Source organism: Carassius carassius, chromosome 24 (genome assembly GCF_963082965.1).
Source record: "Carassius carassius chromosome 24, fCarCar2.1, whole genome shotgun sequence".
Lineage (NCBI taxonomy): Eukaryota > Metazoa > Chordata > Actinopteri > Cypriniformes > Cyprinidae > Carassius > Carassius carassius.
Window position 1 is genome coordinate 15,551,883 of NC_081778.1, and position 144,179 is coordinate 15,696,061.

At 38.8% G+C, this 144,179-nt stretch overlaps 5 protein-coding genes across 12 annotated transcripts; 1 reads left to right on the forward strand and 4 right to left on the reverse strand.

Annotated features, from left to right (window-relative positions):
* Nucleotides 1–357: 357 nt before the first annotated feature.
* LOC132102933 (zinc finger protein 23-like) lies at nt 358–18,024 on the reverse strand. Of its 3 annotated transcripts, none has more exons than XM_059507662.1 (7): nt 17,889–18,024; nt 13,278–13,441; nt 8,986–10,366; nt 7,334–7,787; nt 4,897–4,991; nt 2,101–2,531; nt 358–1,240 (listed from the first exon to the last, which is right to left on the reverse strand). In XM_059507662.1, exons 2-7 carry the CDS (start codon nt 13,437–13,439, stop codon nt 734–736), a joined length of 3,030 nt encoding a protein of 1,009 aa, XP_059363645.1. In that variant the 5' UTR covers nt 13,440–13,441; nt 17,889–18,024; the 3' UTR covers nt 358–733. The 3 variants fall into 3 exon arrangements, with proteins under 3 accessions (XP_059363645.1, XP_059363646.1, XP_059363644.1); XM_059507663.1 differs by having other exon boundaries at nt 7,334–7,784; nt 13,278–13,444; nt 17,889–18,016; XM_059507661.1 differs by having other exon boundaries at nt 13,278–13,444; nt 17,889–18,016.
* A 1,701-nt stretch (nt 18,025–19,725) lies between these two features.
* LOC132102934 (glycogen synthase kinase-3 alpha-like) lies at nt 19,726–36,750 on the reverse strand. Its single transcript, XM_059507665.1, has 10 exons — nt 36,362–36,750; nt 32,652–32,839; nt 30,711–30,794; nt 30,465–30,575; nt 30,210–30,340; nt 29,477–29,681; nt 29,302–29,397; nt 24,751–24,937; nt 21,477–21,554; nt 19,726–21,350 (listed from the first exon to the last, which is right to left on the reverse strand). Exons 1-10 carry the CDS (start codon nt 36,534–36,536, stop codon nt 21,283–21,285), a joined length of 1,323 nt encoding a protein of 440 aa, XP_059363648.1. The 5' UTR covers nt 36,537–36,750; the 3' UTR covers nt 19,726–21,282.
* Nucleotides 36,751–40,379: 3,629 nt separating this feature from the next.
* On the forward strand, nt 40,380–46,323 carry LOC132103770 (zinc finger protein 574-like; the record flags this gene model as incomplete). The annotated part of the gene is made up of 6 exons (XM_059508866.1): nt 40,380–40,681; nt 40,933–41,093; nt 41,443–41,550; nt 41,827–42,611; nt 42,708–42,834; nt 44,779–46,323. Coding segments are annotated over exons 1-6 (2,979 nt in total), but the record flags the coding sequence as incomplete, so codon positions are not given.
* Nucleotides 46,324–48,053: 1,730 nt separating this feature from the next.
* On the reverse strand, nt 48,054–79,045 carry LOC132102941 (protein capicua homolog). Of its 6 annotated transcripts, none has more exons than XM_059507684.1 (20): nt 75,202–79,044; nt 61,283–61,432; nt 60,845–61,001; nt 59,798–59,906; nt 59,345–59,527; nt 59,111–59,243; nt 58,131–58,318; nt 57,924–58,056; nt 57,655–57,752; nt 55,223–56,081; nt 54,273–54,412; nt 53,998–54,158; nt 53,674–53,855; nt 52,830–53,297; nt 52,419–52,723; nt 52,104–52,258; nt 51,751–51,902; nt 51,495–51,629; nt 51,291–51,416; nt 48,054–50,052 (listed from the first exon to the last, which is right to left on the reverse strand). In XM_059507684.1, exons 1-20 carry the CDS (start codon nt 78,932–78,934, stop codon nt 49,760–49,762), a joined length of 7,860 nt encoding a protein of 2,619 aa, XP_059363667.1. In that variant the 5' UTR covers nt 78,935–79,044; the 3' UTR covers nt 48,054–49,759. The 6 variants fall into 6 exon arrangements, with proteins under 6 accessions (XP_059363667.1, XP_059363665.1, XP_059363664.1 ...); XM_059507682.1 differs by having other exon boundaries at nt 54,258–54,412; XM_059507681.1 differs by having other exon boundaries at nt 51,745–51,902; nt 54,258–54,412; nt 75,202–79,043.
* Nucleotides 79,046–91,488: 12,443 nt separating this feature from the next.
* On the reverse strand, nt 91,489–135,118 carry LOC132102935 (ETS domain-containing transcription factor ERF-like). The gene is made up of 5 exons (XM_059507666.1): nt 134,568–135,118; nt 105,649–105,883; nt 96,770–96,885; nt 95,645–96,675; nt 91,489–95,130 (listed from the first exon to the last, which is right to left on the reverse strand). Exons 1-5 carry the CDS (start codon nt 134,587–134,589, stop codon nt 94,540–94,542), a joined length of 1,995 nt encoding a protein of 664 aa, XP_059363649.1. The 5' UTR covers nt 134,590–135,118; the 3' UTR covers nt 91,489–94,539.
* Between the last annotated feature and the right edge of the window lie 9,061 nt (nt 135,119–144,179).

Sequence of the window (144,179 nt, forward strand, 5' to 3'; positions counted from 1 at the left end):
TGATACAAAGTCACAGTTTTCACATTTTCGAATCTTGTAAGAAATGCAAACAATAAATATAGTTTTTTAAGCTTTTTTTTTTTTTTAAACAAAAGGAATGGCCATTCGGCGTGCTTTGAGCACAAGAACACTAGAGTAACAATCCTGGTGTAGAAAAAAAAAAAAACATTAAATGATTAAAAAAATTCTGACATGGCAACTTTAATTCATTTTAAAATGATCAGCAAAAACTATTTTTCCTTGACTGGCCAAAGCTTCATGTGAGTGAGTTGACAAGAACATTTCTACTTCATCAGCGACTTCATTCCAGTTTGCTAAAGTCCAGATCTCTTTAAATGAAACTATAAAAGACCCCAACAAGCTCAAGCTTTTTATTAAAATTAAACACCACAAATTATGGTCAACTTTTTGTATTAAAGGCAGATAAAACATTCAAATCATAAGATAAAATCACAGCATAAGTACAGCGTTGCCATTCATATGCAAAAACATTTGTGAATTATTTTTTTGCACGGTAAACATGCTTAGTTGTTGTACTTCTAAATTGCAAAAGCAAAATATATCTTAAATCAACAAGGCATCTCTCAGAAATTCACATTAACAAAACTTTTGTTAAGTCCTGACCTATTGTTTAACCTATTGCTGAATCTGCCTTTCTCTTTCAAAAGATAAAATAAAATAATAATGTTAACCCCCTGCCTCATATCCCCTTGGCATTCATCTGATTATGTTTTTACACAGTCTCCTCTAAGATAACCTCAATAGTGTGAGGCACATCCTGACCTGCGACTACAGAGATGTTGGGAACTGAGATAGTTGGCATGGTAAGGTTGGAGTGCAGGAAGACCACAGAGGAGCTGCCTTCCCCTGCCACCAACATGCCCTCCTGGACCAAAGGCACAGCGGATGAGGATGGTGAAGATGAAGAAGACTCCTGTACTAAGAGGATGGTCTGCACTGCTGCATCATCATCCATGTTCTGTGCAGAAGGATCCACGGGGTCGTTGGCGTGCAGACGCATGTGTTTGTCGAGGTTTGGTCGTGAGCGGAAGGCGGTGGGACACCGAGGGCAGATGTACGGTCGCTCGCCGCTATGCACACGGGCGTGCTCCGTTAGCCTCGCCGCTACGCTGAAGCTTTTACCGCACACCCAGCACGTGAACGGCCGCTCGCCGCTATGAATGCGCTCGTGATCCTGCAGGTGCGGAAGCTGCCGGAAACGCTTCCCACATATAGAGCACTGAAAAAGAGAGAGGAAGCGAATGTGTGAAAAGGAACGAGGCAGTGTTATTCTCATCATTAATGATGAAAATATTTGTTGATGAAAGAATTTCTGATTTCGGCAATGATAATGGAGACGAGACGAAAAATATGCAAATGTTATTTTAAAATGCCTTTTAAAAAAAATATGGATGCAACAATATTATAGTAATAGTTTGTAAAAGTAACAGTTTGCAACATGGACATAAGTAAAGTCTCTAAAGCAAAAAAATGTACAACATAGAAACTTTTAAACAGTGGCTAATAAACAAGTATAAAATATATTTTATGTACTATTTTTGTTGCTTAGATTTTTCAATTTTTTTGTTGAAAAATCATTTACTGATTGTTTAAAATTCTTAAATGTCTATACATTACTGTTATGCTCTCCAAATCTGTATTATTTGATCACAAATACAGTAAAAACTGTATTATTTTTTTATATATTTTTTTAAATATTTTTTTAGCAACCATTACATCTTCAATGTCACATGATCCTTCAAAAATTATTGTAATATTATTGATTTCCTATGACCAATATTATTATTATCAATGTTGTAAAATATTAGTTTTTTTTTTTTTATATTTTTGCTGTTGATAATTTTGTAGAAACAGAATAAATAGAATATAAATATTTTCTAACACAAATTTCTTTCTGAATAAATATGCACATACTTAAAAGGTAGTATAGATAGACAGACAGACAGACAGATAGATAGATAATATGATATTTTATATTATTATTATAATTTTTTTTTACAAAAATATTGCAATACAACTTAGGACTGGAACCAGCACATATGAGCCATTCAGGTTCTCTCTCTCCTGAAAGAAACATACCTCAAAGGGTCTCTCGTTGGTGTGCGTCCTCATGTGAACGGTGAAGGTGGATACGTAGGCAAACTCCTTCCCGCAGAACTCGCAGGTGAATCGGCGTGGGGCGTTTCGTTTGCCTAATGCTCCACAGCAGTGGGCCACGAGATGCTCCCCTAAAGCAGTACTGGAGGCGAAGCGGCGTCTGCAGGGGGTGAGCGGGCACCGCAGGGGTGTCTGACCCGTGTGGGAGAGGCGATGCAGGTCAAGACCATCCTGAGTCACGCAGCGGTGACCGCACATATCACACTCCAGCTGACCTCCCACCTTGCCTCTTCCCTGACCCTTATATTTGCGGTGGTTTGTCTCCTCCCCTGTGCAGCGCTGAAGGTGTGTGTCCAGCACGGTCTGATTCAGGAACTGAGAGCCGCAGTTAGGACACGTCTTTGGTTCTTTATCTACAAACAAAGACAGAGGAATTTGAGAGTGGGTAAGATGTCTAGTGGGTAAGTTGTGTCACAAGGTATGTTTCCTCCCAAAGTGTCGAACTGAGGTTATATGAAAATTTGGAATATTGCATAAAGCATTTGGAAAAAAAGTTTCCATTTCGAGTTTAAGAGAACTAAACTGTTGCTTCCTGGTCAATAATAAAAATGGATTGCTGTAATCTGGGAAGCCACTGTAGCTCTTTTCTCCTTCATAATAAATGATGTGTGTTTAGAGTTCATAGATGAAATGAAATAAATGCTGTCATGTTATCTTGCATTCTGAGGTGTGGGAAACATTCATGTTAGATGGTTCAGGGAGGTAATTATGCCAAATCATTTCACTGACAGACTTTGGCTCGGGCATTTCAGAAACACTAAAGCAACATTTGAGATGGTAAGCAGTGAGATTGGTCTGCTTGCTAGTCCAACTGTCCAATCATATGATCTGTTGAGACAAAGTCACATGACTTTTTATTCAGAAATGTATTCTGTGCTACTGTGTTCACATGTCCATATTTAAATAGAGCCCAACATACAGAACTAGACTGAGAAATGAAAAATATGCTTTTTTAGGCTAAAAATGTATTTTTCTACATACAGGTATAGCATATTTTCTGTCAAAGCAAATTTGTCTATGTCTAAAAATATACATTATGCATATGATAAAAACATACATCAACCCCCCCCCCCAGAAATCATATTTCTATAACCACTTTCTGTTCGTTTAATTTCTGCTTGACTAGAGGACACATAAGGTTAAAAGTGGCCAACTTGTCCCACTCATATATAAAGCACCCTAAAGTGCTTATCTAAAATAACAGAAATGGAGAGGCACACATATTCTCTAGTCTCCGGCTTCTGATGTACTGGACATGAGAGATACTTATGTTTATGTACACGTTCCCTCACACACAAGCCAAAATAATCTACTGCTTTTATCGAGTGAGAAAAACAAACCCGTATTGTTTGTTCCTTATCTAAAAAGAGGGCTGGAGACGGAGAGAGCAGCACAAACATGAGAATACAAAAAGCTCCCTCTTATTTACACAGGACCAATCAGAGAGAGGCGGCTGATAAACAGACATTTCACAGAATGCACAGCGTATACGCAGAAATAACAGCACTTTACGGGGGTCACGGGTGATGTTTAGATTCAGAGCATTAAACTGTCAGGCTGTGACTCAGCCTCACTGACCTTTACAGGCTTTTAAAAGCTTCTACTAAGCAACTCTGCACTCCCTTATTTTCACCTATAAAAAGACAAATCTATCCTGCTTTTTTCCCAGCTTCTGTTCAGCTAAAGAGAGGAACAGCTGCAGCAGCGGACAGACCTGTGTAAGAGCCTCTGATTAGAGGTGATAGTGATCAGCAGCTGATCTTATCAATATACACACAAATGTGACCTTTGACCCCATCTATTTACTTCGAAGCAATCGATGAAAGCTCATTCATTTGACAGATATGTCAGAGTCTGTGTGTGTGTGTGTGTGTGGTCAGAAACACAAACATTAACCCAAACAGAGCTGAGAGTCGTAAGGAGAAACTGATGGGCCACTTCATAAAGTGAGTTTTGTGTATTTGGGAAACCCATGCTGATTTACTGCAGTTATTATAGAATATATATTGAACAGTTATTACAAAAAGTAGATTAACAAGTCTATATATTGTCCATACATGAAAAAATTACATTTTGTACATTTGTCATATTGTTATTTAAATAATAATAATTATATACAAAATAAAAGGTAAACAATTTAATAGTTTCATTAAAAAATTATGTGTTTGTGTGTATGTGTTATCAAATCTTATGCAAATTTAAATTTGGTAAATTATTTAATGGAATTACTATAAAAATTCTTAAATATAGTAAAATATTGTATGTACTATTTCATAAACAAATTAAATATCCTTAATACAAATAAAAATGGAGAGAAATGTTAAACAATTATTATCCATTATTAAATTATACATGTATTATATCTATATATATATATATATATATATATATATATATATATATATATATATATATATATATATATATCTATATATACTTTTTTTTTAAGAATATACAGACTGCAAAATCTCATTTTCGCATTGTCTATTCAATGTTTTTGTCTAGAACAATGACAACATCTCTGAAAACATCTTTATTTGGGGGCTAAAATATTAATATGTGCTTAAATTAATTAATTGGCATAATGTTTAATTAACTAGATTACATTTGGAATCAATTGCCAGCTCTAATCCTACTCCATGAATGTAAGAAATAGCATGTGAATGAGAGCTCGTAAGGACAAAAGGCTGAGTGTGTAATTGTTTCCTGCAGGCTGACCTTGGTGGATGAGAGAGTGGAGGTCCAGCTCTTTGCGTCGTATAAATGCCTCCCCGCACACATTGCAAGGGAATGGATGGCTGGTGTGTAGGAGTCTAGAACAGCGAAAAACAGAGAGAAAGTGAATAAGAAAGACTGCATCATGCAATTCCTGGAGCCAATCCAGCAACAATTACTGTGAGAAAAGCCACGTTTGACTTCACCCACATATCATAAGGCACACAGTCATGTACTCGCATAGAGGTATAATTATTATCACTGAAAAATAATGCAGCTTCAACTTTGAGCTGAAGAAACGTCATTAAACTGAGGCGTGCAGGAAAGTGATAGCCTCTATAATGTTTTAAAGCCAACCGCATGGGATTAAAATCAGCAGGGTCCTTACTAATTATTCATGACATCAAAAACGACTGCTTCTATTTACTTTTCAGCCCCGTGCCAATGTGTCATCTTTAACCAGTGCCCTCAGTAAAATGACTGGAGGAAGAACTATCATCACGATTTATTTTTTTCATTATTGGCATTTTAATGATGCAGTTTCAGTAGATTACTGACATATGCTCATTAGTTGCAAACAACCAAACAGTTTATCTGCATTCTGATCTTATTAGCTTCATCAGTGCTCTGGAAAATGAAGAATAAGAGATAATAACTGTACAATTGCAGCATTAATGCATTTTACTCCTGTGCCACTGAGCATTATAAGAAGTCTGGTAATGAAGGCCCTTGTGAATAGAGTTTCAAATAATTAGATAAGCATTATAATATTACATAAAAGTATTAGAAAAAGGCATTCTGCAAATCTGGTTATCGAACTTCTTTAGAATTCAGCTTGTTTCAGGGAAAGCAACAGCACGTTCAATTAGAGTCAATGCGCTGAGGAAACCAAACACAGAGGAAATAACTACAATCACTCCTTTCTCACACCACATTCATTAAGGTACTTTAGTAGGAAGAAGCATTAGCCCTTTTGATTTAGATTTTTCATTTTCTGCTCCCTAAGCGTTCAGATATGCCAAGCAATTCAATCTGAAAAACCATCATGTTTTGAATTATTTCTGTGCTGGAAACACTCATTTTTCTCTTCTCATTCCTCAACACTCATGTCTCAATTTGTAAAAACAACGGGATAAATGTAAGAATCCTTCAGAAATCATTCTAATAAGCCGATTAGGTGCTCAAGTAACATTTTGTAACATGATTTTACTGTCACCTTTGATCAGTTTAATGCATCCTTGAATAAAAGTATGCATTCATTTGTTTTTTAAATCTTGACATTTTTTCCTTTTCCACCAGCAAAAGCAAAGCCACATTACAGCGTAATGCCGAATGTCCATGGTGACTGTTTAGCTCTCCAGTTTTTATTTCATTTTTCTTTTTGAGTGGATGTCAAAATAAGGCATCGCTAAATACATCACATGGGGAACGAGAAATGTCACAGCCACTTGTTTAATTGATCACTTCTCTTAGAGACTAATCAGACATCTTTCTGATGTTGTCCAGTTTGACAGGGTAAGTATTTCTGGTACAAAAAAAAACATGTAGGGACGTGGACTATAACAAGGAAGGGCACAAACAGGGCTTGTATATATATAATTGTATATAAATAACAGAAAAATCCAATGATTAGTCTAGTGTCATCTCAAGTTCCCGCTCAAATGAATCTGCCATCAGGCCCTTTGCTGAGACAGGCAGCAAAAATGTCATTTTTTGGTATATCGGTCTCAAGTCCATCACACAAACAAATACACGTAATCCTTTCCATGTTTACAGCTGGAACATCATTTTCACTCACTTTTTTGATATATACACAAAATGCATCTGCTCTCTCACGCGCCTCGTAGTTCAGCACCGCAGCGAGATGTCATGATAGACAGGAGAAGAGGCAGTTTTCCGTCCTCTCTTCCCACTCTGACAGCTACTTGGAGTTGTTGTTTGAGAAAGTCTGGCATCGTGCTGACGCTCACTTCATTACTACAACAAGCCATGTTGATGCACCAGATACTGCCTACACTGTCTGAACAAATGGATCAGATTTCATCACTTGTTAAATGACAGGGCGGACAGTTGCTCCCAAAGATCAGATTTGTGCACAGCGTGACATTATGTTTATACATTAAATTCTCGCTGACTACTTCTGCCTTTCCATCTCTATTTACAGTCAGATTGAATATCAATCATCTTTGGGAACAAGCTAAAGAGGAGAATGAACATATTTAATGAAACACGGTCATGCCTTTCTTTCTTCTGTCGGACACAAAAAAGAATAGATTTTTTTGTCCACAAAATAAAAGCGTTGTTTTGGACCCCAATGACTTTCTTTGTATGGAAAAAAATCAGATGACATTAAAGTATTTTTTCTGTTGTTGTTGTTCCTGAAAGTGATAAATGGTTGGCAAATGATGAATTTAGATTTTTGGATGAAACGCACACAGACCTGTGACTCTTCAGCTGGGACTCAAACTTGAAGCTGGCAGGGCACTCTGGGCAGATGTGCAGGCGCCCATCACTTGATTGTCCCTTGCCTTTTCCTCTGCCTCTGACCCTGCGTTCCTGGCTTTGACCCCCCTGGTGAATCAGCATGTGGCGTTTGAGTGACGTCGGCTGGAAGAAGCGCTTGTCACAGAGGGGACAGTTGAATACACGGGATCCTCCGTGGGTCAGGTTGTGACGCAGCAGGTTGGCCGGAGACGGGAAGCTCTTTTTGCAAATTTTGCAGTTGAAGAGTTTCTCACCTGTGTGTTGGAACACATGCTCACGCAGACGGCTGCGCCGCGTAAAGCCCTGTCCACAATGCGGGCACTCGTGTGGCAGGGCAGTGCGTGACCAGTCACGGCTCAGCTTGGCAGGAGCCTCAATAGCGCTGTCTCCAGCCGCTGCCGCTGCTGCTGCTGACAGAAACACTTTGTTAACAGGAAATCTAAACGAAGGAGACTGTCCATGAAATATCAAATTAATTGGATACGTTTCAAGCTTAAACATTATGAACGTTGTGAAATGCTGATTAAGTAATGAACCATATCACAATCTGTTCAGATAACAGAAACTTGTTATATTTAGCAGGTACCGTTTTTAAGTCGATAAAAGGCATCTCCCACTCCCATGTACACTACGGTTCAAAAGTAATATAAAAACAGGTAGTGTATGTGAATAGATATGTTCTTGTAAATCAATAATCAGTCAATACGGTCAAGATATACTACAAAGAATCATCTTCTATTCATTCTATTCCTGTAAGTGAATTCGTTCTTTTCTATTGGCAGACTATTTTTTACTTTAAGCATTAACTTTACTACTTTTTTACTAAAATAATATCTGCACAATAGAATAAAATATTTATGATTATTATCATGGTTTTGGATCTTGATAATAATCTGTATAATTGATAATTTGTAATAACTTGATAATAATAATTTCTCTGATCTGATCCTTTGATATATTTATAAAGCAGAATAAAACAAAAATTATAACAAAATGAAACAAAAAGTGACTTATTTTCTCTGAAATATTCCACAGACTAATATATAGTCTGTGGACCCCACTATATAATAATTATAGAAATATTCCTGGAATATAATATATAAATATTCCTGCAAAGCTGTGGACTCCAGATCCCAATGTGAAAAGCTCTGATTTCAAGTAATTCATCTGGTACATTCAGTACTTGAAAGCAACTTTGAACTTTAAAGGAAAATTATAAATAAGTATAACTTGTGTAACTAAAATGTGACAAAATTATAAATTCTGAGAAATGTTAGTTGACCATTCAATTAAAGTCGATAGTAATTAAAACTGTTTAGTTACCAACATTGTTTAAAATATCTTCATTTTAGAACGTCATGAGGGTGAGTAAATGACAGAATGACAATTTTTGGGTCAACTATCCTTTAAGTATCGTTCTCTACAACTTAAGTTAATTCACAATGTACATATTTTACTCAAGTCTGTCTGACTTCTAAGACTGTTTGTGTACAGCCCAGAACCAGAATCATGGAGTTAAGTGATCAGTTAATAAAATGAGTATGTTTGGATATCCTGCTTAGTTAGGTCTCTTTGGAATTGTGCTGTGTTGTGTGCACTCAGTCTGACCTGGTTGTCCGAAGTTCACGTTGTCTCTGGTTTTCACAACAACAGCTGGACCTTTCACTTCACCAGCGGGTGGGTGTCCTGCAGCTGCATTCTTATGCTCCCGCCGATGGTACAAGAACTGTGTGGTGCTCATGAACTCAGCCCCGCACTCGCAGGTGTGCAACGCCGCCTCCAGGCCGTGCTCGGTCCTGCGATGCTGGGCCAACTCCTGGTCACTGGTGAAAACAGATCCACATTGATGGCAAAGGAAATTCTGTCCTTCTGTGCTCGAAGATGGAGCTTTCTCCGGTTCCTTGTCCGTGCTACGTTCCACCTCTCCTTGGATCTCCTCAACCACAGTGCTTTTCTCCATCTCCACATCTTCTTGCATCTTTTCAACAACCATCTCCATTACTTCTTCCTGGTTTGCTCCATTACTCTCCTCCACCATCTCCACAAAAACTTCTGTGCCTTCCACGACAGGTTCCTGCTCCGTCCGGAGAGCCTCGGATCCTCTCATCTCATCATTTTCCAGCTCAACCTCCACGTGTGCCACAGGGGTCTCAGTTATGGTTTGTTCCAGAGTGGTGACCTCCATTAGACTCTGGCCTTCTCCAGCTGTGGCTAAAAGCAAGAGTCCCTCACCTGGGGCCTCCAGCATGGCTGTGGAGAGCTGAGGAATGGCAGGTTGAGCCTGCTTGGGTTTATCCTCCACCTCTGAGCGATGCTGCTTTCGGTGATAGAGGAAAAGAGTGGTGTTGAGGAAGCCCTCTCCGCAAACCGTGCAGCGGTGTATGGCATCCTTCAAGCCGTGCTGATTCTTACGGTGAGTCACAAGCTCTGGAACCAGGCTGAAGCTTTGCCCACACTCCACACAGAGCAGGCTGGAGGGGGGCTTAGCCTTTTTCTGCCCCCTGCGCCTTGTGGCGGAGCTGTTTTCTTCAGCTGAGGACTCCACAGGTGCAGTTTCCTGTGTCTCCGAAGTCTCCAGAGGCTCACTGGGGACACCATCAGGTGCCGCTACTCTTTCAGAAACCTCTCCTACTGCCACAAATACTTGACTAGTGTTGTCCATCTTCATTTCAGCCTGTCTTCCCTCTTCTTTCATCCCCATCTGTTGGTGTGTATTCTGTGCCTGCTCACCGTCCTGATATTCTGGCTGGGCTGCTGTTTCAACACTTTCTCTACTCTGCTCTCCTCCAGGTCCAGGTCCCGTCTCAAGACAACAGCCCATCTTGCGGTGCTGCTGCCAAAGTGACAGAGCATCAAAGAGAACCTCACAGTCAGCGCACTGATACAGAACACGAGGAGCGTCCGCCTGAAGAGTTTTCTTCTGCTCTAGCAGAGAAGACAGATCAACAGCTGTCTCAGTCTGGGGAACTGACACAGCCTGCATCGCCACCTAGTGAGATGAAAGAAAACATACACATCAAGTAATCTGATGACAATTGCAGAGCAAAATAAAAGTGTAACTGCACATTGGGTCAATGATATGATGCTCCTTTTTTAATTTTTTATTCCAAATGCTATCTTGCATACATTTAATGTTTTTGAGGGATCATAAAGTTCAAAAAGTAAGGGTGATGCAGCTGTCCTGATATCCTAAAGAAACTAAAAAAAAAAGTCTCTTTAAAAGAAATAAACGACAATAAAAAAAATGGAATCCATTATTAGTTCTTAGAAAAATATTTTAACTGCATCACTACAAGGTCAATATGCGTTTTAAAATATCAGATAATTTGACTTTTTTGTAACAAGGCAAAATTGGTTCAGATTGGTGCAACTCCCCCAAAACTCAATATTTATAAATTAATAAAATCCATAATATTTGTACAAAATAAATTAACTTATACCTGTAAAAACATTTTTTGAAAATAATGATTAAGATGTGTTTACTTTCAATGTGTATGGAGTCATTTAAATCTCTTCATATAATTTTGAACGTTATACAAATTCAAAGAGTACATTACATACATGCATTAAAAGATTTTTTACTATCATTGACATTCTTATTTCTAAGTGACCCATTTTCATAAATTTGTAAAAATAATTATATTCTGCATTTAATTTGCATTAATTTTAAATAAATTTTTCAGCATTTTAATGTGTTGTTAATGAGCTGTTGTTATAATTATCTAATTTATTGTTAATGTTCCTTTATTTTTTGGAAATATTACATCTTACCTATTTCAGTTGTAAAGTTGAAAATTCAGTGTGGTAAATTAACATTGGAAAATGCTGAAAATTGACATACGTTTTATAATGTATCCATGTAATCCCTGCATGAACATCTGACCATCTGTACAAAGCTGTTCACATGATCAGTGCTACTAATGTGCTTATTTCATTAGTGATTTGAATTTTTTGTATTTGTATAACACTTCATTGTTTGGATTTTCTTTTCAGGTTTAAATTAGATTTAATTACCTCTGGACTCTATTTTTCTTTTACCAGCTTATTGTATATGTACACTGAATACACTGAAAAAGAACAAACATGTTTTAACTTCATCCTGAACACAGTCACTGAGAGGAAACACTCGTGTGCTGATAGCTCTCACAGAGCGTAAAAACCTACTCAAGGAGTTATCTCATGTCACACTCAATTCAAGCTAACATTTAATGTTACCAGGGCACGGTGTGTGGGGGTCCATGTTACCATCATCTGACGTAACCGGCTGCGACATCCCATTGAGCTGACACGGCACAAACTGTTTGTGTTCGTCATGCAGAGCACCCAGTTTAAGCACCCACTTAAGCCATCTTGATGAGAGGGTGACTCAGAGAGACAGAGAGGTTTGGCTGAGGACACCCATAAACCCGATGGACAGATGCACTTATGTTGCATCTATTTTTAGCATGGATGTTTCAAATGAGATAAGAGCAGATGGGAAATCTAAAAACAAAGTCAAAGAGGCAATGACTCCGCGAATGGGCACCAGCTGATATAGAGCAGCGTTATTATCACATACTGAAAATGAGGTAAAAAATATTATGAAAGCATGTATTAAAGTAATGGTTGCACTTTATTTTACACTACATGTACTTACAGTGTATTTGATCTAAGAAAGTTTTGGTAATACAAGGTAACTACATGGGGTAGGGTTAAGTTTAGGGGTAGGTTCCGGGTTAGTACCTACTAATTACATAATTATTGTAATTACTATAATAAGTACATAGTATGTACATGAGGAACAGGACTGTAAAATAAAGAGCTACCCAAGTAATTAACGCAAAATAAATAAAAACTAACATGAAACAAACTTGTGATGTATCTCTGTCAATATACTCTGTTTGCATGAAAGCTGTCAGTTCAGTTTATTTCCCCACTTTAAAGTTTATTTTGTGCAATCATTTTAACAACCATGGTTTACCAAGATTTAATAACATTACTAGTTAAACAGATATTTATGTGAGCATCAATCATTGCAATTACATTTCTTTATTACAAGTATTCATACTTATTTTTGCACTTACACATATTTAATACATTTAAAAGTCTGTTTCAAAAAAGTAAATGAAAAAATATATTTATACACATTACTAAAATAAAATTGAACAAAAAAAAACTTTAAAACATTAAATCTATAAATAGCTTAATATAAAGAAATAGTTAAATGGTTCTGTGAGAGTCATCATTTATGACAATGCAAAAGTGAAAAGGCACATTTTCTCATTTGATTCACCTTTTTCAGAGTTGTGTTTGCTACGTGTTTAAAAAGCAGAAAGTGTCTTTTTCAGCTGTGACTAATAACTAGCTTGAAGAGAGCTACTCCAATCATTATGAAAACGGTCAAGCATTAACTCAAACTTGACTGTTTTTATAACAACTAGAGTAAAAGTGCATCAACATTAGAGCGTAAAAGACAGAATCTCAAGTGCCTCATTTCCCCCCTGTAGTGAAGAGGCAAATTAGGAGTTGTGCAAAAAAAAAACCATCCACTTACAAAATTATCCTTTTAGAGTTCAGCTCACCATGTAGGATTACTGGAAGCTGCTCTTCAAATTTTCTAGTCTGTTTTAGATGATTATAGTTAGGAGTTCAAGGGGTATTAAGGGAATAAAATAGATGACATTTTTCACAGGCTTTCAGGAGGCGCATGTTAAAGCACCCCATTTAGAGATAATGCTGAGTAATACCACAAAGGAAACCTTTTTTTTTTTTTTTTAAGAAAAGGAATTTGACAAACCCATCTCATGTGACTTGATGGCTTTGAGTTTTATCAGAAAGATAAAGTTTTGAATTGGTTTAGGGGTGAACCATGCATGATAGAGTAAATGTGTGTGTGTGTGTGTGTGTGTGTGTGTGTGTACCTGTGCCAGACCAGCGGCGGCGGCTGCAGCCTCGATCGGCGTCTGATTGGGCAGTAGCTGTGGATTCTCTGCAGTGCAGGTCATCTGATGTGCAAGCACTTCCTCTAGAGTAGGAAACTCCTGATAACAGGGAAAGCACATGTACACCGAAGAGGACTCCATGGCTCCTGGAAACACACAAGAATATGTTTAAATAAAAAAATAATACATGTTTATATAAAGACAAGTGATGAAAACATTGGACTAAAGATAAAATATTAAAGGTTTGACTCCAACAACAGCGGCCTCTTTTGATGCAACAGAGAACATACAACTCCCACTGGACCGATTCATATGAAGACATTAAAAATGATTTAGCACTTAACATTCATATAACAATAAGAGATAAAGGTGACCGTTAGATGCAGCATTTTTTAGACAACATTATTGCATATAATTGAGATAATTTTGTGAAAGTGATCATTTATTAATTTTTTTTACAAAGATTAAAAGTTTTTGACCTAGCTTTGTATCATTCAAAGGTTTGTGGTCGGTAAGGTACTTTTATTATTATTATTTTTATTTTTTAAAGAGACTGACCCTCTTATTCCACAATTGTGAATTTAGTTTATCAAAAATGGCAGCAAAAAAGTAGGCAAAAATAAAATAAACTAAATTTGAAAATGTATAAATGAAGACTGTCAACAACTATTCAGAAAAAAAACCTGATGAAAAGGAAAACTGAATGTGAAGCATTGATGCGATTGGCTCTTTTTGGGCTGATTAGGGTTGTATGCCACTCCTCCATTAAGTGACCGACAGGAAAAGGAAGGATGGAATGTTTTAATGAAGAGAGGAGGTTGAGAGTGAAATAACAGATATTTGGTGGCAGATGGCAAGTGAAATGTCCTTACAGCATGTTATTTGTGTTAACATGAGGGGGCTGAGCTTTACATGACGTGCACACTGTGGCAAAACAAAGCCACACTCATTAGTATCACCCTGCATAATTTATAGACAGCACAAAAGACCTCACCTAACAATTACAGCTGAAATATCGCAGAACAAGCTTAAATATGAGTCAGTCAAGTTCATCCTGGCAATCATAAACATGCTATTTAAATGTTAAACAGAAGCAAAGCTGCACAACAAAATCTGGATATGAAATGACTCCTTTTACTAGAAGGAAACATTTGATGTCAGTATTTAACATGGTTCACATGTTTTATTTCTTCAGTAGTACTTACAGATTGTTTGTTTGACCAATGTTTGTCACCAATATTCACACTTTTCTACATAAGAAGCTATTGGTTCTTCAATTTCAGGTCAAAAATATATTTAAAAAATGCATCGGGCAGCTCTCTAAACAGATCACATGTAAATTAATTTGATAATTATTTCATTATGTTTAATAATGTTACACTGTATTATATATAAAATATATATATACTTTTAACATCCATTCATCCTTAAATTGTAACAGAAATGCACGACACAGTACATTAAACTAAAACATTTTTACTGGTTATTTATATTATTTTTAAGGAATATTGTTTTTAAAAGTATAATTTAATTTTGTGCCATAATTACTCTTATATATTTATATAATTTTCTACATTATTTCAGATTCCGAAAATAAAAGATTTTACTTTAGATAATTAGAAATTACATTTTGAAATACTCGTAATCAGACTACACTTACATTTTATTGATTACATGATTATATATTATAGCAATATTACATATTATAGCAATGTTATAGCACAATAGCAATAATTTTTCATTAACTATTGATTCGCCCCAATTCCTCTTTTTTTTGTTTTTATCTTTTAAATGTTACTTTCTAAAATAGACTACCACTTACAAACATTCAGAAAGTTTTGTGGTCATTCATACAAAGACCAGTCACTAGTCAGGCGACTACACAGCAGACCACTGGTCAAAAAAAATATTGTAATTGTAAGCGTTTTGTCAACATTTCAACATTGCATCACCTACTTAGGAACACATTAATATTTATTAGGATAAATAACTCATTAGGTTATTTTTAACCATGTATTACTATGTCTTTGGAAGGCTTTTGTCTTTCAAACACGTTAAAATGCACAAATTCAAGTTATTTCTTATTTACATGTCATGTAATAATACATAGATTCCCAAACTGTTTTTGTCAGCCGAATCTCTTTCACCTATTATGTTTATTTGAAGTACCCCTGAGATTTTAAGGTAATGAGTTAATAATTAAGCAGCATGTTTGCATGTTCAGGTTCTCTGACATTGGCTAATGGTCACATGACATGCAGGTAAACAAATTACTTTATTTTATTTTTTGTAAGTTTTTTTTATTGTGATTGTTGTTATTTGAAAATCATTTATTTTAATTTCACATTTTTATGATGATTTCATTATTAGCTTTTCATTACATTTACATTTATTCATTTAGCATACGCTTTTATCCAAAGCGACTTACAGATGAAGACAGTGGAAGCAGTCAAAAACAACTAAAAGAGCAATGATATATAAGTGCTATAACAAGTCTCAGTTAGGTTAACACAGGACACGTAGCATGGAATTTTAAATAATATAATATAAAGAAAACAGATAGAATAAAAAAAGAATAGAGCAAGCTAGTTAGAGGTCTTTACACACACACATACAATTGCATAATTAACGAAAATAAAATAGAATATAAAAAGATTAGAAAGGTAGTTAGATTTTTTTAAAGAATAGAATTAGAATAGTGAGTGTTAAAGTTAGAGGGTCAAATAAAGATGGAAGAGATGTGTTTTAAGCCGATTATTGAAGATGGCTAAGGACTCAGCTGTCCGGATAGAGCTGGGGAGGTCATTCCACCAGGAGGGAACATTTAATTTAAAAGTCCGTAAAAGTGACTTTGTGCTTCTTTGGGATGGCACAATCAAGCGACGTTCACTTGCAGAACGCAAGCTTCTAGAGGACACAAGTCTGAAGTAACAAATTTAGGTAAATGGGTGCAGAGCCAGTGGTAGTTTTGTAGGCAAACATCAATTCCTTTAATTTTATACAAGCAGCTATTGGAAGCCAGTGCAAATTGATAAACAGAGGTGTGACATGTATTCCTTTTGGGTCATTAAAAATTAATCTTGCTGCCGCGTTCTGAACTAATTGTAAAGGTTTGATAGAATTGGCTGGAAGACCTGCCAAGAGTGCATTGCAATAGTCCAGCTGTGCAGCATGTTCCGAAAGAAAGGGCTTCATCTTCTTGATGTTGAATAAAGCAAATCTGCAGGATCTGACAGTTTTAGCAATGTGGTCTGAGAAAGTCAGCTGATCATCAATCATAACTCCAAGGCTTCTAGCTGTTTTTGAAGGAATTATGGTTGATGTGCCTAACTTGATGGTGAAATTGTGATGAAACGATGGGTTTGCTGGAATCACAAGCAGTTCTGTCTTGGCAAGGTTGAGTTGAAGGTGATGGTCCATCATCCAGGAAGAAATGTCTGTTAGACAAGCTGAGATGCGAATAGCTACCGTCAGATCATCAGGATGAAATGAGAGGTAGAGTTGAGTGTCATCAGCATAGCAGTGGTATGAAAAGCCATGTTTCATTAAACTCGTGAACCCCCTGCAGATCCTCCAGGAGCCCCAGTTTGAGAAACCTTCTAATGTTATGATTAGTGAACTTCATTAACAAGAAATATAATTTTTTTTTCATTGCATTTTTATATCAATATGGTACAAGATTATCCTATTTAAATCACTATGATAAACTAATTAGGTCAAAAGTAATCTAAAAGTAATCAAAAATAAGTATGTAATGGATTACGTTACATTTTTGTCATGTAATTTGGAATCAGTAACCGATTACAATTGTCAAGTAATCTACCCAGCTCTGCTAAAATATTACTGTTGTTATTTATAATGCATATTGTGTTTTTATAGTTTTTCCTACAAATTAAATTCACTATTGCATTCTAGGCATGATTACGGTCAAAACGCAGACATAAAATATATGAACAACGGTTTCGCATTTCGGCCATACCATACGACACTTATAAACAAAAGCAAATTTTTGGTGAAACAGAGCAACCTTTTGTAGCTTATTGACCGATTATGGGCTTTGCTGCAGACATAGTTATTAGTGTATTATCATTATTAACGTTACTTAAAATCTATTAGTCTGTCAGTATCGGTTGTTTAATGACAGATGTTACACTGGGAAGGATGTCAAGAGAAAGAAAAGGTCCCAGCTGCACCCGACAGGCTAATCAGCTAACAACAGTTAGCCATCAGCTCAATTAGCGGGCTCGGTTAGCCTGCTAGCACTTAGGGTGCACCAGTAAATATGTGAAAGATATTTACAGAGCCACAGTCACTGGTTTATTGATAGTTATATGTTCAAAGCGCAGCCGCTATGGGTGCCTGGTCGCGCTCAAACACATAACACATCACGGGCGAGAGAGAAGCGTCGAAGAAGGGCAGCACGCGCTTCTTCGGTGGTAGTTTGGCGGAATCCGCCCGTTAGCAAAGGGCGAATGTCTCCCCCAGTCGAGTCTCCGAGACGACAGGTACTTCTAAATTACAGGAACGGTAGATAACCTTGGATTGGTCCCAAGAAAACACTGCTCCCGTTTGATAAAATAAACAACTCACCGATTATGGCCTTCTCCTTTCGTATCTGTCAGAAATGTTATTAGGAACGTCTCAACAAACCGCGACGTCATTGGTCCGCAGCACTTTTTTAAGTCCGCCAATAGAATTCCACTGGAGTCAAGCGTGCTTGCAAAAACACGTCATTTATGGTTTAACATCAGATAAGACATTACAAATCAGTTAAGTATTAATGCTGTGAAAATTATCGATAATACATTTTTATATAAGAAAATAATGTAGAACCACATTATTACCTAAATGCAAACCTTCTTGGAATTCGTTATATGATCAGACTGAATTGAATTTACCCAGTAATCCCGTTTTTTCTGTTCCTTTTATTGTATTATGAATGTAATTGATAATAATTGAAAACACTGTGAGCCTCTATATGTGAATGTTGTTACTGTTCTTGTGCAATTAAAAAAATCAAGACAATACATGTATTAATAGGCCCATCTTATTATTTAGTTATAAAAGCTGTCGCTGTGGTTTTAAAGTTAAAGAAATAAATTGTTTATTAATTGGAGGACAATCACATATGTAGGACTATATTAGATGGAAAATGTTAGTCCTTTGGTTAAATATCAAGTGAAAAGTGAACGTTTCATTAATATGCCATATAGCAGGCTTACATAATCCATTTAGTTTACATGTACAGCAGATCAAAATCTCTGAGAAATAAACACATTTTTTTTCATCACCTGTCTGTAAGTCTAAAAGTTATGCTTTGCAATTCTTTTAGACAAAGGAATTGAGGTAATGAGGGATGAGATTACAGATATGACGAAGTCTGCTGAAACAAACACCCCATTAGTATTCATTGTATGACGGCTCAGTGGCTTACAGAGTAATCAAACGTGTGTCTCCTCTAATGAAAAAAGTATGGTTATTTTACTTCTAGAATGAATGAAATAGTGGCCACAAGGGGTAGGCCTATTGTTTGTCATACAATTGTAATGACTGTACACTATATTGCTAAAAAAAAAGTGTATTCATTAATAATGTGAAAGCGATGGACAAAAGACAGTAGCGTTACACCTTTTCGAAAAGATAAATGTAACATCTTCATCTGTGGACCTGAATAAAAATCAATGCAGTGTGATTAGACTGAAAATAATGATTTTTAAGGTCAAACCAACACAAACAACATTAACATTTTTTCATGATTTGATCTCATCTCCACCCTCTAATCTGAGATCATTTACAAACGCTATTACCTCGTCAGTGTGTGAATAGAGGACAACAGAGACGTCCTAAACCTCCTGATCAGTTTAAACACCACTGTACTGAATTGAAAGTCTACTCAGAATCAAACATCAGGTGCCACTATTCTTTAAATGTCTAGGCAATGCAAATCCAAGAAGGCATTTCAAAATTGTGACCTTCATCTGAAGCTATGAGAGGAAAATAAAGCAACTGAATTTTGAAGGACGTTCAGATTCTGAATCAATGAGGACCCCCACTGATGATCGAAAACACTGGGTGTCTCCAAACCTAATCCGCCCTTGATGGCATTATAGTTATTCTCTCCCATTTAAAAAAAAAAAAAAAAAACACCTACAATTTTTATTCTTAGTCAGAATGTTATGCAATGTAGTATTTCATACCTAATATTCAGAAGCATTTCTTTCAAACCTATTTTCAGTTTTGAATGGCAGCTTACATTTGGCACCATCAGTGTTTTCAGGACTCTTGAATATCTTTCCATTAAATCAAAAACATCCATTAATCCATTTCCTGTGCTATTTTAAATCCTTTTTATGGTCTTTAATTAAAAAAAAAATGCATCAACAATTGGATAATCCAACTGGTAAATATGCAATTTAACCCACGGAAACATTTTCTAACTTTAATATTGAGTTTATTATTTATAACAACAAACAAAAACATAGTTTATCTCTCCCTCTCTCTCCCTTTAACCGTTCATCTTTTGACTGATGGGCCGAGCAGTCTGTGTGTGGTAGTGTGCACCTGCCCTCTCCAGAACATTCCGTCAGACAATATTCCAGAGTTGAGATATGAATGTTACACCAAATGACATCATCGCACACACAAACCCCTCCCCCATCAGATTGTTAAAACCAGAATCAGACAGCAATACAATAAATAAAAGGATCAGAATTAACACTGATGAGGAGGGGGAAGGGCGGGCAGGCAGGAGGGTGAGCGGGCGGACGAGGGGAGAGAGAGTAAGAGACAGAGAGACCAGGTAAAAACTCAATTTTGTTCAGTTTTGTCTTTCTCCCCGGATGCAGAGGCTGGATGAAATGTTATATACAGTTGTGTTTTGATGGGATAAGAAGATGGAAAGAGGGAGGGCGAGAGAGAGAGAGAGAGAAAGAGATCGAGAGATCTAATTACAAGGACAACAGAATAACAATAACAAAATAAAAGGATCATGGCATTTACATATTAGTAATGAGAGGGAGGAAATAGGAAGGATGGAAGGGAAAGACAAACAGCTCCAGTCTCATTTGCTAAGTGTTCAAGGTGTGTGTGTGTGTGTGTGTGTGGGCTCATGTATTAATGTGTCTTTTGGATGTACATCCACTAAATCCACATTTAAATGGCAATGCCGATGTATAAAAAACACACACGGCGTACACTCCGTAATACATAACTGTAATTAAAACAGCTAACACAGCTATTGATGGGACTGGCCTACCAGTTATATTTGTGTGCATGCACAAAAACAAACAATAGTGAGCACGTTTTTATAATGAAACGTACAAAAGACCCAGATAAACCCTGCCTCAACTTATCCAAATATCTAAATATTCTCCGTAAAAGAAATTAAAACACAAAAGAGTGTGCAGTGATTACTTAAAATCGACATTCGCACATTTTAAGACACCCATTTTCATCTCCGTTAGGAGAAAAAGCACATCTTGACACACAGTGACATCTCACGCTCGCTGCTTCATAAAACACATCGCAGTCCTTGCTTCTGTACAAGAACTCCTAAAGAAAGCTAAAATATATTACGTTAAGAACAAAATAACATTTAAATGAGCTTGACATCCCATATCATTGTTTAAAAGTCAAATGGGTGGCACCAGAGGCAGAGAGCAGTAACTGTGCGGTGCTCTTCCTGCCACTAGGGGCCACGTGTGCCCTAAGCGGCCCTTCACAGACTTTAAACCTAAATATGACAGTCATCATATTAAAAAAATTAAATCACCCTCATTATCTCCTCCTGTGATGATTGATGTCATTAATCTGGGCATCACACACTTCTTCCATCATGGGAGAACATGACCACACATAACACGAGATGACAAGAGCGTGTTTGTGAAAGAGACTGTTTGGAGCTGCTTTTGGGAAGGAGAGAGGAATGAGAAAGAAGGGATGAGGAGAGAGGGCTGACAAAGTCGCAGTAATGCCAAGGTAACAATTAGGTGTTGTTGCTCAGGGGTCCCGGTGCTGAGCTAGACTGGACTGGACCGTCTGAACCGCTGCCCTCTGCAAGACACACATACATAACATGGAGTTAAAAAATACTGTAGGACATGTGGATTCACAAATTCATACGGATTGACAGCAAGGCTATTTGGTATTTGGCATTTGGTATGTATGGGCGATCAGTACCGTGTGAGGCAGGTGTCGTCTGCGAGCGAGCATGGGGAGGAATGAGAATGGAGTTCAACTGTGGTTGGATAGACAGCTCTGTGGGGGGGGTCGAAGACGACAAAGTTAGTCATCACTATCTAAATGTGTCAAAACCCTAAATAGCTTTTTACTTTCTCGAATTACAAGCAGAAAAATAAATACCTTCTGAGTTTCCTAAAAGCCAACATATGATGCACAGGTTTTGACAAGCTCAAGAAAAAGCAAAGTTGAATTACAAAATGTACCAATTTACCCACTATTTGCAGAGCTCCAGACCTCCCAAAAAAAGGGTTAAAAAATAGGGAACAAATGGCTTTTAAAAGACACTTTTTTTAGCTGGCAAATTACAGAATCAGTCAACATAGTTGGTGCTGGCATTTTACTTAAGTTTACTTTTCTGTATTTAAATTTAAAACTGCGGTGTAAGTGTGCAGTACATTGTTCCAATAGGCACTAGAAGTATAATACACAGTGCACTTCAGCTCATTGAATAGCAAGTTTATAGTACCAGTTATGTGTGTGTACTAACATATACATATATATATACATACATATATATATATATATATATTACTGTTGCACGGTGCACCGATACTTCAAAAGTATCGCGATTCTCAGAAATTAAAAACGTCACGATTCCTAAATTTATTAGTATCGATACTTCAAAGAATGACTGCGTTCCAGATTAGTAAGAGACGTATTTCATGTTGGTGTGTGCAACGCACGCTTCCAGTGCCTCCCTATGGACGGCTGTGTTTTTTTCTCCTCACACAAGCAGCAAAAAAGCACTACAGCGAGATGGCTGCATTAGTGGCTTTACCAAACTGATTTGGCTTTACTAAAATGTGTGCATAATCGCTTTAAATAAGTTGTTCAGATGAACAAAGCACGAGATTTTCTTGCATAATTAACATTTTAATTGTTTGGTCAGGCAGTTCATATATAATCACATTAATCGGGGATTAAACGTGGAGTTATGTTCTGTATGCTAAATATGAAAACGAGTGTATCTGCACAGCACCTATAACTGCACTTTGTATCTGCTGATTGCTGATCCAGATTTACATGCTTGGCTCACTGACCCTGTATATACTCATTCATTTCGTTCATAAACGAGATCTGTCAGTTCATTCAGTTCAAGATCTCTCGATCTCGTTCAGTGAAGGGCGTATGGGTTCCTACATTCAACAAATCACATGCTCCGTCATATCTTGATTAACTCTTCGACAGGATGAAACAGTTCACAGAGCTGTTCACGAGCTGCGCATGCGCTGCTAATAGCGCCGTGCTCGCGCGCTGCTGTGGAGGGATGAACTTCAGTGAATAAGAAATGAGAAAATAAATTTTACTTCATTTGCGGGCTGGGGCGGGCCAAATAATTTCATAAAAGCGGGAGTCGGGACCCGGGGGTTGGAAAAAAACCCGAGCCGCGCATCACTATGCTGCATGTGTGAGCACAAGTGATACTGTGGCCGCCGGTCCAGTTCAGAGACAAGATAAATTTATTACTCTTCTGTTTCTTATGATAAATGAGATAATGCTGCTAAATTGATTCTTTACCTTGAATGTCATTGCTCTAATTTATTTTTTATATTTTGATATTTCATATTTTGTTTAAATGTTTAATATATCTGCTGTTCATATGTTCATTTATTAGTGTGTTATATGATTAGAATGTTGTCCCGGTTTTAAAATAAAGCACATCAATGATATTTGAGAGTGTATTTTCCCTTTTCAGGAAAAGTATCGAAATCGCAATTCTTGACTAGGTATCGGTATCACGTACACAGACATGACCATTGGCTGTGTTAAAGGGACAAACTGATCTCAAAAGCCTCTGCACACCTTTATTGTAATTAATTATTGTATTATTTCTCTTTACGGATGTCCAAGAAAGGATTCATTTGATCAAAAACACAGTAAAACCAGTAATATTGTGAATTTTCTACAGTTTAAAATAACCGTTTTCTGTAAAAAAAAAAACGGTTTTAAAATCTAATTCATTCCTGTGATGCAAAGCTGAATTTTCAGCAACCATTACTCCAGCCATATGAGTGTCACATGACCCTTCAGAAATCATTCCAATATGCTGATTTGGTGATCACAAAACATTTCTAATTATCATTGTTGAAAACAGTTTTGCTTAATTTTTTTTTTGGCTTCTTTGATAAATGGAAAGTTAAAAAGAACAGCATCCATTTGAAATATATATATATATACTCTTTTTTTTTTTTTTTACTGTCACTTTTGATCAATAAAATGCATCATTACTGAATACATTTTCAATTCTTTACAAAAAAATGTAAAAATACTGACCCAAAACATGGGTAATGGTAATGTATATGGTAATTAATTCAAAATTCTAATTGATCAAGAAAGCTTAATTTTAGTTTATATGCAGTAATCAGACATATAATCTAATCAGATTAGTGCTTTGCTCATCAGGATATTTCTGTTGGTGTGCAAGACTGAAAAGTGTAATCTGCTATGATGTTCAAATCCTGAATTAATGACTTAGAAATCAGTTCCAATTATGCTCAAGCTACAATCTAACATACTTATTCACTGAGCAGAAGGTCACTTTTGATGAACTGAAAACCACTGGTGTGCTGTATTTACTTTTAGGTACATAAGAATTAAATCAGTATAATTACTGACTGGATGTTAATTTAACAATGTGCAGTTACGTTAAAGACACGTTCACAACTGGAAAAAAACTTTACAGTAATGAATGGTATACTAAAGATAACAAACATTTTTAGTATATATAAGGCCAAGCTGCAAGGCTAAAATAAGCAATGCTTAACCTTTTTTGGGGGGGGGGGAACCTCGATAGTGCCAGCATCAATTTGGAACAAAATACTTTTGTTGTTGCATGTAACTACTGTATTCCTATACTGTTTAAGTTGCTATTTTTAGTTGCTTAGAATAGTCACTTCTGAACAATCCACATGACCAACCAAGAAATGTTTCTTGGGCTGGTCATGCGAATTTTTGTCTGGTCAATGCTTTTTATATTGCTTTCTATAAAGAACATCTCAGATCAGACACTCAAGATACAATCTGGGGAAAATACTGTATAGGCATTACACAAAATTAGCTCTTTAGATACAATTACTGCCTCAACATACTAAATTATAAGAGATTTTCTAATGTGTATGAGATAAAAAGACAAATAAATAGAAAGAGAGAGCGTGAGCCTCTGACAAGACCTAATCTGATTAGAAGTGGCAGTTCTTTCAGTTCGACTCACCCACAGGGCTGAAGTTGAAGAGTTGGGGAAGTTCTCGGCCATTAGGCAGACGGGCATTGGGCTGGCGCAGCTCGTCAAAGAAGGCATGTGCACAGGCCTCCAGCGGAGAGAGTCGCGTCACCGGTGTGTACTCCAACAGACGAGAACACAATGAGATGGCTTCAGGAGGAGTCCTCGGCTTAAACACCTAACACAAATGCACAGAATCACAGGGAAATATAACATCTGACAATTTGAAAAATGAAAGACCAGTTTAAAGATGAATTTTCAGCCTAAACAGTTTTAGAAACAGTTCACAAAACTTCACTAAACTGCATTGTGTAACAAATTTTTATATATAACAGTTTTTATTTAAAGTGTTCATTATTAAAGCCGCAGTATGTAACTTTTGCCTCTGTCTCCATCGCTGTTTGAAAGGTGCAACTGCAGTAATTTGCAGAATTTATCATCTTTACATGAATTGTGCATCTGCATGGCTCCTCAGCACGGATTAGTGCTGCACAATTAATCGAACACGATTAATCGCGATTGTCATGCACATTTAGTCAGTAAAGCTGGTTCTGTGATTAGTAGGGCTGTGTATCACCAGCACTGTCCCGCATATTTTTATAAACTATAAATAGCTTAATCGCTCAAGACCTACATCATCTTTCTCAACAAGGAGCTGGTAACATCATTGTTCTTAAAGGAATTAAAGCCACAGCTTTAATAGAGAAATGCAACAAAACTGAGGTAATTCTCATGTGCACAGCCTCTCTCCTCTCTTTCTCTCTCTCTCTCTCGTGTAAATAAACACTTGATGAATTACAATGTTCTGAGAATAGAATATTGAAGTGGAGATCACTAAACTGCAAGCTAACAGTTGTTTTCAGAAAGCGTGTTTATAGTGGAAAGAGCGCGTGCACAGGGTTGCCAGGTTGACAAAGATAAGTAACACACTTAACAGATATTTCCGTATTGCGCAATGTTTCGGGGGTTACATCTCTTTTAGGGCTGCAACTAACGATTATTTTGATAATCGATTAATCTGTCGATTATTTTTACGATTAATCGATTAATCGGTTTATGTACTTATATTTTATTTTTTTCCATTTTTTCCCCAAGTAAATTATTAATAAATGGTCTTTATCCTTCAGCATAGATTTTTAAGAGATTTTAACCATTTTGCACTGTCATATCCTCATCAAAATATACCTGGAGTTGTTTTATTGTGTTAGTAATCCTTTGTCGAACTCTTCTGCAATCAGAACACTGACCCATACTCTAGCAAATTTCACAAGGAGATTTAAAATAATGTTTTCACCATGGCAGTCCATAGAGCTCCTAAAGTAGTTTAACATCCCGAACAAAGCTTAAGCAATCTTTCAGAACATATTTTCAGGAAGAATAAGGATAAAACAGAATAAAAGTGCAGTGCATTGTATTTTATTATTTACTGGGAAACAGCTTTATAGCTTATGCTGTGAAATTGTAAACAATCCTTCGAAAAAAGTGCCAATGGCATGAAACCTGAATGGAACTCAGAATTTAAAGTAAAATCCATCAGAAGGTTTTCCAGAAAAAAAATTGGACACACACAAAAAACCTGCTGTGTGAAAAGAGCAGTGAATACTTAGAAAAAAAGTGCATTTCAAATATCTTTAAACATTTACCTCGCTCATTCAGTCATAATTAGGCTGCACGACTGAATTATGAACTGGTAAACGACAAACTGATTACGGAACATGTTTGTAAAGCTTTAAATGTTAACTGTTAAAAAGCAATGTTATCATGTTTTACGACTTAACATTTGCAAACAACATTTTACTGGAGAATCTGCACAAATGAAAGTCTTAGGGGCCGTTCACAAATCGCGCCTAAAACGCGTGGAAAACGATAGGCGCACCGCTTTCTCCTTCTTTCCATAGCGCACGAGCAGAAGCGCCCCTGAGGCTTCTGCCTTTGCTAAGCAACCATGACGTGCTCTCTCCTAGAAGACGCGGAAATTTCAGCAAAGGATAAATGGATTTGCAGCTCAAAAAATCGCTTGCAGTAGCTCTGCTACTAAATTTATTTCAAAATGGAAATCCATATACAGCTATGATCAGCTGTTCCTTTCATCTTGACTGAGCTTTTAACGTTGTTACGGGAAAGGATGAAGCTGATTGGTTAGTTCTTGTCACATGACCCGCGGTGCGCTTGCAGCATTCTGAAAAGTTGAAATGTTTTTAACTCGATGCGGTGCGGTGTTGGAAATAACTTGAGCGCGCAAAAGACGCGATATGTGAATGTCCCCTTAAACAGTTCAGTAGTGCAGAGTTTACAGGTTACGCTTCTTTTTTAAAGGCTCAAAGTAAAGTACTCCCACACATAAACATCATATATGATGTCTATGCTCCCACATCACGCTTGAATGCTGCAGAGACGCTGTTCGGGGAGCACGTGACATAAAACGAGGCCAGCTATTGGCTATTCGCTACTTCTCCTGCTCTACTGGCTGAGTAAAACCTCCGGTGGCTCATTACTGCCACACTTTGGTCACCGCAGATTTGAAATATGCACGAAATGAGCCGCTTACGGCACATAAAAGTTATTTAGCAACGAATCGATGACTAAATTAGTTGACAACTAATTTAATAATCGATTTTAATCGATTAAATCGATTCGTTGTTTCAGCTCTAATCTCTTTATATATAAGGCAACCCCGGTTTTGTTCCTTTGCTGCCAGATTAAACCTTGTTGTAGCCTATATATTAAGCTCTATTCATTATTTTTTAGAAACCTTGCACTTTTCTACTCCGTTTTAAATGGTGTTCTTGTATTCAAATTAAGCACAGTCCACTGCTGTGCACGTGCCACAATATCGATACAGGGCCAGCTGTATCGATATTTGTATTGTCAAATCTCTGTGATGAGACATCATCGTATCGATATTTTGAACACAGCCCTAGTGATTAGCAGTAAATCTCAATCACCGGCTTTCAGGTGGAGCAGCATTTACTACATAGAGCTGTAGTTCTCTGACAAGCTATGCAAAATCGTGTTCATAATCGCAGATGATAAAATTGTAGGATTATGAAATAAAATCTTTCGCGATAATGACAGCTGTTGCGTAGTAAATGCTGCTCCATCAGAGAGCATGTGAATATACTACATTTAATAACGTTTTTTAACTCCTAATTCACTTCACGTCAATCAACGTCAGTCAAGTGTTTAAAATAAATCCTTCTGTGAGATGATGTGGCTTCTTCAACAATAATTAAGGCACACAATATTTCATTGTTTTATAAGCAATGATTAAGGCAATGTCGATTAGCATTTCATTATAGATATACTTTATTAGGATGAAAATTATAATATGAACTCCGATAAACCATATATTGCCATAGTTGTGTTTTTATTAGTCACGTTGAATCGATGAAAGCAGTTAAATCTACTGTTTATTCAGCTGCAGCATCAGGGCATATTTGGATTTTCAGCGCGAGAGCGCCTTCTGGCCTTTGGATGGAGATTTACTGCTGATCATAGAGCCATGCTTCACTGAAAGATACGCATGACAATCGCAGTTTCTGCCTAATCGTGATTTATTGCCTTTGCGATTTAATTTGGATTAATTGTGCAGCCCTAGAGTGGATGAATCTAACGTTTTGAAGTGTATATGTGGCTGACAGTCACCGCACCGCTGTGGATATTCACTGCACTTCAGAATCACAGATTTTGTGTCTTGGAAGTATACACCAATTAATTAATTACTTTTCACCTGAAAATGTCATCCGAACAAGTAACATGTCTGCCACTTTTGTTCTGACCAAGTGAGAAACAGAAAGAATTACAATAAATTGCACTACCAATATTGATTAAATCTAACATTTGCTTCGCACATATCACTTCAAACAGTGCAAATTTTATTTATTCTTTGCCCTCAAATTGTTATGTTAGCAACATGAGCATTGCATGGCTACATGTATTTAGTGTTTACTAGCATTACCTGTAGATTTCAATTTCTGTACAGTCTAATGGTCATAACATTCGAATTTCATATAAAGAAATTGTTCTTTTAACACAAAAGGCATTCATGTTCCTTAGAATTGGTTCTATATGAAATACAAGTCTTGTTTTATCCCACGTATCTGTAATCAGATGCATATTTAATATTGACTTTTTTTTCTGTAGCCACTCCCCGGTCCAAAGTCTTTTGCTTTTGACTGAATCTCCAGTTGTCACTGATGATTGTCATTTGGACCTTTCCAGATTACAATCCCCATCAAAATGACAAGTTTAATTATTCTAGCTGCTGTGAGAAAAAGCTATATGTGATCTGCCACCTGCAGCATCCCTCTTTAATATACAGCCGTGACCTAATGACGCAAACTCGAATGACGACAAGCTTCGTATTTCCTGCAGAGACCTACCAGTACCACTCAAATTTAAAAACATTATTAGTTACCAAAGCAAAAATCTAATTTATTTCAATGCATCACTAGTTTACCCTTCTATTAAGTCCTAAAATGTTTCTTTTTGTGAGATAACTGAGAATTATTATAGCAAAAAATGTAGCAACAGGTGTTTTACCTTAGTCCAAGGGTGTGCTTTGATTTGTGGGAATTTGAACTCTGTGTAGTTGGGGTTCATCTCTCGGATCTGTTCTCTTGTTGGGGTCCCCAAAACCTGCAGAGAGTGGTTAGGGAATTAAGACCTGTGTCTATGCATACTCTTATAAATACAGCGATGTAGATCTTCCACTCACCTTGATGATCTCCACTAGCTGGTCCACTCCACTGTCACCGGGGAATATGGGCTGTCCCAGAAGCAGCTCTGCTAACACACAACCAGCTGACCAGATATCAATGTTGGATGTGTAATCCGTGGCTCCGAATATTAGCTCGGGAGCGCGGTAATACCTCGAACAGATGTATGAGACATTAGGCTCCCCACGAATTAACTGTTTTGCACTGTGGAGATCACAAAATAGAGGGTAATAAATATGTTATCAAAAATGCACATGTAAAAATGATATAGTAGGCTGCACATGAAGGCGTACAATAGGCAAACTTACATCATTGCTGAAAAAGAGAGTTGCATTATCATCATTTTGGAATCAGATCAAGGCTCTTCGAATCTAAATCAAATTGCAAGATTCCCACCCCAGGACACAAATACACACAAGCTTGCCACACAGGCCAAAACTTTCTGTTACTAGGCAGATTGTAGTGTAAATACCCCAAAATACTTCAAGCATTATCAAAGAATGAACTAGTGTGACGTCATTTCAAACTAAATAAGAACAAAAGGTTAATTCGCAGTTTGTTTCAGAGTTGCCAAAAGCAAGCTTTCTGGCTGGCAAACACCTTTGAACTACCACTACCATTTTGTTATTGAGGGGAAAGTGCAAAGCACATATTTATATTCAGATAAACGATGATCTTATACATGGGTGTGTTTTAAATACATTCCACGCAGAGAAGCGTCAGTACACACACCTGCCAAAGTCACACAGCTTGAGTACCGCTGTGTCTGGGTCCACCAGGAGATTCTGTGGCTTTATGTCTCTATGGCAGACGCCTTGGGAATGAATATATGCCAGACTGCGAAATAACTGATACATATACACCTGAGAAAGAAAGACAGACAGATTGTGGGGAAGTTATGACAAAAGGAGAGAAAGAGATGTTATTGTTTATTGTGCATGCACATATGAACACAGTAGCAGCAGTCATGACTGGACAAAGACTTACTTTGACATAGATAATGGGGATAATGGTCTTGGACTTGTTGAAGTGGCGTGCCACCCTGTACACAGTTTCTGGTACAAAATCAAGCACCAGATTTAGATACACTTCATCTTTCTGATGGGAGAAAGAGAGAAGGCCAATTAGATTGTTAAACAGAGAGAAGATTCATCAAATATAAATTATTCACGATGAAAAACTTATATCACTGTGATATAAAAACTCAAAGGTCGGATAAAAAAAAAAAAGAACCTTTTCTCCACTGGAGTAGAAGAAGTAGCGTAGCCTGACAATATTACAGTGGTCCAACTTCCTCATTATCTGTAGCTCACGGTTCTGTGGAGAAAGAAATGATGTGTGAAGGACTGTAAAGTCAGAGTATGAAGATCAAACATTATTTAATGCATTCATCTGTGAAAGTTTGTTTCTCTGACTGTGCAGCCTATTTAAAACTATTGCTGCATATAGTAGATATTTCATTAAATATACAGCTTGCACAAAAGATGCACAGATCAGCTCTAACGTTACCTGATTCTTCTGCTACAAATAAATGCTCCGCACCGCTTCGCTAAAATAGGCGCCTAGTCTATTTTTGACGGACGCTGTGTCCAAGATAATTGAGGGCGCATTTTGGATTACTAAAAAAAAAACAGCTACAAATCTTTTATCCTTGTCATTCATAACTAGACTTTTAAGTAAATTAATTTTGTCTGTCCCCTTCAGCACAATAATGTAGGACATAGCAATAAACACAACAATAAACACAATCAAACTGGATAAAATATAACCATTTAGCAAACTAACATGTAGCAGAACCCCCCAAAAATCTCACTTCAAGGTGGAAGGTCTTAAGCCTTAAGCCGTCCGTGAGACACTACACACATTCATGATTCAGTGTTATCACACTCAGAGTGCTTCCATTTACATTCGGCATTAATGTGCGTCTCAGGTCTGAGATGTGAGATATTGCCATTTAAAGCCTTACTGTGGGGTGCAATTCATTAACATTGGTTGTGAATGCTAAATATTTCAGGCTCACGTTAGTGTAATTTCTGGCTCCTACAAATTACTATACAAAAGTAAAAAGTACAGAAAATCAAGTTTTGCAAACAGAATGAGGAGATAAAAAAAATACTGTCAACTACCTATAGAAATACACAAGTCATGACAGCAATATATTACACTAACACTACATTACTAATTGTATATTCTAATAATAATAAATATTATATTATTGCAATGTAATATTTAAGTAAAATAACAGTTTGACTGAGAAGTGGATTGATATCCTATTACAACTAAAGTGGATCAAAAAGAGATCGATCTTCAAGCCCAGGTACAGCATTAATGCAATTTTTAGCTTTTTTGTTAGCACGGTTCACTTTTGAGTCAATATGAAAGAGATTCAGGTCATCTGAAAATGTGGAACGCAACATTTCCTCGAGACAGTAGAGCTTGGACAAAACAACTTCATTTAGAGTCCTAAGGCATTGCTTGCAAGTTTGTAGTTTAGAAACATGAAAGGGGGTGTTTCAATATGATCTAAGACTTTTTGTTCTTTTAGCTTTGATATCTAAGCAAAAGCAACATGAGATATTAAATGTTAATCAGTTCAAACTTCAAATCGCAATGTGTCAAATAAATAAATAACTAAATAAAAAAACTAACGTGATTGCAGCAGCTCCTAATTTAAAGGTGCTCTAAGCGATGCCGGGAGTCGTAACTTCTTGTTGACGTTCAAATTGTTGTCAAACAAAACGGAGGCTAGCTAGACCCTCCCTCCTCCTCATCCGTGCACTAACCCCCAAAACCCCACCCCCAAATCTTTCTTGTCGGTTATTGGCTGGAACAGTTTGTTATGTTTCATGGTGCAGGTGAGCCCAGTTTGTTTTTCTTGTTGTTTGTGGAGCCTGTGGTGTCTAGAGAGACCCCGTTTTTTTACAGTGTGTTCAGGGGACAAGCAGCTAGCGTATAGTGAGGAGATGTTTGCTGGATGTGACAAAAAATGTTTTGGCCTAAAAAATGTGTGACATCACTTAGAGCACCTTTAAAAGACCTGTAGAAAAAACATCTCATGCTGGACTAAGGCAGTATTTTGTCTTGTGTATGCACATGCAGGTTTGATGCATTTTAGGGTATTTTATTATGACTGACATTACTTTTCACACAAGCAGGTTTTCTTCCTCCTCTTACCTTAAACCTCTTATCCTGAAGCACCTTCTTTATGGCCACCATCTCCTGGCTGTCGATGAGTCGAGCCTGGTACACCACTCCAAACGAGCCATTCCCGATCACCTTGATGTCTGTGTATGAGACCTCCTGAGGACGGTCGGGACCCTGCCCTGGTGTGGCTACTACCGTTGTCACTTTCCCACTATCCCCTAAACAGACAACAAAAGGGTTTTTACTTTTTTTGTGTTTTTTAACAAAAGGACTTTAACTGAAAGACCAGACTGCTCACAAAAATAGAGATTTAAACCACAGCAGTCCATTTTCCCATGTGTGGGAAACCTGAAAGAATGCAGTCACCTATTAAACACCACTTTAGTACTCAATGTGATAAAAGTACAAATAGAACATTTGACCATTTTCCTTTAAGGTCATGGTTCAATTCATGCTTAAAAGGGTTAGTTCACCCCTAAAATTAGAATTCTGTCAACATTTACTCACCCTCATGTTGTTCCAAACCAATTTGATCATCTTCGGAGCACAAATTTAGGTCATTCTTAATCAAATCTAAGAGCTTTCTGTGCATCCTGCAACTGAACCAAAGTCTGCCGAGACATGATCACTTTACATGATGAACAGATCTATTTTAGGCTTTTATTCACTTAGAAAAATTGATCAGCTAACATTGTTAACAGCTAAATTTGGTAATGGAAGCTCAAGTACGCTTGCTTGAGGTGCAAGGACCAATGGCGTTTGTTCTTGTGCATAAAGCAAGTATGGTTGAGCTTCTATTTATGTTTGCTGATCTGTTTATGTGCGTTTATATAGTTTTTTTTTTTTTTTATTGTTTTTTTTTTTTTTCTCTCTTTATTATCGTTTTGAAGGATCAAGAGTAAAATGACATTTCCATTTTGGGGTGAACTAACCCCGTAAAAAAAGTAATCAAAAAATACATTGGTTTTACGATTTTATAGTAATATTTCAGATTTTCTACTAAACTGTTTTTGTAATATCAAGTGACTTAATACATTAATTACCATGGTATTACAATTGGTTGGTCTCTAAATAGTCGCTTCAATAACAAAAGTAGAATTATACCACTGAATGTTCAGCAAGTGAAGCGGTTATAAAATGGCACTTCAGTCAATTTCATCTGAATTATTTTCTCTATTTTTCTGTATTATTCCTTTTGCTCTAGCGTCTGTCAAGAGCACTGGATCAGTGCATAATGCCACTAAAGCAAGCTTACTTAAATATACATTATTAGTGGCAAACTGTTAAAGTCAAGCATTTTAAAGGTTAGTGATACATTTAGATTTTTCCATCCAAAACAAAAACAGTACAGCTGTTATGCCTTGGAAAATAATGTAACACCTCTGTGATAACACACAGCTGTTTGACTATGTGCCTATGTGAAGAAAACAAATCTTGGCATGATAAATGTGAGCGTAAATTATGCTTTGGGATGTCCATGTAGTCATTATATGCTGCAAACATGCTCTCCATGGTAAAAATCACAGGAAATGATGCTCTGACAGTATTAATTATAATTCTACCATGTAATTTCAGCTGATAAAAACATGAATAATAGTATTTCAGCTGGTGAGTGTGGTGATGTAAAAAGAGTCGCATGGACCATTTATGGTTGTTTTGTGGTGCTTTGCATGCTTTTAAGCCTGTAATCAACTGTCCTTATTCATTGTCATTGCATGGGAATCGTTGCGCAGCACATTCTTTAAAATTCCTTCTTTCGCACTCCATGAAGAAAGTCAATCAGGCTTGCATCGACATGAGTGAGTAAAGCGTGAAATATTCCTCAAAACTACTCCTGCATGCCTGAGAGGTCTTTTCAAAAGACATGAAGTTAGATCTTTTTGAACTCATCTCTGCCCTCTTATCCAGTACGCTATGCCTGCTTGCCACTCTTTTTGACAGGTGTTAATAGCAATCCAACACCTGTGTTTAAATGTGTGTCCAATCACAACAGAACAACGGGGAGAGCTTATCACTAGGCATAGCAGAAACAACTGTAAGACTGTTTGAACACGGGTGAAGTGTAATAAATCTAACCACATTTCCACCTGTGGCCAAGAGCAGACCTGAATAATGGGGATGTCTGGAGACAAACAGAGCCCTAGTGTGATGTTTTTTCCATCAGTTGCTGTCAGTTTAGATTTAGAGAAGGAATGACAGATTCACCTAAACAAAAGCTTTGTTTTATTACACGGCAAAACTATTATTTACCGGATCAAGGCTGAGCAGACAGTTGTTGTCATGCATGACATAGACAGTTGCTGCTATTGAGAACTTTTCACCAGAATAGCGCTGCTTTGAGTGGTATGTGAGACAGTGTGGATTGGCGGCCAATTTTTTTTTTAACAACCAGTCATGTGACTGAATAATTCTCTCAAAGCAAAAATAAATAAATAAATCACCATATAGCAACTCAAATGATGCTATCGTGAATCTGAAATGCCAAAGCTTGTCATTAAAAAGACTATTATTATTATTATCCTCTAGGATGAGAGAGATGGATTCAGTCACTTTGTAATGCCTTCATTGATCATGTGTATGCCATTTAGTCGCTTTCAGTGATGAACTGAATGAAGATTGTATCACTGCTTCCAGCAAAAGTGTGAATATGAAATGTGAAAACATTACACATTATGCAAACTTAATGTTAATGAATAAAATGTATCATGTTTTTGGGCAAGTGAACATGTCAGCGATGTAATTAACAATATACTATGCTTAAATTACAAAAACAGCAATGGTTATGTTGCAACTACTGGTTCAAGGATTCTCATGGGTTACAGTCGGACATCCACCCACTCCATCTCCCCTCATTCCTAGTAATAACACCCATCATCATTCCCATGGAAATCCAGCAGTCAGCACCAGGGTAGGTGAAGGCTGCTGCGAGCACCTCAGTCACTGGGAATCATTTATAGAGCACCAAAAAATTAAGAGGTTTATGCCTCTAGGCTCCTGGTTTTCACAGGAGTAGCCCAACCACAAGTTTACATTGGGTCATTTTTCCTTCATAGGATACAGTGCTTGAACTCAAAGCTTTGTGATGATCTGTTGGATTGCGAGTAAGACGGATGGGGGTCGTTTAACATGAAATTATTATTAATAATAATGTTATAACAGTGATTCTAATATTTTTTTCCTTTAAATATATGGACAGGCAAATATCAATTTGGTCCTTTCTTGGTCGAACTACATATTAAAATTAATATTAAAGACATTTCTGATACGACTCCATGCTTCCAGGGTCGCACATGGTGAAATTATTTAAATCAAACGCAAAATTGAAGATACAGTCTGGTAGATGTTGCCGGTGGGCTAACTGAGCTTTGTTACCAAACGAGCACATCTTCAATAACGCGACGTCTAAACATCTAACAAACCACTAATCATATTCTAAAGAATGGCTTTAATTGGTCAAAATGTGAAGCCTTGGTATCGATCATAAGAGATGCGTTTAGCCAGTGCTCTTATAAAGGATTTTCGAGCTAATGTAGAGCAATCAAAGCCCTTGATCCGTCTACAAAAACAAGCTCACGTTAGCTTAGCTAGTTAGCCGCCTAAAGTAGGTTAACGCGATAATGGCAAAATAATCAGACAAATTAATTAACCGCAGGCTACACGGTCCAGCACTTCGGCTTTTACTAGTCTACTAATATAACATTTATTGGTATTGTCGTGTGATGTCATTGAATGATACTCACTGCCCAGCTTTAGGTTTCCGAAACCAGACGAACTCCCGCCTGAGGCCTGCGCACCCCCCGTCTTTCCTGAAGAGCTTCCACCGGCGACGGCTGATCCGGCGGCGGCTGCAGCGGCTCCCGGGACCCCCGGAGGCTCAGCAAACGAGCTAGTCCTGGGCCGCCCGCTGCCGCTCATTTCGGGTTGCAAATGTGCCAGAGCGGGGGTAAACTGTGCCTGTAGACGGGCCCAGGCGCGTGGTTGATTTGTCAATTTAAATTAGAATAATCGTAAAAAAAATAATAATAAGATTGCTGAAGTACTCTATCAATAGCAAACTGTGCGCCTCCTCTTTCTTTCTCTGTGGCTGGGCAACTAGAGCTGACGCACAGTGACGCTCTATGCGCATTGTTCTCTGGGTAATGAAGTTCAACAACGCTTTCAAGTGCATAGATCCTGCAGCACGAAAATGACCAGCTTTTATTAATTTTTTTTATGCCAAGAAAAAAAAAAAAAAAAAAAAAAAAAATATATATATATATATATATATATATATATATATATATATATATATATATATATATATATATATATATATATATATATATACACACACACACATTTTTTTAATACCAATAAAACAATTTCCATAAATAGAATAAAATACTCTAAATGAACCTAATTTCCAATTAGTCTGCTTCAAAGCCTGTGCTGTCCAGCTATCACCCATCTTCACACTGATATTGATCTCAGCCCAGATGCAGTCAATATGGGATTGCACTATATCCTCTAACATCTGGACAAACCAGGGACTTATGCAAGGATCTTGTTTGTGGACTTCAGCTTCACTTTCAACACCATCATCCCGGACACCCTTCAGAATAAACTCACACAGCTCTCTGTACCCACCTCCATCTGTCAGTGGATCACCATCTTCCTGACAGATAGGCAGCAGCTAGTAAGGCTGGGAAAACTCCAACAAAAAAATCCAACACCCACACCATCAGCACCGGAGCTCCTCAGGGCTGCATTCTCTCTCCACTGCTATTCTTCCTTTTACTCAAATGAGTGCACCTCTAAAGACCCCTCTGTCAAGCTCCTGAAGTTTGCAGATGACACCACAGTCATCGGCCTCATTCAGGACGGCGACAAGTCTTCTTACAGACAAAGAGGTTAAGCAGCTGGATGTCTGGTGCAGTCACAACAACCTGGAGCTCAACATGCACAAATGTGTGGAGATGACCCATTCACCATCATGAACAGCATTGTGGCTGCAGTGGAGTCATTCAGGTTCCTGGGCAAAACCAACTCTCAGGACCTGAAGTGGGACAGTCACACTGACTCCATTGTGAAAAAGGCCAAGCAGAGGTTGTACTTCCTTCATCAGCTGAAGAAGTTCAACCTGCCACAGGCACAGATGACACAGTTTTACTCTGCTGTTATTGAGTTCTGTGCTCTTCTATAACTTGTCTGGTTTAGGTCAGCCAGGAAATCAGATTTAGGAAGACTCCAATGGATTGTTAGGACCGCAGAAAGGATCATTAGTGTGCACCTGCCCAGTCTTCAGGACTTGTACAACTACAGAGTGAAGAAACGGGCAGGTAACATCACCAAAGACTCCTCTCACCACAGACACAATCTGTTTGCACTTCTCCTCTCAGGCAGACGCTACAGATCTCTGGGCACTAGAACATCAAGACATAAAAACAGTTTTTTCCCCCATGCCATCTCCAGCTTAAAAAGCTAACATATGAATCATTATCTGTGTCCTGTAATTCTTTGTTCTGTAATTCATTTGCGTAAATCATTCTACATCTTTAATTACTGCCTTGTATTATGTAAATACATATGCATATTATTATTTATACAGTTCTATATAGAGTAAAAATGCAATTTTAATTTTCAATTAATTGCTAAATCTTGCTAAATGTATTTTTATTTTTTGTTCTCATGTCAGATGTGTATGTATACATGCCTGTTTGTATGTACCAGGAGCACCTTAAAAAAAATAACACAACAAATTCCTCATGTGTTTGCGCACACCTGGCGAATAAAGCTAATTCTGATTCTGAAAGCAGAATGTTTTTAAAAGCCATGCATTGCGTAACCTTAAGGCATAAAATACCATAATACAGTAAATAAATAGATAGATAAATAAATACTGAAATTATTTGACTTCAGATGAAAAGTGTTGTCACATTTGTTAAATCTATTATTTTACAAAACGTTTTAATTGACAAAATGTCCATTTACATGATAGTCAAACAGTGTAATGAGTTCAGGAATGGGCTGAGAAAGGAAATATTTTAATATCAATGTCTACCATGTGGGACTAATCATAATCTTTATATTTCAGCGAGATGTCCTGAACAATTAACAATCTATAATAAATACTTAACAATAAACACATGATGTGTTTTGAGATGTTTTATTATTAATGAATTCATTAGGGGTTTAGGACCTTTTCATCAGCAGATGAAGCCTCTCATTCATACGCTAGAATACAAAAATGCTTCTGTCATCGGACTGTCCATCACAACAGCTAGAGCTTGACTGACAGTCCTTCTAGCCAATCAGCGCGCTACAAAAGCCACACGCGATCCCTCCACGGGGCGGGGCAGCACGCACAGACCAAGGAACAGAGAGGCCAGACAAACGGTACATTTTCACATCCACCATCGTCTTTACGTCAAAACATTTAACAAACAGTGCGACGCGCTGAATAACACTGGTTCGTTGTGGTGAAAAACGCTTTGTGAACCCCTGGAAGCTTTTGCGGGGCCGACGTGCGCTGCACGAGGTATAGCGCGACCGCAGCGCTCGAGGTGAGGTTCAGAAACGGCCGGGGAAAGAAGGCCTCCCTTCGCGCTCTTAGACCTGCGGGGAAAAGTGAAGAGCGCCGCCTGACGACCGCCGTACAGCGGGGTGGCTCGCTCAGGAGACAGCGGGGCGCGCCGTAAGCTCTAGCAAAATCTGAAGAGCGCCACCAACTGCTCGCCAAAAGGTGAGCGGTTCGTCTGAAACCCGCTAAAAGCTGTTGTCTGTTTGTACGGATTCCGCCACGACCAGTGCTAGAAGTTTTGCATGATTCTCGGGTGTATTATCAATGCGTTTGCTTTTACACCTGGATCTGTAACGTTACCACATTTGTAATTCCGGTCATATGTTTCTGGTTTATAGAAATTATTGAATTGTGGACTCTTTATATCACGGAGCCACCATATGTTACGCACGGACTTCATAATTACGTATAATGCACAAGTGTCATTGGTTACCGGGTTTAATAAATGTTTTGATATTAATACATTCTGATAGTTTTATCTGATAGTGTTTACAAAAAGTAGGGTCACAGCTGTGAAACCTTATAAAACTAGTACAAATGTTACATACACACACACACACACACAGTAGGGTTTCATATCTTGTTCCTACTTTGTGTGTGTGTGTGACTCCAAGGACCCCTTTATTCGCTCTTTGTATAAGCTCATATTTCAGTTTAACGTTGTACACCTTTAAGTGTCTTTTAGCAGTTTAATTGTGATTATGTTATATAACCTATATTATATTTAAATAGTTTTTTTGTGTAATTTTGAAGCACTGGTCTGAGGTGGTCTTATGGGTATGATTGAATTATAAAATTAAAAGAGAAAATCAAGTGAAATTGTACATTTGTGAAGCAATAATCTCAAAGTTTTGTAATTTTAAATACTAAACAGCACGTAGTGTTTTGGGACGTATTGTCCCATGTCTCAATGATTATACATTATATTTGTAATATATTTATTATATTTGTAATAATTAATGGTCTGTGGGAATCTGTTCCTGAATAATAGGTTATGGTATTTAATATAAATGTGCAAGGCCAGATAATTTGTCTGGGAATGTTCTGACATATCTGTATTTCTTAAACTGTTGCTTTGCTTTTTTTTTTTTTTTTTTTTTGCAGGTTATTTTGAGGCTTAGGATTCATATCGAGCATAAGAATGCATACTCAGCCCAGTGACTGTGATTCATAACCCCAGCACTGCATCTGCTCTTCAGCACACCAAGAGACTTCGCATCTTTACAAGTTTAGCACTGTGCAGTTACCATGAGTGAGGAATATGTGGAGCATCAGTACATGTGCAGTGAGTGCCAGCAGCTCTTTAATACGCTGGAGGAGGTGCTGGTGCATCAGCAGATCCACACCGGAGCAGAGAGGGACGAGGTCGAGGTCCTGCCGAGCCTGGAGGACTGTGACGCTGGGAAGAGCCAGTATCAGTGCCTGGAGTGTGGAGCCATCCTGAGGAACCCAGATGAACTACTGCTGCATCAAGAGCTGCACATGAGAGAGGCAGGCCAGGGTGAGGGCAGTGTTTAATGTATGTGCTATACTAGGGCTATATTTTTTGCATGTTTTGCACAGCTTGTCAGTGAACAACGACTCTATCTCTTTCTATGAGAAAGCATGCAGGTGATGGAGATTTACCGCTGATTACAAAACTGGCCTTACTGACAAGATGTGCATTAAATATCGCTCTATTGTTTACTGTGTGTTTAGATGGGGAGTTTTTTTCAAGTGCACGTAATCAGCACATGAATGCTTTATTTCCAGAGCTGTGTGAGGTCACAGAGGTGGATTCTGTTGATGCAGAGGTGCCAATCCAGTATCAGTGTTTGGAATGCCTGGCTCTCTTTGACACACCTGAACTGTGGTTGGCTCACAGACAGACACACAATAGAAGCAGCACCCACAGCAGCTTGAGCACTGACACAGTGAGTACATGCGCGCACACACACACACACACACACTGATAAACAAGGCTGGGTATCCATGCTGATTCTGATTTGCTCTCAGTTTGTTTTGATTAGATTCCAGAAATTCTAATATCAGCTAATAACTCTGATAGAGTGACAGAGTAATAATACAGAGTAATAGTGAAATGTGTATCCATTTAAACAAACAAATCAATTATTAATATCATCAAAACCGTCTACACCGTGATTGCCACTGTGTCTGGTTCTGGAGGTGCTTAACAAACAACTCGTACATACTGCAAATTAACATATTTATCTTGTGATCTTTTTTTAGCGGTTTCTAATTTAATTGTGGGTTCTCTTTCAGGAATATGTTCTTCAGGCAGATGGTTCAATCACTCCGGTTCAGTTGCTCAATGTTCAAAATCTAGTTCTGGATGAACAGAAGGCAGGCCAGATCCTGACGTTGGCCCAGGTCTGTTTACATACATACAGCTATACACATTACTCACACAAATACATTCTTTAAAGAGGGTTTGTTTTACACCATGCTCTAACTATGGAGTTTTGGGATAAAGGCTATATTTAATTTTTGTTCATGTCACAGTGGGGTCCTTGGTGAAAGATCAGGTTTTCCCCCTCTTAGTAATTCTGGAGTTTCAGTGTGACGATGTCTGGGCCTATTTCCACATTGTTAGGATCTTACAGGTCTCATATTTCCAAACTTACTTTTGTTGCCTTTACTTTCCAGGCTCTCCGAGAGCAAGAAAACCCATGTAAAACTGCAGCCCCTCCCAGAACTATGCTAGTATCAGCCAACTCTTCCCTGCCTGGCTCCACGTCTGCGATGCTCCGCCTACAGTTCTGCTCCGCCCAAGCGATCGCTGATGGTTCAGCTTCAGCTACTCTCCGCAAAGCTAAACTCCTCACCCCTCTCTTACCTACTGATCCTATCCGGCTGGACAATGGAACGACTTTGAACTTCCTCCCTTCCTCTGTTCAGATGAACACATTAAATAAGGAAAATGAGGAGCTTTTAATTATCCATCCTTATGAGTGTTCTGAGTGTAATCTGCTGTTTAGCTCACCAGAGGATTTCCTTCAACACCAAGGGGAGCACTTCTTAGGCCAGGACAAAGAGAGTGGGGACACTGGGGTGATGGTGGGGTATGAAGATATTTCTGAGGCTAAGGAAGATGAAGGAAGAAGTGATGGATCCGAAGAGGGCAACAAAGTTGGCAAACTTATTGCTGGGAGGCGTACATACACTGTCCGCTCCGCTGGTTTGGGTTTGACACCGTCACCCAGCAATCTTCAGTGCGAGGAATGCAAAAGAACGTTCACCTCTGCCAATCGGCTTGTGGCACACCTTCGAGTGCATGAACAAGGAACACATGAGTGCCCAGAGTGTGATAAAGTGTTTAAGAAGTTGGTGTCCCTTCAGACTCACATGAGCTCACACTCTGGTGAGGCTCGTTTTCTGTGTGTGGACTGTGGACATGGCTTTACCACAGAAATGACTCTTATGATACACAGGTAATAGATAAACTGTATTGTCAGACATCAAAACCTGCTCGTGATTTGGGTTCTCTGTCATCAAAACTAAATTTGATCTCACTTTTCCCGCTTTAGGAAATCCCATACATCTGAACCCCTGCACAAATGCCCATTTTGTTCCAAAACCTTCACCAACATGACCAAGTTCTTGTACCATCGTCGCACTCACAGAGTACGTGAGCCGACCACAGCAGTCTCTCAGGTAATAGTTGATGTAATAAGGGAAATTAGCTATGACATCAGTATAATATTGTCTATCAGCTAATATTAGAGATTTTGAAATATTTTGCAAATGTATCCGTATTGGTCAATATTTTATATATATATATACAGGGTGCGATTTGTGAAAAAAAACAGGGGGGGGGGGTGTTTTGAAACATGTTAATTCATAAAAATTATGAGAACATGAACTACAACGTCATGTGCTAATTAGCATATTTATGACGTAAGTGCGTCGTATTGTATGCTCACATACTGCAATTTAATTTAGCCATTTAATTTAATTCTCAATAAAACTGTTTTTATTACTATATTTTAATGTTTCTGTTGTCAGACAATAATGACTGAAACGCAGTCCATTAAGACTACATAACCAGCTCTCAAACATTAATATGCACTAATAAAATCAAAAACACATACGATAAAGTCAGTGGTTGTGCTGTGACTGATGTCGGCTATGCTTGCTTGTAAAATAGAGTTAGAAGCAAAAGAATATCTTTCTTTTTTTTTACTGAAAGTGCTGCTGCTGTCTGCGCTCGCTCGCAGATGCAAAGAGAGGCTCGTGGTGGGAAAGAGAGACCTCGCGCTCGTACGGCAGCACCAGAGAGTCTCAGAGACTAAATAATGATTGCCCAAAAAGTCGCTAGATTTGTCGCCAAGTTAGCAACTCCACTGCCCAGCGGACCCGAGCGGACCGGCTGCCTGCAACCGTCTCGCAAGTGTTGATAGGCTATTACTCGTGAGGTGTAACCAATCAGATAGCGCCATGGGCGGGACATTGAGCAAGTCTGCAGAGTGGTGAATACAAAGGGGCTGCGCGGCATCAGAGCCAGCCAAAGTAGAGCATTTTAAAATAAAATTGACTTTAATCAAACCACGGATCCATGATAAGTTTAATGATCTGTCTCGCCACTAGTGTAGTAGCACTGATCACTTTGAGGGGGGAATAAATTTATCCCCACCGGGGATAAAAATAATTCAGCAGAGGCAGGGATACATTGACCAGAAAGGGGGAGATCTCAAGCACCCCCCCCAGCAAATCGCATCCTGTGTGTGTGTGTGTGTGTGTGTATATATATATATATATATATATATATATATATATATATAATATATTTTTATTATTATTTACATTTACCAGTATTTGAGTGTTCATGCTCATTTCTTATATTATTACATTTAGAGCCCTTTGCCCTCATCAAAATTAAATGTAGTCTTTAAAAACACTAGGGATGCACCAATATTCGATTCTGTCCAATACTGAAATATGATCATTATTTATCTTTATTTATAATCAATAAATGCCTCATATAAAATTTTTATGTAATATAATTTATTTAAACTTTAAAACTTAAAATCAGTTGTTTAAATAATACAAGGGAATTTAGGCATTAAGACATAATAATGCATAATAAAACATAATAAAAAAACAATGTTCATAATGAAAACCAGACATTCATTTTAAGATTTGCTAAAGATAATATTTAACGGTTTTAAATCATTTCAAAGTTCATTTGTATGTAGAAATAAAAAAAAGGTAATGTACAAAAAAAAAATTCACTATTAGTGATGTATATAGAATATTTCACATTTAAAAATTCATAAATTAAAAAATCTGTAATTTCTTACGATAACAACAATGACCAGACATATCATTGATTCATAAAAAGCACCAATAACTTATTATTTATTATTATTATTTATATTATTTTTTACATATTTGCACCGAGGTCATGCAATTTAAGAAATCGCAATTTAAAAAAAAAAGAATGTGTACAAGTGCTATAAATTTTATCCATACAAACTTCAGAACCTAATAATTGCAAAAAAGCCTATTATATACTTTTTTCCTTAGAAGGGAACTGAATGTGAATGTTTTAACTAAGAAAGAAAAAGTAAGATTAATTCAAACCTCTCCCCTCTGCAGTTTGTACTGGCCCAGCAGTCACCTCTCTCTATCATTCAAAGAGCAAGAGAACGTGAGGCTGCTTGGAGGAAAGAAAGACAAGCCGTGACTATTCCTCCTGTGGAAGATGACAGAAAAGAGTCCAGTGACACAGGTCCTGTGCTCACTGAAGGTATTGCAGCGGTTTCCCAGTCTTCAGAGTCAACAGAAAATGGGCTTCATGCTGAACCTTCAAACACTGAACAAACTCAAAATGGAGGGGAAATCCAGACAGATGACCCTAACCATTCAACTGCTGCCAGTGTGGACGGAGGAGGAGAGGAAGAAAGAAAACTTGGGACTCTTGCTGCTGAGGAAGAGCCAAAGTTCCCTTGCTCTATTTGTAAAAAAAGATTCTCCACACAGGTCCGTCTGTTGCGTCATCGCCGAACGACTCATGCAACCGAAAGGCGCTTTAAATGCAACATCTGCGGGAAACCATTCAAGAAGCAGATCCATCTGCGAAACCACCTGCGCACACACACAGGTGAGCGGCCGTTCCAGTGCAGCGTGTGTGGAAAGACCTTTTCCTCTCTTGCAAATCTTTCCCGCCATGGACTTACACACACGGGAGTCCGTCCGTACCGGTGTGACATTTGCCACAAAGCCTTCAGCCAATCGTCAAATCTACGCCAACACCGTCAGCATCTTCACAGCAACACGACGCCCTCACCCTGTCCAGACTGCTCTGCTACTTTTATCCGTCCTGCTAAACTTGTAGCTCACCGTTTTCTTCATCACCCAGGGGCACCGGCACCTTACCCCTGTCCTAACTGTTCTGAGGGGTTCTTGCGCAAGCGTCAGCAAGACCTACATTGCCTGGACGAGCATCCCAACCTGACACAGCCACACGGCATCTCCCAGAACTCCCAGGTTAGCAGTCAACAGGGTGCGACGGATAATACAGAGCAACTAACCGCTCCTTCGATGGCGAGACCTAATCTGGATTGCACTGTTTGTGGCAAGAGGTTAAACTCTCCTGCAAATCTCCGTCTGCACCAGCTAAGTCACGGACTTGGGCCCGGCCGGCCACGAGGTTCCAGCTCTGCCACTGGGAAGTCTCATGCCTGTCCGGTCTGTGGAAAACTTTTTGGTTCAGCCTCAAGCGTTACACTACATCAGAGAGTACATACCGGTGAGCGTCCGTATCCTTGTGCGATCTGCGGAAAACGGTTTCGCCAGAACACACACCTGCGGGAGCACCTTCGCACGCATTCGGGCGAGCGTCCGTTCCGGTGCGAGTTCTGCGATAAGGGCTTTGTGCAGAGCATACATCTGGCAGAACACCGGCGTACACACACGGGCGAGCGGCCACATGCTTGCGGTGAATGTGGAAAGACCTTCAAGACTGTTTCGAACCTTAGGAACCATCGTAAGATCCACACTCGCACCCAAAAGCAACAAGAGCCAGAACACGACACAGAAGCAGTGATTGCAGAATGTAACACAGCAACTGTTGCTGTTCTGGAAGCTTCTGAGATGGACCTGGGAGCCATGGTACCAGCCTTCTGCCAGCAAGAGGTGCAGCTTGGACAGCCCCAAGTCTATCAAATACAGACTTCCAACCTAACACAGGTAGGAAGCTGTCACTTTTGTGTGCTAAAGCTCAGAATTTAGATTCCGAGGTGTTGAGAATCAAACATCTACTGCAGAGGTTGGAAAAATAAAAGGGAATCGACTCTTGAATTTTTTTGTAAGCCACCCTACTGTGTGTGAGTTTGGGTCTTTACTAGTTCTGCATATTAATTTTTGGTGCAAAAAATAATGGTTTATATTTTTTTTCAACCTTTCAGAGTCCGGGGACTCCCACTATCATGTGTAACGAGTTTGGAGAGACTATAGCCATCATTGAGACAAGCGGAGACCTGGCAGAGGCCATCGAGCTGTACCACACGGCACTGGAGAGTGGCATCAGCATGGAGGCCATCACTATGGACAGCCTGCAGTTAATGTGAGAGAAGTGAAGAACAGTGCAGCATTCCTGTGGCCATCATCTTGGAGATTTGAAGATTGTGATTAAAAGAAGCACGTAAGTGATGTCAGATGGGTCAAGACAAGTGTAGAGACAAAAAACAGGGTCATTGAACGTGTGAACACGCGTACCTCAAATAGCTGCTCCAGTCCATCCTCTCAGATATTTTTCAGCCTTATTTTCAATTTTTAAAAAATCTTAAAAGAGGGCTGATTTTAGAGGAGTCATGTGACGGCCTCTGATCTGTGTTAAGATGGCTTACAGTCTGTCTTACTGATGACACTTCGTGACACTCTTGTTGTGATATTTGGACAGAGCCAGATGGAGAGTACAAAGGGTATAAGAATTACAATCATGCACAGTAATGATTTCCAGTTAACATTGTAACCTGCAGTTGTTGCAAAGAGGTAGTTTAAGGGCATTGACCTGAAGAACAAAACAACACGGAAAAGGGAGTTCAAAACAAGTGTGTGCTCATCATGGACAGAAGTTATGCACAATCACCGCAACGGACACAGGATTCCCATGTGATGCATCTCATACATTTCTCTGTCTGTACACTGAATGTTTGTAGCATTTTTAATGTTATAATTCTGATATGGAGGAGTGTTACAAATAAACAAAGAGTTTCTCTGTTTCCCTTGTAATTGCTTTGAGGAAATGTTAAAACCGCAGTAACCAGCAATCACCTTAAAGGGATAGTTCACTCAAAATTGAACATTCTGTCATAATTTCTTCACCCTCAGGTTGTTTAAAACTTACAGAACAAAGAGAACATTTTTTAATGTTTCAATGTCCTTAGTAGATGCAAGTCAAATGTGGCCAAGAGAACCCCAGTGACTTTAATTGTATGGATAAAAACCAAACTGAGACACTTTTGTGCTCCAGATAAGAATGAAGTCCTACAGCTTTGAAACGATTAAAGTAAATAATCATAGAATGTTTTCTTTTTTTGAGTCAGCTGGAGTAAATCACTTTAACTCTGTTCTGATGTTACATGGAATGCTTTAGTTTCTTCATACTGCAATTGGCTTTGTAGGTTAATCTTTTTTACAGGCAGCAAATCAAGAAATGTGATAAACTAAACCCAATACACCCATAATGCATATAGAAACACCTAATCATTCCTTAATTCTTAATGTTCACATCTAATAACTTGATCTACTATTCAGCCATTCTCTAACTTTCAGAACTCAAAACTTCATACACAAACGTAGATCGGTGAAGTTTTACACATAATTGTTGTGCTTCTTCCTTGATCTTTTGACTTATAATGAAGAGTCTGTTTCTTTGAACATCTATTTATTTGTTTACTGAGAGATACAGTTCAAATTTAAAGCTTATCAGTATAAAGACTTTCTCGGATATGTAAATCAGCAAAACAAGGTTACACAATAAGAACAGTTTCTAACCATATTTCTTTATTTCTCCTTTAGTTATACAATTTCATTTCTTGTTTACTGGCTTCGTTTCTTCCAATGGGGTTTCTGCTCTTTATTGTGATTCTTGAGTCTTTGGACTCGTACTGTATTTATGTACAACAAAGACCAGTGCTGCAAGAGAAGAAGATCACCATCTATGGCCTCCCAGTCTCACCTCACAGCCTTAAAGTGATTGAGGAAAGAACGATAAAGTGACAGGAGGAGGAATGAGAGATGGGAGGAATGTAAGTGGAAAAAAATTATTTAAAAAATGTAAGACTTCCAGAAAGATGTTTGGAGTGTCTTAACAACAAAGGCTTATGTAATTACTTCCTGATAAGAAATAAAACATTGTGAATATCAATATAAAGAGTGAAAGAAAAACAACAAAAAAGGTAGTGGAAGTGCCTAGGTGCGAGGGTGAACTCATCCCTCCGTTTCTGCTAAAGAAAGAGTATATTAATAGCAATACAGTATTAATAGTAATATAGGTTATAAGGATCAGATCCACAAGAATAACAAAGCATTAATAAGAACAGTACAGTAATAATGAAATTTTATATGACCTTTAGCATTACGTGTTGAAAAATCAAGTTTCTCTAAAAAGTTAATAAAATTCTTATAGTAAATTCTTAAGAATATATTTCCAACATTCTCATTGCTCCATGCTTCACCAGCTCATGAAAAGTTGAATAAAAAAAAGGAAGGCGGGGAAAGAAATGTTTAAATATGTGGAATCTCTTAATATATGGTTAAAACATAAACCAATGGCAATAATGTGCCTGTCGACTTCCCTTCCACGACCTGTTTCCTTCATGGCTAGCCAATTGGAGGCCTTGGAATGACTCCAGTTTGATTGACAACCACTAAAGCCAATCATCGGACAAAAGGCTAACGAATGGCAGCGCAGCTCAGAGTCCCTCACTGAAGGTTTTCAGTGCCTTAAAGCTCTCTGGGAAAAGTCTTCAAAACTTAAAACACCACAGAAGACGAGAAAATATTTAAAATAAAAGTACAATAAGTCTTCAATATCACTTAAACTCAGCCAATGGAGGCCCGCCTCACAATGACTGGCAGTAACCCAAAAAAACACCTGTGGCCAAACTACTGCCAAACAGGCCTACAAAACACAAGAGTCTGAAAAGGGATGGGGTCCCCTCGCACATCTCGCCTTTCTAGAGGCATCAGCAGCACTGTGACTTCACTGGCGTACAGGACAGGCCCATAGTCCTCTAGTTTCAAAGTCCAAAGGAAGCCTAATGACTAAGATAATGCTGTAAATTAAAGATTGTGTATTTAACAGTGTCTGCGATTATGTAGGCAAGTGTCTGAATGTGTCAAAGTAAAGTTTTCATAATTCAACGTCAAGTGAAATACTGAGAAGTATCAAAACCCCAAAGCGTTTTGAGGCATCTCCCCTCATCTGCTCCATATCCATGAAAACTCTGCTCTTGCTTTTCTCTCCAAGTCCTTCGGAGGCGGTCATAGAAGAGACAAGACAACAAATGTAGATCATGCAGAAGTTGAGGGGAGACATCTGGTCTTCAAGCCATCCGCCTGTCCATCAACCTCATCTGGTGGAGTCCTGTGAGTCGCCAGCATTTCTGGGCTCCTCCGAGCTGTTCTGCTCACCCTCCCGCTCGGCCTCTTTTTCCTGAGGCTCTGCCCCTGCAGCTATGTCACTGGCTGCCACTGCCGCCCCAGAAGGTCCAGGCAATGAGGATATATCTGAAGTGCCGGCCAATTCCGACGGAGCTGCTGTTTGCATGATCTTTTGCCGGACCTCTCGGATCTTGAGCTGTAAACAAACCTTAGTGGGGAAGATATCAGCGTATCGTGCCTGGAACGCAGCAGTAGCTTGAGCTATTGAATGAAGGAGAGGGGCGAGAGGGGGACAAAGTCAGCATTAGATGGAAGAAAATTATGAAAGGGATTTTTATTTATCTAATGCAGGGGTTTTCGGATTTCATAATCTCAGAAGATGCGCCACTCTGTCAACATAAATCACAGCATGAAGCTCTTAAATTCTGACTTCAGTTTTGTTCTCTTTCTCAAACAAAGTCATCGCAAGCATCAAAAGTGCAAGTGTTTTTATGAGATGCATTTATGGAACTCTGAAGCTTCAGTCGATTCTTTTTGTAATTGCATGAAAGAGAGTGAGTATAATTTCTCCAGTTTTGTTCAATAGACATGCTCGGAGAGAAGTGATGGTGAGAAAATTAGATAATGTACATTTCATTCCTTTAATATAGTGAACTATGCGCTAGGCTGGGCGATATGGACAATAATACAATCACAATAATCATTTACCAGAAATGTGAAATGCTTTCCACATGTTTATTAGACCATGAGAATGAATGGAAACAACGTTTGTTCACAATTAAACCCCACATTTTAATTTAGGGTCCCAAGAAATCCATTTTGTTTTCCGTTAAATTCTGTGTTTTCCATTTTGTTTTTTGTGTTTTATAATTCATTAATAATTTATAATCAGAAATGGTGTCTAATAAAGTAAATTAATGATACTTTAAAAATTTAATTAAATGAAAATATAACAATTAAGTTACAACAAAACCTTGCATATTTTTTCTCAAAATAAAAAACTGCACAACAAACCTGTATGAATTAAAACATGGATCAAAAAACTTGGTTGTATGATATTTCTTAAAAATAATGATAATAATAATAATATTATTACTTTGAAAAAATATTTAGTATTACTAATAGATTTCTGTGTGTATTTGACGGTAGTTTTTAATCCTTGCAAATTGACTCAGACCTGCTAGATGTATCTTTTGGTCATAAATTAAAAAATAAATTATAATAATAAAGTTATAAATTGTAATAGATTTAGAAATACATTTGAAACATTCATAATATACATTTAATTTATATACTTTTATTAAAATATATATTTTTTTGGTTTGTTAAGATTCCATTAGTCTTGTATTTATCCAAGAACCCCTAAATCCATGGGTCTAATGAATAATGCTATGTCAATAGCATCTGTTTTTGTTAAGATTTGTGCTGTGACTGGTCTGTACTTCATTTGACTTTTGTTCTGTCTGTAAACTGTGTGGGTGGTACAGTGTGTGCGTTACCTGAAGGGAAGAAGCCATGCTCCTGGAATAGCTGCATGACAAGAGCTCTCCTCTGATCAAGAGTTCTCCTGAGAGAGGAGTAGGGCACCTTATCAAACTCCAGCTCCCCCAGCACATCCTCTCCATCTGTACCAGATAAAGCAGTTGAAGCAGGATAATATAGGCTGCAGAATGATGACGGTTCTGTGGGTGGTGAAGTGTTACCTGGCCTTTCAAAGGTGAAAATGTCCCCTTCACACTTTGCAGCGCTTTTAGGTGTGTTTGGCTCTGAACTGCAGCTAGATCTGCGGCGGCTTTTCCTTTTCGGAGAGATTGGATCTTCTGTGGATGAGTCCAGGTCTGTATAAAGGGGGATTGAGGGCTAGTTGCTTTGATTTGTAAGAATAAACTGACCCAATATCATCAACACTGAGTTCAAATTCACACTCATTCATCGGAGAGGTCTGAATCTGACTCTCACCGGTGGAGTTTTTCCTCTTCCTGCGGTAGCTGCCCAGTATGGCTCGTGGGGAGGTGGCCAGACTCTGCAGGGTTGGAGAAGGCAGAACCTCCTCTGGACGGAATTCTGGCAGCTTTGCAAAGCGCTCCTCAAAGTACACTTCTGACAGCACCCTGCAACACATGACCAATCACAAGATTTTGACTATTCTATACATGCAATGGGGTCACATTAATTATGTTTTTATACATAGTTTTTTACGTTTTTGCCTGCAATATTTCACCATTAAAAATAATTACTACCCACATATGATCAGTACAGGGATGGACATAAATCACATCAGTACCAATAATGCCATATTTCATGAAACATACTTGTCAACAGAATCAAACGGTCGTTTGAGTGGTGGGGGCCGGGCCTTGACTTTTTTAGGCGGTGCATCTTTATCACCATGAGACTGAGGCGGAGCAGGATCTGATCCAGAGGAAGCAGGTAATGGAGAAGAAGGGTGGGAGTCCTTCCATTCAGCCTGGGTGGAGCAAAAAGAAAAACAGAATGAGCTTTATCACAAAAGGAATCTTTTTTTGTTTTGTTTTGACTTTATGCTTTTAGGCAACTAACACACTGATTTAAAAAACTAAACTGATTGGGTATATAATGTATCTGACAGTCATGTTAATGATGCTAACCTCCTTAGCATTTGCTTCTTTGCCACGGCCAGTAGGTGTAGCACTCTCTGCTTCTGCGGACCCCTCCTCTGGTGAAAAGGTTGCAGGGGAGCTTGTCTCGGCTGCCTTGTCTACCTCAAATGAGAACCGACTAGCACTCTCTTTGTCCTTCTCTCGCTCTCTCTCTTTCTCCCTGTCCCTCTCCTTTTCTCGCTCTTTGCCTCTCCCTCCTCCATCATAACTGCCCACTGGGATGTTGGCCACAGTGGCTTTCACTTTCTGAGGAGGCCTTGGCGTGATCAGCTTGGGTGTCCCAGGAGCACTGCCTGTTGACAGAGAAAAGAGTGTGTAGTATCAAAGAAATCCCCGCAGTGCAGCATTATCATCATGAAAACAGATGGGCTTTATGATGTTAAACTGGATGTCAGGTACCAGAATGAGAGGTTTGAGCAGGGCTTCCAGGCTGCAGTGGCACTGATGTGCCCAGTGGAGGTGCAACCGAACTGCTGCTGCTTTTACTCGGGAACTGAAACTGTTTGTCCGGCTGGAAGAGAGAGACCTTCTCGGTCTGTCTCTCAGAGGACTGCGTGTAGACCTGATTGTCTGTGTGCTGCCGGTCCAGAGTTCGTTCCTGGTGCAACTGTCGCTCAGAATGTGTGGATATGTTCCCTTGCCTGTCTGAGGTTACAGAGGTCATGGAGGTCATTGTGGTGTATTTAGGAAGGATGTGTGGAGATTGGCTAGAGGAACTGGACACTGTGTACACCACACTGGGTGACACTGTACCCATAGACACCACCCCAGCTGCCAGGGTCACATTTGTAGAGGTGTAGATGGCGGAGATGGCAGGAGCATGAGGGGCGCTGGGAGACTGGGCCGGGGCCAACAGTGATGGCTGACCTGGTGAAACAGTAGATAACAGCAACACACTTCACAAAAAAAGACACAAAAACTGATCACAATCAAAAATTATTTTATGCAGTTACAAAAGATTTCTGTTTCAAATAAATGTTGTCCTTCTGAACTTTCTGTAGTTATAAAAGAATCCTTTTGAAGGATCATGTCACAAAGAAGACTGGAATAACGGCTGCCGAAACTTCAGCTTTGCATCACATGTATAAAAAATTACTTCATTTTAAAATGGAAACTTATTTTAAATTGTTTTAATATGTATCGCAATGCTTGATTTTAACAAAAATGTTGATTATTTAAATGACTGCCCTGATATTTAGATGACATAAATATACTGAATTCTTTTAATTACGAGTCCACTGACCTGCAATCAGTGGCTGCACCAAAGTCTGCCCCGGATGAGCGATCGCTGCAAAGGTGGCCAAGGGTGATGGGACATAAGCAGATCCAGGTGTTGCTGTAGCTGTCTGAGAAGAGGAGCCTGTTGTTGTGGGAACTAATGGCAAAGGAGAAGGAACCCCAGGAGCGGACTGTACATAAGTGATTCTGCAGGAGAAGCCAGATCAGAGCAATGCAGGGTTATTCTCTTGTGCTGCAGCACTTCAGGAGTGTAGGAGTTGTTAAAGAAGAGTGGGAGAGCTGTTTGGTGAGGTGAGTATCAGTAGCCCTGTGAAAGTGTGCGCTGTACCTTGTAGGTGGGGGCGGTAGCAGCACGGTCTGAGACGGGGTAGAGCCTGGGGCCACCACTGTAGCTGTTCCCATAGTAACAGAAAACGGGCTCCCAGGCTGCACTGGTCCAGTAGAGGGAAGCTGTGACTGGACGACAGGCATTGGTGCAATCTGAATAATCTAGAAAGGAAACAGGAAGACAGGATCAAAAACAGATCACACTCACAAATAATAATCACTGCTTATTCTCGAATGTCAATTTGTTATTTAGGCATTTACCATTTGAGGTCTCACCTTGCTTCCTGCTTGTCCTCCGTTCTGAACAGGAAGAGGAGGGGCTACCAAGGGAAACTGATGAGGGGGGGCAGGAGCAGCCCTCACTGTTGCCATGGGAACCAGCATCTTGCCCTGCAAGACTGGTGACTGTGTTTGCACTGTAGGAGAGAGAAAAAAAGAGAAAGAACAAAGTGTTTAAAATAATTGGGTCTTGCACAGACGGTCTTATCTGGCACAGCACAAAACTATGAAGAACAGCACCTGAACATGATGATGGCTCTGAGCCACAATACAATAAAACAGACACACATACAGGCTTCTTTGGAAAATGATTCAGCACAAGTCATCAGCACAATAAGCGTGCAGACAATTTTTTACTGCACATACTCAAGCTCATCATGTATTTTTCTCACTAGTTAGTCAGTCCACAAGCTGGCTACACTGACCCGGTCCATTTTCATTTTCAAAAAAGATAGAACTACAACAAATAACTGAAGATGAAAATAAAAATAAACCACACTGACAGGTGTGAGTGATATATACTCGAAACTATTTTAAAAGTGTACAAAGACATTTTATCATTCATTATTTTTTTTAAGAGAATTGGTGCAAACGCTGGACAAGAGGAAACTTTCAAGAGCACGTGTTTAGCATCTGTTTTTGCGTATGCTATAAAATGGAGTATACTGAAAAAGGCTATTCGTTCAGCACATACGCCAAACATCTGCATCAAAATAAAAGTATACTTTTGGCAAATTGGATTTGCTCAATCAAAACAAAAAAATACATTGCAAAGAATTACTGGCTTTTTCATGATGATGTGTGAATGGTAGAAAAAATATATAATTTCTACTGAAATTGTACATTTACTGCAAAAGGTAATCAGACAATTTTATTGCAATGTAACAGTTATATTCTCTAGTATGTTTTATTCACTCAGTGGATTATTTTAAAGTATGTATCCTCACCTCTGGCTCCTGGGCTAACTACACCCACAGTAGGACTGGAGACGTATCCCGACTGCTTCCCATTGGCCAACGAGGCGTGAGTGGGCAGAGCTGTAGGTAGGGTGAAGATACTGGTTGGCTGACCGGCCTGCTGAGGGGAGGGGCTCTTGGGATTGTTGGTAGAGAGGGTAGGGATAATGTACTGAACCTGTGTTATGGGTTTTTGGCCCGATGAGGGGGTTATTGATGCAGAGGGAAGGATGTGTGACTGCAGAACGGGCAGAGGAAGTGGACCATTACTATGAGTAAGAGGGGCCGATGCCGGGGACGCTGGGTTTTGTGGAGGAGGGGGTGTGACAAGCTGTACACTGGGCGGGGCTTGAAATGTGCCTCCCAAAACTAGATTGGTCACCAGCCCCCCTTGAGTTCCTGATGCACTAACAGGATTGGGCGATGATGAGGAATAGTACACACCCCCTCCACCTGAAGCTGTTGCTGGGTTTCCTGTGGTACCAGGTCCAATGAAAAGCGGTGTCTGTGGTGGAGCGGGTTTCCGGTCATGTGGGGACTTGCTGGCGATCGGCACCGGCGTGCTGACCACAGGTCGCACCACATTAGTGACAACAGTGGACGCCACTCTCACCGCTCCTAGCACTGATGACACTCCCCCAGCAGAACTGAGCAGGATGGACTGACCCGCAGAGGGCTGGGACACTGCTCCTTCACCTTGCCTTCTTTCTCCATCACCTCCCTCCACTGCTCGCTTTCTCTTTGAGGAAGCATCGCTAAAGCGTCTGGAGCTGGGGTAGGAGGAGAGAGATACGCTCCGACCATGACCAGGGCCATAAGACGAGGAGCAAATCACGGGAGCAAAAACTCTCTGATCCCGCGCAAGTGAGAAAGCAGCAGAGAAAAGAGGAGAACATGCATTAGAGCAAGCATATGCAATGACACAGATCCTTTACAAGTTAACAAAACTTACTGTGTAATAGCCTTCTGCAAACTTCATTAATAATTGACTTAGGAAAAATGCTTAAAGACCACAAGCAATTTACTAGTTCTACAGCGATCAAAGCATTCTACATTTCACTATTTGTGGGACTTTATTCAGCAAGGGACCGTTCACAAAAAGTTTTCATCATTAACTCACCCCAAATGTCATTAAAGATGTTAAGGCCTAATGTCTTTCACACAGGGAAAAACACTGGCCAACCCATTAGTTTGTTTGATAAACACCATAGTAGTGCTGTCAAATGAATAATTGCGATTAATCGCATCCAAAATAAAAGTTTTTGTTTACATAATATATGTGTGTGTACTGTGTATATGTATTATGTACTTATAAATACACACACATGCATGTATATATTTAAAATATATATTTTATATTTTTAAATATTAAATATACTTACATATGATATAAATTATATGAATATAAATATATACATGTAAGTATATTCAAAATATATGCTGTATATGTGTGTGTTTCTATATACATAATAAATATACACAATACACACAAACTTTTATTTTGGATGTGATTAAATCGCGATTAATCGTTTGACAGTGCTGTGCCATAACGAATACTAAAATCGCTGTTTGAAACCACATAAAAAATGTTTGAAATCCTACTGTCAGAGATTGAGTTTGCATTTACATTTTAGCCCTTTGTGCCATTCTAAATACACTAGACTGAACAGACGAATCGCATGTGAAAATCGGACCGAAATTTCATGTTGATTATTTGTGTTGGTATGAACAGGCCTTTGTATGAATACTTTTTGTTTGCATATACACTGGTGGATAGTGATGTGTATTGCCAAACTCTTAAAAGGACAATATGTAGGATATATGACCTGTTCTGTATATTCCAAGTTTTCTGTAGCATACAATAGATTTGTGTAAGAAACAGACTGTAATTCCAGTCATTGTTCACTGATACTTAACTCTAAGAGCCATCCGCTCCCAAATCTCATTTTTAGTATGTTCAAAAACAGCAACTGAGTTAACTTACTTATTTCAAATGCAAGAACTAACGGCATTTGGCACCAATTACTTCAAACCTGGTGTGACAAATGTTGCATTTCTGAATTGATCTCAAGTAAGAATGAGATTTGAGAGCTTCAGCAGAATGAGGGTTTATCAGTGAATAACGTCCTACATTATGGTCTTTTTCCTCACACTAAGCTCCTAATTAAATGTAGGCTTAAATATAGAACAAATGTCATACAAATGTTTTCAGCGTTTAACAGTACAAATCATCCTCATCTTTCGCTGTGTGGAAAAAGCTGAATTTCTCTAATATTTTGTCTTTTGTGTTTCTCGGAGCAACATGAGGCTGAGTAATTAATGACAAAGTGTTACATTTTGGGTGAGTCATTCCTTTAAATTATATATTTTGTACAGATCAACACACAGACAGACCAACAGATGTCAAATATGCAAGATGATACCTTGCGTTCTCCTTCATCTCCAGATCCATTTTCACTATCACTGTCTGTCACCCTTTCCTTACACTTCAGGTCAATGGAGCTGCCTGGATACGAGTCGTCTGAATAAGACACACAATGATGACTGTTACAAAAGAACGACACAATTGCTAATAAATACAAAAGTCTTAGAGGTGACAGAAATGACATCAGCACTCACTAACTTATTTTTAGAAAATCCTTACGGAATAAAAGACCTTAGAAAGAGGCTCAGATGATGAAGTCTGACTCACCAATGACATCATCATCCCCTTCTTCTTCACAGATGACCATACGCTCTTCGTCGCTTGTCATGTCCTCACTTACCCCCCTCTGTGTCTGGGAGAGAGCACCCCGCCTTGCAACCTGACCACCATCACCACACATCTTAAAACACAGGAAGAGTTAGTTGAGCCTGAATCTCTATAAATGTGTCACTTGCACAAGTGTGCGTGTAATACCTGTGCGAGCTCAGCGAGTGCCTGTGGATTGCCTCTCTCGCTCCTCTCCAGATTGTGCATGGCACTCTGAGAGAAGGCACGAGGGCGGGGCAATTGACCCTGTCCCTCAGCTCCGACTCGCTCTGACATGCTCACCATCCCAGGCCCCACCCCTTTGAGCTCCATTCCCATTGACACAGATGGAGGTTCTGAATTACATAAGAAACAGAAGAATTTCATATTATTTTGTACATTGTTAATGGTAAAGCTAAGCAACAGGCCACAACAACAGAGTGCATCAGTGACGGTCCACTTTTTCAGCGGCCGTGGTTATGGAAGTATTGTTCCTCATTAATTTTTTACCGGAGAGATTAAAAAAAATGTCTTTGTGAAAGCCTTACAAGCCAAGCAACTACAAGATGAATCACAACATGCAATCTTTGATTTAAAGCTTATTTGAATATTGGGCAAAAAGACAAGACTGTGTACTTAACACCTGTAATGAGGGAAAGAACTACACTCTCATGAAGAATTGTGATAAAACAGTATTTAAGCTCTTGACATTTGGCAACCGCAACCATGAAAGCTTGTGGAGGCCTGTTACCAATGCAAGATAACACAAATGCCAAATTAAAATGAACTTTTTTTTTTTAGGATAAATAACCAACAGGCAATCATTCTTAATAAATCAATAAACCTACCTTCCTCACTTGCAAATCTGGTTGTCAACATTAATAAAAAGTGTTAAATAATCTAGCTAGGTTTTGGTGAAACTGCAAAAATTACTTCATAGTCTTAAGAACGAGTAAGAATGAGTTGAAAAATAAACGAATGTTTTGCCAAGTATGCCATTTTTCAATTTATCGCTGTCTTGGAGATAACAATTACATTACAAATGTGTGCAAGCTGTGAAACCATAATCCATGCACATATAATCACCATATAATCTATCCATAACACTGTGTACAGTGACAATCTACATTTCTTGTCCTGTTCCACACCTGTGGTTTCTGACATGCTCCTCTCGCGGATGTCTTTGCCCCCTGGAACACCTCGTCCCTCGCTGCTGGATTTCTTTCTGTCCTTATTACACCATTTCCAGTCAGGATGTGCCTTAAAGTGTGCCTCCTTCACCTGTGAATAATGACAGGAACATTTACAGGCCGGAAAGACTTAATGGGGATTATTCAGGTGTCTAAACCTGCAATCTGCAAGTACAAGACAGTTCCAGTAACCTGAAATGCGAGATCATGGTATTTCTGTTTCTCTTTGGGTCCCAAAGCATACCACCACTCTCCAAGTATCTTGCTGACGGTACGGTTGTCCTGGTTTGGGTGTCTCTGATGAACCAGCGCACGATGCCGCTTGCTAAAGATCATAAATGCATTCATGGGCCTCCGGATGTGATCTTTCTCCCTCTAGAAAGTGAAAGGGTCATAAGGTATGAGTGACTGTGTCTGTGTGAAAGAGTGAGGCTTTCATACAAGAATACACCACTATCTAAAAATTCAGCTGTGCCATCACAGAAATAAAATACATCTTAAAATATATTCAGATTGAAAATAAGTTATTTTAAATTGCAATAATATTTCACAATAGTATTGTTTTTACTGTATTGTTGATCAAATAAACTCAACGTTAATGGACATAAGATAGTTCAAAAATATTAAAAAGTAGTATGTGCAAACCTTTCCAGGACTGGTTTTGTCATCTTTGGGCAGTGCACTGAGGGACTGAGATCTACGCTTTCCAGGAGATGCTGAAATTGGCGGATCAGGAAGAACACCGGGGAAAAACCTGTACACAAAAATGCCAGTTAATATGAAAGATCAATGGGGATCCAGCAGTATGTGTTGATAAACCCAGTATAACACTATGCTGACTGTCCCCATCTACCCCTACTAAAACAATCTCTCTTTCTTGCTTACAACAAGGAACATTATTTCTCACGCTACCAGCATCAATACAAAGGAAGCATTTGTTCACAGCAGCTTATTTTTAACATGTGTGAGGACAACACACCATCATCATCATGAGTTATTTCATTAATTGCAGAGGCATTAAGATGATGTATTACTACTTGCATACACATAATTTTGAAGATGGAGTTTTCTATTATACAAACACTATGGTAGTTAACTGATAATTATTACACAGCCACAACCATATAGCTACTTCAGCCCAAAACAGGCTCAAAAAATCCAATGATTTCACTCTCGTAACCCTCAGGGCCATTCACTGTGCCGTGAAACAATACAGCAGAATGCAATTACTGAAAACTGCAATGCAATGTCGATGAGCTACTGCTTTGCAGCCCACTGCCAAAACAGAAAGCACAGAGCTTTAACATGTCTGTAATATCTAGTGTATAATATTAAAGAGATGAAAGCTTCACAAATGTCAATAACACCTTAATGTGAAGATAATGTGATAATCTAAATGGGTAAAGCACATTTAGCAGTAACTGTACTAGATGACTTGATTATAAAAGCGAGCAGAATTTTATGTGCGATTCATAAGAAAGATGGAAAAACAAGTGAGACGTGTATTCAGATGAAAGTTCATTAATGTACAGTGCCTCTGGTTTGCTGCTGTCATTCATACACAGACACAGGAGAAAGTGGAATGCTTTTGTTCTCTCTTTCTTTGTGGTGCCATTATGCAGCTCTTATACACCAGCAGCAAAACATATTCAAATAGAATGACGCATCACACACACACACAAGACCACTCACGGATCATCCACGTCACTCTCTGTTTCACTGTCAGGTCTCTCTCGCTCCGCATCCTTCTCTCTCTCTGGGGGCAGTTCATCAGCGGAGGGAGTAGGCCGTGAGGAAGGGTTAGGTGCTCCCTCTATAATCTCCTTCAGCACTGACCCGCTCTGAGCCTCTGAAAGTGAAAGACGTGTTATTCATTACAGAATCTTTAATGAATCCCTCCGATCTGGCAACCTCGGTAATAGCTAAATTATCGAGGCTAGAGTTACAGAGAGTCACTGCAGATGTGACAAGAGAGGCCAAATACATAACAGCGTCCGGACTATCCCAAGAAACAGGCTTTCACATTTTTTAAATATTGACTAAAAATATACTTTTTTATGATCTCAAAAGGTTGACAAACACATTTCAGCTAATTCTGGAAACAGACATTGGCTGTATGAACAAAATTACCTTTCTTCAGAGAAGCTGTCTGCGAATGACTGACAGTTTGTTGGCCCTCACCAGGTTGAGCCGACGGATCTGATTGGGTGGGTGCCAGGAAAGGGACCAATGAATGCCAAGGAAACACTGGAACCGATCTGGGCTCAACATTAGTCCACACTACAGGAGAAAATAAAAGAGCATTGATTCCAGCCAGTATTAAAAAAAACACCAAGTAATAAAACACATCAACAACCAAATTATAGCCTGATGATGAGTCACATAAATGACTAGATGCATATGTAGATAATAATATTATACCATTGCATAATTGTGACACACAATTGTCTAAGTAATTAATGATTTTGGTCATATTTACACATTTTAGTGTCACTCTCAATGACATCAAAATAAACACTAAGTATATTACAAAAGGTATTTAAATAGACAAAATGAAGAATGATAACAGGCCTAAACATCTTACATAATTAACAGTGACATTATATATGAAAGTTATTTTCTATTAAATTAAGCTGGTTTGACTTTTATAAAAATAAAGTCATGATGCTGCAGCACAATTTTGATTTATTTTTACAAAAACAGACTAAAGCAAAACAGACTGTCATGAAAACAGTAAGTGCATGAACAAATTGTTCCCGACTGATATTAAGCAGGCAGTATTTGGCGCCAATCACTTCCAGAATAATATGATTTAGGAACAGCCTGTTCATGCAGTTATTTTCTGCTGCCGTTAGAACTACATAGACACGATTTGTGAATACTATATTTCAGCCGCAAAAATCCTACTATAAGGGAAAACAACATCAGACACGTCGAGTATTAATGACTGACCAAACATGCTGAGTCCTTGGCGGAGATACTGCGGGCTTTCCGATGAAAACATGGTTGAGTGAGAGGCTTGAAATACTTTTTTTTCTTTTTGATTACTGAAAAACTTCACAAACATGTAATATTAAATAAAGATACTGATTCAAACGTTCATCTGATTTAAGTTAAAGTCGTTGCGATTAAAAACGAAATATCCACATGATGCTTTTCCCAGACAGGTGATGTTGAGTCAAGCGATGAAAACAAGCGGCCATAACCGATGCAGCCAGCATCCGTCTACTGGAGTTTCTTCATATTGGTACCAAATGTTCTTGTAATGACATGCTGTCGTTCAGTCACACTGATCTTTAGTTCATGATCACGTCCTTCTGTACTCAGATTTATTGGCTCAGACACCAGATCATAATGTAGCAAAAATGATGATAGCGTGCTATCAGGTACCGCACAGAAGCGCCGTTCCAGCTTCAGGAACGCACAGATTATAACAAATGTCGATATTGGCGTAAAAACACTGTCTAGTATGCACACCGTCGAGGCTCGAAACGCGGAAACGGGTTTGGTTTTATTTGGATGATGTAGTTTATTTTTGGTCCTGTTTGCCCCCTCCTCGTCTGAGCTTGTTTACATTGATGGTTAGCTACGGGGATGAAGGGGTTAAGTAGGCCTCTCGGTCCTCCTCGGGCTCGAGTATTGCAACAGTCCGCGACCTGAGCTCACCTCAGCCCAGGGGGATTTACATATACAGTACACGATTAATAAGTAGTTTGGCAATAAAGAGTATTAAATGCGGTTATAAAAATAAAAAAAGCACTGAAGGCATCAAATAAGCAATGCCTAAATCCTGGAAACGTTTATTCAGTAAATCGTCGTGAAAATAGGAAGCCCAAGTCTGCCAGATTAGCAGGTTAGCACGGTGCTACTACACCCGGAGTTACGAGTGCGATTTATTCTTTGGGTTGCGACACACAACGGAAGCGATTTTCAATTAAAAATATATAAACGAAATGTAATACCCATCAGTCAGGGAAATTATGCTCAATAATAAAAGGCCACATGTAATACACATCCGTCTTTTTCACGTGGTCACTTATATTATTCTCTCTGGCTGTCAGTGAACGTTATCAGAGCCACATCCTGTTTCACAACTGATCCAAATTCATCAGTTTGGTGTACAAAGCCTCAATGTCTAATTTTCAAACGCATAATGACATACTGCCCAGTTCACAGGCAGTAACCGGACTCATTCTGTTCTGCCACTTTGGTTTAGGGGCTGCATGTGTGAGCTCCGGACCTGGTTTCAGCGGCACAGCTCCAGATGACTCCGTCCCCTCGGGAACGCCCCTGATCTCGCATCCGCACCCCCGGCCGCCACAGCGGAACCTGTCCTCATGTCACGGCGTAAAACTGTAGCACCACACGGAAAACACCCAGATTTTTTATTTTTTATTTTTCTAAAAAAGGGGAAGAAACTACCAAAGCAAGGGGGCTCGGCTAAAGAGCCAGAGAAAGACAACTGCTTTCGAGAAGCCAACAGCTGTGCAGTGCTCCAGACCAACAGTCATTAGTTACACTGTAGTAGCACTATAGCCAGTCTGTGCAATTACGTGAATAAAGAAATCTATAATTAATTACGTGAGTGAAACAAGTACTTCTAAATGTTAAACTATTCCTCGTGTCACTAAAATGTCAATATTTTACTACAAGTTAAATACTTAACCACGCAAATCTGTTTTTGACCAGATCCAGAATAATAGCAGCATCTCATATTATGTCAAAGAAAACGAAACCCCTGTAGATAGTAAAACCGCACGCTTATCCTCTGTTCCTAAAAGCGGAAAGCATCGTTTCTGTCTTGCTTGCCTTTTATCACTGTGCCTTTGGAGGGTTTATTTAGATCTCGTCCAGGCTTAGAAACGACACACGTTTCGCTTGAACTGGATTTAGTTGCTGGCACTTCTCGTTTTAAATGCCTGCTGTCGACACCCCCTCCCCTCGCGCGTACCCCAGCCCAAAAGACGCTCATCCAAAGGGCTAATCGTGCAGTAAACTCCTCGCCCTCGGCTCTGACACGATCGCGAAACTAGTGAGAAACCCACGAAGAAATTACGCCGTGCCCTAACCCTCCTTACTGGCAACCGGCGGGGAAATACAATACAAAACAGAGAAGAAAAGCTGGATAGAGATGATCCGGCGCAGTGCTGTTGTGCTGAAATGTCGAGTCTGAATTGTAATAGCCCCTAAAGTCGGTGCAGTTCTCCCGCAGCAGCGTCACTTTCCGATCCGCGGCGGGTGATCACGCGCTCCACTCCGCTCGCTCTGTAGGTGTTCGTAGTAAAGAAGTCGTTCTCATAACATCATTCAATTGGCCACGACTCTTCCCTCGATTCCGCTCTACTCTCTCGCTTCGCAAACCCGTTCTTTCTTTCTCTTTCCCTCCCTCTTCCTCCTGTTGTATAGTAGGCTGCCCTCTTTCGTTCTCTCAGCGTGTCAACCTCGCCCAGCCCGTGACCCGCCTTTTACTCTTCGAACGCTTTCTTATTGGTCTACTACGCAACCTATCGCAAGACAATCCGAGACGCTGATTGGTGGGAGCGTGCGATGGAATGTCAGTCAAATGCAAATCCGGATTTGGCTCTCGGCGTCTCACTGGCCGACAAGGGAGCTAATAAATATTTAACACGCCACAGAATCTGGGGCATGACTTTACGTGGGCTCTCGTGATACTTGGTCCCACTGTGACGTTGGAGGCGGAGCTGCCACGCTACTCTAACGGTATTATTACATGTATTACATACTCCAGGGTTTGGTTTATTATGGTTTATAACGAATGCATTATTTTAGGACAGATTAATAAGACTCAATGGCAATGTGGCATAAATCCTCACATTATCTGGACTCTCCCTTCAAAACAGTAGTTGAAATGTAATACCATTTGTGGCCAACACACACGTATTGCATTTAGTACTTTGAAAACAAACGAATTGATATTTTATTTATCCACATGTAAGTGAATAAACAAATGAAAACGTAATTTAAGTCATTAAAATACACTGAATTTGAATTTGGCAGTAAAACAGCTTTTTACTTTATAAAAATATACACACTATTTGGGTAACTAATAAAAGAAAGAAGTAAACATGTCCACTTCCTCACCCACTAAAGCCACATAATCTGCAGTCAAAGTGTTAAAGCATTTTCAACAAATGCAAATTGATCCCATTACCAGTACAATAAACTCTATGGTAGCAATACACGTCACACATTTTCCACACTCAATTTAAAACACTGCAGTAAGCGTTACACAACAATTAGTTCCAGTCCTGGAATCTGATTGGCTGAGCTGTGTTTGAAGACTGATGTTCAGTGTAACAGTCTGTAACTCTGGTGACTTCTGTTCATTGAGTTCCAGACCAGAGACTGTTCCAGACATGTTTTCAATCTGAGCAGTGTTTGGTGACGCACAAAGCTTGATGCTTTGGCTTCTTTTGTATAAAGGAACTAAACTGACAGATTGTGAGTTATCTGATATTCATTTATTGTTTATAGAACTGTTGTATAGAAGCAATATCACACCTGCAATTGTGCTGCTGGACAGCTGTGAATACTTGCAGCTGATTCACAACAATGCTGACATTCAGTACTGCATTGCTTTTGTTTGTGTGAATTGAACACCTATACCACTCTGTTTATACCACTTCTCTGGAGTGGTAAGTAAGGACAAGAGTATGGTTTTGGTTTATAATGCCTAATGTCTTGGGGGGGAAAATGAAATAAACCACAGGGCTCAAATGAGATTTGTCACTGGGCATTGGTTCTCTTGGAGACCATACAGCTGTACATCACAAACATTACGTAAACCAGTTAGAAATAAAAACTAAATGTAAAAAAGACAGAGGGTGGAGAAATATTCTTCACATAACATGATTTCCCCATCTTTTGCTATTTCTTTAATGTTACTAACTAAACTGCAAAATTTGTTTTGGGCGAGTGCAGTATTATAGTTCTGAGATCGAATTTGGTGACCACTGTTACTGCCAACAGGACATTGACCAGTGAATCGGCTGATAGTGATTATGTCACAGACAAAAACACTATTATCAGTGTATACAACTCTCAGGCAGCATGATACGGGCATGCTCACGGCGCCTGTGAATGTCAGCGTGCCTGTGTGTAGGTTTATGTGTGTGTGCGGAGTTCAGTGACTGGCTTGTTTGTTTGTATGGGGCAGAGGGGTACTGGCCTTGTGTCCGCCATCAGTCAGTCCCTTCACAAACAGATGAAAAGATTTGTGTGTGAGAGAAAGAAACGCTACAGAGAAACTTTAACCATAAGTGCAGTAACATTTTCCACACAAACGCAGTGGCCAAATAATACTATGACATAATATTATTTGAGTAATACATTCCACTCTACATTTACGCCTGAAGAGTAGCCTACACGTTACATATATACCAGTACAAAACAGAAAGACACTCAATAGTGGATGAAAAAAATTAGTGGTCGTGGAATGTTTGAGAAAAGAGAGGGAAACTGGGTGGGAAGGGGAAACTGTGCAAGACAGGCGAATAAAAATAGAACAAGAGTCATTCTATGGAGAGGAGAGGAGGAGGGAGTTGTGAAAGTTTTGAAGACAGGGCCTCGCTTGCCGTATGTGGGAAGATGGTAATCGAACAACAGGAGAGGAGAGACAAAAATCTATGAAAAGACTTAAGAAATAAGAACTCATGATAGAAAACGTAATTATGTGGAAACACATATTAACTGATGTACTGAAATCCATGCAAAGCAAACTGAAGTAAGAATGGGTTATCAAGAGCTATTTCTCCTCTATATAACACAGTGTCAGAGCAGTGGGAGGGGCTACACACGCTGTCAGCCACTGAGCTTGCACTGAGCTCCTGGCAACAGCCAATGAGGTGAGCCCGAGACCCTCCAGCTCAGACTATGATTATAGTAAACAAGTTTTTAACTCTTTCCTGGCTGATTCCACTGAGAATGACGCACGGCAAAATATAACTTCACTCATTATGTTCTAAAATACATGACACATCTAAATACATGAAAATAGCAGTAAAAGATCTCAAATCAGCAGTAAGTCAGCCATGACCGACAGTTCTCACATACAGAGATGGGTAAAGGTTTAATAGTGTAAGAGCCCCATATTCCAAAACCAACCTGTCTGTTCCTCCTATCCAATCATTGTTTTTACGGGATTAAAACGGTCTCAAAAAGCCCACTCCCTGTTTTCATGGCAACAGCTTTATGGGTCGTGTTACTCAAGCCACTTTGGTGACCACTGACCATGCACACACACTGCCCTTTTGTAAGATATTTCTATCACTGCTGCCATCTGCCAGTACAAGCATTCCAGCTATTTCCCAAGGGACATATGGAGGGGAAAAGACAGGAAAAATGGTGGCTAACCAAAAACCCATCATGTTGGATTTATATCTGTTGATCCACAAACACTCACTTACAACAACTTTACCACTGCTAGGAAAGTCTAACAGAACAGGTGCATGCCCATGAAATGTACCACAAATTAAAAAAGGGTAGTTATGAAACTATGCAGGTACATCTCTTTAAAGCCTGTAATAGCACAGTCTTCTCACAAGGAGGCAGCACTGCCCTGTGGAAAAAAACGCTCACAGCTCTGGCAGACACAGAACTGAGTGAAGGAGAGATTACAGCTAGGCACAGGGGCTTTTATGTGAATGTATGTGCAAGAGTCTTGTGGGAAAACATTTTTAGATTGTGTGTTCTCCCCTGAGATTTAACATAGAAATCAAGCATTCGGCAAATACTAGCGTGAACCTTAAAATGTAGAATATGAGAAAAAGGCACAAAACATAGCAGTGAAAAAATACTGTATAACATGCTGTTTAGCTATGCTATAATTTATATAAATGTATACTTGTTTGTGTTATCATGGAGAAAACCTACAAAAGGGAATGGCAGACATTCCCGGGAACACTCTGTGATCAGAGAAACAGAGATTCTGCACTGCACCAGAGAGAGAGGAAGACCGAGCGAATAATAGGAGAGGAAAAAACTGATGTATAAGTGGGTGAAAGGGAAAAAAACAAAGAGAATTAAATTGGCATTATGAGTACAGCAATGATGAAAAGGGAGACATCTTTCTACCATATAAATGATATGCATTGCAGAGTTGAATATATTACAGATGGCAACTCAGAACTCATATTGAGGCAGAGACCTATTGGAAACACTGTATCAAATACGGAGAAAATGATACTATAGCCCAAAATAAAAATACCGCCTACAATACGTGTAATTAAAGTGATGAGTTGAAGTTTGAGGAAGGTTTTGTATGTATTTTGCAGAGAAATAAAAAAAGCAGACACAAATGGGTACTTTTATCTTTTTAAAATTTGCAACATAAACCTGATGTTTAACTGCTTTCAAATTCAGTGTTATAGTAAAGAAGAAGAAGAAAAAATAGCAACTGAAAAAGACATGCATATTGATAGAATTTGTGTCAGCTCTAGTGACTAGTACATCTGTGTTTGCAGAGGGTGTGGATTAAATGAAACCGAGAATGTTTGGAATGATTGCCATAGTAAAGGACATCAGAAAACAGACGGCCAGTTCTAGTTTTCGGTGTTCAGTCAAAATCAGTTGTCTAAATACATTTTTAGGTGTCCTTTAAGCTAATGTACAATAACAACTGATAAATATGACCTGTTTATTTATGATGGGTCGGTAAACTGCATAAGAACATTTTGTCTAAAACAATTAGAAAAATGTTATTTCAATTGTGAAATAAATTAGCCTAAAGAGAGAGAGAGTGTGTGTGTGTGTGTGTACATATATATAAACCAGTTATGGGTAAATGCTAAACATCACTTAGTAAACACGTCCAAAATAACAATATAAACACACATACACACACACACACGTTTAAGCAAAGCTATCTAAATAGAGACATGCTATAGACTTCTGTTATTTTTATATACAGGTAGTTGTACAAATACTACAACCTAAACCAAACACACATCCTATCCCTGACCCAAACAGAAAACAAAAAAGAGAGAGAAAATTACATTTATATTTATATCATCCCCAAAACGATGTTTTAGATTTAGCTTACATCTGGGTACAAATTAGCCCAAAATACAGTTGAGTAGGTACAAACAAAAACACACACATTTATACACACACTGTATAAACTGTATTTTCTATCCCCTTACCCTAAACATAGCCCTCAGAGAAAACTTCTGCACTTTTAAATTTAAAACAAAATTGCTTCATTCACTACATTATTTATAAGCTGTTTTCCTCATTGGAACCAAAAAATGTCTCCACAAAGTCAAAATTTACTGGTATTACTATACTTGTAGGAATTTTTGGTCCCCAAAATGTAGGGAATACCAGTACACACACACACACACACACACACACACACACACACACACACACACACACACACACACACACACACACACAGCAGATAACAAAGGTAAAAAATCTTCTCTAAAACAAAAATACAATTTCTAAGAAGAGAAATATTTCAGTCTTTAGTCAAAAAAAAAGTCAGAGTAATACTTTTTTATGTATGAAAGATTACTATTTATGAACATCAGCAGCACTGTGAAATGTCAATTTATCTGTGCTGATCAGCTGAAAAAAAATAATTTCTAAAAAAATATTTATAAGTTTAGCATATTTGTAAAAAAGAAAAAAAAGTGTGTTGTATGTTGCATTTTCTCAGTCACCAAAATACAATATTGAATGAATTAATAGTTAAGATAATAATTTTGGTTGCACTTTATTTTACAGAATATGTACTTACAGTGTATTTTATCTAAGAAAGTTCTGGTAATACAAGGTAACTCCATGGGGTAGAGTTAGGTTTAGGGGTAGACTCAGGGTTAGTACCTAGTTGTTATATAGGTTTTGCAATTACTATAATAAGCACATCGTATGTACATGAGGAACAGGACTGTAAAATAAAGTGCTATAATTTCAGACCAGTATTTATAATGTACTTTTCAATAATTATATTTCAGGGTATTGGTCTCCTATAATGCTTATAATTATAGGTGAACCACATACAGTAGTTTGCTATCAAACTGAGCAGCAATACAAAATTCCATTAGAACAACAAAAGCAAATAAACTTCTGGGCAAATTCTATAAATGTATGGATTTTTAATCTTTTCAGCCGGTCTGCTAATTAGTTACACAGACTGTGTGTGTGTGTGTGTGTGTGTGTGTGTCTGTCTCTCTGAATTAATGTCCTTCTCACAAGCTTGCGTGTCAACCTACGAGATCAGGCCTGAATTTTTACAAAGGCCCTCTTGTCATTTCACAACACACACTCCCCTTCATCACAGCTAAATCACAAACACCACACATAAAACATATATGCAAAAACACACTATGAAGACTTTTTTTATTACACTAGTATACAATCTACACACTAAACGTCCCCCTAAATCAACTGTTATGTCTGTATGAATGACATTCTCTCATTCCTTACCACACGCATCTGAACATATGTAAACTAATTCATAATGCATCAGTTCAGTCTTTTGCTCTTTCAATTCAGTCTTTTGTCACTTTGCTTCACTTTCACTTTTTCAGGGGAACATGGAAGTTTCCATGTTTTAAATATTGTGCTAAAATCAGGACTGCAAGTGCTATGACCAGCACAACATCTAATCGACCCACTATCACAGCAGCGGATGATTACAACCACACTGCAAAACCTGAGAGATCTGAGAGAAAGAATGCCACTGCTTGTAAAGCCAAAGCTTTCATTTCTGAAAGTAAAGACACCTTAGATTTTAGATGAATGAAAATGAAAATATATATATGTTAAGGAACATAGGATTATAAAAGTATAAAGGAATAAATGATAAAAATGAATAAATATATGTTAAGAAATAAAGTACAGTCAGCCAGTCATCGTAAAAATAAATAAATAAATAAAATAAATGACAGAGCTGAAAATATTTTTATGTATAAGAGTTTGCAGAGTGAACCAAGAAACTAGCAGTTATGTAGGAAAGCGGTTGCCTGGGATAACAATCAATCATACAGTTTGGTCATCATCCAAAACATTTTGCAAAATGTGATCAGTAACGACATCTAAAAGTATTCCAGACAGCCATGTTTTAAACTGAATGGAATGAGAATGAATGTTTTACAGTGTTTTAGAATGTCAGAATTATAGATTGTGAATGTGTTTTCAGTGCTCAATGTAATATTTTTGTCACACTTAACATTACATTAATCTTATAACACAGTATTGATGAATACTTGGTTTTGGTTTTTAATAGCTTAAAAGAGACCAAAAAATTACAATTATTTTACTGGCCCTCTTATCATTCAAAAAATCTGTATAGATTCTGGAAAAAACATGGAAAATGCGTACCGTGATTTGTCTCGGGATGGTTAGATTTTGGTTCATTCACACTGCCAGTGATTTTCCAGAATCTGTGCATGCACTCATACACATCCCATAAAGACATGTGACATTAGTACGCACACTTACAGTTTAATTAAACTTGCGAATGATATCATCTTCAGTGCGTATAGTGAGGAGCTCCCTGATCTCTGCTTCATTCCAGTTTAGCACATATTTTTCGTTGTGAACGTTGATCTGCCTTCAAAACACCTGTTAAAATAGTTGCATGATTACATATTCGCACTATGGTCCAAGTGCAAGTCTCGTGGGCCGCACGCATATAATTTACATATTACGTCACAAATACAAACCAACCTGATTTATAATACTATAACCTAAATATTATGATATCAAATCTATTACATTCATTTAAATAAATAAATAATTCTACTCCCCTTAAATAAAACACCTGATGCTGTCGAGAGCTGACCAATTTTGTGAAAATCAGCTCGAAAGGAGTAACAGAACAAAGAAGTTGGATTTTAAAGCCTGTGTTATACTTTCCACATGAGCAATCCAGATGCGGATTTCTTCCATTTATACTTCCGAAAGCGCACGCTGATGGTCTGCTCTGCGACAAACGTGAACAAACAATTGCCCAGAATTATTGCACATCTGGCTGTCTTTACATTATTTTATTGACGGATTGCACAGGTTCTAGTAGCACTGAGCTTCTTCACACTGCCTGAACATGTGCAATTGTGCTTTTGAAGCCTACTGACCATGCGCACCTGTCGGCACGGTCGTCTGCTCAGAGTCTCGGCACACACTCTCCGATGGCGATTTTTACGTCACGCCTACCTAGCGGTCCATAGCGGACTCGCAGAAAGTTTAACAGAGGCTGAAGATGTTGTCTGTAAGGCGCATGCGAGCATGACTTGACGCGCAACAATGCAGAAAATGTGCGTTCACAAATGTAGCCTATGTTGATCCAAATATGGAAAGCACTTTCGAATTTAATAATTCGAGGCTCTCTCCAGAGATGTTTTGCCCTAGTTATTCAATTAAGGATGATTGCTACGTAGTATATGGTGTTTCCATTAGCCTGAACTTCTTCAAGTGAGTTGCGGGACAAACCAAAAATCACTACTGATTCACTACTGATACTGCGGCTATTCTTGTTTTTATGTGTTCATTTGCTTGCATTTTCCACATTTATTTTTCCTCCCTTAAAAACAAATTTGTCCATTCTGATGCTCAATTTTACCGAACTAATGGCTGTTGATGACTATTTGAATTGAATTCTGCCAAAGTGCACGCTGGTACAGTATGTGTTCGTTAAATGCGTAATGTTATGCGAGTAGGTCTGCTCATGTCTGAAAATAATATATAAAAAACAAAATAATTTCACATAAAAAACATTAGGCTACAGCTTATATTTCTTTAGTAGCCTACATTTTATAATTAATGTAAAAAATAAAATTAATTGTAAAACTAAAAGTTTTTTTTTTTTTTTTCATTGTGTTCAGCATGGTGGGCCGCATTTGAATTCGTGACGGGCCGCATGCGGCCCGCGGGTTGAGGACCACTGCTTTACGCCATTGTTCTTTTGTTCACACAAGGCTCGTTCCAGGACTGATCCCGGCAATGTTACTAGAGATGTTCCGATACCCTTTTTCTCTTCCCGATACCGATTCCGATACCTGGGCTCAGGGTATCGGCCTATACCGAGTACTGATCCGATACCTGGGTGTGTATCTGTATACACAGCTGTATATACTACTAGCCCTCTGTAAATTGCTAGAATTATTTTATGGTGTGCTTCAGACTTATCCCTTAATAAAACATGAACAAATACATGGTGAACTACTGTATTTATTACAGTATTTTTATTATCTGACATGAATTTGACAGTAATATAATTTATTTTCTTAAGCGAAAAAGAACTTCAAATGCAACCAAAAATCTAACACCGCGAACTAAAAAAGGTATTTCAGTTGTACAATATAACTGTATAAAAAACTGCAACAAATAAGTCTAGGATATAAAAAATATATACATTATTCAGATAATCTCTTTACAACAAAACAAGTAAAAAACAAGCAACCGTCTAGGCATAATTATTATTATTAATACAGATGTATTATTATTACTACATAGAGACATAGCTAAATCTACTGTAGGCTACAACAGTAGCTGAACATATTGTCAATTTACTCACGTTAAACCGAACATTTATTTTGATGGGTTGCCATGAAGATCTTTGAGTGTCTGTGTTTATGACATGACAGTTTTCTAAAATGAAACTGTAAATTCTCATGAAGTGATGGTTTATGCGTTCGTGCCCTCATATAGTGACACACGGCAGAGACTACAAAACAGCGAGCTCCCGCGCATCTGGGCCCGTCACCCACAGAGATGTAGAATTTGCAGGAGTAATATTTAAATAGTATTTCGCAGTTTAATATTCACAGGCACTAATATTCACCTACAGTCTGGAGCCCTGCGCTTAGACTAACACGGAAGCGACTGAACGCAGCTGCGGGTACCGAATATACTCGAACTTACTACCGGTACTACAGAGACGCTGGTATCATCACATTTTTTAATTTTCAGCACCGACTTGGTAGTAAAGTGGCAGTACTTGTGGCATCCCTAGTCGCCGTTTTACTGTCTGGTTAGTCCAGTCTGAAATACAACTAAACAGCGGACATACTGCTAACCACTGATCTATAATATAGAAGCGGCTTCACTTCACTTCGGCTTCTGTTGGCAGTTTAGAACGTGATGAGCGATCCAGTCATATATAGATCAGTGCTGCTAACGCGTTTTCATTTCTTCTTCACTGCTCTAAACAGGGGTTGCTTGTGGCAACACAGCACAACTTCCTGTGTTTGCAATGCATTCTGAGCAGCGAAGAAGAACCGTGCAGCGGTTAGGCAAAGCTAGCGGTCATAACTAGGTCTTGTTTAAGAAAATGGTATCGGATCGGTATATGGGTTTATGTACTTGCCGATGCCAGAATTTGTTGTGGTATCGGTGATATTTCCGATACTTATATCAGAATTGGAACAACTCTAAATGTTACTAGGTCTCTATCCCCGGATCGTTTCTGGGATCTGTTTACGTTAACACAGAAGACACTCTGTCAATTTTAAGGGATCAATGATCAGGGCCTTATGACTTTCTTTTGAGGAACACAAAACAGGATATTTTAAAAACACTGAGACATTTCTTAAAATATATTTCTTTATGTTCCGTACAGCAAATTATGTAAGAATTTAAATTTTTAAGTGAACTCTCCCTTTATTTCGTTTCAAAAAAATAATTAATACAATAGAATAGAATATAGAACAATAGAATAGTTTTGTTACTTAACAGTTACATAACTTCAAGAAAGAGCAATGCCTCTTTGCCATTGAAAAATATTAATTAAACAGATAACTTTTCAACTTTTCTTTAATGATCCAAATATGATATTTGTGGTACAGTCTTCCAAAAACACATTTTACAAAATGATATTCAATCTGTTTTGCCATATTATGTGCATAGACAAAATGTACAAATTATGGGCATCCTTATTCTCTAAATTGTTTCAATTTTTAAATTTTCATTGAATTAGTCTAACATGGCATCTTCTTTTTTGTAATGTAAGCAATATAACTGTCCAGGGAATCACTACTTAGACATTGGTGTTAGCATTAAATGTAAATATAGAATTCTCTTACCAGTCCCAGGTCGCCCCATGATGATTTCTTTGCATGGCACAGGATGCAAGGTCTCAGTGGGAAGTATGAGAGGCAGCAGGGCAGTAGGAGCAGGGTGACAAGGAACAGGCTGCTGCAATGTCACTTGACCACTCTTATCTTGGCCCCCTCCATCACCCACACCATTGATACCAGGCCTTGGGACAGGGCTAGGCACTGATATGCAGGCTAAGGTGGCGCTGGATTGTGAAGGTAGACCTGCAGGGGTTGGGTTTGGAAAGGAAGAGGTAGTAGACACTAGAACAAGAGTTGAGGTGGGATTCTGCAGTAAGACAGATCCATTAGTGGAAGCAGCGTTAATTGGAACAGGAACATGTAGTCCTGTCTCTGAATGTAGACCAGTTTGGCTGTTTTCTGTGGAACTGGTCCTGTCCACCTCTGCAACTCTAGTCAGTGGCAGTTCTGTAAACTTTATTAAAGGAACCTCAGGATTTCTCACTATTACTGGAGAGTCTCTCAAAGGCTGCTGGGAGACTGTACATTGTGAACCTGATTCTAAGCATAGGGGAGAAGTGGGTGAGGAAGAGACGGTAGTTGAAGTCAGTCTTTGGGGGTGTGTGATAGCAGTGGTCTGAGTAGAGATAATACAGAGATTTGTTACAAGAGAAGGGTCCCTACAGCTTTGTTCCTGATCAGGTTTGCCATATTCCTGCGACAGAGGAGCTGGAGGAGGTGGCGCATCAGTCCTGCGTTTGCTTGGACTCATAGGTACCGTGAAGGTTAGATTAGTGTGGAAGGATGGCACAACACTAGACAAGTGTCTGTCTTTCTCTCTCTCTGTGCCTCCTGTTCCATGTTTTAGGACACCACTGTTGGTACCACTAGGGTGTTTGTGGCGACGAGGAGGCAAAACTGGGGAGGCAGTAACAGGACTGAAATTTGCAGGGTGAAAGCCAAAAAGTGGCGAAGCTGATGGGGAAGGTGTAGGTGAGAATGGGGACTGATTTGAAATCGGTGAGAACGAGGGTGTTACAGACCTTGAGCCCAGGGATACCAGCATAGTTGCAGCTTCACATTCATCAAAGTCAAAACGAGAGAAATCTTGAGGAAGCAGTAATGGCAAGCCAAGACGTGGACGAGAGTCAGTACCTCGGCTGCTTGTCTCACTACTGTCACGAGAAGTCTCATCCCAATCAAATTCACTGCTAGCACGACCCCGCAGATCTGAAGGGGTCACAGTACCTGAGCTACTCTCTCCACCTCCTCTACTCCCCCTCTCTCCCACTGCTCCCTCCATTTCTTTGGTGCGCATGGAGAGGTGACGCGAACAGTAGCCACGACGCTGGGACTCTTTCATGCAGCCATCTCGAGAGCACAACCGGCGCCACTGCTTCCCATTGAACTTCTTACGGATTCCATTAGGGGTACAAACCACATCGCCTTTCTTGTATTTCTGTTGGGCAGCTGACAATGGTGTCCTTGATCTTGAGGAGGAAGCAGAAGAAGAAGCAGAACTCCCTGGAATTGGGGTGGAGGTCTGTGAAGGTGTAGGAGTCTTTTCTATAGGTGTCAAAGAACCCCTGGAACTGGGGGAAGGAGGTACAGAGGGAGGTATAGGGTGAGAGGTCCCCCCATCAGACACTAAAACTGCAGGTGAAGGGCTGGGCTGTGGACTTACTAAAGAAGTCCCGGAGATGCCTCGCACCACTGTAATGGGACTTTGATACCCAGGAGGTTTGGAAAGAATTTGTCTGTGCTGATTAGGCACACTTGCTTTTGGTCCCCCTGAGACTATGGGCCCTCCACCATCTCTGAGTGGTGCCATGTTCAGCTGCAAAACCTCCATGTCCACCTCTGGAGTCTCCAGTTGCTTTCGCTCGTGTTCTCTTTCTCTAATTCTTTCCCTATTCCCAGTTCCATCATCCTCCCTCCTAGTTGCTATACTAAACATACTGTTTGCTACCATAACAACTGCTGGTGAAGTGGAAGATGAAAGATGTGTGCTTCCATAATGATGAACCCCTGTGTCTGGAGAAGGGAATCTGCAGTTCTCCCTGGGAGGGCCTGCACTTACAAAATCCATCCCCTCACTTAACTGACAAAGCTCTCTCTCCACTTCTATCTCCTCCCTGTGCTCTCTCTCCTCCTGTTCTTTCTCTCTCATAACCCCATCCCATGGTGGAACAAGGAGGCGCAAGTTCTGGTGGGTAACCCATACATTCTTTGTACTTGATGTCTGTTGCACCTCCTCATTGCTGCACCTTTCTTTCTCCTGCTCCAAATCCTCTTGCAAAAGCACCATGTAGGGGCAAGCTAAATGAGAGTCTACCTGAGCAACCACACCTTCTCTGTACCACTCTCTACCTTTATCTCCTCCATAAGGCACACAAACACGCGTCCCAACCTCCACAGGTTCACTTCCTGGCGGTGGGGCATCTAAAATGAGGTCAATGGGTTGGTGTGGACGACTTACTAATGTATGAAATGGATATGAGAGCAGTGTCACCTCCCCATTAATCTGCAACTCTACGTTCAGCTGCTCTTTACTGGACCCACGCACCACACCACAGAAAAAAACATATTCCTTGATCAGCTTCTCATCTTCCTTTAAATTTGTTCTTGGCCGTCTACGTGCTAGCACCCTTTGGTTTTTTAGTCCTTTAGCTAGTGCTTCTGCTATTGTTGCAGACCCAACCTGCTCAGTTTGTATGTGAATGGGGGACAAGAAGACAGACAGGGTTGAATTGTTGGAGAGGTTGAATCTTCTTGGCGCTCTTACATGGTTCCCTGAATTTAGCTGCACACAAGAGGGCTCAACTACCTCCAGATCCACAGAGTGTTCACTGGCTGTGTCTGTGGATGATGAGCGCACAGAATTTGGAGCTTGCTCCCCATATCCATCTACTTCCATAATTTGGACCACCTTTTCTCCTTCGGAAGGCACCTCACTTTTCAACATATCACCCTTAATTCTGTCTCCTTTTGGAGTTTCTGTGCTTGCCATTTTCCCCATTTCAGAAATATCTGCTATAACTAAATCATTTCTGAGCACAGTAGTGGTCTGAGAAATGGAGTTGTGTGGAGAACTTAGATGGTTGCTATGAATAGTGCGTTGAGCTACAGGGGTCGAACTGATGGGAAAAGTACTGAAAGCTTGATGTTCATACATGTATTTCTTCTTGGGCACCCTAGCTTTGAAAGTGGCTGTTTTTCGACTGGAAGGTGTGGTGGAAGTGTGGCTGGCACTCAAAGAGTTATTTTTATTTAAACTGTTGGCTGTAGCATTTGTGTTTTGTGTATTGCTAGCAGTGCTGTTTGCTTGTTGGTTGATACCTTTACTGTTTGTGCTAGTAAAGTTTTGTGTGTTTCTGTTACAGATTTCTGTGCTATTACTATGTGAATTTTCATGTGCGTTGCTGGCTATCTTGATTGAGTCTGTATTATCTGTTAAACTGTTAGTATTAACGTTCCTGGGGCTTTTTGCCTTATTCACGATTACTTCATTCCCTTCAGATTTTGATGTTTCCACTGACCTTTCTGTTATTTGCTCTTTTAACCCTTCACTGTTTAGGAAGTTGCTACTCTTGATATGCTTGTCCTGAGAGCTATCCTCTTTGGATGGAGTGTTTTTCTGGTGTGAAGGACAAGGCGGTGTTGTCTGTGAATGTTCTTCAAGCTTTCCCACTCGTTTTCTTGCTCCTTTTGCTCTTGTCGATAAAGGAGAGCGTCTTCTCTGTTTCTTTGGTGGCCTCATCTTTTTTAGTTTGGCTACTTTTTCTTTCTCACCTTTTTCTTCCTTCTTTTCTCTTGTTTAATTAGCTCTTTTGAGGTCTCTTTTTCTTTTCCTCACAACACCCTGGAACAAGAAGGAAAAAGGTGAAGGAGAAACAGATAAATAGAAATTTCTTTGTTGTCAGTATAGAGTAACTGGGAAGATACTGCTCCGTGTATGAATGTGTCCAAACAGTAACAGTAGTGCTGTGTACAAACAACAACAACAACAAAAAACATCTAATGTTTATATTTAGGTTTATATTTAGTTTCACATGCAACATCACATTAAAATATATACAGGTCCTTCTCAAAAAATTAGCATATTGTGATAAAGTTCATTATTTTCCATAATGTAATGATAAAAATTAAACTTTCATATATTTTAGATTCATTGCACACCAACTGAAATATTTCAGGTCTTTTATTGTTTTAATACTGATGATTTTGGCATACAGCTCATGAAAACCCAAAATTCCTATCTCAAAAAATTAGCATATTTCATCCGACCAATAAAAGAAAAGTGTTTTTAATACAAAGAAAGTCAACCTTCAAATAATTATGTTCAGTTATGCACTCAATACTTGGTCGGGAATCCTTTTGCAGAAATAACTGCTTCAATGCGGCGTGGCATGGAGGCAATCAGCCTGTGGCACTGCTGAGGTGTTATGGAGGCCCAGGATGCTTCGATAGCGGCCTTAAGCTTAAGCATCCAGAGTGTTGGGTCTTGCGTCTCTCAACTTTCTCTTCACAATATCCCACAGATTCTCTATGGGGTTCAGGTCAGGAGAGTTGGCAGGCCAATTGAGCACAGTAATACCATGGTCAGTAAACCATTTACCAGTGGTTTTGGCACTGTGAGCAGGTGCCAGGTCGTGCTGAAAAACGAAATCTTCATCTCCATAAAGCTTTTCAGCAGATGGAAGCATGAAGTGCTCCAAAATCTCCTGATAACTAGCTGCATTGACCCTGCCCTTGATAAAACACAGTGGACAAACACCAGCAGCTGACATGGCACCCCAAACCATCACTGACTGTGGGTACTTGACACTGGACTTCAGGCATTTTGGCATTTCCTTCTCCCCAGTCTTCCTCCAGACTCTGGCACCTTGATTTCCGAATGACATGCAAAATTTGCGTTCATCCGAGAAAAGTACTTTGGACCACTGAGCAACAGTCCAGTGCTGCTTCTCTGTAGCCCAAAGTGGCTTGACCTGGGGAATGCAGCACCTGTAGCCCATTTCCTGCACACGCCTGTGCACGGTGGCTCTGGATGTTTCTACTCCAGACTCAGTCCACTGCTTCCGCAGGTCCCCCAAGGTTTGGAATCGGTCCTTCTCCACAATCTTCCTCAGGGTCCGGTCACCTCTTCTCGTTGTGCAGCGTTTTTTGCCACACTTTTTCCTTCCCACAGACTTCCCACTGAGGTGCCTTGATACAGCACTCTGGGAACAGCCTATTCGTTCCGAAATTTCTTTCTGTGTCTTACCCTCTCGCTTGAGGGTGTCAATGATGGCCTTCTGGACAGCAGTCAGGTCGGCAGTCTTACCCATGATTGCGGTTTTGAGTAATGAACCAGGCTGGGAGTTTTTAAAAGCCTCAGGAATCTTTTGCAGGTGTTTAGAGTTAATTAGTTGATTCAGATGATTAGGTTAATAGCTCGTTTAGAGCAGTGGTTCCCAAACTTTTCCATTCCACGACCCACCTAGACAAGTGTAATATATTTCACGACCCACCAAAATATTAAAAAAAAAAAAAAAACAACGAGTGAAATTACTTTAAACCTAATCTTACTTAAAATTTTTATGACAGAAATTAAGTATTTAAGAAAAATAACCATTTTATTTTAGAGTACAACTGAAAATTTCACTACAAATTTACAAGTTTTAATTTTTGTTTACTGGCGTTAAAATATGTAGTGTCCATAAAAACGTGAAGCAGGCTCACTCCAGTGAAGTGTGATCTGCGCTGCTGTGTTTTGTTGCATTCATGATCCTTCCGTGTGTGTCGGCGAGAACGGAGCACAATCCAACACTTTTTTAGAAAAGCATAAGAAGCAAAGCAGAACTATCTAAAACAGTTTGGAGATTAAAATAATTGTGAAATAGGTAAAAAAAGACCGATTGAACCTTTTAATGACATTGCTCTGAGACCTTCAAAACACGCAACGCACACGGACTTAATTGCAATTTGAAAATCACACTAAGGATATTGCAGTTCATTATTAATGTTGGTGGGCTATATCGTTGTGATGAGTGGGTTCCCAGTTCCCGCCTCCTTCTTCCTGTGATTGTGAAGATTTTAATGTTTTACACTGGTGCCGAAGCCAGGGAGGAAGGAGGGGCGCGCTGCCGAAGATCCTTCGCCGCTGGGGTGAATCCGCAGTGCCATCGAGCAGGGCGAAGGAGTCTGCCGCCGAGGGTGCTCGATGTGGTGGGCTGGAGTGAGTTGCCGGGGGGGGGGGGGGGGGGCGAACTCACTCCAGCCCACCGCCTCGATGACTCCTTCGTGGAAAGAGGTGGGAACCGGCGGACAATCAAACAAAGTTTTAATAACCAAATAAACACAAAACAGCGCGACAGCCCCTCTCGGATGACTGCCGTGCACAAATAAAAAACAAACACAAAATAAAACCCAGGCCTGGTCCTCTCTCGTCCTTCACTGTCATCGCTCCTCTTTTGTATCTTTCCGATCTCCTCCGTGGTTCTTGAGACCGGTGAGTGTTGCTCATTTCCCAATCACTCCACCGGCCTAGCTCTGTTCCCATGGCACTAGGCCCCGCCCCACTCGTCACATTCGTGCAGCCCTAGACTGAACTGTGTTAGTGTCTGTGTGTCATTGAAACGCAAAATTAGCTGCAGCCAAGTGACTTTGTGCGACCCACCTTGTTCCATTCCGTGACCCACGAGTGGGTCGCGACCCACAGTTTGAAAACCCCTGGTTTAGAGAACCTTTTCATGATATGCTAATTTTTTGAGATAGGAATTTTGGGTTTTCATGAGCTGTATGCCAAAATCATCAGTATTAAAACAATAAAAGACCTGAAATATGTTCAGTTGGTGTGCAATGAATCTAAAATATATAAAAAGTTTAATTTTTATCATTACATTATGGAAAATAATGAACTTTATCACAATATGCTAATTTTTTTAGAAGGACCTGTATATACAGTACAGACCAAAAGCTTGGACACACCTTCTCATTCAAAGAGTTTTCTTTATTTTCATGACTATGAAAATTGTAGAGTCACACTGAAGGCATCAAGGGCTATTTGACCAAGAAGGAGAGTGATGGGGTGCTGCGCCAGATGACCTGGCCTCCACAGTCACCGGACCTGAACCCAATCGAGATGGTTTAGGGGTGAGCTGGACCGCAGACGGAAGGCAAAAGGGCCAACAAGTGCTAAGCATCTCTCAGGGAACTCCTTTAAGACTGTTGGAAGACCATTTCAGGTGACTACCTCTTGAAGCTCATCAAGAGAATGCCAAGAGTGTGCAAAGCAGTAATCAAAGCAAAAGGTGGCTACTTTGAAGAACCTAGAATATGACATATTTTCAGTTGTTTCTCACTTTTTTGTTATGTATATATTTCCACATGTGTTAATTCATAGTTTTGATGCCTTCAGTATGAATCTACAATTTTCATAGTCATGAAAATAAAGAAAACTCTTTGAATGAGAAGGTGTGTCCAAACTTTTGGTCTGTACTATATATTTACAACGAGGAAACCTTCTCCAGTACACCAAGTACTTTTCTGAAAACAAGGCTGGATGATCAAAATGTATTCATGTACAGTTAAACTGCTTTTATAATGCTTGAAATACACACTGAAAGTCAAATGGTGTCCATGTCATATGAAAACCTTTAAAAAAGTACATAACATTTTATTTTATGTTAAAGTTTAGTGTCATAGCATTTTTAAAAGTTAAGGTTAAAGGATTCTATTCAAGGCAAAATGTTTGTTCTTTTATTTGGATGTTTTATATAAATTTTTAAATATTATTATTTATTATTTTAACATTTAAAAAATATTCATCCATTTTCCATCATTACAGGAGAAGGTGGTATAAATGCCCACTGTCAGGGAGAAAATCACAGGGGCCCAGAAGAAAATCTAGTCTATCAGAGTGACATGTTTTAGCTGGCACACAGACGTAGCAAAAGTAAAAAACAAAACAAAAAACCAAGACAGTTATATGTGCTGTATTACATTTTAAATGATTAGTCCATAAATCATGAGTAAATGTAAAAGTTATGTGTCCTTACTTGTCACCCATTTATGTTTAATTTTTTGACCCTCGAAAACTAGATAAATCCACCATTAAAAATACCTGAATTTTATTCCAAAATTCTAAAATCAGGACAACTGTATTTGACAGCACATGATGGCAAGTTTAAGGATTTAGCTGCATTAGGCAAGACAATGGCTACTCTTATTCATGTTGGCTGCCATGCCGATAGATAAACGAATTTTGCATATATGCCTGTTTTTAAGTGCCTTCAATTTAAAAAAAGTATCAATATGATGTCAGTAGATCTGTATACTTTCACAGTCTAAATAAAGATAATGATAAATAATTGGTCAGACTTGTGCACTGTAGTGTATGTCCTATAATGTAAAGATATGCCAAATCAACAATTAATGTCTGTATAATTCATTGTCTACTTATTTTTGTGTTATTATAAATATATCTCATAATAAGAAGTCTGCATACATCAAAATTATGTGAGGGGGATCCATAGCACCGAAGTGCATATCTCAGACTGGGATTCTGTGGGCCCCCCGTGTACTTCTTTTCCCATACCAACATTACATAATCCACACAAAACAGACATATTTAGCATCTGCTGTCACGCTGCAATACACAAACATGAGGAAAATCAGGCAAAGAATGAGATTGCAGCAGGAAAAAACTCAAACATTCACTCCTCTACACATAAAATACATTTTAAGCCGGTCCCCCTTTATCAGCCTGTCCTTATTCATTAGTACACACAAACACGTGTGTGAAATCACATTCCTCTACACTCAATTTTCACTCTCTCTACTATTCCACACTCACCCACTCACAAAAAATGTGCAAACAGACACTCCCACACAAACAACACACGCACAGGATTTTCCTGTGAGAGATGCAAGCTTTAAAAGGAGAACTGGGGAATTCTTTGAGTCATTCCAAGAGACACCCCACCCAGCGTTTCTACTGACCTTAAACGGTTTATTTGCAATGGAGAGAGATTTCCTTCCTGGTTACTACATGGAATATTATACAGAAAACAATGTTATTAGGCTTAACTCAAAATTCAGGATCTTTACATCAAATTATAAGCAACCAGTCTCTGAAATTTCAGAAGATATGTTTGTGAGAAGGTTTTTGAAATGGTTATTTTAGTAATTGCAAAACAATTTTAATGACTTGAGAAAATATACGAGTCAGTGTAGTACCAACAGTCAAACAATCAGGCCAAAATCCAGAGTAAATTCCACTTTTATCAACTTTTTTCTGACCTCAGCATAAGTTGTTTTTTTAATATCATGTTTTTCCTTTGTATTCCCTCTGGTGGGAATTCAGAAAGTCTTGGCAATGTTAAAACCATAAAGAAAGTTTGAGTGTCTTTTTGTCAGGGAGGTCAGAAAATATACAATTTTATATAAATAATGGCAAAAAAAATACCCAAGGGCCAGACCTGATCCACACACACTAAGAACATTTAAAATAAAATAATTAGGCCTTTGTCGTAAAGAACCTATAACTCATACTACATGTTCGATCTTCAAAAAGAAGAAGATGCCACAAACTTTGCTGTGCTCACTGGCAATTTCACCTCAGTATACTGCTTTACTACACATTTCAATAAATTCACAAAAAAACTATTTTCACAATAAATTATATAACATACAAATCATGGTGTATCATATGGTTGTGTCATTTGCTAACATTATTCTAAGGGTTTATAATCAGTTAAGAGTCACCCAGCATACCAATTAAATTGAATGAAATAGGAAAAACAACAAAGCAAACACACAATAAAGTCTGTAAATAAATGAGGGGATACATAACATTCATGTTAATAAATATTGATCTAAAAAGTGAAAGCATAACTGCAATATACTAAGCAATAAAGCTATAATATGATTGTAAGTGCATTATAATCTTTTACGCAATAAATCCTGAACATGTTGTGTCTTCCTTGTCCTTAGTCTATTAATATATGATAAGCGTAGTTGTTTCTTAACTGATGTAGAGCCAACATGACCCTTAAGTTTGTAATTTAATTTAGTACTGCAAATGATTTTTCAACTTCTTGTTTATGGCTGACAGAATTCAACAAATTATGCCATGGTCTGAAAATGTATCACAGCAATATGAAATATACAATCTTCATATATAAACTTCTCAGCTGTGAAGCTTAAGCATGTTTTTAAAAAGTGTTGCTACGTTTGCATAATTTCAAAGATCCCTGTAGCTCCTAGAAATTCCTGCTCAGGAAACTGAAAACAGTCAAACTGCACAACCTAATCTAGAAAACATGTGACCCTTTTACTTGAACAATCCACAAAACCACTATCTAGCTGAAGCTTTACTTCTCGTGGTTTTGAACCACTGATGATAACCAGGAAATTGCATTTGATAATTAAATCACTATCATCTCAGGCCTCCTTTGGTTTTTCACATGGAAGAATTTAGCTTTTAAAATCTGCATTAAACTAGATTAAATCAACATGCTGGACGACTTGCCAAGTTGCGAGTGATATTAGAACTAGCACTAATAGCCTACTGCAATACCACAAGTTAGTGTAAATGTTGTAATCTATTTTATTATGCTGATATTATTCAGCCTTCAAAAAATTCAAATAAAATAAATAAATGGAGTTATAACGTCATATCTATATATATGTATATCTATATCTATATAAATACAGACTAGTGGAATAGTAGTTAATAAGTACCCAAAAAAGGATTCTTTCAAATATGCATTCTAGAATAAATAATACAGGAATCAGAAAAAAAAAAAAAAACATGTAACCAAAGCAATCTGTGATATGCATCTACATGTGATTTATAAGATTAACATATTTGTAAAATAATTATATTACAAACGATAAACTATATAAAACATTCAGATATTTATTTTGTGCAACAACAGACGTGCAAAACTCCACGCACACATGCACTTTCAGCTAATCCTAGGTCCACTTCCCGTGACTGTGACAGCTCTGACTCCGATGTATGTGACTACAGCTGGTCGAATGAAAGCCTCAGCATTTGGAATATTAGTAAGATGCCTGTATCAAAGGTCTAACTAAAGCAAGAAAAACTCTGACGTCAGCCATATGAAAGAAATGTCCAATTCAAGCGCACTCTGAGTGGAGGGTTTTCAGCTAAACCGTTGCTGTTGCTATACGAGTCTATGTGAACATCATTGTAAAACCTGCCATCCTCGTCCTTACGCCAGCAACTGCTGTTCATTACAACCTTAGTCCACTTCAAAACTATAGAAACACATACACCCTTGACTTAACTGATATATGGACAAGATACCTTCAGCTGTCACTTAACAACTACCTTAATCCTAAAAACTCACATGATTTATTTCAGAATTAATAAAAATGTCCTGTTTATAAGGCTCAACAAATCCATTTGTTTTCTTTTTCACTTATAGTCACTATGCACACAGACTAGCTACATTTATTAAAGTGAATTAAATGAGCCAGAACATATTTCAGTTTAAAAGGTGATATTGTAAATGTAATAGTGAGTGTTAAACCACAGTGATTAAGAGCAATATTACACAATTATCTATTTTTAAAAAATTTAAAGTCTAGAATATTTGCGTCACACAACAATCCCAAGCACAAACATGTAAGATCACACACACACACACACACACACACACACTGCTGACAGTGAACCAGTTGTCAATGAAGCAACTGTTTGTGTCAAAAACTTTGCTCAAACCAAAACACAACCATACATCTATATACTGTTTCCCCTTAGGGGTCAATGAAGCACATATCTTATATATTCAGACTGATGTGTGACAGGGTAACAGAAAAGGGGGACACAGATTCACACGCAGTTGTGATGCCAGTATGCCAGCCTGTCACATACTCGGATTTAATTGGAGAATAAGTCTTAAAGTGCATCGCTCCACTGCAGTGTTACGAAGCAAAATATCCATGCAAAAAAAAGCAGATTATCAAATAACCAGAACAGCAAAAACAACCCACAGCAGTGTCATACACCACAATGTGTGCTATTTTCAAGTCAACGATCTGCCCACTCCACACAACACATTGCGTATCAACACTGATTTTGTGCACATTCACAGATTGTTCTGCAAATGTGCATTCTGGGGCATACAGAAGGGTGCAGGGCTGCAGCAGTGCAGTGTCGTGCAGCTCAGGGCCATGCATGGGTGTTATGACTTCCTTCCTCCCCAATGCCGACCTTTTCCAACTGTATTACCTGCTTTATTTGGACTTTAAAGTGGGTCACCAAGGGGGTGTTACAGTCTTACACGTGAAACTGCAAAAATATGGAGAAACTCAAGAGATGAGCGCACAACAAGGGGCATCGGGGACACATGCCACGCTCTTGGAAAAAATTAGCAGTCATGCAGTTTACCATTAAAAAATCTCTCTGCGAAAGAGTTCAAATGCTTGGAAATCAGTAGCTAAACATTGCCAATACCTATAAAGCGCTTTCCAGACGAGCTGTATGGATCCTGAAGCAGTACATGTAGTGAGTGACGTAGACGAAAGGCTGCCCAAAACAACATCCTATCAACACTCCACCATCATCAGTCAGACATGGAAGACTATCACTCATTTATACAACATGACCCAAAGCAGTGGCAAACACCTACCATTACTAAAAGCATGCAAAGTGGCACACATATGACCTGATGAAAAATGAATTGACAGATGTTAATGCAGACAAACTGAACCATCATCAGACAATCTTTTAACAGTAGACTACATCATATTTACGTGCATCTCTGAACATGACAAAATCTCAAGAGTGTGTAACATGAAAACCCCACTTGTGTCAACACGGATATATTCAAGTAAGGCCCGTTAGCACTGAACGATACTTTTAAAATATAAATTACGATATTAACTGATTATAAACCTGCTGCTCGGTTGAAAGGCTTTTTTATACTTCTATAAGGATGTATTCGGACATGTATCGGACTATGAGGTGAGCCGCTGAAATAATGCACAACAACGGCAAGCGTACCGCCAGAATGCGCACGGAAGCCGCTGGTAGTAACGGTAGTAGTACTCGCAGCGCTTCGCAATGTCACGGGAGTAGTACTATGCCAAGGATTAGCAACAGCTAAATTAGACAAGCAAATGCCTTGTAATTGAGTAAAAGAAAGCTTTGAAACGTGTTCGAACACACTCGCACTGACGCGCAAAAACACTACGCAAAGGTTGTTCATGTCAATAAGGACGTACATGCAGCAAAAGTTGCAAATGATCCACCTTTATGAGCCGTCCTAGCAGAGAGCTGATGACAACGCGTGCAGTAAGTCCGAGTAATGGTGTTGGTTACCAAATAAAGTATTCATTTGATTATTTTTACATTGGCCCGTGACGTTATTACTCGCTTACTGTAGGTAGTGCATTCCTTCCTCGAGCGTAATCCTGCCAGTGCACGAGCCCCAGTCTGCTCTGTTCAAGTAGATCAAACTCATGCCATTCACTCAAAACAATTCGGAAAGGGATAACTTATTAAATTACTAAAAAGCTTGATTTGAACGCTGTGTTTAAAACATTTGACAAAGTTTATCTCTGCATCCCCACCCCCTTCCTTCTTCTTGCTCTAGGTCCTTCCTTGATATTTTTGTGAGCTTGTTTGTTCTCCGTTTTCTTTTACACACAACACTCTAAAATACGGGTTGTCACTAATTTTAGCCGTGGATTCGTTTGAGTGATAAACTACTTACCAAAACAGCTGAAATACTTAGGAGGTAACCTATTAATTTACGGTGCAAATTGCAGATGGGATCTGTCGTGTCGTCTGAAGTGGCAAGCAACGTCCATCCATGTCTTCTGTCTGTCGGGAATCGTACTTTATATCGGTCCTCCGTAAAACATCTTCGACCCCCTCCCAACAGCAACTAAAACAGGGATTAAAAACTATATGAATCCCTCTTCCACTACAGTCACAAAATGGTGAATGAACCACTAACAGCTGGCCCGCCTGGCCAATCAGAGCGCACTGACAGATACAGTAACCTATGGATGAGACCGCACAAACTTGGAGGCGTTTCTCAGTGGTTTATTCCATTTGATTGACAGGCGCTTTGGACCAATCGGAATGAAGCTAGATACCAAGCCGGCGCGCACTCCAAAAGTTACAGTATCCAATGAGAGCGCTGGGAACCATAGGAACAGGGTGTGGGCGGGCACTAGGGAAGTGTTCAAGAAGCGCTGGCCAATAACGCGATACGAGTTCTCGCTCCCTAAAAAAGGTGCGTGTTTACCACAAACGACAGCGCAACACTTCATCCTAAAATCACGTTTTGAAAGAGATGTTTGTAAACTAAAAGTAAAACTCATAAGTGTAAGTTTTAATACTATTTGCTATACTAGACATAGACAAATTTAGTTTGTTATTCTATTAAGTTCTGAGGATTAAAAATAAAAGTAAATTCACTAAACGGATTCGGTTAATCACAATAAAGCCACCCTTGTGCGGGTCCCTGACTAACCGTTTCACTTTCTCACTGCTGTGCTTGTGATTACGGGATGGGACTGTTGTCGATCTCGCTCTTCTTTTTTCTCCACTCTGCCTCGCTGTTCTCTCAGCAACAGCCCCTCACCTCGTGTGCGCGAGCCAATCGTTGCGCCGCGATCCGCTGTCTCTAACGTATGTGCCGTTGTGCCCCGCCCCATCCATAAAAGCCTTGCAGGATTTTGGAGGTGACGTCATCGTTCCGCTGTGTGATTGGCCAGATGCGCCGCGTCGACGAGCCAATGATCAAACTCAGCGATGAAGTCATCAAGCATGTTGCCACCAGCTGGATGGAAGGGGCGTGGCCTGACGTACTCGGCTAACCCCGTGCTTGATGCGTAGTAGGACAACATACTAGTGACCTGAGAGCGATAGAAGACCGTTAAAAACAAGTCAGAAAAACAAGTAGTGTACTTGAATATTTAGTTTAAATACAAATACTGTTTGAAACTTTTTTATTTTTCAAAACGTAGTCCATCCGAGCATAGGAAGCCAAATTCAGGCATACTGACGCATTATCGAATTAATGTTCGTTGTGAATTTCTTCAAGAAGCAAAGACGTCGTTACATAATCGCTGTTGTAGACAGAATGAAGTACTCTCAAGCGCCATCCTCAATGTACAGCGACCTCTGTCGGTTATAAATTGATACAACACGAAACTTTAAAAACTATAAAGATACGTGCACGCGCCACTGTGTGGGGGTTTTAGGGGATTCAGAACACTAAGAAAAGGGGAACTTTTTTGTGCACTTTTCATTGATCAAGACGAAATTAGAGAATTTTAAATAAAGCACGTTTTTTGTAGCATTCAAGTATCTTAAAGGGTCATACCGCCTTATTAGCACGTATTCTCCTCAGCGCCCTGCCCTTTGACCTGACCCCCTCCATGATGACGACCCCTTTCTTTTGGTTCTGCAAAGCTGTGTCAATCAGCCGTCACACATCTATCCCTCTTCCCTACCCTCCCACTGTGCACAGGGAACTTTATTCCCTCCTCTAGTTCACTGAAATGCAGACAACTACTGAAGTGATAAAAGAAGTAAAAGGGAGACGACAGACGGAGAATGTGACAAAACAAAACATGACAGTGATGATGAGATGAACCAGAGGCAGAAATATAACAACAGGTTTCATCTGAATCCCACAACCGGTCTATTGAAGTGTTACTCAGTCAGTGCTCATAAAGAAAACTGATTTTAACAAGTAGACAGACCTGATGCCTACTGATGAAGTTAAATTGGTAGTGGATAAAAAAAATAAAAAAGTTCAACATTCATATAAAACGGTCCATATCAATATGAGTTATATCTTTGTGCATATTGTCTCTCTTTGTTTGCTACTTTCACCTTCACAGACACTTAATAAGAAAGGAGATGCTTTAAAGTGAGAGAAAAAAAATCTTTTCTGGTCTTTAGTAGACAAAAAAAATGACAGATATGTGCAGTGGCCCCTCATACAATCATAATAGAAGCTGCAAAATAATTGTCTAGCTTAATATGACATTCATATAGCTCTAAAATTAAACTAAATATTTCAATATTTTATTTAGCAATATTAATTGCATGTACTTTCATATTCAGAATACATATATCATTTGTACGCGCTAAAAGAGTCTCTAAAATCAATAGTGATGATTTTAGATGGTCAATAAAGCTTGTACTTCTGCTCTTCAGACAGCAGAGGTCAGTCTTAAAGAGTCTATGTTATATATTATATCAACAGGCTGGATACGCAACATGAATTTAATAAATAAAGAACTTCTCAGCTGCTAATGGTCATCTAAAGCATATTTCTTTGCTTGGAATCATATCTATTTATTTATTGGATTGCCCCTCATCAAAGCGTAGTCATTGCAAAAAAACCAACACATGTAAGAGCTTCCACAAAACTGAAACAGATGGAAAAAGGTTGCAGAAACCAGATGGCTTTTAACCAGTTTAATTGACCCTGATTACATTTTAATTACAATTCTGAAAAAGAACACAAAAAAACGAATAAAGGAGGAATTTAAATGTTACATCATGGTATTAAAAACCTGATATTATGAATTATGAAACCACAGAAATACATTTTGAGAAAGAAAGTGAGAGATCGAGACTTTTACACAATAAAACAATACACAATATATCTTTTAAAATCATACAATCCCCCGATGAAAAAAAAAAATGTACAAAAGCAAGAAATCAGTAACACTACAAAATAACAATTACATGACATGACTTGAGTTCAAATCATAAACCTGGTCGTCCCCGGAATGCCCTTCCTCCATCCTATATCTCTCCACAATAACCACCCATATTAAAGTTACAGTTTTACGTTAATTTACAAAAGTTTAAATCTTACACTAAACACAGTCGGGTTGCTCGTGGGAAGGCAGGGCTGGGGGAAACAATGTTATCATGACGACAATATGAGGAGAACATGTCAACAAAATAATGATAACTAATAATAATTAGGATGAACAGCAACATTGAGATCAGAGAGCAGTTCAGGTGAAAAACAAAACATCATTCGACTTGAAAAAGTGACATCCTGGGATAACCGATGAGAGCAGCCTAAGAGAAAACAAATAACTTCCCTCCTAAAGAGAAACAATGCACACACTTTGTGCCCAATTAAAAGTTTACAAGACTGCACTGGTCAATACTGCTCACCCCATCTCAATTTAATTTTTCAGTTTTGAGGTATGCCGGGCGTAAAACCAAGTGCATCCTAGTTAAAGACTTGGCGAATCGATTAAGAAAGCAAGAGGAGATCTTAAACATAATCCAATCTGATTATACTGGGAATAAGGCAGCTAGAAAGAGTCCAAAACTTTGAGGAGGTAACCCGTTGCCAAGTCAGTTTTGTTTGATGTATTATCTTAGGTATTAGGGGCACTTAAGCCATGATATAACTCCTTCCTGTCACTGTAAAACCATTATTTCATGGCTAGTGTCCGACTGGCCACCCTGTTGATGTCTCAAGTCCTTTGCTCAACTTCCACAGGGCTTTAGTGCACACAGGTTTATGAGGTTCATGATGCAAAATTTCAAAATAATTATAGCCTTGGGTGTGGTGTGACATACAGAGACCTGCAGCCTCTCTCAAACACACACACACACACACACACACACACATCAGTTGAGGCAGTAATAACAGGATGTTGAAGAGGTGCGTGCTGGTTGAAGAACCGAATGTGCCACATCATCTGTGGTGCAAAGCTCTCATGCTTTGTTAGAGTCTTATGTACAATTAAGTCTTTTGCTCCTCTACCCTACCTTTTATTACCATGACTAGAAAAGCTAAATTTTCCTCCCTTACCCAAACAGCAACGTTAACCCTGAGGAGAAGAGTCAACCTTCCCCTCAAAATGAAATCTGTTACAAACCCCCCTGAAATTGATATATCTGTTAATGCTATGCTTTCCGTTTATAGTATGTGACACATAATATATAAAGGTATATTGAGTGTATACTGTTCTTTTGTAAAGATTTTGTTTTTCCTTGTCAGACATGCTATTAAAACAAGGCATAAGAGGTTGAGTGTGTGTATGTGTGTGTGTGTGCGCGCAAGAGAGCGACTTCTGGCCACATGCCTTTTGCTGTCTTTCTATTCTTAAATTAGTATTTAAATGTTAGGGATTATGGATTGAAACTGCTATTTCACCTGCCCAAGTCCATAGTAAGATCTCATAGAGGTCCACGGCTGTTCTGTGTGGCTGAAGGACTGTGGACAGTTAATCAGGACAAAGAATCAGCACTAGGGTACATCAAGCGCCAAAATAGTTCAAATTTGACCCCCAGATGGTCTAGTATCACTGTACAAGCTTGTGTGTTTATGTGTGTGTGTGTGTGTGTATGGGATGCTGGTTTAGTTCACATTTAAAGGACTGTCTATACAAGGGAAGCTTGTTATAAACTCCCTAATGTGTATTACCTTCAGACTGTCGTTTCAAAGACTAACCAACTAAGGAACTAGCCATTTAAGAGATTTAGGATCATGGTCTCAGAACCGCATGTTATGCCCGAGTCACTTCATCCCCAACGGAATGAAAGTGATTCAGGTATGGTCCCAGAGGAAAGAAAGAGAACGGAAGAGAGTGTGAGAGTTTTAAGGAGAGCTGGTTTGGATAGAAAAGGAAAGGAGAGAGATTTCCTGAGAACTTACACACAGCTAGATTTCCGAAACACACACAGTCAAAGTCGAATCAGACACTTCATACAAGGAATAAGAAAGGGGTCACGTCTGAGTGTGTGTGTGTGTGTGTTGAGGGATTGTGTCCCTGAGGGTTCGGACTTCTGACCAGGCTGGTTTTAGAACAGAGTCTGTTTGTGACTTTCTGTGCATTTGTATCCCACCACATCAAATGGAGACTGATCACAGTCTGTTGCTGAGGACAATAATGCTGGGCTGCTGGAGAAGAAGATCAAGTCTTTCTGACACCCATCTCTAGCTCTCTTTGTGGGATTTTGAGGGACAGCTCACAGGCACTTTGCAAAATTAAATTCTCTTCTAAAAATATAAAATATTCTCTAGTGCCAAAGGTCAAAGTTCATGACTCCTGAGGGTCGCTGGGGCACGTGGGTGAACTCATTCTTCATTACGGTCACATTGAGATGTACTAGAACATGTGCTGGAGAGCCCCTCGTCTGAAGCTGAGGGCGGCCGGGGAACGAGGGCAGCCTGGGGAACGGGATTCGATTAAGCAAGGGTCAGTTAGTCTAAGTGTGCAGTGTGTGTGTCAGTATTACTGTTGTGAGTATCAGCAGTCATTGATCTAAAGAGTCAGGTGTGAGTGTGGGTCCATCAGCAGTTGTAGAGTTGTATATCAGCAGTCGTCTAGGTGTGTCGATGCATATCAGCACTCCTTGTTCTCCAGTGACAGCTGTGCCGTGGCTCGGTGGAGCTCGGTACTAACTCTGTGATGAGCGAGAGGAGGTGGGCTCTCTGCTTCTCCGCTCCCACTTCCACTCTCCTCCGCCATCCCGTTCCTCTCTTCTCCTCTCACTTTCTTGTCCTCCGCCTCTTCCATGTGCTGGTCCTGATCCCAGCGCCGTTTGAACCGGAGCTTCAGTGGGATGCACTGGGAGCTGGTTTGCGGCAGCCCGCCGGAGGTCAGCTGCATGTCCGCCGGCTCCACGGGTTCACTCTTCACGACGGAGTTACCACGGCGACCATCGCATGAGGATGAGGTGGGAGGGATGAAGAAGGGTGGAGGGGCCGGGGCTTTGAACACCTCTTCCTCCAAGTCCTCATCTGTGTGGAGAGCGGCATCAGTGCCGTTGGGCTGTTGGTGCTTTTGGCCGTGTGGATAATGATTATGGTGACGGTGATGACGGTGTTTATGGTAGTGAGAGGGGAAAACATCAAACTCTTCATCAGCTTCTTCATCACTGATGTCCGTCACTTCGACTTCCTCCTCTGATTCAATGTCAGATATGGGCTCAACCTATAGGGAGACAGAGTTTATGAAGTGTTAAAACAGAGTTGGGTGCTCCGGACTAATTCCCATGAATTTTCCAGTTTTTTGTGATGACTGAAAAAAAAATAGTTTTTGCACTACAGATGATAATTTCAAGACAAATAAAGAGTTTATAACTATGCATAACTACAACTAGACTGCATAAAATTGTAATTCTAGCAAGAAGTGCAGGTTTCTTTTTGAGTTTGTTGTGTTTGGAACGACTTGCAGAGTGTGATCCTCAGTTTTTTTTGTAACCGCTTACAAAGTCAGCAAGTGTATTATAGCTAGTAGTTTTTATAATTCTCATAGTGCATTCCAGCCTTTAGTCCGACTAAAGGCTGGAATGCACTATGAGAATTACTATGAGAATTATATATTATTTTCCCAAGTTCGAGAAACCAAAGACAAGGAACATGAAACAAAAAAAACTCTAAGTAGCAGCTCAATTATAACGTGCATATATGTGCATGTGATTGTATAGATCATAATTCCTGATTACCTTAATCTTGGGCAACCCGGCGCTGTTCAGCGAGCCAGTTGAGGAGGAGTTGGACACCAGTCCTGATCCGCTGGCTGAACTGAGATCACTCCCAAATGACAAAGAGGAACCCAGGCCAGATGTAGATGTGGAGGACAGCGAGCCCTGTCGACCCTGACTGTCGCGGTGTTTTCGGCCCAATGGGGGAGGCTGGAGCTTGAACTTGAATGGAGAATGGTGCTGTTCCTCCCCCAGGTGATGGTGAACAGGGTGAGCGTGAGGTGGTGGGTGGCTGGAGTGATGGCTGTTGAGCACCGAAGGCCTCTCGGCAGGACCACGATCACAACCCTGGGGTCCGGGCATGCCTTTGTCGGGGCGCTGAGGCTGAGGAACGATGATGTTTGGGTAATGAAAGAAGGCACGAGGGCTCAGGTGGTAATTGTAGACGCTCTGGGTGTGAGCCTGCAGGTAGCGCTGCATGTCCTCTGGGTTGAAGGAGAAGATGGAGCCAGGCATGGGCGACAGGGAAGGGGAAGGAGTGTAGGCCAGGTGAGAGCCTGGGGTCATGGAGAGTGCCGGCGAGAGAGGTGGTGCCAACAGGCCTGGACCTCCCGGACCCGGCAGAGGCGAGATGGTGAATGGCGAGAGAGGCTCGGGATGAACCCTGTGTCCGCCGACCTCTGACACTCGATGACCTCTGTGACCACCCGGTCCACCGTACATCCTGAACATAGCCTCGTGAGACAGACGAGGATGAACAGCACCTCGGAAACCGCCGCCTCCACCTCTCTCAGCCACTCGTTCAGTGACTCTCTCCTCCGCCGCACCTCCGTTCCCATCTTCGATCTCAGAGTTGACAGAAGTTCCATCGCTGCAGTCAGAGACAGAGCCACGTGCGATGCGGCGGCCGCTGAACATCCCCGGACTGCGCAGTTCCTCGCTGCTGGGGGACCGCAGCACCTCAGACACCTGCAAGTCTGAAGGAGTGGATGGAGGGAAACGGAAATGGGGACCTGTAGGCACTGGTGGAGCACTTTGAGGAACAGCCGCTCCTGCGGAGAGACAAACACAGGTGAAGGTCTTAGTTGTGTTTTGCATTTTATTATGTGAACAAATGTATGTGATTTGTGGGTCCTCGTTTTGTACCTGCAGACCCCATATCAATGAAAGGGTAGTTGACCAGGACCAGCTTGTTGAAATTAAACTTGTAGGTGAAGCGTTTTCCTTTAGTTTTATGTAGAATCCTCTTGTTGTAATAATACCTGCACAGAAACAAGCAGGACACATTAGCCCACTCGGAAATCACATTTAAACCTGAAATAAGGTATTGGGTTATTAAAATGTCAACGTGTATAATGAATAAAAAAAAAAATCCAGATTCCGCACAAATCAAATAATTAAATGTTTGATATTGATGATATGAACTCTGTGTACAGACAGTCATATGTTCTTGCTTCCAGTGAAGCACAAGATGCTCTTTGGATCATCTAAAATCATCCTGGAGAACATGAACATCAGATTTGACACAAACTTGTGGAGTTCATGTCATGAGTTCATGTTTGAGTGGTGCTATCGAAAAATGAAATTAAATACAGTCATTGTCATGTAACTTTTTATAAATTGCTTTGATGCTAGAAATTTGTAAGAAAATTTGAAATAAATTAATTTAAATTAAATTGAAAAAATAAATGTTTACATTATATATATTATTTATATATATAATTAATAAGAAAATCTGAAATTCACTTAAATAATACATTTGCACACACGCACACACACACACACACTGGATTTTATATATATAAATAAGTTTATATAAAAAAATAAATTAAATATATAGCTACCAGTGCAGTGTACATTTTAAATTAATCCGCTTAATACAGGTACATCAAGAGCCCAGGAAGCATTTAAATGGTTTTGTATGTATTGTTAATATATTTTGTGTGATGGGAGCTATTGTCAGGACAGCTCTGGTCACTCTAGTGTCTGTTTATATAACACTATAACCCACTGATAAATTCTCCTTTCTTAATCCCCTTATATAATCCCATTCTCGCTCTCTCTTCCTATCTATATATTAACCTTTGTCCATCCCCAGTTCTTTACATAACATCTCTCTATTCCTCACAAACCTCCATTCATTTATGTAACTCCAATAACACGGCATCTTTCTTACAGACCTGCACCAGTGTGTGTGTGTGTGTGTGTGTGTGTGTGTGTGTGTGTGTGTGTGTGTGTGTGCAAATCCCTGTGACAACGATTCATCTTGTACTTAATAACCTTCCATCCACAATTCTCTATGAATGACATGTTTCACGGAAGATGCTGACACTGAGCTTTTTGAATGCATAGAGGATATATTTACTCACCCTGCATGTGTGTTTGTGTGTGTGTGTGTGTGTGTGTGTGTGTGTGTGTGAGAGAGAGAGGGAGATAGAGAGTTCAGACAGTCTTGTCTGTGGAGATTGAGCCAAGACAAACAGAGTCTTGTGGTCAGATGAAGACGTGAGCGTGTGTAAATGTATTTAAGTTGTGGTCAAAATGATTTGATTTCTTTATATCAGGTACAGACAAGCATTTTTTTTTAACTAAGTACATGTTGTCAACCTCCAGAAGGGAAAAACATGTGATTGCGACACCACAACATACACAGAATGCACCTTCCATGCAATTATTAACAAAGACACAGATGTAAGCAGGTGATCAGTGATCATGTGACCTATGATAACACTCTGAGCCACATAGCGAGATATAAATATACTTGAGACAGCTGTGGATTAGCATGTCTACCGAATACACCAGCAGCAGCAGCAGCGTTTGCATGGGCAGACATCCAGCTCACACAGTCTACTTACGTCTGCACTGTTTGGCTGGAAGTGGTAACCTGAGTTTATGACGGATGACAGATGAGAACGCAGAGGTGAGATGAAGCGATACTCTAACGATGACATCCTGAACTGTGATGTTCCAATCAACAGGCCAGGCAAAGTAACACTCATTTCTATGGCTGTCAGATATGACTGGTTCTTAAAAACTGTTCGCACAGTCACACAATGCCATTGCTGGATATGCTTTCTATATAGCATGCGGCTGGTTTCTCAAAGCAGAGGTTAAACTTCCTTTAACTACATTACATTGTGCTTTCTGTGGTGAAAACCAGTGTAAAATTAAAAACATTATATGTGACACGTGTTTCTTGAATTGTCATATTATGCATTTGTCTCAGCAATATGATGCTCAAAGACATGCCGTTCAGGTTTACCCAAATCTATACAATATATTATATTATATATAACATTAAAAAATGCAACTTTTTTTCTAAACTCTCCTTAAATCATAAGTGAAAACAAGCCTGATTCAAGCATGAAATACTTATTTAAATAATTATTCTTATTACTATTAAAAAATAAAAAACAGACCTGCAGACCCTTATGGCTTTGTTTCGAGGTCAATAAATCTAAAATGACCTTTTTGACAAGGCAAAGTTAGTTTAGCTTGTAAAATGCTAAGTGGTACGACCCCCACAAAATGTAATATGAAAAATGTAATTATGAATAAATAAGTCACTTACCCCTAATTAAACACATTCAAAAACTTTTCACTTTTTTTTGAAAATGATTACTAAGATGTGTACACTCAATTCAAGGTGACGGGAAAAATGTTATTCGTTTTTACATGATGGTTATACGACATGACGTTTTCATTATTACATTTTTTTTTTTTTACTTAGTTGACATTTCTCATAAACATTTTTCAAAACCATGTGAAACTAACTTGAAAACAAAATAATTCATCCACCAAAAATAATTAATCCACAAACATGACATGTTTTAAACTAGATTTTAAAAATAGTTTTCAACTTTTTTAAATATTAGATGCTTTTATTTGAACCTAAAACCGGAGTAAAACCTGCAAATATATATATTAATCAATATTTGTGTCTTGTTATCAAGTAAAACAAGATAAGCGTGTGATATGTGAATTGTTTACAAAGAATATATCTTAAAGTCATAGTCTATGATGCAGAACAGTGTGTGAAAGAAGTGCCGCCCACCCTACACATGACTGCATGAGCACCCACTCTCTCAAACACACTTTAAAGAGCATTTGAACTGACTTCAAAGCAGAAGAAAGGATTCTTTGAGCATCTGCATCTAGTGGCAATGACCCTCCTTCTGTCACACTCACTTCCACACCTGTGAACCCACTCGCTGGTGGCTGGTCTGACAGAAACACTGATGCTGCTGACCGACATTTTCAAAGGAGAGCATATAACATGACCAAATTTGAACAACTTTTAAACACAGACACACCTAATCTGGAGACTAAATGACTTTAGGGGGTACAATTGAGAAGGTTTCCAGGAAACAATCAGATTTCACTGGGTTATGACTTGGATTAAACAGCAGATTATTAAAAGCTCTCAGGGTCCATATTCTTTCACTGGTGGGAATATAGGAGCTAAACAAACACTACAGCGATTCCTGGTATTCGCAGATCAGGGCATGAACAACACGCTTTATAAAAGAGACAGAATGAAGAAAAGAGAGAGAGAGAGAGAGAGCGAGCATGAGGACTTTATCCTCACAAATTTCTGAAAATATCCTTGCAAACTTTTAAACGATAGACACAAATGCTTGAGTATATCACCACAAAATAGGATTTTTAATTAACTTTTTTTGTTTATTTACTGTACACACAAATGTCTGACATATGCTTAAACTTTTACAAATATATTCACAAATATCTGGAAACAAATTTCTAAAAATATCCTCAAAACCTTTATTATATATATATATTAGGGGTATAACGGTACGTGTATTCGTACCGGACCGTTTCGGTACAGGCCGGGCTTTCAGTACGGTGCACGTGTGTACCGAATGACCGAATGCAATATTTTGTTTGCGGAACATATACATTTTCGAGTTTCCAAACGAACATATTAAGTGGCGGAAGTCTCTGCGTTTAGCGCAAATCCCGCCCTGCAGCTGATTCTAAAGGTCCTTTCACACTGGACGCGAATGTGCTGAGGCGAAAAAACGACTTTTATTTTTTTCGCTTCGATGTCGATTTTTTTTTTACTTTTGAGGCGACAAAAAGGCTTCATCTGAGTCTCATTGGCCTGTCATTGCCCGTCAAAGTGTCAGAATATTTAAGATGACTAATCAAATCAAAGTAGGCGGGCTTTGTGTTCACAGACGCTGCAGAGTGCGAATTTTAGCAGTAGTTCTATGGGCTGATGTTTTTAAGAGGACAGCTCACCTTAAGCAGACTGCCAGACGCTGCTCCAGATCAATTGGTTCCCTGACGTTTGTGGTTTGTCTCGTCAGATGCGGTGCCACTATCTGAAGGAGCTCCTCGAATTGTCCCAAAGACATCCGAAAGTAAGTGCGGAACCGGCCATGATAAAGTTTTAGCTCCTGTACAAGATTGGCATACTCCCCTTCAGACTCTGTTGTTTAGGACTGGGTGCACCCAAAACCTTCTTTTCTGTCTTTTAAAGAAAATGAAAAGCTCATCTTCACTGGATGATGATGTTGAAGTGTCCATTTTCTCAACTGTCGGCGCGAATGTTTTGGAATATTGAAGCTCTCTGAACGTCACAGACATCGCAAATTCGCGTCGCGACTGATGTGAATGGTTTTGACGCGAACTATTCGCACGCGAACTATTCGCTTTTTCGTTTCGCTTTTTTGTTACGCATCCGGTGTGAAAGGGCCTTAAGGCCGGTGGGGACACACTGGCTGCGTGGCGTTTCTGCTGTTTGTCAGTTGCGTGACGGCTGCTTCACGTTTTCTGTGTCTTTACACACCAGAATCGTGCCTGACGCGGCGCTGGCGTGCTGCTGCTACTGTAGGTGACATAGAGGGAGCCCGCCGAGGCGCCGACAGACCAGGATCTTGCCTTCACTACAACAATATCTATACTTCATGTTGAGCATAAATATAAAGCCTACTGATAAAGGACACCGTCAATACTGTTTGACAGGTGCAATATGCCAGTGTGTCACCGTTCTAAAGTTTTCTAAAGGCATCACGCGAGTGTGAACCACTACAACTAGGAAAAAAATGATTGTAATTCAAATGCAGCTCCCGTCGGCATTTAAACAGACCTTTGCTCTTAATTCCGATTGGTCCAACGCAATAACGAAATCTGAGCAGGTCTAAAAACTGAAACTGTTGATGCTGCATTTTACACTTTGGAAAAGTTATATATATTTTTTTTTAAATATGAGCAGGCCTACAAGCTGGGATTGGTAATGCTGCACTGTAATCATAGTTATTTATTTATATTTTTCATTATATTTTATTATATGATATTGGTTTGAGACTGAGAGTATTTTATTTAGTGGAGAACTTTGCAGCAGTATTTTATTTCTTATTCTTTTTTTATTTTATATATATTTTATTAAAAAGTAAACAAATTGTTAAAAAAAAAGTTTATAGTAATAAACAACCTGCAGTTTAATGTTTGCATTTCTTTCCCTTACTGTACTGAAAATGAACCGAACCGTGACTTTAAAACCAAGGTACGTACCGAACCGTGATTGTTGCGTACCGTTACACCCCTAATATATATATATATATATATATATATGTATATATATATATATATATATATATATATATATATATTCACACAAACATTTCTAAAATATACAAAACTATTCACCTCCACCTTCACAAACGTCTAAAAAAAATCCTCAAAAATCTTAAAAAATATCCTAAAAATATGCTCACAAATGTCTGAAAACAAGCTTACAAACTTGAATATCCTTGAAAATATCTGAACACACACACTAAAAAAAGTCTAAAATATCATTAGATATCCTTGAAAACTTACCATCAAATGTAAAAAAAATACCAACGCCCTCTATTATTAGCTAAATTAGTATTACCTCTACTTTGGGGGCAAATTTGTGTGCAAAATGTAAGAAATATGACAAAACCTCACTATGGGGACGTTTACATTTTCAAAAAAAAAAAACATTCATAAAAAAATACTGTCATTTTAAAATCTACAGAGTTTTCTATTAAAGACAGGGTTATGCTGTGGTTTAGGTCTACAGTTCTTCTAAGGGTGCTTTCACACGTGGTAATCCAAGGGTTCGAGTCTAGTGGGGGGAGTGAATAACCAGCGGTCTCTTCCACCCTCAAAAACACGACTGAGGTGAGACCCTTGAGCAAGGCACCGAACCCCCAACTGCTCCCTGTGTGCTGCAGCAATAGACCTGCCCACTGCTCCGGGTGTGTGTGTGTGTGTTCACTACTGTGTGCGTGCACTCAGATGGCTTAAATGCAGAGCACAAAATCCAAGTATGAGTGGACTCTGAAGCCGTTCACAGTCCGACCCAGCAGACCAACGAACCCAGTGGTATCAAGACTCATAACAGGAAATATGTTACATAAAAAGCAGCAGTGTCTGATTCTGTGAGTGAGCACATTAGTTATTGCAGTTGAAAACCAAAGAGTGCCTCTTCATCTCAAAACACAGTTTACGAGTAATATTGTAATGAATTAAGTCCCTGTTTCCGAACAAAGAAAATATTCTACAGGTCTGAAAACACCCTAATTAGCTTTTTATATACAATAACAGTCCTCATTTAGATAGTAAGTGTGTGTGTTTCTGAAGCGAGTGGAAAAAAAGGGACGGGTTGGGGAGGGGTACGAGTGGGTCTGTGAGGCTCTAGGGCGGATGGTAAACGGACAGTGAGATCCACTCCATCCATAAGCTCTACTGAGAAGCCAGAGATAAATATCATGTTTTGTATGGTGCGTGTGGTAGCGCGTGTCACTTTTGCACTAGCGTGTGTATGTGTGTATCTCCACCCACTGAGCTAATAAAGAGTTCATTCTGTCCTGACAATAAGACCCAAAACTGCCCTGAAATGCACACACACACACACACACACACACACGCATGTCATCCTCCTCCAAACAAAGAGAGCTGTTGTAGGACAAGGCCTCTGACCCACTCTTTCCACAAGTACACACACACTCTCACAGACACACACACATCCAGTCTTAATCAAATCTCTCAAGAACGTCTGACATCGAAATAACATCATAGTCATGTTTAATATGACGACAGACTTTGTCCAAGGGTTTGGATTTCCTGTTGGCAATGAAGGGAAAAAGGTCTAGAAAAGTTTTAAGGAAGCCAGAAAGGTGCACTAAATATTGTTTAACCTCAATGACTTTCATCAAATGGTCAAAAACTGCTGAAACATTCTTCAAAATATCTTCTTACCAGAAAAAAAGAAAGTCATTTGTTTTGGAACGACATGAAGGTTTCTGATAGGATAAAAAAAAGGGCTTCAATGGATTTAAATTGGTCACATGGCTAAAACTGGCAGTCTTTGATGACTTTGTTAAGTAAAAATTCTTATCATGTAGCCACTGTGAGTTTAAATAAACAGAATCTGGGGAGTTCTGTTAGGTCAGTTTTGACAAAAGAGGGATGAAATTTAATAAAGAAGGGAATGAGTATTTGGGCGTCCATCATGCTCGATGCCAGACGGGAAATGTCCTGACGTTCAGTGGAACATCAACAAAGGGACAATAGAATTCCATTTTTTTTCTGGAATTCCCCCACGCGTGTGGCAGGAAGGTTGAGTTGAGTCCCAGCGGGCCATCCGCAGGAGAACATAATTGAAACAACACCCCTAACTCCATCAACATCAAGTCAAATTCCAGTCAGGATTAGAGCATTAGCCCAGACTTCAATGCATGCCATAGAGTGGCCAAGAAATGTCTGAAAAGGAGCGTTTGTCCTGAAATAAAGGGACGTCACAAGTGTGCAGGGTTGAATGTGAAAGCCCTGTTGTGAGTTGAGAAGTGTCAGATTGAAGGTATGAATCAGATGGAGGAGTAGAGCGTGGTAACCCTCATTTTACATACAGCACACAGTGAAATTGACATGAATATGACAGTGGGCAAATGCATAAAGTGCAGCATAATTTGAAATCACGAGTTTAAAGTTTAAAGCATTCAATTTACACGGACTGACCATCATGCAGAGAACACGTGATTATGCTGGATAACTTCTGTTCAAAGTAACAGAAAAAAAATACTTACTCATCACTCAGTGTGTTAAAACACTTTAGAGATACATAAACTAACAATAACAACATTACAACATTTTTTTTTATCTGGGCTAATGTTAATGTTAATTTAAACCTCTTGAAATGTTTAAAATGTATAAGCATTTGTAGAAACTAACATCAAAATACATAAGAAAAGGTCTGTTGTTACTTCATTTTTGTTGTGACTTGAATGTTCATTAACTGAATTGAAACATCCGAAGTCTATTCTTTCCGAGTATTACATTGGGATAAAGATTACAATATACATGGTTTTAAAAGTCACTAGACTGAAAATCACTCATTTGTGCACAGTTACGAAAATAACGGTACAAATGAGCAAATGCAGATCAGGTCAGAAATTGGAGTGAAGGCTAAAACGGTCGGCTGCTCAGAATACATTGGTCTGTCTGTACTCTAATGAGATCACAGCTCCTGCACAGGTAAATGGACTGAGATTACTGAGAGATCAGACTCCATGCAATCATGACTCTTCAGCAGAAGGGTCAATCCCACAATGCAACACAAGAGTCGGACGCTTTAGCTGCCTCCTCTACATTCAGGCTGAGTAGAAATAGGCCTCAGCTTTCATTGGTCAAACTAAAACTGTCCAGGATTTTCCTTTTAAAATAGTAAATGGTTAAAAGTCTGGATGTGTTTGAAGATGGACCATGTTTTGTAATGATCAGCTTATTTTAGTTGGTCCAAAAATGTTATGAGGAGGAAAAGACAAACCAGGCGTAAAAAATAATAGGGGCAAACTATAACAAATATTAAATCAGTTAAAAGAGCATTAAATAGCAATTAACTGAAAGACCTTTAACCATAAAAGCACAGGCTGCTTAAGAGGGATTGTGTCTGAAATAAGTGTACTGTAAACTGTTGTAAGCTTGCACAGGACAAAATTGTTAACAGAAATAAAGGCAAAGACAAAAGGACTTACCTGAGAGCTCTGCTGAGTTTGTCGTAGTTCATCTGAGGTTTGCACTTGCGGGCGCCCCACAGCCTGGCCACCTCATCAGGGTCTTTGATCACAAACTCCCCATAATCTCCCTGCCAGGCAATCACATCATGATACTCCTCCTTCCTCAGCAGCTCTAGGATAAAGTGCCACAGCTGGATCTGTCTGGAGCCAGGACTGGACTCGGGCTTATAGGCCCAGTCTGGGAACGGAAACCCTGCGGAGACGGAGAGAGGACAAAGATGAGATCAGAGTCTGTTTGATATGTCCAGATGCAAAGAAAAATGACTACATTTATTCACTGAAAAACAAGGCCAGTGATCCTCCCTTTCACTGCTGCCATCATCATCTTCAGTAGGCATGTACACTGCATCATACTGTATATAGTATGTATTCCATATCAGAGTCTGACCTGGGAAATCCTATTTCCTTACTTTTCAGTTTGAACTCTACCATTAACATTAAACCAAAATCCCCAAAATTGGGATTGGCCAACATTAAAATTCTATACAACTTTGTCTAAATAAATTGAAAATGTAAATTATAGCATCACAACATTATAATTTGAGCACAAAAATAAATTATATATTTATTTTGAGATTTCCTTAAGATCACAGTGTTATTAAACCATTAGCATTTGAAAATAAATAACTTAAAAACAGGAGAAATCGGTAAACACAAGTTTCAAATATTGACCAATATATATCCCCAATAACTGTATTCATTCATTAATTATAATTATTACTATTTTTTTTTATTACAAGGTTGTAGGTTCCTGGAAATTGGCATTTATCAATACTGGAAGCTGATATTAGGTCAATCCAATCTATACACTTGTCTGTGTCTGGTTTGAAATGTAAATTAAAAATGATTTTACAAGCAAGTGACATAGTTCAAAGTTAATATCAGAGATGTTTTAATTACAAAAAAAACTGAATTCAACTGGCAGAGAAATAACTGATGAAATGCATATCTTTTATGCAATGCAAGTCACCAAGTCACCAGAAAAAAAAGCTTTCACTGAATCTTTAAATGTAAATCTTCAAAAAGCTCTATATCGTCACATCTCTTATCATCAATCTCCTTGAGGTCTGATTTGTCACCAGCAACCTCACACAATCTAACACACAACCAAATGTGATTGGCATTTTTTTTAAGAAACAAGAAATGATTTGAAAGGGCTGCAGAGGATGGAGGGTGTCCAGTCACTGAGGGTGAGGACGGGTGAAGTGGGGTCAGGCAGGGTCGGGTTAAGCTGAGGCTGGTAAAGGTCGGATAGGGTAACGGCTCACAGTGGTTTCTCAACAGCTGATCCTCTTAGAGGCCCTTTACACACACACACACACACACACACACACACATTTACATAACTATGTAAATTGGAACATTTAATAGACTTCTAATGATTTTATAGTTGTAAATAATATAACCTAACCCTAACTTACAGCCTAACGGGAAACTTTCAGAATTTTGAATTCTAAAAAACCAAAACAAAAATGTACATTTTATTTTTATACCATTTTTACAAATGAAGACATCTCCAAAAGTAGGTTGTCAAATTTAGCTTACTTCTGGGTACAAATTTGCTCCTGCATGGGTAACTGTTCTTACCAGGCAGCTTTTTTTTGTTGTTGTTGTGACTTTTTATTCATTAAATTATGTCTAATAGCGCTACCTTGAGTTTTACTGCATTTAAACCTTCACTTCGTTGTCCAATACACTCCTGCAGAATAAAATGTGTCTTTTCCACCCAGTAAAAGCTCTGCAAACCATTCTCATTTATAACTTTAAGGCATTTAGGATAATTTGTTTTATCCATTTAGATCAGACTATGGAGAATCAGTTTTGCTTTTATTATAAATGATCCAAACACGTCTCAACAACTTCCGACAATTTACTAATTCGTAGAATCAGACAAATCACTTCCTCCTGATGACTCAACAAATCTAAAATACACACTCAAGTGGTTGTTTTTCCTGTTTCTAACTGCTAACAACCAGAACAACATGACAGGAACCCAGTGAAAAAACAGTACCTTTTCTGTACATTTTGAGAGGCAGTGTCAGAGTCAATGTGTTTTTATACTCGGACTGGAAAGACATTTATCATCTTTTTACTAGTGGTGGGCTGTTATTGGCGTTAACGTGCTGCGTTAACGTGAGACTCTTATCGGACGATAAAAAAAATATCGCCGTTAATCTATTCTCAAAGTTGGGTTGGGAGCTGGGTCTATACTAAGCAAGCTATGATGACTTTCACCTTGATATTTTATATAACCGACTGGCTGAGGCCAGCCTAAAAAGATGCTCAGGACAGCGGTGTTCTGGTGTTCAGGGCTCACGCAGAGAAAGGCGTCTCAAAACACTTGAACATCGAATTTGCTTATTTTTGCTCTTGTGCCGACAAATACATACAAAATATTTCAAAATATTTCCTCCTTGGAAATTATGCTCGAAAAAACTGTCAGTTATTTCTTAAGTGAAAGTAAACAGTTGAGGAAAAAAATGGGATGTGTATTATATTGGATGCGTTCATCGTCTCTTAAAGTGACAGCGCCTAATTTAGCTACAGCTGCTGTAATGTTAATCCAAGAAAATGAAAGAAAATCACTCACTGCTCTTGACTGAATTACTTTGTAGTTTTAACAGTCAAACCAAAAATTAGTCAGACACCAGATATTATTTTTGATATATATAGCAAAACTGTAATAATGTGAGAAATGATGAAGGTGTCTGAATAAATGTAGGTTTGATTGTATATTTCATTTTTACATTGAAGTGTATCCTGTGCTATTTTACATTTAATTATTTCGTTTCTGTACCTTGACACCTACAAACTTGAAAAAAACTTAAACATTGTGTAAATAGCACAAATAAATAAAAATAAACGAACATACAAATTAAACCATTTCAAACAGAACGTTACGTATGTGGTGCAGCACGGACTGGATGTGCTTTCACACAGGACGCGTTTGCAGTTCGCTACTCGGTACGTAAACGATCGCTGCACTGCTGTGGGCGCAACACTCCTGGAACGCAACTGGAATCCATTTACATGGGTGCGTAAAAAAATATGCAACGCATAAACACTGCAGACGGAGTTTGTGTAAAACAGGCGTAAGGTTGTTTGCACCTTGTGCAATGTGGAATTAGTTTACAGCTTTTTCAAGCACTTTGTGATGCATTTTGGAAACAGGAGATGAGCCCCTTTTATAATGCACCACCTAGCTTGATAAACCCCTTCTCAAAGACTTACTGTTTGTCAATTTTATTTGGGTAACACACATATTCTGAATGCCTTCGGCAGAATTCGAATGAGCCATTTTAATCTAGATTAATTTCAAGATCACAGTGAGATTAATCTAGATTTAAACATTTTTTACCTTCAGCAAATAAACAGAAGTACATTACAACATAGCACATCCTATAACCTCTACTTGCTCTCAAAACATCACACACACACACACACATACACACACACACACACACACGCACACACAAACTCTTAGAGGGCACATCTGATTGCTCCTTTAAGAGGTCAAATGTACCATGCACCAGAGAGCTACGTCTGACTTCAGAAACTGCAGACAAGGATCTGGTTTTGCAGCTCACATATTCTCTCTCTCTCTCTCTCTCTCTCTCTCATTCTATATCTCTCTATTCACTCACACACACACACACACACGTGCACACACATGAAAAGGATCCCTACTAAGAAGTTGAGCTAAATTCAATATGTCTGTCAAACTCCCTGATGAACAATAAAGAGGAGACACAAGGAGTCACACACACTCACACACACACATGCACCAGCAGGCACAGATACAGTTACTGCTCTATTGTAACATACAAACATCAATGTTGATTCACATTCAAGTCTACAATCACACATACAATTCAGCACCATGATTCAGGTGTGATCTTAATACTGTGCCAGTCAATCGATCTCTGTGTTTGTCTCAGAATCAACAGCTGTAACACATGCAAAGAAACTCTAACAGCAGTGAGCTTGTTTTTTGACATGAAACCTCTTCAGGCACTGTGTGTGTGTGTGTGTGTGTGTGTGTGTGTGTGTTATTAACAATACTACAGACGATTACCGAGTGTTCCAGCATTGATGCCTTGTTATGACCCATATTTCACACTTCAATCGTATCACACGACACCTCTGCATTTCTCAGAAATACACACCTATGCGTACAAAAAAGTATGTACACTACCGGTTTTTGATTTTTTTAAAATGTTTTTGAAAGAAGTCTTTTATATTCATCAAGGCTGATATTTTATTATTTATTTGATATAAAATAATATTGTGACATTTTAATACAATTTAGAATAACTGTTCTTTGTTTGAATATCCTTTCATGTTTTTTTGCAACGGTAAAGCTGAATTTTCAGCAGCCACTTCTTCAGGTGTCACATGATCCTTCAGAAATCATTTCATTAGGCTGCTCTGGTGCTCAAGAATCATTTCATATTATTATTAGTTGAAATCAGTTGCTTAATGAAGTGTGAAAGTTTGTTCTTTGATGAATAGAATTTTTGTAGAAAAGTTTTAAAGAAATATTTAATTTTTGTCATTTATCTATATAGTGGATCCTTGCTGAAATATATATATATATATAATTTCAGCCTGCAAATATGGAATGAATGATGCATCTGTATAGGTTCATATCACAGTTTACAGTTTACACAGTGCAAACTAAAACACAGGAAAATTCACATAAGTTTAACAGCCAAGGTCAAATAGCTGGATAAGCTTTTGTTTTACAATTACATTTTAATGAAAGCGACCAATCATCATTGTTCATCACCAACTCCAGATTTAAAAGAAACTTCTTCGCGAATTTCTTCATTGTGCACATCCACAGAAAACTAAACCTGCACTGATTGACAACAATGATTTCTATTGGTGGATTAGAACATACATTTTTGAATACACCAAAAAAATAAAAATAAATTTAATTTTAATTTTGGAACTCAAATGAAAGATCCCAACCTCTAATGCAGGGTCCTATGATTTATGCAATGCAGACATTTAGGGAAAATTAAAATGGATTTCCCAGGACATCTGTCTAAAATCAAGCCCTAATCTAAAAATAAAACAAACCATGGAAACTGTACATTACTGACAGTTTTTGGTTTTCGAAAGTGAATCAACGTGAAGTCCGCGTGGGTGATGAGTTGTGTGTCTTCAGGAGTAGTACGAGTGTCTTAATAGCATGCTGTTTTGTGTGAGAGTGTATGACCTCATCCCCCCACCCTACTTAACCTTTGTGACCTTCGCCCCCCCCCATACACCTTCTCTCCCTCTCTTTCCCCCACTCCCCCCAGAGGGAGACACTAGATCTCCCCATTACAGAGGAGACAAGACAGACCCACAAACACACACACCTCATCAATAATGCAACAACCCGACTAGCTTAGTGTGTGTTGTTGGGAGATATTCTCTCTGTCCTGGGATGCCAAAGTGTGTGAGAGTTAAAAAGAGTGAAGAAAACTTAGAAAGAAGAACGTGGAAAACTGAGCGAGATGACAGGGAGAGGAGAGACAAGACAAGAAACAGAAGAGAAAAGAAATGAGAGAACAAGAAGGAAAAGAAAAGAGGGGGCCTGAGGAGGGAGTGGGAGAGAGGGAAACAATAGAGAGAGGGAAAGGGGGATGGGGTGAGAGAGAGAGAGGGATGAGATCATAGCTCTTCTTGTAGTCTGTTGTCACTCAGGTCAAATTCCCTATCTCCCTCCCCCTCTCTCTCGCTCTCTCTCTCAGGCATCGATTGCACTCAAGAATGTAAATCTCGCAGGCACTCCTGCACTTTAGACTTTCATAGGAAGTATTTAAAGAATTCAGAGCATCCGAGGAAACTACTGCTCTGCTCTACACAGTGGCATGTTCATACAGAAAGAGGGACAGGGCGACCCACAGAGACACACTTTCCTAAAATGTCTGAAACAGGTCAAATGCAGCCAATACTGGAGGAGGGCAGACATGCATCTGTCATGGCCAGATTTAAATTTGAACTTCACACCATCCCCCAAAAAACTTTATATCACTATCTCATTCATTTTCTCTAAATGCCAGTAGCCTTAATATTTACAGTGATTTTGGTGGAAGTTTTTAATGATATTTAGTGCTCATTATATTTTATTTTAATTAATATTTCATTTTATTTCATACTGTAATTTTAACTCTTTTGATTTCAAGTGTGTTGACTGGCTTTTATTATGTTAAATTAATTTGATGTTTTGGCTTGTGAAACTATTTTCATTAACACTTACTACCCAAACTTTGTCTGAAATGTAAGTTATTTAACAGTTTGGTTGTTTTATAAAAGCAATATTCACACTATCAATCTGTTTTATATTTTATTTTATACACTTGTTTAAAAGCTTGGGGGTAACATTTTTTATTTGTTTTTATTTTTTTAAATAAATTAATACTTTTATTCAGTAAGGACGCATTCAATTGAAATCTTTTTGAATGTTTTTACCGTCACTTTTGATCAGTGTAATGCTGTTCTTTTGAACCCTCTATTAATCAATAATCCTGAAAAAAAAATACATATGTAAATAAAGAAATTCCACAAAACATTAAGTAGCAAATCAGTTTTCAAATGTTAGAATAATAAGAAATGTTTCTGACTCCAAAGTTTTGAATGGATAGTAGTATACATTTAACAAAAAAAATTACATGTTTTATTGTTTTAAACAATCTTGTGAATGTTGATGCTTTAATAAAACTATTATTAGTTTTATTAAACGCAAAACAACTATGCCGATAAAGTACTTTGAAATTGAAATTGAGAGAGTGACAGATGAGAGAGAGAGACTAAAAATAACTTCTCAAAAAGTTCTGAATGAGTTTCTGTCAGGCAGCACAGAGGAGGGATTCAGTTGTTGGCTGGGAAAAAGCAAAACAAGAACAGCTCTTCCTCTGTCTCCTCTTTTCTCAGACGGGAGCTGCCAACAAAGAGAGTTTGGTAAAAGATGATGGATAGATAAATCAAATCCATCCATTAGTGGTTTAACAGGTGAGTGTGATGGATGAATATAGCAAAAAGTTGGCATTCAAAGTATGTGTCTTGAGACCACAAAGTGAATTTGTATGTGTGTGTGGATACTGTCAAAAACATGTTGAGACTGTTTTTGCACACTTACACAACACACATTTTGACAACACACTGTGTCTTATGTCCTTCTCCTGTTAAACTTTTCTTAAAACCATGTCACTGCTCAAAAAAAATTGGCATATGATTCTTAACACTCTTTTGGAATTCAACGTAATTTAATTTAGTCATAGTACGCCATTACATGCCTCTTTGGTGTTACAAAATATTTAAAAGGCGTAATATCATACATTTTTCAATTATTATTTATGAATAAATTCTGCTTATAAAGTTAAAAAGGTTTATTGTGCCACAAAATTTTTTTTTTAGTTTTGCTTTGATTGTAATAACAGAAACGCACACTTCGCATGTGAAATGAGCTGTGCTCCAGTTCTCACGTCGGCTTCAGAGATTCCGGTAAAAATAGATTTTTAACTCTTGTATTCTTCTGCATTACATAGTGACAGGATCACAAAACAATCCACAATAAAATAACGTTTTCAGTAAGATACCGTTAAGTTCAGACTAAAATTATCATTTTTTTTCTGTGACAAAAACTCTAACACCAGCACTGGCCACCTGTTATTAGGACATATGTTTTACTGACTACAATACATAATGAACTAATGTCATAAATGTAAGATGATACACGATCAAAAAGAAATCAGAGTCTCTCAGTGAGCAGAGTGAAACCATACTGCTGTTTAAGATTAATTGTATAGAAAAAAAATAGGGCGAGAGCATAACAACAGATGAATGAGTGTGAACCTGTATATGAAGAGAGTAAAATGTTATTGTCTACTGTAAACACTAGGGGTGTGCACGGATAGTCGAACATTCGAATATTCGTTCTGCTCTAATTATTCGATAAATAAAAATGATATTCGAATTTCGCAAAAAAAAAAAAAAAAAAAGGTTCACAATAAAACCTAATTTGGACACTTTCTGTGATTCTCCACGGCATATTTAAAGATGTATGCAAGCAAAAAATAATTAATTAATGAATAAGGGGCCGGTCACATATCACGCCTAAAAACGCGTGGAAAACGCAAGGCGCGCCACTTTCACCTTCTTTCCAAAGCGCTCGGGCAGAAGCGCTTCTGAGGCGTCTGCCGTTGCTATGCAACAATGACGCGCTCTCTCCATGAAGACGCGGAAATTTCATCAAAGGATAAATGGATTTGCAGCACAAAAAAATCGCTTTCAGTAGCTCTGCTACTAAATTTATTTCAAAATGGCAATCCATATATAGCTATGATCAGCTGTTCCTTCATCTTGGCTGAGCTTTCAACGTTGTTAAGGGAAAGGATGAAGCTGAATGTTTAGTTTTTGTCACATGACCTGCGGTGCGCTTGCGGCATTCTGAAATGTTGAGATGTTTTAACTAATGCAGGGCGGACGCGCCTGGAAAAAACGGGCGCTTCGCACCGCATGCGCATCGTGACCGCATCGCTTCCATTATGAGCGTGCATACCACGCGCCTACATTGGAAATAACAAACTAAGAACTGCGGTCTTCTACAGTACTTCAAATATGCCATGGAGAATCACAGAAAGTGACCGAATTCAAGAACATTGTTGCGGCATCTCTCAAGCAACGAATAAACACCGCTAACTTGGAGAATGCAGTGAAAACTCCTCTTCTCGCGTCTGCCCTAGACCCTCGGCACAAACATCTCAGGTTTCTCGATGAAAAAATGAGAGAAGTAAGAAAAAAAAACATTTTTAAACATTATCAGAACATTTCCCTTGATGCGAGTGGTGCGGATGCAGCCGCCGTCACCAACGATGAAGAGGAAGCAATGCCCACTCGTAGGAAAAGGCTGAGCCAGTTCTTCAGCGATGATTACAGAGAGTCCAGCCGAGACGAGTGGGAACAGTTCTTACTGGAGCCATGTATTCCACCAGATGAGGATCCCATTCAGTGGTGAAACGAAAACACGAAGCGCTTCACAAAACTTAGTCTCTTAGCACACCGTTATTTGTGAGTCCCGACAACATCTGTGCGTCAGAGCGCGTTTTCTCTGCGGCCGGCCTTATTGTTAACAGACTAAGGAACCGACTTTCCCCCGATCATGTTTACATGCCTGTGTTTCTTAACTAGAACATGTAAAACAATAGGAAAAAAAGTAAAAAAGATTTGCTGACAGTTTAAAAGTTTCAAAGTTAAGTGTAGGCTACGTTCTACAATAGCCTAATTGCTGCAGGCTGCTTTACGTTTTTTCTTTGTTCACTTTTTTTTTTTTGCTTTTAATCTGTACTTTTGTTTGTTTGCACGCATTGTCAAAGGTTTTCAGCTACAAAACACAATGTGTAATGTTCAAGCTTGTTCAAAATGATGGAAACAATAAATGTTGCTGAAAAATAACGTTTGTCTCATTAAACTTAATTTAAATAAACGAATATTTGAATATTCGTTTTTTGTGAGCTCAAATATTCGAATGTGATATTTGCGGAAAACGCCCATCCCTAGTAAACACCCCCACACACACACACAAGAGCTGTTTCATGATGTGCCTTGAAGAACTTAGAAATAACTAAGGGGTTAGTCATGGCCTTGAAGCTCCAAAAATAGACACAAACACATTGGAGTTATTGTTTTTGATATGGGGGGGGGTCGACACAGAAAGGAGGAGCAAATAAATGAAAGGATGAAACGCAAAGTTAAGAGGTTTCACACTTCAACTTTCTCGCTGTTAACTTTCCTTTCACACTCCAGTTCTTCTCCAACCAGCAATAGCTCTTTCCAGGAACAGAGAGAGAGAAGGCTGGAGAGGTATGGAATGAAAGCAATTGCATAATTTATCTTTTTAAATTCCTGACACAAAATGTCATGCACTTAGTGTGTGTCACAATTACTTCCTCAGAAAGCCCATAACAAAAACACACTGTAGTACATTATAGTTGACCCAAAAATAAAAAGTCTGTCATCATTTACTCATCCTCATGTTATTCCAAACCTGTGTGAACTACTTTCTCTCATTGAACACAAATTAAAACTTGTGAAAGAATCTCAAAACCACTCTTTTCCATACAATGAAAACATACTGTGATCAGGCACTACAAAACTCAAAAGAAAAATGACAAAGTGAAATAAAAATGTCATTATTATTCAGAGCATGCTTGTTTACAATTGTTAGTGGACCCAGTACCCTGCTGAACCCCTTTTCGCAAGGTCACATATTCTTCGAAATATACCTTTTCTCCACTGAATAAATAAAGTAATATGGTTTTGGAACAACATGAGGGTGTGTAAAAGATAACAGAACTATTTGGGTGGAATAGCTAAACATGTATTTCTTCATACACATCTCTTTATGCATTGTGAGTGTTGAGTATTTGCAAACTATTAGTATACAGAGAAGAGGTGGAACATCCCACATCCCAGAGCTCAGAGTATATTTGTCTTCTCATCCTCCGCTCATTAACCTTCCATCTCTCCTTTCCATCTCTCTCTGTGAATATCACTTATTCACTCAATTCCTAGACAAGAGCCACTTGTCCCCTATCACTCTCACTCTCATTTAAATTACCATCTCAAACTCACACTACTGCAGTCAAACACTTCATTCTATTTCCACTCTCTCTTTTTCACAGACTGATGATTTGTGAATCTTTTAAGTAGTCAGTTCTCTGCATGTTTCAATACATTTGCAAGGACAAAATTTGACCCTCACAAGTATAGTCACACACATACACAGCCTCTCTCTAGTTAGTATTAATGTTCCAACAGGTAGGTGAGAAAATGAGAGTTCAGCCCTCCCACCTTAACACCTACTGATCAGAGTGTTTGAGTGTTTGTGTAAGATTGTTAGCGGACCCAGTACCCTGGGCAGCTGTGGCCTAATGGTTAGAGAGTTGGACTTTAAACCAGAAGGTCGCAGGTTTGAGACTAGGTGCTGGTAGGAGTTGTAGGGGGGGGGGGTAGTTAATGAACAGCGCTCTCTACCACTCTCAATACTCATGACTGAAGTTCCCTTGAGCAAGGCACTGAACCCCCAGTTGCTCCCTGGGTGCTGGATATAGCTGCTCACTGCTCTGGGTGTGTGTGGGTTAAATGCAGATCACCAATTCCGAGTACGGGTTACCATACTTGGCAAATGTCATGACTTTCACTTTCGTCCTCGCCTGGTGACCCCCTTTTCTCAAGGTCACTTTTGATTTACCTGAATTGTGTCAAACAGTGAAAACAAGTTGAAAGTAAGATATATCAACCAAGTGATGCAACCGTCTGACATGTCATTGACAGGTTATGAAACTGGAAAGTCATATCACTCCTATGTCACTGAGTAGTTTACTGCTGTGGTTGAGAGCCTTTACTGCAGGAGCAGTAGGGTTAAAAGCATTAGAGAGTTACAGTAAAGTGTGCTAGCGTACGCGTGAATGTGTGTGTATATGTGTGTGTGACAGGGTGTTTCCTGGAATGTGTCACCATTGCGGTACAGGAAGTTAGCAACTGTTCTGCACCACAACAACATCTCTGCTTCCTGTATATGTGCGTGCATTCATGTGTGTATGTGTGTGTGAGGGACAGATTTTGACTCAGAGCATCTGTACTATAACACTTGTCACTTTCCTCTAATTTGAATCAGACCTGATGGGAGTCGCAAACTTTCAACGAGAGCCGACACATTAACATTTCGCAGCACAGAGTGATACAGATAATAAAGAAAAACAAGCAACAGGCACAGTTTGTGTCGGTGTTTGTGCGAGCATGCGTCAGCGCTGACTCAGTGCGTGAGCTTGTTTGTAATTCAGCCTTTCACAACGCAAACAATCTCTCTCCTCCATTCCCTTGCTTTCTCCATCCTCTCCCTCCCTCTCTCTCTTGGACACCATCTCCTAGCAACCAGACACTTCAGGCCTAAAAATAAACCCCTAGATATGAAGAGAACAAGATATAAAACATAAACGACAATTAATCCTTTCACCAGAGCGTGAGTCTCAAATAGAAAAGGTAGGAGCAAGAACAAAGGACAAGAAAAAGAAGCGAGGCCCAGAAAAAGAGACGAAAGAAACCGAGAGAGAGAGCCAGCAACAGGTATTTGTTCGTTTTCTTGTGCACTGCAGCACTTCTAGCTTTCTAAGTGAGCAGATTTTTGTTATTGAATACCACTTAAAATTTTCTCACTAGTTGGACATGATTCACTATGTTTGAACCCTCTCTTGTTTGGTTTTCACTTTTGGTGCAAAGTCAAAGTTCTTTCTCAAGTGTAGTAGGTGGGCCAAAGGGAAACCCTGCTCTCTTTAATCGGCCTAAATCTAACCACATGAACACTTTTATGCATTCTCAAGCGACTTTAATACTGACAGAGCACACACACACTTTATTAGCACACCTGATCTAAATGGTGAGCTTCTACCACAAACTTCCTCTTTGCTTGTGTGAAGGAAGGAGAGGAAATGTAAGCTAAATCAAATGTATAAAGCAGAGATAATATAGTCAGCAGATCATTGGGTGAAAACTGTAGGGTGATTTTTACCTGCCCCTTTCTTAAAAAGTGACTTTAAGAAAGGGGCAGGGTTTAAATGGGCTAAATGATGAAGTACAGCATATGTCAACAGAGAAAAATCTGTAATTTCATGGGAAAATCAAGTTAGTTCAAAAACAATTGCAAGGTAAAAAAAAAAAAAAAAAAAAAGAAAAAAAAAAACATTATTGGATCATTCCTAATAAGATCAATAATAATGCATTTATAAAAAGGACAGGCTGAACTCAAATTTCATGCAGACTTCATGCAATGTTTTTAATCAAATATTTCTTACAAAAACATTTCATGAACTTTAAGGACAAAATTTGCTTAATTTAGAAACTCACTCCAAGAAAAGATAACTTGCATTTCAGTAACTGAGTCATATGTTGATTCAGTAACCGCTTCGAACAATTCAGTGAGTTAATTCAGGGAATGATTTGTCAAACTGATATAAACCAATAATACATGAGTTTGTGAGTCTTTCTGAATGATTCATTCAAAGCAGATGCTCATAAGAGTCATTTCTTGTGCATTGAACTTTACAGGCTGTGAGGACAATGGCTATAGAAAGATGTTGTTTTTAATCACATTTAATCACAGTGGCCCTAAAAGTTATTTGGACATGCAAAATCACAAATAAAACAATAATTAATAATAATTCAGTCGTAATAATCACACATGGTGTTCTGTTAAAGTGGTCGTTGAAATGGTTAACAGTGACACTGTCAACGCCTCTGTACGAGTGTACACACACACGGTGACCCCCTCCCATCAGAACACAGCGCTTTAATCACCTCCCTTATCTTTGTTTGTGTACGGCAGTCTGACTTGCGTCTGTGTGACGTGAAACGGGCCAAAAATACTCCCTCTTCTTTATCTCCATCACCCCATTCCTCACCCCTCCTTCCTTCACCTCCATCAGTCCTGCTCTCCCTCTCTTCCTGCTATTCTTCTACCGCTCTAATTTTAGATAGTGGGGGGAAAGAACGCCACACATCTGCGAACAATCTGAGAGAGAAAGGGTGAGAGAGGGATACGAGTGTTTCTATCCGAGTAACACAGTTGTAACACTCGGAGTTGGAGAGAAACTTGTACAAGAGGTATGGAAGTGTGTGTATGTGTTTGCCCAGGGTCCAAAACGCCCTTGTTGTTGTTTCATCTGTTAATAGCAGATGAACGGAGATAGTTTACTGGCCAACAATTACAATATTATTACTAGTCAATTAAGTATTTAAATATCTTATTTTGAATCACTATAAAAATATAAATGCATATCTATAAATATCTATAATATATATATATATATATATATATATATATATATACACACACACATATATATATATATATATATATATATATATATAGTAAATATACTATATATATATATATATAATGCATTATAAATATATAATATAATGTGTAAACGTCTCCATTTAATTAATATAATTTATATACACCTTTTAAAGTATAATTTTGTATTTTTTTATTTATGTTTATTACATATATACTTAGGACATACACTATATATAATTTATAGAATTTTTACAATTTATATAAAATTAAAATATAATCATACACATACACATACATACATAATATGTGTTTTAACAAGTGTTTCACATCAATTCACATCACTTGCATTTCTTTATAACTAGTAAATAACTTCATTTACTCAACCATGCCCATTTTTATTCACATTTGGAACTTCCGAGCGTTCATTTTGGACCCTGTGTGTGTGTTTGTGGGAGAGAGGGGACAGAGGACAGGACACAGCATGTGTGTGTGTGTGTGTGTGTGTGTGTGTGTGTGTGTGTGTGTGTGTGTGTGTGTGTGAGTCCAATGGTAAATATGTACAGGGCTGGGAAACATGCAGAGATGCCGCCTGTCACCATCATACACACGCACACACACACACACACACACACACACACACACACACAGGCAGACGTGTCTCTATGTGATGGTGGTGTGGTGGTGAGCAGCAGGACGGCTGTGCTCCATATCTAAGAGATGCTTAAATGGATCTGCTCAAGCTGATTAAAGTCCTGCTGCTTGTCATTACATAACACTCACCTCACTCACACCACAGGAGACCTGGATTACAGTCGCCGCCATCTATGTGTGTGTATGTGTCTGATCACACTGTATTAGTGCAGCGTCTCTTCAGCCTGTCTAGATATTCAGTGTTTATCTTCAGCTGTGTGTGTGTGTGTGTGTGTGTGTGTGTGTGTGTGTGTGTGTGTGTGTGTGTGTGTGTGTGTGTGTGTGTGTGTGTGTGGATCAGTGTTTTCCATGGATGGAGAAACACACACATGCACACAGCAGCCAGAGATCTCATTAATGGCGGGAATGATTGAATTATCAGGGCAGAGTGTTTTGGGTCCAGATCTCACCACAGCCATCCATCTTCCTCTCATCCTGTTGTTTGTCTTTCGCTCACAATCACTATCAGTCTCTCTCCCCAGTGTCTCCTACCTCTGTGTCCTTCTCTCCATCACCTGCCTTCAGTCCTGTTCTCTCGCTCTCTGTCTGTCTCTCCCAGTCCCCCATCTCTCACTGTCCCACATCTCTCTTTCGCCCCCATCACAGTTCCCCGTTCTCCCGTCTCTTCATTTTAAAGTATTTTACTGGTGTGATTGTTAACCATGATATTGCCAAAGCAGTGTCACAATATAATAATAGTAATAATCATCATCATCTTAATCATCATCATCATCATCATGCAACTAAATGTATACATAAAATTCAAATAAGATGTCAGCAATAATTTGAATACATAATACAATTCATTTAAACAGATCAAATAAAATAAAAACAATAAATGAAACAAAAACTAATAAAAAAAGCCAATAAACAAAACTAAAAACAAAACATCAAAACAAACAAACAAACAAACAAAAAGTCTTTCTTTGTCCAGTCCCCCATTTGTGTCTCTGTCTCTGTCTCTGTCTCAGTCTCAATCTCAGTCCCCCTGTCTCTCACGCTGTCTCTCTGCCTCAGGGGACAGATAACCCTCCTCAGCGAGAGCAGGTAAAGGCCGGTGCATTATGCAAGACACTGATGATGTAACCACATTCACTCCTCTCAAACACACACTGCGTCTCACCACAGCAACAAGCATCAGCTACTGAGATGTAAAGAATCAAAACAACCACCATCATCATCATCTTCATCATCATCATATGGACAGCTTCCGAGACTACATTAATGCAACTTCGGCTAAATTCAACTCAAGCAAACAAAGTTTACTGGAAATATATATGGGTGTCTCTTTATAATCAAATAAACTACAACAAGACAGAGGCTGGTCAATTTTCTAACTTCTTGATTATTGCTGGTGTATTATGTAATGGGGAAATGAGTATACACACACACACGCACAGTGCAGTCCACTTGACAGAGATAAGAAGCTAAACTGTCTAATAAAATCACTTTATTGCCACAATATACATAAATGAATAAACAATACATAATACACAATGGATGTATGAAGATGTAAAAGTATTTGAACACACATGCCAGTCAGACACCCACTCACACACACACACACACACACACACACACACAATATGGGATGGAAAATAGTAGGACTGTACTCCACCCAGGGGAATCCCATCCAAAAACACATCTATCCTAACAGAGCTTCATCCATGTAGCTTCACACACACACACACACACACTACGGGAACCTGCCAGCAGCGCCAGAGACAATAGAAGTGCAGGTTTCTCGGAACACACACCTTGCTGAGTCATCCAAACACACACACACACACACACACACACACAAACTCTCCATTAATACACACATACAGATGCTTGAAACACAGCTGACATCTTCATCTAAGTGCTACAAAGAGCTCTACAATCATTCTATGAATTGTTGCACACACACACAGGAACACAAACACAAGGCTGCAAACTGAACCCCCGAGATAACACAGAAATAACACACGGTCTCGGAGCAGCAGGCAAGGGTAAACCTAATAACTCTCACCACACATCAGCACAGAATGGACGCTCAGTCAAGCTGGTTTCAGGTGGTCTGTGAAACAATCGTGGCATTTAACATTTTCAGATCCTCCTCATTAGTTAAACGTGTAGATTTGATTCCCCCAGAGCCGAGATTTCCTTCTTTCAGAGTTTCCTTCAAGTGATCAATAAAGGCCTTATCAGGTCTTATCTAAAATGCCAAAGGTGGAGACCTGTTGTACGTTTAAAGGTGAAGTGTGTATTTTCTACAGCACTAAAATATTTTCTCTTTCAAAGGTTTAAATTTCAGTTACTATTTGTACGGTTTCTGTTTTGTTATAGACTACCATTCAGTTGTTTGGGGTAGGTATTTTATAATGTTTCTGAAAAAAGTCACTTATGCTCACCAAGGCATTTATTTGATCCAAAATACAGTTATAATACAGTTTTTTTTGTGAAATATTATAAGTTTAAAAATATATATTAAAATGTCATTGATGGCAAATCTGAATTTTCAGCATCATTACTGCAGTAATGTAGTATTCAGTAATAGTAATATAGAGTCACATGATGTGGTGCTCAGGGAACATTTATTTTTATTATCAGTACTGAAAACAGTTGCTGCCTGACATTGTTTTTAGGATTTAAGATTTTTTTAAGGTTTCTTTGATTAACTGAAAGTTAAAAGAAACACATTTATCTGAAAGAAACAAAAATAAAAAAAATGAAGTATCTTTTGACTGATTTAATGCAACTTTGCTGAAACAAACAAAAAAAACTTACTGACCTTTTTTTTTTTAATTGTAATATATTTTATATAGACTCATATTATTTACATGTCTATCAATTCTATACTGACTTCTTGGTCCAGATGTATTAAAATTTAAATGCAACTCATAGTTTGGCATAATCTTCTATTATTTCTAAGAAAAGCAGTGAAGCAGTATTGAAAAAATCTTTGATAATATTTGAAAAACTTGTGTCATGTGGTGCAACCGACATTAAGAATATGATATCAGGAAGACCTTTGCAGACCCTTATGACTGTGTGTCAAAAGTTCGATAATTGAACTTTTTCAATGGCTTATTAATAATTATCTCTGCATATTAAACGTAGGCAGAAGAAACTATTATTACAAAAACTTTATTGTTCAAAACTTTTTAAGCTACAAAGTGCTCAGCTGAGAAAGAGTGTGAGGCAGGGCAGCTTTTCCTGTCACAGACTGAAAGCTAAAGCTAAAAGCCTCCCTGTGACTGCTGTACCAAGGGCCTCAGTCTGTCCCGATCCGTTACAAATCCTAATCCTCTAAAACAACAATCACACACTGTTATGCAGGCAAGCCCTGAGCTGAGCTGCCTTACACTGCTTTAGAGAAAATAATCGAGCATGTCCCTTAAAATCTGGCCCACATGCGCACATGAGCATTGCATATTCAGCCGAACCATGTCTGAGGCTAAATATGGTACAGTTAAAACAATTATGAGGCAAGCACTTTGGCCAGAGATCAAACACACAAACAGCTTATAGCTGATGTCATCTACAGCCCAGAATATCAACATCACCCACAGCTACAGAAATAAGCATGTGAGAACGCAAAAAGGGATGGGAAGTTTTTAAAAAATGGAAACCAAGAGAATATAACAATGAATGAACAGACTAATACTGACTTTTAGCGAAGACATGCATGTGACGTGCAAACATGCCATTAACATTTGATGCTGAAAGTCACCTAAACACAGCAGCTCTCAGACCAGTCAGATGTGCATTATTCAACAACATTAGACATTACACGTCCTTGCATATACCTTAAAAGAGAGAGGAGAAAGGAGTTAAGTGCTTGAAATGTTTTTTGCATACTCACACTGAGGGGTCTCATCATTCAGTGCAGAAACAGAGATACTGGAACTTATGTACAGAGATTTTCTGAATGCTACAGCCTTTAGTTGGAGATTATGACACAGCAAGTACACCAGGCCTGAAAACTTACTCAAATACTCACAATCTTGTGCAACCAACACCAGGCCTAAAAACGAGAGAGGGATGGAGGGAAAAGACAGAGAGAGTGATGGAAGATGAGATGCCACTGGGGTATTCCAGCATGGATTAGTGACAGAGAGGTATGTGTGTGTGTGTGTGTGTGTGTGTGTGTGTGTGTGTGTGAGAAGAGTGGAAGGATGGAGGTGTAATCGATGGTTTAAAAGGTTTTCAGTCATACCAACACACACACACACACATTCACTATTCTTTCGTAGCTCCCTATGAAATACAAAACCCATCTGAACACACACACAATGAGAGTACATTGCAAGCACCAATATCTTTTCATCTGACTGTGCAAGTGTCCGAGCTGCGTGATAAAACTCAACTGGCAAATGTCTTTTTTTTCAATATCAAAATACTCAAAGTACTTTCTTGAAATGGCTGTGAGTGTGTGGTGCTTTCTGTTGCGCATCCAGGACAGCCCAACACAACAAAAATGTCTCAACCAATAGCGTGAAGCTGGGCGCGGGACTATCTGTCTTTTTGACTAGAGAGACAAAAGAATGTTTGAGAACCTGTTTGAAAACTGTAATAATTTTCTTTTTTCTAATCCATTTCTATATTTCTTTTACACTTTAGTAAAAAAAAAAAAAAAAAAATGGTGGATGTAAACAGCAAAAGTAAAACCAGACACACACACACACACTTGCTTTTTTAAAGACTTTGTTGACATTCATTGTTTTTAGACTCTTTTAACAATATTAACAACACGAGTTAATGATATAGTCTGTCTAAATGTGTAAAATAAAAAATATTATAATATGAATACCGTATTTTCCGGACTATAAGTCGCACTTTTTTTTCATAGTTTGGCTGGTCCTGCGACTTATAGTCAGGTGCGATTTATTTATCAAAAATTGATTTGACATGAACCAAGAGAAATGAACTAAGAGACATGAACCAAGAGAAAACATTACCGTCTACAGCCGCGAGAGGGCGCTCTATGCTGCTCAGTGCTCCTGTAGTCTACACTGAAGACATAGAGCGCCCTCTCGCGGCTGGAGACGGTAATGTTTTCTCTTGGTTTTTGGTTCTAAATAAATGCGACTTATAGTCCAGTGCGACTTATATATGTTTTTTCCCTCATCATGACGTATTTTTGGACTGATGCGAGTTATACTCAGGTGCGACTTATAGTCCGAAAAATACGGTACTTTTTTACTATTCTGTTTGGTGTAGTGAACATTTGCAATGTTTCAGATTCAACCTGAAAGACAACTTGTTTTAACTTTTTCAGCAATCCCATCTTTTAGATTTACTTTCTATGCCTAAATATTTAAATAAAATAAAATAAAATGTTGTTATTTCCAGTTTCCACTATTCACTATTTAGTGTAGTTGTGCATAATTTACACACTTCATCTTAAAAACATTTTATAATCCCACTGAACCTCGTCTCACATTCAGACCTGGCAACTTGTTATCAGCACAGTAATTTTATTTAATCTAGTCATACAGAAGGCGTGTTGGGTTGAAATCCAGCTGGCCTTCCGTGAACGAGTAACAGAATATCAGCAACTCAAACAAAGTGTCTACACAACAAGCGGGTTGTGTAGGACGTCCTCTCTTTGCAGCTCCGAAAATATTTTCCACCTGTCTTCCATCCTGGCCTTTATACGATTAGGTGCACATATCCAATATGTTACACACACCTTCCCTTCACTAAACACACACACACCCTAACTGATGAATTAGAAAGTGAGTGCCGTAAATGCCGGTAACAAACTGGTTCAAAGTTCAGAAAAACTCCAGTAAGCCCTTGAGCAGGTTTCAGCACATGAAGTGAAGGACAGAGGGAAAGCTAGAGAGAGAGAGAGAGAGAGAGAGAGAGAGAGAGAGTAAGAACATGATCTTGCACTCCTCAGAAGAGAAGGAAAGGGAACGGGGTACAGAAGAGAGGGGGTGGGGTGGGGTGGGCTGTTAAAGTGGCGCCAGACAGCATTTGAATTCCCGGCAGTTGACCATACAAACACACACTCTTACACACACGGGTTTAGACTGTGTATATAATGAATAAAAGTGTGTGTGTGCTGGATTTCATTATTATTTGAATAGCATTATCACACACTCGTACACACACACACACACAGACATGTTTACCCAGTTAAATGAGGACATAAGACAGACTACTACTGTTTTTTACTGCTGAAACTAGAAACTATTGATGGGAAGTTGACTCCAAAAGAGTCGATTCCTCGAATCTGAAAAGTTGCTGTGACGCTGAAATCACTTCAATGATACTCTGATCCACTATAAGTAGTATATTATCTATAGTATATTATATATAGTATATTATAAAGTAATATTATCAGAAAGGAGTGACCTGAAATATTATACAATGTATCATAGAGCTGGAGCTGTCGCAGAAATAACTTCACATCCTGCAGCTTTCTTTTTAAAATAAACAGCAGTCCCAGTGACTTTAATTTGTAATTTTACCTCCGTGCCAGTTCTATAGTTTAATTAATGTTATATATCAATGCAATATATCATTTGGTTTTCCATGTTTACCCTATTCGTGTAAGACTTTCCTTAAAGACAATTTTTTTGTGTTTTTTAGTTATTAATATAATTACATCTAAAATATTAAAACATGAAACAAAACCTTAAAAAATATGTGAAAAACCTTATTATTTTTAAAGTTTAAAATATTATCAAATACTGAAATATTGAAAGGCTATATTAATGAATTATAAATAAATGTATAAATACATTATTTTTATTTTATATCTATCCTATTATATTACTTAACCTAGTTCTTTTTATTTAATTTTGTATCCTAAACCTATTTTTACATTTTCATTAATCCATTGTTTATGTTTGTAATGTTCTTATGGGCACTGTTGGCTGCTTCTCACAATCCAGCAGATTTCAGATTCTTTAGATTTCAGATTCATCATTAATGGGACATCTGGGCCACACAATACAGGCAAAACCCGACCTCCACACACACCTTGTAGCAGCATCACTACAAAAAAAATCCACATCAAAACAAATCCAACATGCTTTAACATTCACCCAATAAGGGATTCAAGGGGAGTGAGACAAAGGTGGAGGACACATAGAAAATGGAAATGGCATAAAGGGCATAATGTTAGTAAACTGTTCCTTATCTGAAGTGCTTATGACCAGCACTTAACATCAGTTAACATCTCAATGTCACTGGATGCTGCACTCAGACAAAACACACACACAGGCACACAATCCAGGTGTTACACTGAGTCATGCTTTTGACAATGCAGCCTCTGTAAAGTACCTGTATTACATTTCTCTCTCCCAACACACACACACACACACACACACACACACACAGAGCAACATTCTTCCACAGCAGAGCAGGCTGCATTTCATCAGGTTCAAGCACAGAAGCTCCTGATGACAGTCTGGACCCAGAGCACACAATCTAACAGCGGCTGAGCTCTAATGAGCAACCAGTCAGCAATCAGCACAAAAAGTGCCGGGAAAACAACTAAGTACAGCATGACAGAGAGAAACACAGCCACAAACATAGTTAAAGCTCTAACCGCACTGAGAAAAAGATTTTAAGTCATGTTAAGACACTGAAATGACCTAAAAGTTAAACGTTTGTGCTTGTACCACATCTGTGGAACGCTATCTGTGACAAGGTCTGAAGCATCTGTATTCAAAAATGCCCTAAAAAGTGGGCTTTTCCAAGAATGCGATTCGATGTGTGAGAGATTGGGTGTGTGTGTGTGTGTGTGTTTGGCAGAATGCTTTTCCTGGAATGAGTAAAGCCACACAGGCTGTAGTGATTTAAGCTTTGAGCAGGAATGTGGGAGGTCCACGTTTTTTCTGCAAAACAAACCAGTGAGAGCATGTGTGTCAGCGTTAACAGAGTGAGTGTTTGCTGAACCATGAGAAGATTGCCCTGTTAACGGTTGTCAATGGCACATCCATCAATATTAACACTTTGTCCATTATTCAAAATCAATAAACGTGGCTCAATATATATAGTCTGTATGACTGCGTCTCTTCTGCATCGTTCGAAGCAAGTGAAAGCAGATGTCCGTGCTCTCTTTGCACAGTGCAATTATATGCAAGTCTAATAAAAGACTAATGGAGGTTTCTCTGAAAGTGTAATGGAAAGCTACAGTATGAAGTGTAAACAGTGGTTGGAAAGAGATGTTTAAAATCAGCAGAAAAGGTCACTTAACCTTTAGCATCTCATTAAAAAAAACATTAACATTCATAGACATTCAAAAATGTAATAATTATGAATTAAAGTATTTTAGAGTTTGTGAATGAAAAGTAATTTTCTACCTAGTTATTGTCCCGTGCACAATGAAGTCTGGGGACATTTTTTTCTGTTGATCCCAGAGGTACACTCAAAGTAGCAATTGTTAGTGAGCATCTAGGCTACGTCCACACGAAGCCTGAGCTTTTCCTATCTGATCTTTTAGTTTTTTTCTCGTCTCAAGAAATATCTGCATCCGACACAAAACGATGTAATATACATGCCAGACCAGCATGTGGAGCTGTAATTCTGCCACAGAGATACACTAAAGATGGAGAAGAAGACTTGCGCAGGACTATGCGCATAAATCTTGCACGTGGAATACAAACGAACATGGAACAATACATTCATTAATCTGTGTTAACTTTAATTAATAAAAACACAATTGTTCAGTGTTTTGTTGCTGTTACATGATCTAGCAGTGTCTGAATAGCGGCGAGACGTGGGCTGATGACGGCATCGTTTCAGAAAATACACAGATTCGCTGTCCACACAAAAATGCAAGGGCAGCATTTTCAGATTTATCCACTCTGGGACCTGGTTTCAAAAAATATCGATTTCACTGTCCCAAAATGATGGATCCATGTGGACGAAACGCGTATACGATACAAAATGTATGCGTATACAGCTAAACGCGTCTCCATGTAGACGGGTCCTTAGATGTCGAAGCAGATTTTTTTTTTGAGTAGTTCAGCAGATATATTAAATATATAAAAAGGTAAAGTAATATGAAAACTAATCCAAGTCCAGATACCAGGGTCTTACTAAACATATCAATAAAGCCATATGTCTTAATGCCCTCTCAAGTGTTTGGCTGGTACGACACGCCTTCTTAGATATCCAATATGGCATACTTGAAAGCGCAACCATTAGAAGCAGATGGCATAAGGAGGGTAAGAGGTTTTACTTTGTAACTTCCATAAAATGGCAAATTTTTAAGTTTCATTTTTTATCAATGAATTAAAATGATAAACATTTTCATTTGTTTAATACATTTTTAAACAAAGTGTATTTTATTTTGGCACTTAAAAGGGTGATTCACAGCTGGCAAGATGGCCTGCGGTATTCCCTTTTGCCAAAATGACGGGAAACTTAACCCACAATGCACTTGGTTCAATATGACTGACCGTGACTGGGCATACAAAAATGCCAAAGTACTGTAATTTTCACAAAAATTACACCCTGGAGCGGTTAAAAATCCATTGTTATGACTTGTTTTAGCTGGATACCAGGATATCTGGGTGCAAGTAATGTGGAGAAAGAGTACACAACTGTTCACTGTAACAATACGAATCTAATTGAAAATCTGCAAACGTCTGTAGGTAGAAAAAGCAGATTGTTTTGTGCTTGAATGGAAACCCAAAAATTAGCACCCAGACACATCTTCACATGCTTTCATAAGGGCCTCTATGTTCAGCTTCAATGGTTTGTCACATAATACAGCATCGGTTAAACTATTCTTTCCACACAACACTTCAATCATCAACTTGTTCTTGTGTGCTACAACTTTGAATAACGCACAAAACTCACATTTGCTTTGAATGTTTAACATTCTCCTGATGCTTGAAGAGGAAGAACAGATCAGAAGGGAAGGGAAGGAAAGTGAGAGTGAGATCACATCTGACCTAACTAACTAAAGGGAACCGGAACCTTAATCAAATATTGTAAATCTGTAGTACTACTGATTTGAAGAAATGGGGAATTACACAGACGAATTTAGGAAATAAGATAAGGAAATGAAACCAGGCTGACGTTGTTCATACGCTCTTCTACAGTGTCATATGCGGTTGAGGAGATGGCATCAGGTCCTCATGCCATTGGCTGCATGGCATGTGGCCCGCGGGGGCAGGGGTGTGTGCTGGAATGCAGGGTTAAGGGTGTAGCTATGGAAGGTCATGAGGTCAGGATCATACACACACTTCTCCCCCCTCCCCCCGATTATACACAGGGGCCTCTATGCTTCTGTCAGTCCGTAAAAGACTCCAACACATGGACACTCTCGCTCGTATTCCACGCTGCCCCCGTAACATGGCAAACACACACAAACCACTGTGCTCCCCTGTCGCTGTACACACCATTATTGTTCTCCAGGGGTAAAAACAAACACAATACTATTCAACCCCAGAGGACCTTATTCATCCCTAGAAATACACCATCTGTACGCTTCCAGTGAAACATTTATTCCCAACGCTCCCATATAAAAGTACAAGCTCTCCCAAGGTGAGTGGTGTAAGAATAAAAGTACAAACTGTATCGCTGTTGATCCAATATGATCTCAGACTTCAATGTCAACGAAAAATACAGCCTATGTGTGTGACATTTACAGGCCTTCCATTTGTGTTCACAGAAATAGCATGACGGTGCAATCATTTGATGGGACTGGTGGGAAACTAGGCAGTGCGGAAAATACAAAACATATTCGCACACTGGCTGTCTCACACAAACACACGCACATGCTGCCGAATAGGATACATAAGCATGTAAACATAAAGAGGTGTCTGTTGATGTTGAACTGGTTCAAGAGATACCTGAACAACTGAGGCGGCTGCATAACACAGACTAAAATAGAGCACACGGTCTCCTTTGTGACAATGTGAACGAGTGATAAAAGGCTGCTAATTATTCCAAATTAACAATCTATTACACCTACATGGAAACCAAAATACAGTAAGCATGGCAACGACACACAGGCAAACATGTAGAATATCACTGTGCCAGGGTTCGAAATTATCTGGGACTGGGTCAAAAATGCAGCTGAAATCTAAAATGTGATTCAGTCACTATTATTTAAATGTATTTATAGAATTTGACTGGCTGAGTGGAATTCTTTATAAGGGAATCGTTGAATTATTCACTTAAGTGATTCATTGAACACCACTGATTCACTCAAGAGCAAAACAAGGTACTGTGTTTATGAGCGAGTCATTGAATCATTCACTCAAACGATTTGTTTAAAACTCCAAAACACTAACACTTCCGTCAGACAAAAATTTATTTATAATATATTAATTTAATAAATTTGATAACTGTCTATATTCTCTAAAATGAAAGTTACTTCGATGTTTCTTGTTTCTTTAACTGTTGTGTAAAAGAAGTACACCGCTTGTGTAATTCTGAGTAAACTTAATTTAAAAATTAGGCTGTTTGACAAGGTTGACACAATATGATAAAAAAAAAAAGAGTTAAAAAATGCCTTTGAGGGCAAATACTGAATATTGAATACATTTCTGACACTGATGGTCAACACTAACTCTATGAAAAATAACAAGCCAATACTACAAATTAAAGCTGCAATCTTAACCGCTGACTCTTCATTAAAAACCATCTCATGAGACGGCGCACAAATTACAGTGTTAGCAATTCAGGATACTGCTGTACTAAATACAAACTGAGGCCTGATGGGTAGACCATAGTTAAACCACAGACACTTTCAGATGTTACAGAGGAAACGAGATCAGCCAGGGTCAGCTGAAGCCTATTTATGCAGACACACACCACCAGGAAAAGAGAAGAAAGCCTGAAGAGGTGCGCATCATTCTCTGAATTCATGCAAAGTGGCAGCCAGAGAGTGAGGAACTGATAAAAGCAGTGTCTCTTATCTAATGTGATTCATGTGGCGAGAGCTTTTTGATGAAGTTGATAGTTTCCGTTTTACAAGGACTCACGGACGCACACAGGACTTTTATCAGGATGCACACCGTACCAACGCTGTTGTCACCTCCTGTTCTCATAACAAACCAAGGCTTTCAGAGAAAATGCTCTCTCACCGAAATGCACTACGTATTAATACCACTGTGGGTGTTTGCAGGTAAGAACACAGACTGAAGAGATACTAAAATGTGATAAAGAGTGATGCACTTGGAAACCACATCCTATACTCAGTACTGTATTTTCTTCTGACTCTCTTGCTCACTCGCTTGCATACTCAGCAGCTGAGCTCACCTCGTAACTATCGAGGTCATAATGTGGCCTGCACAGCCGTAGACTGATAAAACCACAAGGTACCTGTAGTAGTTTTTGCCAGCTGAATTAAAGCAACATTTCATCCCATCTCTGCACCTAACGTTCAGCTTCACAAAGTCAACATACATAAAAATGAGATCCTCTGTCGATTTAAGATGAAATATGTGTGATACAAAACGTTTATCTTGCAAGAGGGGAAAACCAATGCTACTGATGAAAGTAAGTATTTTTAGAGCAGGTCAAGAAGTCAACCACATCAAATTTACATTTTACGCACAGTCCTAGTTAAAAATACACTCCATTTAGGAAAAAGATTGAATAATTTTGGCCTAAACAAATCACATCTGAAAGTGGCACGTGGTTTTCAAATGTGCTGATACTAGTATCACAGCATACATAATGAACTTATGAGGTAATGCATTTCTTGCAGATATTTAAGACTTGCCCTATAGAGAGCTTTCACTGACAACTCACACACAGTCTTCAGGATATAAAGTAATATTATCTATCCACAATAATAGCTAACCCAGGGTTTTATACTCACAAACTAAAAAAGGAGAGCTTCAGCGCTAGATTAGATGGATTTCAGATAGAATCATTTGCACTTGTCAGTTGTTCTTTAAAATGAAAATATTATATACAAACATACTTGCAATTTAACACACTACATACTACTAAAATGTAGCGTTGGTCTAAAAACAATAAGCTTTACTTGTTAGGGGCGGGAAAGCCAGGGTTTATAAAAGTGAAAGTGACCATGAAGTGCTAAGACTTCACGCAGAGGCGGACGAATTTCATAAAGTCCAGGCAGCAGCGCGAGACAACACTACAACGCATCGCGAGCTTGCAGACTGGATAATGACTAGCGCGCTCGCGGTGCTGATGGAATGTAATAGTTAAAAGTCCTTTAAACTTCGAGCGGTGCGGGCGGCGGAGCACGAGCGCTGAGAAAATCGTGACGAGAGAGAGAAAGCGAGAGCGTCTCAACATGGATTCCCAAACATACGACAATAGGCCTCCTGAACAGGGCTACTGAGCTTCCAGTAGTTTGGCGGGACAGTAGCAACTTACCAAGTATATACTAAACATGTTTGGAAATGAATACTTACGGCAAGTATGCTAACAGTTAAAGTGAATTCAAAATACTGAAAAGCATTTGTCACAAAAGTAGGCAATCGTTACTTAACGGGAAATTAGTGCGGAGCTCTGTTTTTAGGTTTTTATGCACTTTACAAGCTTAAAATTATATATTTTAAATCCCTAAAAACAGGACCGACTGTAAAGTGGCCCATCTTTATAAATAAAGTGTCGAAAACGTTCATTAAACACTTCGGTGTGAAAGCAGGGCTTCCATTTTGAATGTGGCATGCTACTGGTTCAAAGCTCGCGCTTGAGCAGCACAGCTGGCACGCGCAGTGTGCGAGGGGGGATATGTTTGGGGGAAATAAGATATTTAACATGTAACGGGGACTCCGCGGCGTCGATTTCGGCATAGTTCAAAAAAAGACACAAGCTGTTGTTTTAAAGTTGTAGCCATTCAACAGGTTCAGAGCGGAATGCGCTGACGTGCTGTCCTGGAAGAAACTGAACAGAAGCGGTCGTTAGGTTCTAATGTAACTATTTAAAGTAAAACCCTTAGAACTTGTGAGAACTTGTTACCATTAGATCTACTAGAACAGACGCGCTGAGCTGGACTACATGTGTAGACTACACAGCAGCTCTTGAGGTTATTTAAATGAATGAACTGTTAACCGCGTTATTTGTTAAGTTTTAAGATTTGAAAGCGGCCAGTTAGGTTCATGAGTTAAAAACATCTTAGATTCACCTGATAATGTAAACAAACAAAAATAGCCGAGTACTGAATCAGTTGGCATGTCAGAGTAATAAATCCTGGACAAACACTGTCAGCTTTTTTTTTTTTAAAGTAGAAGTCAGTTGTCATGAAACTACATAAGTGAGTTTTGACATTTCTCCCCGTTGAATAAATCAAGCTGGACTGAGTGTTGTTAAATCCTGACTTGATACACTGGCTCAACAAGCTCACAAGTCAAAGAAGTTGTGGCAGCCCTTGATAATGAATGCCTGGGTAACTTACCCGTGTCCCCCGGGGTTTTCATGGTGAAATCAAGCTGGGTGAAGTTGTCAGTTCAGCAGCGCGAGACTCGGCCTCTCCCGCACCCCCGTCTCCAAAAGGCCAAACTTTTGTCCAATGTTCAGCGCTCTTGTTGTTCCCGCTGTGTTTTTTCTGGCCTCTTCACACGATCCTCCAAACCCTCCGACCGACAGCACTGAGTTTGGGACAGAGGCTCAGTACTTCCACTGGCGGGACGTGACGGGACGGGGTGCAACGGAGTTCCGAAACAGCGCTTTCCCTTCTGTCCCGGGAGCGATCGGTACAATCCCAACACCGCGCAGAAGCAGCACTCCGCGTCTCTCTGTCACAGACGCGCGCTCTTGTGCCCAGTTGATGATTTTCGCAACATTTTATCCTTGTGTTAGTTTGTCATCTGCTCTCCCGAGGCTCGCCATTCGCAGTATATCAGTCAGTTTCCCATTCTCTCTTTCACACCGACTTTTTTTCTCCTTCCTCCACTCCTTCCTAGTCTGAAATTACTCGCTGTCTCCTCCCCCCGTTTCTCTCTCTCTCTCTCTCTCTCTCTCTCTCTCTGGTGTCGTGTTTCGCTCGCTGTGCCGCACGGGGCCGCCCACACGGCCGGGGGAAGGAGGGGACCGGGGTGGGGGGCACTGGCTGAGTCACGCCCCCTCACCGTGAGTCGGGGTTGGCGTCACTGCAGCACGAGGAGTCGTTATGGAGACCGTCTAAGCACTGTCCGTGATGACATCACATCCGCGTCCTTCAAGAACTTGAGATTCCGCGTCATCGCGCCCGTTAACGTCAGCAACAAGTGTTTTTCGAGCTTACTAGTCATCGTTGTCTTTCATTTAATGTTAATTATCTACCCCCATCGGGAGGTTAATAGCTAGTGTATCGAATAATGATTTCCGGAATTTATCAATTCAAAACAATGAAATCAAAGGGCACTTTTGGCCGCTAAAATATTTTCTATTACCACAAAATGTACATTAAACATCATGCCACATATATTATGAAACATATACAGTTTGATTATATATATACCGTATATATATATGTGTGTTTATATGTGTATGTATGTGTGTGTGGGTGAATGACAAATGAGCCTACATTATATTTTCCAGGGTAACAAACATACCACCAGTTTCATAAATATCATACATTTTACACAAGACATTTTATAAGGTAACAGTTTACAATAATGTTCTATTTGTTAACATTAGTTGCCTACATTGACCTAAACTGATAATGAAAAATACTTCTAATGTATTTATTGATTATATATGATATATAAACATATATATATATATATATATATATATATATATATATATAACAGTAATACATTCTTAAAAACATATGAATTGATGAGATTGCATATTTCATCATCCTTCGTATTATAAGAAATATGAGAACAAGTATAAAAAATTATGAAACGTATAACATGACCTTCCTCATGTTTTCTGTTCAGTGATTTCATGAAGATTGCCAGTAAAACAGAATCGTGTGGCCTAGTGACCACAATCCTTTGTTGGCACGTGCATGAGAAAGAATGAGAATATTGCAGTGTGAGAAAGTATGTTCATTTCCTGTATGATTTGAATGTGATCCATCTGCTCAAGCATATACATCCTGTGTTAAAGCTGAGCACCTGAACCATAAAAGGACCCCTTTTCCCTCCGTCAACAGTTTTTGAGTAAATGTAGTGTCTCTCATGAGCAATGTAGCATGTCTCCTGTTCTAGATTAGCACATCCTACTGCTAGAAAACAGGGGGCTGAAGAGGGTTGGCACAAAATATCATTAAAGGTGCAATAAGTAATTTTATTTCTCCTAAAAAAAAAATAATAATTAAAAAAGGGTATTCCGTAATAACATAATTTATCCATCATCAGACACTTTTTGAATAAAAACATTAATAATGGCTGATAGTGAATAACCTTTAATAATGTTGCAAACTATTGCTTTTCATGAAACTGCATTTATTCCACTAGGTGTCAGTATAAAACTAAGATGGCTGACATATCAACGGAAGCCTGTTTTCCTCACAAAAATGTTTTTTTTTTTTTTTTTTTTTTATTAAGGTAATTGCACATTTTTTCTCACAATAATACATTTATTCTCAGACTCTCAGTTCTCAGAAGCGAGACTCTCAGAACTGCAAGTTATAAAATCAGAATTGCAAGATAGAAACAAAACAAACTCAGTATTGAGAAATATGAACTTGCATTTCTGAGAAGTAAAGTCAGAATTGTGAGATCTAAACTTACAATTACGAGAAAAAAAACAGAATTGTGAGATAAAAAGTCAAATTTAAACTTAAAAAAAAATATTCCATGGTGGAATCTGAAAGAAACAAAATTGGGAGATGTACACCCAAAACTCAGAGAAAAAAGACAGAATTATAAGATGTAAACAATTAAAAGTTAAATTAAAAAAATGAAATTCTGAGTTTATAACTCGCAATTTCTTTGTTTGCACCACAAATAAAACACACACACACACACACACAAATCACAATTCTGCCTTTTTTCTTGTAATTGATTTGTTTATATCTCACAACTATAACTTTTCTTCTCAAAATTCAGGTTTGCTAGAAACAAAATCTGAGTTAAGATATAAACTAAGAATTGTTAGGAAAAAAAAGAATACAAGCCACAATTATCTTTTTTCAGTTCCATGGTGGAAACAGGTTTCCATATATCAGCCAGCACTACATAAACAAAATATCTGTGAGAATAACACTCTGCTTGAATCAACTCTATGTGATGGGAACGTTAAGGTAAGACTGACAGGATGGTCTGTGCTTTTATGAGCTTTAACCTGATCAATTGTCCTTTTCCTTTGAGAGGAAACTGTTATTGTGCTGTGATCTGTTATGCGTGTTGTAGTGGTTCTCATGATTGTGCTTCTTGTTGTTATTTAGTCTGCGTCAGCAGTCATTTCTGGTCACAGGAAACAGACGTACCTCAGATAAGCATCTCAGCTCCATAATGCTGCTGCTGCAGTCTGTGTGAGCATGTGTGTTTTGGAAATATCCAGTGCTGTCACATCTGTCTTTCCCCAGGACAGAAACCCAGAGCAGTTATCGGAATGGGCAATTTCCTTTGACTGTAATAAATACAGTCTACTGTTGTATTTACACACAATTTTCCATTTCCTCTTTCTTACACTTGCATCTTCTTCTTTCTACTTCATCTATTGTATCTCTGTTTTCCAGTGTGTTGTTCTGCTAACTGCTAAATCACTACTCTACACTCTCTATGTCTCTGCAAAACATGATCCATTGTGCTGTCCAATTCATCCTCTTCATCCTTACACTGTTTCTTTCACTTCTGTATTATTCATCCACAACATTATTTAGCCCTATCAACCTTCTCTTCCTCCTCGTCCTCTGAACTCTGCTCTCTCTAACCACTGGACTTTATGTCAAGTCTGTTAGCACAGTAAACCTCAAGGTTATCAGTTTCTCGCTCTCACATGTGGTTTGTTTATGTATTGACACACAACTCGCCTTCTCCTCCGCACTTCTGTTTATGTTCAGGTATAACCAACAGCTCTCAGACAGTTAATCTTAAATTTAACTTCAACATTTACACATTTACTACATTATTAAAAACAAAATTTCTCTCTGTTAAAGGGGTCATATGATGCAAATTCAGTGTCTCCTTTCTCTTTGGAGTGTTACAAGCACTTGGTGCATGAAGAAGAAAACTAAAGTCTCAAATCCAAAGAGATATTCTTTATCAAAGTTAGGAGACAACCTAACACGCCCCCACATGTCTACGTCACGATGTGGGAAGATTTGCGTAATGCCGCCCAAATGTTTACGCACAGAAAGAAGGCGTAACTTTGATTCTTGCTGTAGATAGTATTGTTGCAGCTGGCGCCATGTTGTGGAGACGCTGTGTTTCATTGTGAAAGCGAAACTACTTAGTTTGGCCTTCCAAAAAAAGGACACAACTAGAAATCAGTGGTTAAGTTGTATTTACAACACTGTTCCAGAACAGTTCAACCCAAATATTCAGATGTGTGCAGCGCATTTTACGGAGGATGAGGACTGTTTCCTGAACCAGTAGCCTACAATGCTTCTGTGCACTAAGACTGTTTCCTTAAAATTGGGGCAGTTCCAACTTCGCAAGGACAGTCTGGCGCTTCAGACTCACAGCCAATAAGTTCGTTTTCATATTTAAAAAATTTGCCACTAATGATTCAAATGCGAGTTTTGAGCAGTGTAGAGTAGCGCTAGTTGTTTGTCGTTTCTCCGATCACAAATGCTGACATGGTTTTATGTTTACGCAGTGCAATATGCAGCTCGATACACAAGACCACACGTAAAAAGACAGTACAAGTTATTATAATCAGTAATTATGTCCCCCTTGGATGCAACAAATGCCTCGTTTATAATGAGTTTTATTGTTTTTGGAATCACAATATGTTAAGGGGCATAACATTTCCATCACACGCTTGAGGCATTCGGCCAATCACAATGCACTGGATAGCTGGCCAATCAGCGCACGCCTCGTTTTTCAGAACGATGAGCTTTGTAAACATCAACACGTTTCAAAAGGCGGAACATAGAGGTGCAACAATAATGTACATTATGTGGAAAATAATGTGTTTTTTTAACCTTAAACCGCATAAACACATTTCATTACACCAAACACACAAATGTTCTTTTTATTTTTTAAGTCTTATTTTTTTAAGTCACACTGAAAGATATAAACAAGTAGTTATTACTTTATATCTTGCAATATAAAATCACATTTCCTTTCACTCTCTGATTAAATTTATGCATTACAAATTATATTTTTTGTTTTGTAAATAAATGAATACCAAGACATCATTGGTCTTGAAAATAATTCAAAAGTATTTAAGCATAGGCATTTAGTTGCCTAACTAAAAACTAAGAAAAACATTTAGAGAAACATTCTTCTCACTTTATTACACCTGCATGTTCTGCAGCATTGGGAAACCCCCTTTCTTCTGTTCCACTGCCCCACCAGCTCAATTTCCCTGTTCTTCTTTATGTGATGATCAGCATCTAAAATCGGGGTGACAGACAGATGCTGGAGTGATGCAGAGCACAGTTCTCCCTCCATTTAGCTGTTAATGAAAGTGCATGTTCAAAATATTCAGTCATGTCCTGTGTGACACTACTTTTTCTCAGAGGGCACAGATTTAAAACCGATATGTGCTAGCATGCACTACACACTGTACAACCTTTTTATTTTTTTATCAAATTCACTCATGAGTGCTGTTGCACTGTCAAATTAGATGATAAATGTAAGAGTACTCTGTTTAAGAGGCCCTCATTGCACCTCTTTATCTGTTGGCCTCTTAGTGGAGGTAAAGCACACAGAAGAGGGAAGTGATTCCTCAGAAACAAGGGACAGGACGAGAGACCACGCCATAAATAATACTGATAACAGAATGTAGTAATGTAGTAACAATAGTTATATCAACATTACTGTTTTTATTTCATGGATCAGCTTACACAATATAAGCTGTATTTTAATTATTTTACCATGAAATCTGTGTAATATTCTGCTGTTGTATAGTTGAGTCTGAATGTTCAGTACACTAGACATCAAATAATCACTTGACATTTTATGAAAAAATAAATATCTGTAATTTTACTTTAATTTCATAACAGCAACATTCCATGATGATTTCAGGTAAAAAAAAAAAAAAAAAAAAAAAATCATTTTTTTATTTATTTCTAAGCTGTACCAAAAACGATCAATTAATATGACATGAAATTCATATCTATGACTAAACATGTAAACCTTTATTAGACAAGCAGAAAAAAAATCTTCCATTCTTTTACTATATCTTATATTCCTCCCTGCTCTGGCTTGTACTATTCTGGAGAATGCTTTCTATTGCTAGCACTTCTCGTTTAATTGCATACTCAAGAATTACAACCAAATTGGTTGTAAGTCACTTTGGATAAAAGCGTCTGCTAAATAAATAAATGTTAATGTAATAAAAAAACGTAACTTTGTTTGGACAGATAATCACAACTGAAGAATTTATAAGAAAAACTGTTTATCCGCTTGTGTGTGTGTCCTAAAAGGACGAGATAGCATGTCAGCAGGCTCTTTTTCATCAAAGAACATGTTTATTTTCAAGTTTGGCGCTCCAACTGTCAGGAATCCCATCATCTGCCTTTAGCGCCCCTCCTCTCTCATCCCTGTATTCTTCCCTCAGTCTTTAGGGTCATGTTCCAGCTCAAAGTGCTTTTTGTCTGCAACAGAGAACAGACAATCCCTCTCTCCCGCTCACCCTCTCTCTCCCGCTCCGTCTCTTTCTCTCAGCTGGTTTTCGCAAAAGAGTAATAGGATTACCACACACTGCTCTACCAAGGACAGAGACTGGAGGGGGAGACAAGAGGACAGGTTCAAGAGGGGGAGGAAGAGATCGAGAGGGAAATGAAGAGTACAAGTTGAAGAACAGAATGCGATGTCACTGAACGGTCACACCGAAGCGTCTCAGAATAACAGGCCTGTGATATTTGAGGCGCATCAGAGAGGCACGTCTCGCTCTATGCCAGTTGCTATATTTAGCACACAGTGTGTGTTGATAGTGTCTTCAGTATCTTGCTTGGGATCAAACTTTTCCTATTGGCACAGTCCACTGTTTCCACTACTCAAGCTGCCATACCTTCATTCCAGTGCAATGGATCTGTATCCGGTACATCTGTCATTTCAGAGGCAGGGAGCTAATCAGAGGTCCGCTTTAGCAGCATGACGGGCCTAAAACAGGGTCACCACATGGCTGCTACTCACTCCTTCTGCTGATAGTACACCAGCTGCTGAACTTCATGTAACTCAAGCACTGTCTGAGATCAATACATGACATTCCACAGATAGACAGATACACAAAAATTGACTTCTGTTTTACAGAGAGCACAGAGTCATGTCAAACGTTTGGAACTTATGTTGTAAGCTGTTTTTAGGATCCTATTCATGAAGTGTCCTTATATATCAGGGTCGTGAACTGAGGTAGCAAACAGAATTGCAACTGAATATGAGAATATGAATCTGAGAGAGTGATGGCAAATTTGATATCTTTCCAACTTTTCTCCAATCTCTCAATATTTTCCCCTCTTTTAAAGTCGTCGAAACACTATCGTGGAGCAAATGGGAGCGCTAACATTATATCGGTTTCAAATCACCAATACAGAACATATGAGAACCCTGGAAATATGAAAAGGATCCATTGCAAATTCACCAAAATCTTCTTCCTGTCATCAACAGAAACTTTCTGAAGAAAGATTGTTTTTTTGGTCCAAATGATGTAGTTACAAAAATCTGTCTGAATAAAAAGAGTCTGCTTTGTAGAGTCAAATAGCAATATCTATGTATAAAATTGCTAAAAAACTGAAACTTTTCACAGAAAACAATAAATGCATACTGGTATGGAATGACACACGGGTGCGTAATTAATGATTTTTTATTTTATTTTTATGAATAATGTTTGAGCGATTTTTTTCCTCTAATAGTATCCTGAGCTGCAAGAACTATGCTGTAAAACAGTTCAGACAGTTCATTGCTAAAAAACATTTTCTGGTAATCCATTCAGCATTTAGCCACCTCAAGCTAAAGCTCAAGATAAAATACAGATAAATCAGTTTGACATTGTTGTGGTTTGTGAAGCTGAAGAGACCTTAGACATTTCTTCTGTAACATGCTATGACAGATGTACGCTATTCTCTGTCTGTGTGTGGGCTAATCGCAAAGATAGGAAATCTGTGTAGGTACCAAATTCACACTGTGGGCACTAGATGTTCCTAATGACTCACCGAGTCCATGTGTAATGTGGGACACCCCCATATTTTCTCAGTTTTGTGAATTTGTGTGCTTCATGCTCATAGGATCTATATTAACTGACAAGATGTGGTGGTGCAGACTCTGAAAGGGATGATCCATGAAAGTATCAGTGAGTGCTGCCTGTAAGTTTTAGGTTTGGCAGATTAGCGTCATCCATCACAGCTCAAGATTGTTGCTAATGAAGCGTTTGGGTCTGTGTTCTCAGTATTACCATAACATATTCTTTTTTCTACACTGAGTGATTAAATGATATGTGCATTGTTGATAATTGATTAAAATAATGTATTTCTGTGGCCTCTGTCACAGAGCCCAAGGGTAAGCTGTTTGTCAATACTTGCATTTTCCAAACCGCTTGTCCTTTGTGGTAAAAGGACAGAAAAACAATGCATATAAAATAGTATAATTGGACATTTGCATTGAGTATAGGCTAAGCCAGTGTTTCCCAACCTTTTTGCTGCCACGGCACAGTTCTGATAAATAAAAAGTCCCACGGCACAACGCTAAGCACTGAAATATATAAGCTTTTTAGAATGCCATTGCCAACAGACCTAAGGAAGACCAATATCAATGATTTAAATTAATAATAATGAAATACAATAGAGATAGGACGTTTGAATAATTTTCCAGTGGTTGGGAAACACTGGGCTAAGCTAGCAGGCTAATCGACTGTGCTTTCACAGACCATTGCTTCGGTTATGTTATCATTATTTTTAACTATTTAAAAGACCTATGTATTCTGTAGTTCTTCAATTAGCATTGACATTGCTGTTTTTTGTGTGCTTTAAATATCAATATCAATACACAGCAATTATGTCCTTTACCTGTTTAAAAAACAGAAGCAATTTGGGCATGAATACTCAGGATTTTCTCAGGATTCATCAAGTATTTCCAAATATTTCTTGTGTATACTGTACAGTTGTTTATGCTTTCTGTCTTCCCTTTCTGCTTGTGATTCTCTGCTGGTAACACATGATAATAAGTGTTGACACTTTAAGTGGATCTACAGAGGCAGCAGCCAATGAACGATTTTCTTCTAATGAAACACCACAGGTCATGTCATTAAAACAGACAAAAAATACATTAAAGGACGTGACCCACGCAATATATAATTAAAACAGTTTTTATGGAAAACTATTATGATTACGGTCTACATCTCATGTGAGTGTAAACCATTCTGATGACTAAAAATTAGCACCAAACTACCGAATATCGCTTTAACAGTTGCAATAACAGTTTATAATGACATATTAAATGATGCTGTAGTATTTCTAATCAGGCACTGAATAGAGTTCAGCTAATTGGTTCACACAAGAGTCACACAGAGCACCTACCACTGAGATATTATCTTCAAAGCTGTTACCTAGTAAATACTGTATGTTTCTGCTAAATGAAACCTTCAGAAATCATTTGGGAGGCTTTGAATGCCTGTAAAATGTTTAAATCACAAGCACACATTCCTCACAAAGGGCACGGATGTGATTAATTGAGCTGATCACTGACCGTTTGTGTGTTAAGTCTGAATGACAATAGCTGCTTAAGAGTCATGTCAAGTGTTGAATAGTTTTTGACGCTGTGTTTGCTCTGTGCAGGTGTGGTGGTTCAGGGAGGGGTGTGAAAACACTCAGGTAGAGGAAGGGAATTTCATTGTGTGAGAATGTCCTCTGAAACTCTAAACGTCAGATGATTTCCTCAAGCCCACACTGCATTTGTTTAGCTTGTAATCATTGTTACAAGATTCCATGACAAAGAGACAGTGTTATGGTTGATAATCTAACATA

Bases quoted from the DNA above. Each gene is read 5' to 3' on its own strand.
- LOC132102933 (XM_059507662.1), bottom strand. From the start codon at position 13,439: ATGGAGTCCTCTTCGGTGTACATGTGCTTTCCCTGTTATCAGGAGTTT. The intron at 2,532-4,896 runs GTCAGCCTGCAG...CTTTGTTTGTAG, and splicing joins CCACTCTCTCATCCACCAAG to ATAAAGAACCAAAGACGTGT. The intron at 1,241-2,100 runs GTATGTTTCTTT...TCTCTTTTTCAG, and splicing joins CCAACGAGAGACCCTTTGAG to TGCTCTATATGTGGGAAGCG.
- LOC132102934 (XM_059507665.1), bottom strand. From the start codon at position 36,536: ATGAGCGGCAGCGGGCGGCCCAGGACTAGCTCGTTTGCTGAGCCTCCG. The intron at 32,840-36,361 runs GTGAGTATCATT...TTGTCTGTTTAG, and splicing joins CGGAAACCTAAAGCTGGGCA to GGGATAGTGGGAAAGTGACA. The intron at 30,576-30,710 runs GTTCTTTTTTTT...TTCTCCCATCAG, and splicing joins TCTACTCCAGTGGAGAAAAG to AAAGATGAAGTGTATCTAAA.
- LOC132102941 (XM_059507679.1), bottom strand. From the start codon at position 78,934: ATGAGGCCACCAAAGAAACAGAGAAGACGCTCTCCTTTATCGACAAGA. The intron at 58,319-59,110 runs GTGTGGAACAGG...TATGTAATTCAG, and splicing joins GAGCATGTCAGAAACCACAG to AACCTCCATCTGTGTCAATG. The intron at 56,082-57,654 runs GTATCATCTTGC...GCGCGGGATCAG, and splicing joins GAGATGAAGGAGAACGCAAG to AGAGTTTTTGCTCCCGTGAT.
- LOC132102935 (XM_059507666.1), bottom strand. From the start codon at position 134,589: ATGAAAACCCCGGGGGACACGG. The intron at 105,884-134,567 runs GTAAGTTACCCA...CCGTCTCCGCAG, and splicing joins GAAAACCCCGGGGGACACGG to GGTTTCCGTTCCCAGACTGG. The intron at 95,131-95,644 runs GTAATCAGGAAT...GTCTCCCTATAG, and splicing joins CCGGGTTGCCCAAGATTAAG to GTTGAGCCCATATCTGACAT.